This window comes from Sander lucioperca, chromosome 14 (assembly GCF_008315115.2).
Source record: "Sander lucioperca isolate FBNREF2018 chromosome 14, SLUC_FBN_1.2, whole genome shotgun sequence".
In the NCBI taxonomy this organism is placed as follows: domain Eukaryota; kingdom Metazoa; phylum Chordata; class Actinopteri; order Perciformes; family Percidae; genus Sander; species Sander lucioperca.
Window position 1 is genome coordinate 7,240,126 of NC_050186.1, and position 121,797 is coordinate 7,361,922.

The window sequence follows — 121,797 nt, forward strand, 5'->3', positions numbered from 1 at the left end:
TCTTTATTCACTGCTGCTATACTTATTATTCACACTCTACTTATTTATACTGTATTTCTGTTGACACTGCACTACAATAGAATTTATTCAATCCATTTGAAACAGTCTTTTTAACCTAATCTCACTTGACTTCTACTTAACGTTTTTATTAGTTCTTACTGTAGCTATGTTACCTGGTGCAAGCAAAACAATCTAGAGCTCAATGCTCTAAAGACAGTGGAGATGGTTGTGGACTTCAGGAAGAATTCAGCCCCACCCTCTGGAGTCACCCTCTGTGGCTCCACAATTGACACTGTGGAGTCTTTCCGCTTCCTGGGAACTACCATCTCCCAAGATCTGAAATAGGAGCTGAATATCAGCTCCCTCGTCAAGAAAGCACAACAGAGGATGTACTTCCTGCGGCAGCTGAAGAAATTCAACCTGCCAAAGACAATGATGGTGCACTTCTACACAGCCATCATTGAGTCCATCCTCACATCCTCCATCACCATCTGGTACGCTGCTGCCACTGCCAAGGACAAGGGCAGGCTGCAGCGTGTCATTCGGTCTGCAGAGAAGGTGATTGGCTGCAATCTGCCGCCGCTCCAGGACCTATACGCCACCAGGACTTTGAAGCGTGCTGCAAAGATTGTGGCCGATCCCTCCCACCCCGGACACAAACTCTTTGAGCCACTCCCCTCTGGCAGGAGGCTGAGGTCCATCAGGACCAAAACCTCACGTCACATGAACAGTTTTTTCCCCTCCGCCACTAGCCTTATTAACAAGGCCTGGAAACCACCCTGACTCTCCACCCCTGGCTCTGATGCCACTGTTCTCTCTCTGCTGTAATGCTCTTTTAATTTTATTTCTATCTTTATTTTGAATGTAATACATACTGTGTACATATACTTACAATACCTATACTTATATTGCTTAATATTCCATTTAGAGAATGTGTGACGTGCACCAACAACACCAAAACCAATTCCTTGTATGTGTTAAAAAAACGTACTTGGCAATAAAACCCTTTCTGATTCTGATTACTTTATACACTATTGACTCGCTCTTTTGTTACTTTAATTTTACCCTGAATTTGACCGTGAGCAACTGCAACTAAATAATTTCCCAGAGGGGATCAATAAAATATTCTGATTCTGACTGGTTTTTATTGTTTTTAAATCATGCAAATTTCTTCATACATTTAATTTCTGCTTGTGTAATCAAATTACCAATGTGCATCTGGAAATATACTAAGCCACAGGGTTCAGTCTGAGAACATGGTTTTACAACATAAGCATAATAAGAAAAATACAATTACACAGTGGCATACTTAACTAAAGACGTACATTTGACACAACCCCATTCCCATTAGCTCAGAAAAACACATGCTTTATTCTGTATTTCATGAGTTGTCATTACTAGGACACTAATCCTCCTGTCAGATGTTTATGTGTATGAGCACATTTTATTCATTCTGATTTGGAAATAATTGATAACACACACTTCCTCTGTTATATGACACCATAATATGCTGACCCAACACATATTCACTGGCAACAGACACTGTCTGTAATGCAAAGATCACTGATGACACTGATCATGTCTTTAACAGTTATTCTGCTAGTAATATGCTTCATTTTGGCAAAATCAATACTCAACCTTAGTCAACTTTCTGAGTTTGGAATAAATCTGTAATTGTGAGTTTAAAGTTGGTCCTTGGCCCTAAAAAGCTTTGACAGTCTCACAGCTGCTCTCAGCCTATAGTTATCAGCCTCTACTAATTGAGGTATGCTGAAAGATAATAATAATATGTTCAGCTATGTTGTTTGTACAAAAGCTATAAAACACTGTAAATTATATTAACATTCTTTGTTACAGCATTGTTTCATTCATTTTAGGTCACAGCTATCCCTTGTCTAAATGAATTTACCACCAAAACAGCCAAACCTGATTACAATGATTCAATTTGTGGAGACAAAGTGGAGCAAAGATGTCTCACATGGTATTATTATATTATATATCCTCTCCTCTCCTCTCCTCTCCTCTCCTCTCCTCTCCTCTCCTCTCCTCTCCTTTACATTACAGCACACTTCTTGCTTTACATTCAGTAAGTTTAAGTTTTAAACCACACCTTTTTCGAAACACTACATACATCTACATTTGGCACAATCTTCTTAAATAAAATCTCTTGTGTTCACATGCAACACAAATGCTACATTTAAATTTCCTCCTATCCACTCTGTCTCCTTGCATGTGCATACATGTTGCACAGTTGTTCAATTACCAATCAGGGCTATAGCAATGAAAGGACCACAGGTGAGCTTGTCTGTCTTGGCCAACAGGAGAGTTAATAATCACCCGTTTCGAACGTTATCATAGGAGTGTGATTACAGTAAGAGGAGGAATAGGAGGAGGAGGAAGAGCAGGATGAGCCATAATCTCTGATGAGAGTCGGGTCACTTTGGTCTGACAATGAGGGAGCTGGGCAGAGAGAACAACCCAACCTGAGCAGCTTCACAGTGACGTTTATGACGAATATACCTTTTCTGGCAGCTATAGAAGATGTGCAGGTAAAGCTGCAGAAGCCCCAAACGCCCCCCGCTGCTTGACCAGGGAGAACGTGCTGTGGCCAGACCCAAACAGAGAACAGGAAGCAGTCTGCTTTTAGTTTTACTCTATGTAGAACACTTTACACATCCAACTTTGTGTTCGTTGGGTTGTAGGCCTATACAGTATTTTGGGGGGGAAATAAAAACACATTTTCATTTATATTACATACAGAATATGTGTGTTTTTTATTTAAGTAAAAGCAGACCCCAGTATTAAGGGTAACACGGAACATGCAAAAGATCTCCTGATGTGTTTTTCATTCATTTGACATTGAGCACATTGGTGTTCATCTGGTTCTTAGAAAGGTCTTTTCACATGGGTGTGTAATTCGAACAGAAAATACCATGTTGAGATACCATTGTTTTATAGGCAGAGTTTTGCCTCTGTGCAGAGAATTTGAGGTGTGCTTTCAGAAAACGTTTGAGCAAACAATTGAGAAAAGCTTAAATGCAATTTAAAGCATTTAACAGTATTGTACTGGTAACAGCTGTCTCTGAACTGTTTACGTTAGGTTAGGTTACATGGAATGCTGTATGACCATGTGTGCACTGCAGTTTCTCAGACATATGTTAGAGTGTGCTCTGTTAGAGGTGATCATATGGGGCTTAGCCTCAGGCACAGGTGTGGGAAACCAAACTCAGTTTGGCCCTAAAAGGCCTTCTTGGTGACAATACACTACTACAAGGAAAGTGTTGATCCATCTGTCAGTAAAAACACCATGTTATTAACGGTTAGTCCCCACAGCCAGGAAGCTTCCAGACACACAGCACGTTGGTGCAGTTTCGCCCCCCACCTCTCCGTCTCTTCCCTCCACAGGAGCAGAACGTCACGCCTACTGTTTGGGAAATGTGATGTCTTCTCGCGACATTTCCGTCCGCCTGAAAAAAAGAGACGCGATCGATGACATCTCGCGAGCCCACCCTTCAGTGATGCCGACTGCAGTGTGTGTATAATAGCAGCGAGGGCAGCAGCGGGAGTCTAGGAGAAGGTGCAGCAAGGTCGACAACAGCATCCTGCTCGGAACGACACAAAGACCGGAGGTGGACGGGATTTAGTCCAGTGGTCGAGAGAGTGAAAGTTACCGGGGGTATTTTGGATTTACTGCCGCGAAAGAAGAAGAAGGAGAGTGGCCGAAAGTTTCCAGACTGTAGCCTCATGTTCCGAGACAGCTAACGAGCTATCCTCCCGTACCAACGTTAACGTTATCGCTCTCCGCTCGTCTCGGAGCTGCAGGCAGATCAGCGTGTTCTCCCTGAAATTAGGAAGGCAGTTGTCCGTTTGTTACGGGGCGGCTCCCGGGCTTCCACACTTCCTCCAGTTAGTTTGTGGGCCATAACGTGGTTCTTACCCACACTGTTTTCACGTACATTTGTTTTTTTGTGTGTGCCATGTCAGCGACTTCCTCCACAACGTCTGCTCCGACAGAGAATGCCGCTCCGGAAAATGATTTTCTAGCTGCGGATGCTGGGCTGAGGCCGCCCGGTCCGACGCCCAGCCAGAGCCGATTCCAGGTGGACCTTGTGGCTGAGGCAGCGGGCGCCAATGAAGATAAGTCTCCTAGCTCTGACGCCTCCACCACTGTCCCATCCAGCGATAAGGTCGCTCCTCTAGAGGCTCTGAGTGCTGATCCAGGTGTCGGCGGAGAGGAAGCCAAAGGCCGGTTTCGGGTGGTGAATTTCGCGGATCCGAGCGCAGCGGTGAGCGCGGCCTCTCCAGAGGCGCCGCCGGCTGAGAGCCTGCAGAACGGGGACACGGTGATGAGCGAGACCAGCTTGCATTCGTCCACAGGGGGCCAGCATCACTATCACTATGACACCCACACCAACACCTATTACCTGAGGACTTTTGGCCACAACACTATCGATGCCGTGCCCAACATAGATTTTTATCGGCAGACATCAGCGCCGCTGGGGGAGAAACTGATCAGACCCACCCTGTCAGAGCTGCACGACGAGTTGGACAAGGTAAGCCCCCACACATGGTTGTGAGACAGGCATGACGCCGCGGTGGCTTTACCGCTCATAGTCAATGTCTTTATAGCGGTTAATAAGTCTTGGTAATAACAATTATTACACGGCGCCATGACTTCAAATGACGGTCAAATCAAGTGCTCACATTCTCAGTTCATCTTCAAATACCTACTACAGGGGTGTGTGTGTGTGTGTGTGTGTGTGTGTGTGTGTGTGTGTGTGTGTGTGTGTGTGTGTGTGTGTGTCTGTGTGTGTCTGTGTGTGTCTGTGTGTGTGTGTGTGTGTTTATGCACTTGTGCAGACAGAAACATCATGTGCGTTTCCCTCTAGGTCAGAGAGTCACAGCCAGCCTGCACGCTGCTCTGTTGTCCAGACAGAAGCTATGGCTCAGAGTCGGAGGTTATCAAAATGACTGGCCCTGTCCCTTGGTTACATGTGCACAGCTGATGCTTTTATGCCGCGCTGTCATTGTGTTTACGTTATGAACAATACACGTATTAAAGGTCCACAGCAGTTTGAGCTGGTTGTAATTGGTCAGGTGATTCTCTTGTGAAAGGCACACTCTGACCGAAAGCCAGGTTTTATTCTGTAGTGTTTAGTGACATCTCCATATAACTAACTGCGTTAGTGAGGTCCAGCTCCGATAGACCTGGCTCACGGTTAATCTCTAAGGTGTTGGATGGGTTGAGGTCAGGGCTCTGTGCAGGCCAGACCATTACTTTATGGAGCTGGTTTTGTCTTCTCCAGGTTGTGGCCACAAAGTTTGAACAACGGTGTTGTCTAAAATACCATAGTGTATGCTGGAGAATTGGGTTTTCAGTAGTGGAACCATATGGGGGCCTATGCCACAACAGCCCAGACCAGAATTATAGTATATGCTATATATAGCATAAGTGGCTTCTTATGACTCTTCTTCCACCTCAAGGGCCTCAAATGAACAACTACCAGAGTTTTTCTTTAGTGGAGGTTAGGGGTCTTCACACAAGAAATTCATATTTAAAAAAAAAAAAATGCAATTTTAACATTTATTTTGGACCATTATTAGGGCTGGGTGATATGGAGAAAATCAAATATGATATTTTTGAGCAAATACCTCCATATCGATACCGCAACGATATTGTAGTGTTGACTATTGGTGCTTTAACAAAATACTTACATAATGAGATTTTTGATAAATAATCATCAGTTATGTGGATATAACGAGTAAGTGGGTAAAGAAAAATAATAGAACAGTTACAACAGTCTGGTAAGTTCAGAAAATGACATCACTTTACTGGAATGCAGCCTTTAAAACCAGGAAAAGACACCACTTAGGCCATATTACGATATCACGATATCCAAAATCTAAGACAATATCTTGTCTCATATCACAATATCGATATAATATCGATATATTGCCCAGCTCTAACCATTATTACCATATGTGTCTAAAAAAAGTTGGGAAAGCTAGAGCAGATAATAAATAAAAAATAAAAAACACAGAAAAAGTTTTAAGGCAAAACTTTTTGAAGAAGTCCACTGGGGACCAAGTACAGTCATTAGATCTGAGAAAAGTTATTAAGTTAGCTTTGATGCTCACATTGATTTTACATTCAGGCTTAAGTGGTGCCAAAACAGCTTGGGTGCTGCACCTAAGCCCTGTACTTGTACTTGAACATTTTTAAAGTTGGTCAACATTTCAAAATATCTCTAAACATCTGTCAGGTGGTTCAGTGACTTTAACTCAGTTTGGCATTGATGCGTTTCCATCATGTCCTATTAGCAAGTGATTATAAAGAGTAATTTCACCTGGAGTGTGTTTATCTGACCCCAAGTCGCTTGCAGTCGTCAAGGTTACATTTTGATAAAGTTCACAGTGGCTGTTGGCAGCAGCAGCCAGGCTAATATATCACAACCCTGATGAATTTACACTGGTTACTAACTCTGGAAGAGAGAGCTCTGCACTGTAAACATCTAGGCTATGAATAGAAGACATTCATGAAATGCAGTCTGTCCGCTCAGCTCTGGGGCCCCAAGTGTCTTTTCTGAATAAGAAAAACAGTTGTTTGATGCAGTTCAAGCCGATTGTTATCATAGTTGATAACAAAGCTGATTCAGAGGGGCATTGTAGATGTAGCTGCTTGACTGTGTGTAGTACTTAAGTCTGATCTTTGTTTCAGAAGTTTTAAGAGAGCCCGGCTGATGTTTTGGAGTTTGAGGCGGATACTGATTTAAAGGCGTGCAGCGGATCACGAAACTCAAGGTTCATATCAGATCACGGTTTTGAGTCACTGATCGGATACATTTTCAGATCAGCACATAAAAGTTGGGGAAATATTTTTTTTTCTAAATGCTTTCCATTTATGACTTAAATAACTGTGATAGAACCCAGCACGTTCAACCCCGGGGAGCGCAGTATGCTTTCCCGAAGGAAAAAAAAGGACTTTCACCCCGGTAACGCGTGTTACTCAGGATTGTTGTAATCCAAACCACCATCTTTTTCTAAACTTAACTAGTCGTTTTGGTGCCTAAACGTAGCTCTCATTGCCGGATAACATTCACTTTTTGTCACCTAAACTTAACCACCATGTCCGCTGAAATGACCGGCGGCTCACGGTGCTCTGTACCCGGCTCAAAGCCCCCTATTCTCGGGTAACTCAACTACCAACTGCCGCTGATACGACGGAGCTCTCTAGCCGGTGTCACTGCTTTTCGAGTTCTTCCTCTCCTCCAGTACCCATGCCCATGACCGTCTCTCAACTGCTTTTAACATGCCCCGTTCACGTGAACAGAAAATTGCGTTGCCTGTGTCTTTTTACGGCAAGCCTCCATACTTTAAGTAACAGCGACAGTAAACATTTATTTCACAATAATATCATGGTTAAACTTTGCAATTAATCCCCGGTTCACATGCATTCCGAATCATGAGTGTTGATCCATACGGACCACGGATCAACTATGGTCTGTTACACCACTACTGATTTATATTTATTTTCTTTTAACAAATGAACATCCGTTAAGAAAGCCTTAAATTTGGTTATTAAAGAGTGTAATCAAGCTATGTACTGAGCAGGACATTTGACATTGTAGAATATGTAGCCTAGATACACAGTTTCTAAATGACCTTAATCACATTTTTGACATTTGTTGTTACCTATCAGCTGTATGACATATCAGTATCGTGTATATCAGGGGTTCTCAAGCTTATTACTCTGTGGATTATTATCTGGATGAATGGATTAGTTGTTTGGTCTCTAAAATGTCAGAAAATGGTGAAAAATGTTCCCCAAAGCCCAAGATGATGTCCTCAAATGTCTTGCATGTTGTGTGTAGGACTGGGTAATTCAACGTCAGTACATTTTTGCGGAAGTATCCTAACACTGAGTATTAAAAAAGTAGGCTACTGAAAGCTGGTATAGAATGTCTGGTCAGACTCATAATCTTGTTTACTTTACCTGATTTTCTATCAAAACGTTGCCAATTTTACACTGGATTTTATTTAGTTGAGTTCTTGTACAGCAGCTTGTGTTTAGACACTTAACAATTTAGAGTTTTGCCTTGTTTTGTTCAATGGAAAAAAATGTTTTGTGGATAAATGTTTTTAGTTCTGAAAGTGCGGTGTTTTGGTACAGGAGGCCAGGTATCATATAACCATATTCAACTTTCAACTGTCCCCAGAGGGCACTTGGTTTACAGCAAGGCAAACCATACATGAAAAGACATATACATACAGTACAGACGGAGATGGGGGAGCTGTCCTGAATACCAGTGGGCTAAAGGCCAACAGTAGTCACTAGTGACCAACTTTCACATTGTCTAGTGTACAAAGCATTGCAACAATGCAGTGAAGACTGTCTCTGTGCAACTTCTGAAACTGTTGCATGTTCATCTGTCATGTTTATACCCTGCTAGAGTTTAGGTGCAGAATGACACCCTATATTGCAAAAGTTGTGTGCTGGTGTTGAGTAAGCACCTTTCATGTGCAGAATAAAGTCAAATGTAATCTCTAATCTAACAGTGAGGATGAAGGAAACAGGAAGCAGGGTTCTGCTCATTCAGTTTGCTCAGCTCTGGGGCTCGTAAATGCAAAAAGTCAGAGCAAACACAGCTGGTTGACGGGTCAGTCAACAGTCAGTCAGGATCAAAAACTGACACCCAAACCGGGTCTTTTCCCTTTTTTATAGGACCCGGCCCAACTGAACCTGACTCCAGACTGCAAACGTGTCACGGCAGGATCCACTGTAATGCTGTGACACATGTAAGACCCAAACCTAACTTTATTTTGAAAAAGCCCGGTAAAACTAAATCATCATTGAATCAAAATCAAATGTTCCTCTTATCTGTGAAATAAGCATGTGACCCGTTTCAACTCCAAGAATTGGATTCAATAAGAACCGGAATCTGACTCAGAATTGTTAAAATCAAAACGATGCCCAACCCTACTCCTGTACTTGCAACACATGACACATGGATGCAGGTGACTGGCAGAGAGAGAAAGGCATGAAATGTCCGTTTGGGATCTTGGGTCGAGTCAAGGGTTTCTAGTTTGGCAGCATGAGTTGAGTTTAGTTAAGTAGAGTTCAGTTGGGTCTTGAAGACGCGGGTAGGGGCTGGGGTCTGAATAACAAGACGTTGTCCTGTCCTCAACGTGAGCAGGATGCTTTTGTCCCCGATCACTGCCTCCGGTCAGTTATAGTAAATGAAAAATGGTGAAAAGCAATCTCCCTTCCTTGCTCCTTAATCTCTGTTCCCATATCTAGCCGCTGAGTAGTAAGTGATGAAAAGCTGGTCTCGTATTGTCTCAAGGTTGGGAAAGAGCGCTCCTGTTGTGTTCCCTGGTCAGAATATATTGGCTCTTCATGGCAAGTATGTGGTACAGTGTCAGGAGTCGAGCCTGTTTCATCACCACTGAATTACTGCTGCTGGCAGATCTGCACCATCAACTGATAGCCAGCGCGATTTAATTAGCAGCTGTGGTCGGCTCACATTCATAGAGGCAGCACTGTTTGGCTCCGTAGCTTTGGCGTCTGAAATGTGGGGCGTTTGTACTGGTCTGAAGGTCATGGTGACCGTGGTGTTTCCTCTCCAACATTGGAGTCTGTACGCCCAGATCGAAATGTGGAATGGAAATTCCACTGTATCAATTGACTGTTAGCCATGGGCTTTTTCACAGCAATCAATGAGTCATTCAGTGTCCCGTCAGGGGCGTTAAGAGACTGAGTGCCGCTGCTGTTCCCTGATGGCCGCTGAACACTTAGCTTCTTCATTTAACCTGATAGGGCCAGACATGGTGGGGATGGCGAGCCCCTGAGTAGAAGATTGGGTGTGTTTGATGGGATGGAACAGGCAGGAATGTCTGAGGATACATTTACATTTCTACGTTTTGGTTTGAAAAGGAATATCTTCTGCTACGTTTCCCCCTCTCATTCCCCCCTGCTCTGACGTGTCCCCTCTCATTCCCCCTGCTCTGGTGTTTCCCCCTCTCATTCCCCCTGCTCTGGCGTGTCCCCTCTCATTCCCCCTGCTCTGGTGTTTCCCCCTCTCATTCCCCCTGCTCTGGGGTTCCCCCTCTCAGTCCCCCTGCTCTGGCGTTGCATCCTCTCATTCCCCCTGCTCTGGCGTTTCCCCCTCTCATTCCCCCTGCTCTGGGGTTCCCCCTCTCAGTCCCCCTGCTCTGGCGTTGCATCCTCTCATTCCCCCTGCTCTGGCGTTTCCCCCTCTCATTCCCCCTGCTCTGGCGTTTCCCCCTCATCAGTCATATTTGTTCTACTTGGTGAGTCCTCACAGCGCAGCTGTTGGATTCTGACGCACGCTCTCTCCACTGATCAAGGGCAAGATGGATGATGGAAGATCATGCATCAACTACCATGTGGAGATGGGGAGGCATTCCTCAAACTTTTCACAGTTACATCATGTAACTTGATGCACACATTTGTACATTAGCAGTAATGTAGCACAATATGGATGTGAAAGCAGTTATAATTAGCCTGTGTGATTTGGTTAAAATCAACAACTAATCGTGATAATTAATCGTGATCTCAATATTGATCAAAATAATCGTGATTATCATTTTGGCTATAATTGTGCAGCCCTAGTGTAGGTCTATATTGACGAGTCAGAAGGGAACCGGTGACAGGGTAGATTTATTCAGGCTGGAGCGGCCAAGCATAAAGGCCTTGCTTAAATATTGATTCCCGCTCAGTGTTGCTCCAGTGTAGCAGCTCCACTGTGTCTAAAAAGCCAAAGCTAAGCTAATTTAGGTGACGTTTAGATTAGTACTAAGTAAACTTCCACTCAGCCGTAACAATAAAAACAGAATCTAAAATACCAGAGGCCTCACCATACGATATCATCACGATACTTATGTCACGATACGATGTTATTGCGATTTTAAACATGCAATATTCTGTGATATATTGCAATTTATCACCTTTTTTTTCCAACTTCAAATGTTTCCAAATTACAAATGATGTGCCCAAAAGGGAACTTTGTCAACATGTGTTTTATCTAAAAAGATCCATTTCTCTGTTTGGTCATCTCACTTCAGTTGTATTGCTGCAAAATGGGATTGTCAAGCAGACAAACTGACCAACACATATAATAATAGATCCATACTTTGGCGTCTGTGTATCGATACAGTATTGCCATGGAAAATATCACGATACTATGCTGTATGGATTTCCCCCCCACCTCTAGTGCTCAGCCAGTTGGAGCTGCACACATGCTGCTGTGTGATGCAGTGCAGAAAACAGCCCACTCACAATCTAAATGAGCCATTTAGCTTAACTGATGTTGGATTAAACACAACGTGGTGTGTTGTACCTGCAGGTATACAGGAGTAGCGTGCTAAGGTCAGTGTTTTACCCACTGACTGAAAAAACAGTGCATGTAGCAGCAGTGACGTCACCCGTTGGTTTGTGGAACGGCCGCTTTGAAGCCTTGAGTTTGACAGTTGTTTTTTTTTTAAGATTTTTTTTTTGGCATTTTTATTATGATAGGACCGCTTAGACATGAAAGGGGAGAGAGAGGGAGAATGACATGCAGCAAAGGGCCGCAGGTTGGAGTCGACCCTGCGGCTGCTGCGTCGAGGACTAAGTCTCTGTATATGGGCGTGCGCTCTACCAGGTGAGCTACCCAGGCGCCTTAATCTGATATTATAGACGCACCTCCACTTTTTAACTGTTAACTGGATGTAGTCCTGAAAAGTTAATCGTATCAGAATCCGATTTATTGGCCAATTATACTTGCATACACAAGGAATTTGACTTTGGTAGGTGTTATTGAGCATGACTTGCATTAGAGTTTTCACTCTGCGTTAGTTGTATAAAATATAATACATACAAGGCCTTGGAGTATTTAGTTGTAGTTCTCCGAAGCTTACTGCTGAACAACATGTCCTACCTTGTGAAATTATGATGTAAAAAGGAAACAAGGAAAATGAGCCAAACAAGGTGCCAGCTGCTCTGCTCTGAGTACAAACAGTGAGCTACAGCTGTTGGCTTTGCTGCTCTTTACGGGAGATGTTGGGAACTTGCACAATGGAGCCGCTGTTTAAGCGTCGCAGGTTTTTTTTTTTTTTTTTTTTTTTGAGCAAATCTCTCCCTCACCCTGTTTGGATCCTGCACCCCCTTCTCTTTGTTTGCTGCACAGATTGTACACAGAGACAGGAAGCAAAGGACGCCCTGGGCTTCTGCTGTGGCCTTTGACAAGAGAGGGTTTCCTTTTGTCTCAGCATCAGCCATGGCTGATGGCCTTACAGCTGTTGTAACACACACACACACACACACACACACACACACACACACACATAGGCTTGTAAACATCTGTGTGGGTGAGAGTGTGTGCCGAGGACCTGGCTTCCTTCTTATCCCTAGATCCAAGTGCGTCACATGGAGCCTAAAGTCAGAAATAGCACAGCCCCTCGAGACCATTTGTACCAGAACAGCAATTAAAGTGGGAGTTTCTTTTTTCCCCCCTAACCTTCCAATAAGGTGAAGTGTAGGCACAGTCCCACAGATTGAGTGTAGAGCGAGCAGACCCAGGAATGATCCTTTGTGTTTACCTAACGCTCCCAGAGTCTTATATATGGTTACAACTGAGTTCTCTATCTATAGAGTTTGGAGATAGTTATTGAGCCTGAGCTCAAACTATGCAGTGTTTTCCCTGGCGGGGGGGGGGGGGGGGGTTAGGCATCCTTCCTCAAGAAAATGTTAAGTTTTTAAATAAAAAAAAAAAAATGCAATTTCCCCATACATTTTGTGTCACTTTGTGGATTTTTGCATCTCTTTGTAGTCGGGTTGTCTCTCTTTGTGGTAGTAGTGCATCTCTTTTTCACATAATTTTGGACTGTTATTATCACCATATCTGTGACTATAACGTTGGAAAAGCTTGAGCACATAATAAATGAATATCACTCGAAAAGCTTGAAGACTAAACTTGCTAACAAAGTCCACTGGGGACAAACTGCAATCATTAGATCTGAGAAAAGTCATTTAGTCATGTTCATTCGGCTTAGGTGCTGTACCCAAGCCTTACAGTGGCAAGGAAAACCCTGTAACTTGATGGGGTTAGGAGCCTTGCTCAAGGGCACTGTAGCTCAGAATGGCCAGATAACAAATGCTGCTGCTTCGGCGGCACCTGACAACCCTCTGTGATGAAAGAGGCTTAGCTGACTTGTAGAATGCAGCTTTTTTGTGTCATGCTGAGAAATACTGTGAACATATTTGTGTTGGCCTGAATGTCAGTGAACATGTCACCCACTGTGTGGGCCAACCGTCAGTCAGCTTTAAATGTTTATTAGCCATGTCCTCTTTTAGAAATCTCTCAAACTGTGAGGGCACATTGAAATCAGTGATACACACACACACACACACACACACACACACACACACACACACACACACACAGACACTAGAGCTGGTAATACTCCTCTATAATAATAATACCATTTGAATTTCATTCGTTATTTTTAATATTCAACTGTCTGGGTTTTCCCTACCAAGACACAGATATGGTGATAATAATGCTCCAAAATGATGTGCAATTGCATTTTGTTTATTTTATTTAGGAATGACCTCTAAACTCCCCGCCAAATTCATGCACCTAAGTCTTCCACAAAACTATGGAAAACACTGAATTATATTGAAATATTTAATGCTCACAATTAGCCTATTATTAATGTTTCCTTCACTACTCACTACACTTTCAATGGCACTCTAAGCATGTGATTGCCGTTCCAACAGTCCAAACATACAAACGCAAAAACAAAGATACAGCAGTCCAAACACACAACCATATCAAATAACCACATAATCCATTTTATTTCTATGCACACAACATTCCCTCCTGGGCTCTCTGACCTTCATATTCCCATTTCCTGTTTCCTGCAGCGCTCAGCACCGCACGACAGATCGACTGGCCGCTCAGCGCACTGCTAAGCTCAGCACTTCACAAAGCACATGCACTATTTCCACTTGGGGCTCAGTCACAGTATGAGGGATGAATGTTGACATCACTGTCTCACATGATACCACCCCTGTAGAGTGGCATAACAAACTGGCTGTGGCTGCTATGAATGGGCAGGACTGTGATACTGGAGGAAAAACAAAGACATGCATACAAAAAACCTGTCAAAGCCAATGGGATTGACTGCGGTCCGAACAACTTTCTGGAACAAACGGTGAACTTTGGACATTAAAGTGTGTGTTAGAAGTTGAGTTTCCTGACCAATAGATTAGAGCTGGGGGTAAACGATTATTTATTAAACGATTAATCGGGCGATTATTTTATCGATTAGTCGACTAATCGAACGACTAATTGGACGATTAATATAACGATTATTTTTCTGTTGCTCGATTAATAAAAACCATAATGTATCTCAAATAAATACCAAAAAATTCTTAATATATTTTATTAAACAATTTTGCACAGCAAAAAATCTTCTGCTTTACACAAAATAAAATAATTATTTTACTGTTATACAAAATGAAAGGCCAGCCTGTTTACTCTTTTACAGTACCAACATAACTCTCTTGTTCAAAAAAATCAAGTTGTAGTGCAAAAAAGAAAAACACTGTGCAGTGCACAGTACAGACATTCCTTGGATTGTTTAACACAACATAACAGTCCCAACATAAAACCTGATGCATAATCAAACTCACTCTCTTAACTGCTATTCTGTAGGTTTACATGCTAATGCAGCTGTGCACTTTGGTGGTGCTAGGCTAACCAACGCATCTTAGCTCTCTGTGCAGTTTGTTCGTGCTAGGTTAGTAGCTAACGTTCACTAACGTTCAGATAGCTGTGTTCTGCAGCTGTAAGCTAGCTACCATTCAAGCCAACATTAGATGATAACTAACGTTAGCTAAACACAGCTGCCTAGGCGCCAGTAGCTAGCTAACGTTAACGTTAGCTACTAACCTAGCACGAACAAACTGCACGGAGAGCTAAGATAGTTAGCTAGCACCACCTAAGTGCGCAGGCTACACAACACACTACACAAACATGAAATTAATTTAGCTAACGTTAGTACTTGGGACTATATTTTAAGTATTCCCATACCCTCGATGATTAAGGGCGAGCTGTTTTTTTAGGACTTCTTCTTTTCATGGGGCTTTTTGCAGGGCTTTGTTGGGAATTCTGTGAGGAAGTTGCTGTTTCCTGCAATGTTTTGGTCTCCCACATGTGTGTGTGGCCAAAGCCCGTCTACGGAAAGCCGTTCCACTCCCTATTAAGCCCCATTGTACCTACTTTGGTTGCAGTTCCACCAGAGTTCCACTGGGGGTGATCACGGTCCAGTGCAAAATGAATGGGAGTCTATGGAGCTAGACGGCTAAATTTGTCTCTTTCGCCTGATTGTTGTTGAGAAATCTCAGATTTGATTGTAGTTTTTGCAAGTTCAACATGGATTATAGGTCGAAAGTTGAATGAACGAGTACTTATGCCCTTTCGATTTGTTACAGGTTGAGTCGTTGTTGCCCATAACACGCTAGCATTCTGCTAATGAATGCTGATTGGTCAGTGAAGGACTGATTACGATCGGAGATCCCGCTTGACAGCATCCGAAGCAGAACCAGAATGTCAGAGTGAATATTTCGGCGTGGTCTTTAAAACATTAGCAAACCTCTTTCTAGCCTGTGTATTGACAGGGAGAGCCTAACCTGTCAGCTGTGTTGTATTAACAGGGAGAGTCTAACCTGTCAGCTGTGTTGTATTGACAGGGAGAGTCTAACCTGTCAGCTGTGTTGTCGATGCCTCGAGAGAAAAAAGGAAGCGACTCAGAGCTTGCCGTAAAGCAGAATCTCTGGCCGTATATGTGTATGACGTCATTGACATTTTAAAAGGCTTTTTAGAACAAAAAAGCCACTTTAAAAAAATCTAACACCCAGCAGTGTGTATTTTCTTAGCCTCCCCTTTCAAATGCAACATTCAAATTACTAGACAAAAAACTATATCCTGAGAAAAGTGGATTTTGAGGGGTATAGCTCCATAGAGTCCCATTCATTCTACACTGGCCTGTGAGCGCCCCCTATATGGAACTCTGGTGGAACTGCAACCAGTTCAGACGCCGGAAGTAACGAGAGAGTGGAACTTCTTCTCTTATTAGAAATTCTTTGGTGTGGCGAAGCGTCGACGCAAAAATACGACGTCGACGTAATTTTGACGTCGATGCGTCGACGTCATCGACGCGTCGCTGCAGGCCTACAATAGATGTGTATATGTACAGTATTAATCAAGCAGTCATGCTGGAAGTGGCAGAAGCCTCACTTCACTTATTCTTTGATCACAAAGTTTCTGATTTCAATCCAAATCTTTTTCCACTTTTAAACTGTATTTGATTAAGGCAAAGTATCCTGCTTGCATTTAGACAACACTTGGTTTATTTTCTTCAGTGGATTCCTTTAATTTAAGTTAGCCTGCCCTCAACAGGAAATGAGTGCTGCCTCATGCTGGCCTCATTCACCTGCTAACAGAGGGTCTTAATGAGTCCCCTTGAACAGAGGACACCTGGACAATATGAGCTTTTGTCTGTATACATCCCATAACTTTCCTGTCCGCAGAGCGGCCATGTGCATGATGTTAGAAGGAACAAGTCAAAGATGTTTGGAGGTCAGTTTGATGAAACAGCGGTCACCTCTCCCTCTGCTTATTGAAGCCAGGAAGGAAGCTTAAGTCAGCTTCCTGTGAGTGCGTCTTTAGCATCATGGAAAATTGGCAGACATCCTTTTATTTATACATGTTTACAGGCTGCCACATGTGTGCTTGTGTGTACGCATGCGAGCCGCATGGCAGGATGTGCCCACGATCCGCTCAATTTCCATTCAATTACAAAATGAAGTCCTTCTTGGTGGCCCACTTCTATAAACTTCTGCAAAGCACATGTGATGGAAAGTCAGAAGTGAATAACATTAGGATTGGGCATCGCAAACCGGTTCCAACTTGGAATCGTTTAAAAAATTTTGTTTTTGAATCTGCTCATCGATTCCAAATTTAAGTGTTGGTTTCCGTAGCGACCACTGTTCTTCCAGGTGCTTGTTGTGTTGCAGCCGTGGAGCTCAGTAAGCAGAACTCTAAAGTCTGGCTGAAAAAGCCCGGTAAAACTGTTAATCACCATTAAATCTAAATGACCTATTCCTCTTATCTGTGAAATAAGCATGTGACCCGTTCCAACTCCAGCCCTCAAAGAACCAGAATCAAAAGGAAGAATCGGAATCAGAAATGTTAAAATCTAAATGATGCCCAACCCTAAATAACATATTGATTTACTCATAAGTTTATGAACCCATGCTAAAGTTGACTAAAAAGAGGAATAAAAAAAATCATCTTTTGGAAATTGATCTTAATGCCTTAATTAAAAAATGAGGATAAATCCAAACTTTAAGGACACCAGTTTTCTTTGTGCATGAATAATGTATCGTAAATAAATAAATAAATAAATGATTTTATGGAAAGTACCCCATGCCAATCTCTAGGTATGGTGAAGGGCATGTGATGATGTGGGGCTATTTTAATTCCAAAGGCCAAGGGAACTTTATCATTTTGGCGGCCCTCCTGCAGTAACTTTGAGGATCTAGGGGTGGCGGATCCCCTGTTGAGCACATGCTCTATTCCCCCCCCAAACTAAAAGTGCCTCTCCATCCGAGTCCATTCACAGGTGCCGTCACCTGGCTGAGCCACAAAGCTGCTCAGTGTTTGCAGGCACCTCACTCCTCACCTCTTTCACACTCCTGCCAGAGTCGGAGAGTAATTCGACACAATTCCAAAACAGAAAACTTTGCGGCGTCAGACCAGGCCGTTTCTGTTCCATCAACACGCCTCAGTGGGCAGCAGGGAATCCAACTCTGGGAGAGTTTCAGTGCAGTAAAAGAATAATGAACTGAGTGGTGGGAGGTTTTCCCCAAACAATGGGGAGATGTGTAAGACAGAGGACATCTGATCGCTCCTCTTGGCCCCGGACGGAGTCACGCAGGGAGGCCATGAAACGGGGATCTGAGACTCCATCAGCCTGGCTCCAAAGATGCTTACCCCTGCCATGTTATCTAATGCAGGGACCACCTGAGTTGCGTATTAAACTGGGCCTACAATAATGTGTAGGGCGGTCTAAAGCCTTTTTACATACCTTTTTTATGGTGCATGCAATACTAAGCTATTAAAATAATAATTAATGACATCCATATATTTATGCATACTGTTTTAATGTTGAGCATACAAGCTTAACTGTATCTGATAAGCCTGTCATAAATGTATACATTTAAAAACATCACAAATAGGCTGATTTATCTTTGCTAATAATATGTTGGACTCATGTTTATGTATATTTTCAGACATATTACGTTATGGAAAAAAGAATAAACAATATCTTGGGGGGGCTCCCTGCAGTAACTCTGAGGACCCCAGGCCCCTAAAGGTCCCGGACCCCCTGTTGAAGATCTCTGATGTAATGCTTATATCTTAATAAAGCTCAACAAAAACTTAAACAATTACTTAAATTGTTGACTTATTTTTAAGACTTGATATTGAAGAGGTCAGTCTTGCAGCCTGTTCCTATTTTTAAGTGCTCTTTCCATTTCCGTGTCATCAGAAACCTTGGGAATTGAAATGACCAATTAATTATCATCATAATGTACGACCATTTACAGTCTGATCTGATGTCAGTGATGGAGCTGCAAAGATGAATGGATCACTGGATTAGTTGTCAACTATTAAATTAATCGCCAACTATTTTGGTAATTATTTGGTTTGTCATATTTTATAACTAAACTTAAAACATGTGATTTGCTGCCTTTTTTTTCTTGTTAAATGTGAATATGTTGTAGTTTCTTCTTTCCTCTGGGACAGGAAACTGAAGATCTTTGAGTTGTGGACTAAACAAGACATTTGAGGACGTCATCTTGGACTTGGGGAAACTCTGATCCACATTTTTCACCATTTTCTGACATTTTAGAGACCAAACAAATAATCCATTCATCCAGAAAATAATCCACACCTTAAAGGACTATGACAATAGATGTTGGTTGCAGCCCTAGTCAGCGAGTCTCCCAACTCCCTCAGCTGAGTTACCTTCAGCATGGGGCTTTGAATTCAGTGCTCAGTCTTACACAAGCCAACATAATCCTGGGCCTGTACTGCTGTCTGACTTTTTTGTGTTGTGGTTCAGAGGGAAACTATTAGTTCCAGGCTTGCTGACACAACAGAAGCTTATTTGTTTTTTGATTAGGTGTGTTGTCAGTCCTGATCATTTATAAATAATAATTTGTATGTAGCCATGCTCTGTCCTTCCTGGCTATCTTGTTGTCACGTCACACATTTGTAGAAGGTCTTGAAAAGTTTTTTTTAAAAACCTCGCTTGACTTTGAGACGGTCTTTGTCCAAGGTTAAAGTTTGATAAATCTAAGTGCATCGTGTTTTTTTTTTTTTTGTAGTGCTGCCGTGCGAGTCATGCTACAGTTTGCACTGCCGTGCTAAGCTCTCGATGCTTTGTCGTCGTCGTGCAAAGCCAGCCTTTGTGTTGCTTCAGCCATGTAGATAATGTTCACTAACTCGTCCTGTGTCCGTGCTGTGCATTCAGCAGTGAGCCCCCTCAGCCACACCAGATACACTTATTGAGTGTAAGTCTGAATGTCTGCTTGGTACCTGTGAGCGGGCCACACTGTGGAAGACTTTAGGACTGACTTCAACCTGTTCCTAATATATGGCCTCAACAACGAACTGTCCTAACACACAGTATCCTCCTTCTCCTTTAGCTTTCACTGACGTTACTGAAAGGGTTTGAGTCTTCCACAGTGGTTCTGTGGCTCCCACCTGCTTCCTAAGAAGATGGTGTTTTCTATAATGTTCTGTAGTGATTTAATCCATTTAGTGTGGAGCCGCTGTGGCAGGAAGATTTGAACAGCCTCTCTTTAAAGGACATTATACTCTTCTACTGTTCTACCAGAACATGTTTACATGCTTTAATGTTAAAAAACAACTTTTTATTCTTCTCATACTGCCCATGGCTGCTGCTCTTGTGTTCCCCCTCTGTCTGACACGCTCTGTTGGAGTTCCTGTCTCTTTAATAAGCCCAGTCTGCTCAGATTGGTCAGTGTTTCCCGATCTCCGTAGTCTCCACGTCTGAGCCTCTGTACAGTCCGGAGACTGATTGTAACAGAGCATATAGCCAGACTTTCTACTGTGCCCAAGATTACAGCTTTCCCTGGCGTTCACATGTAGTTAGCAGTGGATTGTAATGGAATATAGCAGCACTTTTCTACCCTCAGAAACTACAGATCAAAGCTTGTGAACCAAATATTGTACGACCAGGCATGTTCCAGCAGGAATATGATCCAAAGCATGTAGCTAGCAGCAGTGTATGCAATGTAAACGCTGCAGTAGTGCCTGCCTGGAGCAGACCGGGCCGAGAGTACAAACAACTGTTATCTCCATTAACACAATGCTCTAGATCCAATGCAGACTTCTTCCAACGTCAGGACTTCAGGACTTTTTCCATCTCAAATCTAGATAGATAGATAGATAGATAGATAGATAGATAGATAGATATTTTTATATTTATTTTCCTAATGTGAAATCCATTGTTAACCTAGCGAGACTGGTCACTGAGAATTTGGTGCTAAAAAGTAAAAAAAAAAAAAAAGGTGATTTATTTCCATATCAGTTGTTTTGTCAAAGCCAGGGAGCCACTGGAGAAGGGCTAAAGAGCCACATGGGCTCCGGAGCCACAGGTTGCTGACCCCTGTACTAGAGGATTCTGTCTGGAATGCTTCAGCATTGATTAGTTAAACTCCTTAAATGTAAATCAGAGGGTTCTGTGAGCACAGTTTTCTCAGTTAAATAATGGTGGATACCTAAGCCTGAAGCGTAGATGTCTGTTTAATTACAAACTCTCAAATAGTTCTTTGTGCCATTCGAAAACGGCTGCAGATGCCACTATGTAGACCAAACTGTACAGGGCTTATCATCAGTGGATTGCAAAAACAAAGACACAGCAGAGAAACCTCAGTTTGTGATTTGATACCGCTGGCTGCAGTTGGTGTCCTAACTCTTCTAAGAAGAAACCCTGCGATGACAGCTTTTATCTTTGCAGCGTTCCATGGTCGTTCTGTTGCAAATGAACCCAAGGAACACAGTTTGTCAAAACTCTTTGTTTTTGACAGATTTGTGGACCGTCTACTGAACATGCACATGATGTGGAGAAGCCGTTGTTTTTCACATTCCTGAGCTTTAACTTCATTAGTGTCACAAAGATAAATGAGTCAAAGCAAACGGGCCCCATACATGTGTTAATGCATTCTTTCAATCATCAGTAGAAGACAACCAGATCGTCTACCAGAACAGTACTCACAGTACTGTTGGTCTCCATCAGAGATGACATGAAGAAACAGGCTGACAGTGTCCCTGGTGCCACACAAGCACAGCTGACCTTTAGTTTTTAGCGTTGCATAATGACATCAGCAGCCTGACCTGAAGAATGTGTCCCTTTGCCCAGCTGTTTCAATCATTTGTGCCAGAAGCAGATTTAAAGGGGCTGTAATCACCATTTAGAACATTAAAATAGCAGCACACAAATATCTGCTGTGTGAAGATAAAGTGGAGTGATGAATAGAGCTGCAACAATTCCAAATGTTGCTGTACGATTCATTGTCTCAGAAATAATTGCGATTAACTATTTGTCTCCTTCTGTTAAATTTAAAAATCTTTATTTATGCATTGCTTTTTTTAAACAATCCCAGGATACATCTTTTAGTTCTATATCACTGTCATGTGACCCAGATAATATAATAAAACAAACACACAGCCTATGAAGTAAACCACGCCTCTTTATTATCATAAAACTTTTTTTTTTTAACTGTACACCCCCCCCCCACCCTTGTCATTTTTGTTTCTATGAACATGTATAGGCTCAGGTGCCAAAAACTAACAATTGAAATAGTAATTAAAATATATAGCCCAACCAATTATCACTTATATAATTATAATTTGTCATATCTAAACAAAATCAACAATTACAGTCATACACCTTAAGACCATGTTAGCAATTCATTGCTGTTAAACAAAAACCGTGATTATTATTTCATAATTGTTACAGGCCTAGTGATGAATGGAGTCCCACTGTCTGTTGTCTCTGTAGTCGCCTCTCCGTCAGCTCCGCAAAATGTATGCTGAATTGTCTATTTTACAAATATTAGTTTGATATGGTTGATGTTGGACGGTGATGGCATCTGACTGAGTTCCTCATCAGGATCAGGAAATCAACTCGCCAGTCTCCTGCCAACCCTTGCCAACCTCCTGCCGACTCTGCTAGCAGCTGGCTCACGTTTTCAAATGTAAACGCAGAGGGAAAGGTGAGAGGATGAGCTCAAGCTAGCCAGACCGCTCTTGCGTTTCAAATCAAACCACAGCCGTTTCATTTCATTATATCAGCCATGTGAACCTGAGCTGGTTATGATTTAGGGCTCAGTGTGGAAACTCACAGTCAAGTACCAAAAGCTGGCATCCAAAGTTTTATTTCATGTAGTGTTTGTACAGCTGGTACTCACTCACTCGCACCATTCAGTTTGCCTAATAATAAAGTGATTTATTAGCTGGGTGTTATCCTAAAATCATTGGGAGATCGGGCAGGTTAGTTAAAGAGTAACACTCGGCATGTATGAACTTAACATGGACGTTCATTTAGCACCAACCTTCAGAGCGCCACAGTTTCCACATATTGTGCACAGACAGAATTCGGTTAGTGCTCAAATGATTGAGACGTGTGTAGACCTAATTAAACTAGCACGTAAAATAAGTCCAAAGTGATGTCTACTGTAATTCGTAAGTTGTGCACCTTCTCTCTGTAACAGCTGGAGCCCATTAACAGAGACTCTGCGTTATTACCCAGAACGGGGTGATTTCATGACTTCACTTTGCTCTTCAGTCTTTGGACTTGTGCAGGGTTTCTAACCAAGAACAATGGGTTGAACAGCAAATACTTGAAGTTAAAAGACTGTGTCTGATGTAGAGTCAGAGCACACTGTCTGTGTCATGTTGGCTGTTGACACTGGCTGTTCTTTTTACATTTCCTTGTGTAGCTATCCTTTGGACTGATCCCAACAGTGCTCCTGCCAAGGATTGTATTTTTACCCCTATTGATGTCTGTGTTTCATACCTGACATTTAGTATGAATCTCTTGTGTTATGAGTGTACTTTAGGGCTGGCCGATAGTGTACATCCTCCTTTAGTCTTACTGTCTATATTAGTCACCATCCCAGGAGGGTTATATGATGACTAATGCGGTACCACTGTAAGATATACCCTCTCCCCTCACAACACACACATGAATGCACTCAATTATTACATCAGATGCCCACGTTTCCTTCATTTCCAAGTTTATAACCTGGAAATACTTCTGAAGACCAAACCCTTAACAAATATGATATCTGCTTCAATATCCGTTGCCAGGGGAACATCTGTTTTCAGTTTGCATGCTTTTGTACTTCTTCAGAGTGGAGCTGTGCTCTGCAGCAGCATGGCCTCATCAAAGTGGTAATATAACGTTTCAGTGTTGTGGTAGTCTCTCCACAGCTTTGTGTCAGTGCTGGACTATGGTCTGGCTGCAGCTGACAGTCTGGGATAGGGCAAAAATCGTTCTGGATGCTTGTATTTCTTTGAAACAATCACAAACGTCTTGGGCAGCGCTAAGCTCTGGATGCAGCAACGGTGCCCAATAAATGGCAGAGATAGCAGAAGTGGAGGAGAATGCTTGACGTCAGGCTTTATACCTGCACACAGTACAGCAGTTACCAGCCTTCTGTTTTGGGAACTCTGCCCTGACCAGGAAGAGAAGGTTGGCAGCACACATTGCATAGTTTAGCTTCAAGTCTGTTGCTAATAGGGGTGCAACGGATCACAAAACTCACGGTATGGATCGGATCACTGTTTTGAGTCACTGATCAGATCAATTTTCGAAAAAACATAAAACCCAGCGAGTAGCGGAGTTCTCTTTCCTGGGGGAAAACAAAGGACTTTCACCCAGTAAACGCGTGTTACTCAGGAGTGTTCCAAAACACCATCTTTTTTTAAACTAGTTGTTTTGGTGCCTAAACCTAACTGTCGTTGCCGCATAATGCTCACTTTTTGTTGCCTAGACCGCAATCTCGGCCAAAACGGCCGTTAGCTCGCGGTGCTCTGTACCCGGCTCAAAGCCCCCAATTCTCGGGTAACTCAACTACCAACTGCTGCTGATACGATTGAGCTCTGTAGCTGACGTCACAGCTTTTCGAGTTCTTCCTCTCCAGTAGCCATGGTCATCTATCAACTGCTTTTAACATGCCCCCTTCACATGAACAGAAAATTGCGTTGCCTGTCACTTTTACCCATGCAGCTATATGAGGACATCATGGCTTTTTAATTGTGGACAAAATAATTGCTATATCTTTGTTTGATTTTATTAGTTAGAATGGTCGCTCCGTAAAGTTATAGAATACAGAATACCCGCACATGGTGCTTTGGCTGTTAAAAAAGATTGAAAATGAAAAGTAGGAAGGAACCATTTGGAGCTGAAGCTGCCTGTTGGAGCTGCCGTGTCAGATCGCAGCAGTGTTGCTGAGTCATTGAGGGCACCCAGGCAGAGTGCTCCTGTCGACAGATGGCCCAGGTGAAGTGATGCTCCTCCCTCCCTCCCACCTCTCGGCTCTGTATTCCCAGAGGCCCGCCACTCTCAGGTCATTTATAACACCATCCATACGCTGATGGTAACAGAGCCTCTGTGCTGAGATCCTCCCATTTGTTTCATGTTTCCTCTCACAATGGGCAATTCATGTGCTGTACACAGGAAGGCTAAACATGTAACCGCAGATACCTCACACAATTACACTCAGAGTTTGAGCTGCTTCCGTCTGGCATTGATTTACAGTCCCAAAGGTCATTTATTCCCTCTGCCATACAGGGATTGGGCAAAGAATGAAGTCCTGCATCAGGGAAAGCCTGTTATGTTATAAGATGTGCTCTTTTATTCTTTATAAGCGTATTTGCTGCCGCCTTTCCATTTGCATACTTTTTAATGGTGTTGTATGCGTGTATGGAACTTTGAAGTACTTTGGAGATCCAAAGACATACTTCTACTGAGGTGGACAATCACGTCATTCAAATCAAATGAATATTTTACCATCGATCTCTTGGGATGCACCCATGTTAGGTGCAGTAAATTCATAAGTGAACGGTCATTGAGGTGGGGTTAATATGGTAAATATAGTGTAATTTTCAATTTTCCATGTAATTTCAGCAGCATTAATTCAATCAGTCCAACAAGAGTCAAGTCCTACGAGTTTTCCTTGTGAACATATTGTTAATAGGGTTTCCTTCATTAATTACAGCAGTCAGTTGCACTTTTCTGCTTTTTGTTCCCTAATAAGATAATGTAAATAAATCTCGACACACACTCGCACCTCAAAGCCTAACTGGAAAAGGAGAAAATAAACGCTTTTAACGTGAAAAATCGGTGCAAGAACAGCTAACTTTCATAGTCAGTAGAAATTATAAAAAAATCTAGAATCTATATCATTAAATGTGCTCATAAAAACAGGAAGAATTAAGAATAGTTTTTCTCTAGACACTATTTAAAGCCGTCATTTTTAATATATGCATTTATTTCCCTAATACTGAATAATTTTCCTGTCAGAGGAAAATGCACACACACTAATCTGATATGACTCACTGTTACATCAGTTAATGTCAGTAGACTCAAACAAAGGCTTGTTGTTCAGTATCCTCATAATGTGCATCAATAAAACACTAGTGTCCTCATCAGTGGACATGGACCCTGAGGACATGCACACATCACCGCTGATCAATGGACATGGTTCGCACAGCAGGCCAGGACTACAGCAGCACACGGCCTTTCTACTGCTGGAATTGTGCCTTTTTTACAGGATCCATAAAGCCAAGGTCATCCATATCCAAAGACAACTGTCTCAATAGGGGCTTTCCGACCGGAGGGATTTTTGCAGTTCTTAGAACTAAACGTTCCTAGACAGAAAAAAATTGGGGATTTTTAAGTTCCTCTGGCCTCAGTAGGGTACTTTTTTAGCTCCTACTTCAGAGCAGGGTCTTTTCCCTTTTCTCTTTTCCTAGGTGTACTTGATTGGTCGAACTTATAAGTCACGCCCACTGCCAACTCGGAAACGTGCAAACAGAGCAACAACCAACAGCGGGACATTTTTAACAATTTTCACCATCTTATTCATCATTAAATTCACTTCTGACAACGTTTTAGGCGAGAAATGAACTGTTTAGATTTCGAATATAGGCAGTCTTGCTTAGATCTTTTTTTTTTTTTTGGAGTTGAGAAGCTCCATGAAGTGAGGCGACAGCCAGCAGGCGCCTGCCCCGGCCTCTAGCTCGTCGCTCAGCTCAGACACCTCGCTGTAAGCTGGAGGTCTCTCAGACCGCTCTCGTAAATAAGAGGCTTTTATTTCGCCGTTGGCGTTTCGTTTGTTTAAATATCACAACACATGTCCATCATAAGATTAACGGGAACCTGTGGTTAACTGTCTTTATGGAGTTAAACTCCACAAGCGTGTCCTGCGGCTCGCCGGCCGTCGCACGCACGCACGCACGCACGCACGCACGCACACACACACGTCCACAGCGCAGCAGGCAGCGGCGGGGTCTGTAAAGCCCCGTCTGTGTTGAGCAAAACATTACGTGAATTACTACAAGAATGGACGGAGTGTGGAACTCGGAAAAGTGGACTGATGCGGAGGTGCAGGCACTGCTGGCCATGTACGGCCTCCTCCATGCTGCTGCGTTGTTGTTGTATGTGGCGCTAAGGTCTAGTGATGATGCTATAAAGACCGTTGCCGTGCTTGCGTCACTCCCTTACCCCTCCTACCAGTCCCTATGGCCACTTGGCCAGTGGGAATGCAAACAGAAAAAAAGATTTTGGGGGAAGAGTAGTTCTTAGAACTGTTTAGAAGTGTACTTTTCCTCTAAAAAGTACAAGTACTATCCGGTCGGAAAGCACCTAATATGTAAACAGACAAACGGGAATGTAAATTGTAGTCCATAATGTCCAGAGAATATCTAGATCAAAAGCAAGTCGAACTAGAAGCCTTTTGTGACACTAGAGGCCCAAGAATGGTGATATCCCTGCTGCCACTATCGACAGAGACTGACAGTTTTCCCTCGTTTTGTGGAAGACTTAGGTGCCCGTATTTGGCCAGGGGTTTAGGCGTCCTTCCTCAAGAAAATGTTAAAACCAAAACCGATATTTCCCCATAGATTTTGTGTCTCTTTGTGGGATTTTGTGTTTGTTTTTTTACGTCCCTTTTCCACATAATTTTGGACCATTACTAATTCCATATCTGTGTCTAAAACATTGGAAAAGCTAGAGCAGATGATAAATATATAACCCTCAAAAAGCTTAAAGACAGAACTTGCTAAAGCAGTCCAACTACAATCATTAGATTTGAGAAAAGTCTTTCAGTTGCATTCTTTCGGGCTTAGGTGATTGAATGCAGTTAGTTTACAAGGAAACTCCATTAGCATTAGGTGTTCATTGTCCCTGAGGGTGAACCAATGGGCTTTCCTTAAAACCAGCCTAAAACCCAACGTACACGTAGTATATTTCACATAGTCATAGTCATGCCTTGACATTTGCTTAACGCAATCATGGTCCTGGAAAAGAAATGAGATTAAACATTGGTATTTTTCTAAGCAGCAAGCCACTAAGGACATGAGAAGGATGGTTATGGCTGACTTTTGTTCAACTGTTGTTGAAGTAAAGAACAATCTTCCTGGCTGGTGGGGGGAGGAAATGCTGTGAAAAGCTTCACAATAAGTGGTGAGGGTTGGTTTGCAGAGTTCTTGAGATCCTTAACAAGTGCTATAAATGCACAAAGGACAGTATGCTGTATACCCAAAGAGTCCTGGCAGGGAGGCCACCAACGTCACAGCATTGTCTGTGCATGGGAGGGGGGGGCTTCCTGTCTTTAACTGCTGTAGTAACAGCCATGTGTGTCTGTCTGTTTTAAAGAGCCAGTGTTGTCAAGAGAGTTGAGATCTGTCACATTTACATTACATGATGATTGTGCAGTCATATTGTGGTGTTAACCAAAAGTAAAAGTATCACATTGAAATACAGTCGGTCAGTTATTCTCTCAGATTTGAACCATTAAAATATTCAAGTGTGTGGCATTAATTTCATAGTTTCCCCTCAGCATGTACAGTGAACCAGCCTGATCTGACTTGCAGTCAGAATGAATAATTAGTGGGAATGCTGTTCAACAGCATTCCCACTATTGTTGTTCCTGTCGGCCATTTTGTTTATTATTAGTGGGAATGCTGTTCAACAGCATTCCAACTATTGTTGTTCCTGTCGGCCATTTTGTTTATTATTTTTCTTTTTATTCCCTCTTCCGTACGTATTTTGGCTCTCTGTAACTTCTGCATACGTTCAGCTATTAAAACCATTCAACTTCAGTGTTGAAAAAAAAATGTTCAGCTCTTTCAGCTAATGATGGGACTTCAACTTTTTTCTACTATTTATACTTTTTAAAATTTTAAGCTTTTTGTGACTTTTTTTTAACATTGAAGTCAATGAGAGCATGCTTCAAATCCTTCAAATCTTCTTCCGCTCCCAACGTTTTCAGCTCCTTCATACTTTCACCTACAGACGCCAGACAAACTTTATAATGTTCACAAAATATTCAGTTATCCGGCTCTATCTTTTCAGTGTGATATCTTTTACAGTTTTTGTGAAAAAGCTGTTTAAGTTTAGTGATCATTTCAGGATTTTTCTGCGTTTCTAGTGAGTGTGTGTTGCGTCTCCTAGAGTGGATGATGTCATCGCCAGAGCACAGAACGTAAAAAAAAATATCTTTGTCCCCTCTCTATAAATTGCTCTCACGCCCACAATATCTACTTGTCATACACAATTTATACATCAAAACATAGGTATTTTTGTCTAGTTTCAGCCAATGTGCTCAGTTCTGCGATATGACTTATACTTTTGGCTCGATGAGCTTCCAAATGACAAGAGTTCCACATCTCACTCCATTCACGGCCTCCACATTTCCCAGCGAAACACAGAGCGAACCACTTTTTTAAATCGCTGATATGCCCACATTTTTAAGTTTATCAACATAAATTTTACATGAATACGTTCACAAAGGTCTTGTGGTGGTCACGATTACATCATTTCACCGATAGCCCTTATCATTTTAGCAGTCTGAGGCTTTATTTGAGAGCTTGCTCTGTGTCTTTGAATAGCTCCAGTGGGGCACAGCTGACAGTTTCAGCAGGTGACACGGTTGTTAACCTGATTAAAGATCAAAGAGATCTCATCACAGACTTCAAAGGGTGTTTTCACTGGTCATACGTTACCATGACAACCCTTTCACAGACAGTTGAATTGAATACTACAGGCAGTAATATGAACATTAGTCTACAGCTTTAGTGTTCCACTTCTGTCTGACTGTCTCTGTCTCTCTTTGTCTGTCTCTGTCTCTCTCTGTCTGTCTCTCTGCCTGTCTATGTCTCTCTGTCTGTCTCTGTCTCTCTCTGCCTGTCTCTGTCTGTCTCTGTCTCTCTGTCTGTCTCTGTCTCTCTCTGTCTGTCTCTGTCTGTCTCTGTCTCTCTCTCTCTGTCTGTCTCTGTCTCTCTCTGTCACCCTCTGTCTGTCTCTGTCTCTCTCTCTCTCTCTCTCTCTCTGTCTTTCTCTGTCTCTCTCTGTCTGTGTCTGTCTCTGTCTCTGTTTCTCCCTGCCTCTGTCTTTCTGTTTCTGTTTCTCTCTGTCTCTCTGTCTGTCTTTCTGTCTGTTTCTCCCTGTCTCTGTCTCTCTCTGTCTGTCCATGTCTCTCTGTTTGTTTCTCTCTGTCTCGGTCTGTCTGTCTCTGTCTGTTTCCGTTTCTTGTTTTTATTCCCTCTTCCGTACGTTTTTTGGCTCTCTGTAACTTCTGCATATGTTGAGCTATTAAAACCATTCAACTTTTAAAATGTTCAGCTCTTTCAGCTAATGATGGGACTTCTTCAACTTTTTTCTACTATTTATACTTTTTTAAATATTAAGAATTTTTCAGGTAATTCATTTCAACTTTCATCTTTGACAGTATTACAGTTCATCCTCCAGCTTTTCTAACAATGTATTTTAGCTCTTCACTTATTTAGGTAATGCAGTTTAGCTTCCAACTCTAACAATTTTCCTGATATTTCAGCAGTGTAGTGCATTTGAGCTTTAAGATTTTTCATACAATTTGTTTCATATTTCTGCATTTGTGAGTCATTATCAGTTAGAAAATATACTCAGACCTCACAATGTTCTACATCTTTTGTCATTCAACTTTTAAAGCCAACAGTTCAGTTTAGCATAAGCGTTGAACTTTTTAATGAAATCCATACTTATTAAAACGATTTCCACTTTTTCAAAAAAATCTTTCTCTGAATAGCTGCAGCGTGCCGCAGGTGACATATGTCACTGTATGACAATGGCAGCAGGTGTGGTGATTAGCTTTATTAGAGCTGAAGGAACACTTTCCACAACCAGGTAGTGATGGCTCAGTGGATGTGACATGTGACTTTGGTGTGGGAGAACCAGGTCTGAATCTCACTGTAAAGCATTAACCAACGTGTTCTTGAGCAAGATACTTAAGCCATAGTTGTTTCAGATGTGTTTTACCTCTGACATATAGCAACTGGAAGTCGCTCTGGATAAAAGTGTCAGCTAAGTGACATGTAATGTAATGTTGTGATAATCTTTATACACTTTTCCCCAGACATTATTCTGTTCTTTATTCATTTTTTTTTAAATTTTATTACCTCTTCCGTACGTTTTTTGGCTCTCTGTAACTTCTGCATACATTCAGCTATTAAAACCATTCAACGTTTAAAATGTTTAGCTCTTTCAGCTAATGATAAGACTTCTTCTACTTTTTTTCTACTATTTATACTTTTTAAAATATTAAGCTTTTAACACTTTTTTGTAACATTGAAGCATGCTTCAAATCCTTCAAATTTTCTTCCGCTCCCAAAATTTTCAGCCCCTCCATACTTTCACATACAGTTCTAAATAAACAACCTACGGTTCTCTCACACTGTCTCTCACTCATTAGCATTAGCAGGTGTGGTGATTGATGAATTCAAAGACAGGCTTTATAAGTGCCAAAGGAACATCAGTTTTCTATACAGGTGGTAGTGTAGTGGAGATGGCCATTACCTTTGGTGTGGGTGATCCTGCTTCAAATCCCACTGTGATACATCAGTCAATGTGTTGCTGATCAAGATGTCATTTCACTTTTTCAATTATTCTCACTACTTCAACTTATTCTTACAGATTTAAGCTATTCAACCAGTTTAGCTTTAGCAATTCAGCTATTCATGCTTTATTTTGGCTCTCTCTTTTTCCTCTCTTTCTCTCCTCTCTTCTCTCCTTCTCTCTGTCCTCTCTTTCCTTTTGTTCAGTCCCATTCTTTTCACCTAATATATTTCACATCTCATATCAGCTAGATTGATGCTTTTTCGTTCTATGCAGTGTCTGATAATACAAAGTATTTCTTCTTTCAGCCGTTTTAGGTAATTCATTTCAACTTTCATCTTTGACAGTATTACAGTTCAGCTTCAAGCTTTTCTAACAATGTATTTTAGCTCTTCACTTAGGTAATGCACTTTAGCTTCCAACTCTTAACAATTTTCCTGATTTTTTTTTTTTTTTTTTTAGCAGTGTATGCATTTGAGCTTTAAGATTTTTCGTACTATTTGTTTCATATTTCTGCATTTGTGAGTGATTATCAGTTAGAAAATATACTCAGACCTCACAATGTTCTACGTCTTTGGTCATTATTCAACTTTTGAAGCCAACAGTTCAGTTTAGCATAAGCTTTTAACTTTTTAATGAAATTCATATGTATTACAACGATTTCCACTTTTTCAACTATTCTCACTACTTCAACTTCTTCTTACTGATTTAAGCTATTCAACCAGTTTAGCTTTAGCAATTCAGCTATTCAGCATTCCCACGCATTTTCCGCAGGAAATGCATTTTCTAGTTAGAGGTTTAATGTTTCTATAATGTACAGTTTATTTCTAATGCATTTTTGACTTCTACTTGATTTTGAAAAGGACTGGTCTGTTAAGGAGATACTAAGGCTGAAAGAGACTTATGTTTTGGGGCGTGTTTGTTTGATTGACCTTTTGTCTCAGCCAATCATACTCCACCCTGGGGCTTCCCTGTCCCAGCACAGCTCCAGTCAGAACCCCCCCCCTCCCCGACCAAAGTTGACTGTTCTAGCTCTAAGTTTACCAGGGCTGGGATCATATGCTTTAGTCCCGATTCAGTTATTTCCCGATACATGGGTGCTGATTGGATTTGTATTGGGATTTTCATTTATTACGATTCTAGAAGTATTGGGATTTTCTTTTCCTTCTTTAACAAAAACAAAAGTTGAATAAAACACTTCTAGAGACAATATATCATGAGACATTTCTACTGACATCATATGTCAGTCAGCTTTCGCTCTGTTTCGCTGGAAACCGATATGATGTAGTCGCTGCGACGGTACCGTAGAAACAGAAATTATTTAGGTCAATCATTGGTAAAAAATAATAATGATTCTAGGGAACAGAATCGATTTTGATCACGTCATCAAATGATCACGATACATACAGGTTTGGATTGTTTTCCCACCGCTAAAGGTTACCATGAGTAGTTGCATTAAAATCCAGGTTTTAAAATGTCTGTTCAGCGAGCTATTGATGACATCACCAATGTTTCTCCACATATAAACCTGATTGTATTTCCTTTGCTTTCTAGGAGCCATTTGAGGATGGCTTCGCCAACGGGGACGAGCTGACCCCGGCCGAGGAGGCTGCTGCTAAAGAAGCAGCCGAGTCCAAAGGAGTGGTCAAGTTTGGCTGGATCAAAGGGGTGCTGGTGAGTCCCTTCCAAACCCTGCTTTCCTTTCTCCTCATTTAGTCTTCTCTTCTTGTTACCTTTTTGTTTTTCATCAGATTTCTTATTCTTCAACTGACCCAAGAACTGTCAGGATCACATGGAAATCAAATTGTTGCGTTTCTGTAAATGATAGTGTGGTTAGATCTACTCTATCTGTAAAGTGTCCTGAGATAACTATAACAAAGGTAAAGTCAGGGAATATGATAGACTTTAGACTTTATTGTCCCCAAGGAGAAATTCTTTGTCACAAACTGTATGTTGTGGACACAGCACGCTTACAGAGAAACCAAAAGTACAAACATAAGAGAATGACATGCAGGGGAATAATACAGACAAGTAACGCAGACAGAGTGGCAGTGATTTATAGGGTTGGGCATCGTTTTGATTTTAACAATTCTGATTCCAATATTGATTCTTCCTTTTGATTCCGGTTCTTATCGATTGCTTATTTCACAGATAAGAGGAAACATTTGATTTTGATTTAATGGTGATTAACAGTTTTACCGGGCTTTTTCAGCCAGACTTTAGAGCACTGCTTACATTGCTCCAGTGCTGCAACACAACAAGCGCCTGGAAGAACAGTGGTTGCTACGGAAACCAACACTTGCGCGTGTTAAAATTTGGAACCGATGATCAGATTCAAAACCAAATTTTGCAACGATTCCAAACAATTCCAATAAAGCAAACTATTACATTGGAATGATAATTTTTCAAATGATTCCAAGTTGGAACCGGTTCTTGGTGCCCAGTCTTAGTGGCTTATCTGGTCTCTTGTTTAGGGCTGCTATGGCTGCAGGCACCAGGCTTTTGCCAAAGCAGTTCATATTATAGCTTTGAGTAAAAACCGTATTATAATGTGAGCCAAAACTACTAATGCATATTAAAAGTGAAATATATGATACATAATGCATACAAAAACATATCCATTTTGTTTTTAGGAGAGTTGAATGAGAGTTTAGGTGAGACCGTCATTAAACATTTGATTAAGTATCAAGACTTTGTAACAGAGTCTTACTGTTAGGTTACATTTGAAAGAAACCAGAATCAGCCAGTGCCAGATAAAACTGAGTTACAAAATTATAGCACTAAAACAGCTGCTAGACTCAAACTAAATGCTCCTCTACATTTTGCAACTTGCTTACTGAGAGAGAAATAGCTTAATGTTTGTTTACTTCACCAATGGTTCCATATATGTCTCGGATCTTACTAGGGCTGTCCTCGACTAAAGAACACTCATGATTTTGTCGACTTATCGATCAGTCGATTTAATCGACAGATCTGTGCGCTTTGAGTGGTTGTTAAGTCTAGAAAAGCACAATATAAATGCAGTCCATTTACCATCTGTAAAACTGAGTTTCTCCACAAAGAATCATGGAAAAGCACCACTTTAATTACTGTGTTTACCAGAGATGTCCTCAGATGTTTCTTGGGAAATCCTTCAGCACGAAAAAGCACACAGAAATGACTAATGGACTAAAGAAATCTGAGTCGACTAAGACCATAACGACCGATTAGACTAAAAGGGGGCGGCCCTACATTTGACTGTAATTACTGTACGTCCACACCGCCGCCGACTTGATCTTCTAAAGATACAGGAAGTCATTCATTTTCAATGGAAGCTGCTTCTCTCAGCTGCAAAGAGCGTCAAATCTGTCGGCGTCACGTTTTGGGCATTTTGAGCGACCAGAGCGTCAATCAGAAAGTTGAAAGTAGGTAAACTTTATGGTAATGAGCTATGACGCGGTTCAGCGGCAACCAATCAGAATATAGACGTCCTTCACGCTGGCTGATTCCAGAGAAACATACGATGTAAACTTTGGTTCCTACCAAAATATTAGTTCAGAGAAAAAGGAGGAGAAGCTCATCATGGCCGTTGCTGGGTTCCCTATCATTTATGATATTTGCGTATAGGGACCAGTTAACGTTACCTGCCGGTCACATGGTCTCTAAACAGTCCGCTCACGGTGAAGTCCTGCACGGATCAACAGCTGGCGGCTGCTCGCTCTGCCTGCATGCTGCTGCGGTTCAGCGGCTAACGAGCGAGCTAACTGCTAACAGACACCGCTGCGACCAACAACCAATACACATTCTGTCATTATATATGTCATTTATAAAAGGTTTCTAGTGTCAGTGTATTGGCCGTGCAGTGGCTGCTTGATCTTTTTCCATGATGAACATAGAATGCTGCTACGTCAGAGCGGCCAAAGCCTCAAACAGCTTCCCCGGACTTTCTGACCAGCGTCCTTGGCCGGGCGGCCAGAGCTTCTTTACAGCTCAAGTCGGCGGCAATGTGTATGTACGGTTAGGGCCAAGACATTTGACGTATTGATCGATGGTCGTAATGTGTTGATATGTCCGAGCGGGCGGTTAAACTGAGTGAAGTGGATCACAGGTGATAAAAGCTTGCTGCTATATAATTTGAAGTGTATGTGGGAGTAGATGACACGGTGTTGAGGATTTTAGAATATGAGTGTGAATGGCTTGTGGCTCAAGTCGGGGGGTGGTGGTTTAACCACTGAGGAAGAAATGACTCGCGTCTGAGAGATGTGGTTCATGTTGCACTCTCTTTGACACGTTTCCTTCTGTTGAAGTATATTCAGAGGATGACACGTGTCTGGATATTATCACCCTGCTCCGTCCGTACTTCCTCTCTAACACAAACCTCGCACTAATCATCATGTCTCCTGGTTTCTAATGGCTTTTATCAAGTCGTTCTGAATATAATCTTCTTAACGTATGATACTTAGGTATCATACTATCAGTGAGCTCCACAGCGCACATCCAGATGGACTATTTATTGTTGCTGGTGATTTCAACCACACAAATCTCAAGAAATTTCTACCAAAGTTTCATCAGTACGTGGAATTTGCAACGAGAGGGGCTTATCGAGCCACGCCCCTCCCCCACATGGGTCACATCTCAGTTATGCTAATTCCTGCATACCAGTCTCTAGTCAAACGCACAAAACCAACCCATAAGGAGACAAAGACCTGGCCTGAGGGGGCCATGTCAGCTCTTCAGGAAAGTTTTGAAAGCACAGACTGGGATGTATTCAAGCAGGCAGCCACCTACAACACCACCATTGACTTAGATGAATACACATCAGTCTTCACTAGCTACATCAGCAAGTGCATTGACGATGTAACCACCTCTAAAGGCCTTTTTATGCTTCTGTATAGAATCGACGGCGTACCCCTGCAGACCCCTCTGCGTCTACGCCGTAGTCTGACGTGCACCTCTCGAAAAATGTAACTACGCAACATGTCGCAGCGACACACGTCACTCGGCCATGGCTTGGTAGCGTTGCATTTCCCCCGACTCATTTCCTGGTTCTCCTTCTCCATAACAACATGAAATCAAGGAGAGGGTTAACTTCTCCTGCTCCAGATTTCCCACCGTGGTCAGAAAGAACAGGGGAGACATTTTGTTTCTCTCACTAGGACTCTAGAGTCGGGACTCGCTCCGAAGCTAATCGCTGTCACTCTCTCACTTCTCCCTTGCAAAGTGCACTCATGCTCAGAAAATTCACAACCACTGCACAGACACCAAAGACACACGATGCCTGTGGCAGGGAATACAAGCGATCACCAACTACAGGCCAGCTCCACTCTCCTGTGATGGTGATAGCTCCCTCCCTGAAGCACTGAATCAGTTCCACTCAAGATTTGAAGAACAGAATGACACCGTAGAGAGGAAAGCCACCCCTCCCCACAACGACCAGGTGCTATATCTGTCCACCTCTGAAGTGAGGAAAACTCTGCTCAGAGTCAACCCGCGGAAAGCTGCTGGGCCAGACCAAATACCAGGTTGTGTGCAAACCAATTGGCTGATGTCCTGACCGATGTCTTCAACATCTCTCTGAGCTCCACTGTTGTCCCTACCTGTTTCAAGACCACCACCATCATCCCCGTACGAAAAGAATCCACAGTGACCTGTCTCAGTGACTACCGCCCAGTTGCACTTACAGCTACCATCATGAAGTGCTTCGAAAGGCTAGTCATGAGATACATCAAGTCCCAGCTACCTGTCACACTGGACCCCATGCAGTTTGCGTATCGTCCGAACCGCTCCGTGGATGATGCCATCACCACTGCCTTTCACCTGGCTCTCACACATCTGGATACTAAGGACACTTATGTCAGAATGCTGTTCATCGACTTCAGCTCACATTCAACACCATTATTCCTCAGCAGCTGGTAAAGAAACTGGATCAGCTGGGTTTGGAAGACAGTGATTAGCTTCGGAGCGAGTCCCAACTCTAGAGTCATAGTGAGAGAAACAAAGTGTCTCCTCTGTTCTTTCTGACCACGGTGGGAAATCTGGAGCAGAAGAAGTTAACCCTCTCCTTGATTTCATGTTGTTTATGGAGAAGGAGAACCAGGAGATGAGTCGGAGGAAATGCAACGCTACCAAGCCACGGCCGGGCGACGTGCGCCGCTTCGACGTGCGCCGCTTCGACGTGTAATTAAATTTTTCGGGAGGTGCACGTCAGGCTACGGCGTAGGGTCCGGCGTAGACGCAGAGGGGTCTGTGGGGGTACGCTGTCGATTTGATGCAGAAGCATAAAACGGCCTTAACCCATGACTGTGCAGCTACACACAGCTCAAACCACATCATCAAATTCGCTGATGACACAACGGTGGTGGGTTTGATAAGCAGAGACAATGAGGCCCTGTACAGAGAGGAGGTGACACAGCTCAGCAACTGGTGCGCTCACAACAACCTGTCCCTCAATGTGGACAAAACCAAAGAACTAATCATTGATTTCAGACGACCTCCAGGCAAGCACACCCAGTCCATAAATGACCTTCCAGTTGAGATTGTTCAGAGCACAAAGTTTTTGGGCGTTCACATCACAGACAGCCTCACATGGACTCAGAACACTACACACATCACAAAGAAAGCCCAGCAACACCTCTACTTTCTGCGGAAGTTGCGGAAAGCACACCTCCCCTCCCCCATCCTGACAACCTTCTACAGAGGGACCATTGAGAGTATCCTCAACAGTCCCATCACAGCGTGGTTTGGTAACTGGACTGCTGCAGAACGAAAGGCCCTGCAGCGGATTGTGAGGACGGCTGAAAAGATCACTGGGGCCTCTCTTCCCTCTCTGACATCTACAACACCCACTGTCTGCGCAAAGCCATAAGCATTGTTAAGGACACAACACACCCGTCCCATGCACTCTTCTCCTTACTGCCATCAGGTAGAAGGTACCGCAGTATAACTGCGGTACCTTCAGAATGGGGAAGAGCTTCTTCCGTCAAGCAGTCAGACTGCTGAACAACAAAACATGATGCACATTTTTCACACTGAACTGAAATGCACTCCTGCACTTTTTTTCTGCTGCTAAATTCTATATATTCTACCTCCACCTCACAATGAACCTAACTTATACATAAAATACACAGGAGGAAACACTGATAATGACATGAACACAATCCCTTTTGTGATTTAGTCAGAAATGATTTTGTTTCCATTTCTTTTTATGATTTAATTTTGATGAGTTCGGTTCGCGCAAAAACCAAAAAGAGAACTTGAAGAACAAGTTGTCATGTCAACTCGACAACATAAAAGTCCTAAGAATGAAGTGGTAATACATGAGATCAGAAGTTAAGAGAATTAAGTTTAACTTTATGTGAGAAAGTCGAATATCAATATTATGTTAATGAAAGATTATTCTCAATGTTTTTGTAGTGCAACTTTTCTCAACTTAATTCTGATTATATTGTAACTTTTTCACTTGATTCTCATGAGGTTTTTCTGAATACATTCTAACTTTATCAAAGTGGATTTTATTATTTTATTTCTTTTCAAACTACAACTTTATTCTCATGAAATAAAATCAGAATTAAGTCCCAAATGGTTATCTTCCCATCCGTGGCTTTAATGAACTGTTGATTCGGTGCACTTAGGCCGGCTTCACACTGTCTGCGCGGCGTGACATTGCACCTGTCAATACAGAACGAGATATTCTGTAGCCTATTTTATCAATGGGAAACATACATGTGTACAGACAAGGCTAACAGCAGCAGCGCAGCGTCAGACGCGTTTCTGGTGTGAAAAGAAAAATCCACGCAGCCACCGCGCAACTGACATGCAACAGAAACGCCACGCTCACGCCACGTAGCCAGTGTGAAGCCGGCCTTACTTTGCTGCAGCAAAATACAGTGCCATGCAGCCACTTGAGAAGTCCTGTAGCACGAGGAGACCGCTATTCTTGCTGTGATTTTGTCTCCCGAGTTTCCAGCTCCAGTGTTAAAGGAGTGCGAGGACATGCAGCAGCATGCAGTGCTGTAGTTTTCTGCAGCTACCTCTCCCCAGCATGAGCCACTAGGGCTGGGTATCGATACCGGTACCAATACTGTCACTTTGATACCGGTTCCTGAACGATGAACAATACCAATTTTATAAAATCCATTTTAATAAAAAGTAATGACAACATTACGGCACAAATCTTTGTATTTGTCAGCTCCTACTACATGAGCGTCTCTGTAACATTTTTCCTGCGTGTCTCTACGACGTGTAATGTTAGACGGCTAATCACGGACATTATTAGATCTTGGTAGAAGCATGCTGCATGCTGATTGGCTCACTGACACTGATGTGATTTGCTCCTTAGGTGTTGAATTTGGGTATTGAATGGCGAGATATTTTTTCGATACTCCATAATAAGGAGGCAATTTGGTCAGTGTCTAAAAAGTACTGAATTTGGTTCCCAGCCCTGTGAGCAACATGCAGGTTTCTTTTGGTTTTCATATTAAAATCTTGCTATGTGTTGCAGTGAAGCATTACAAGTTCACCCAACTATTGTTAATATCAAATAATGGTGGAAACCTTCATTAGTAAAAGCCAGCAGTTTTATAAATGGAGCATTGAAAACCACATTGTGCGGAGGAATTGACCCGTCCCTTTCTCTGTGCAGGTCCGCTGCATGTTGAACATCTGGGGTGTGATGCTCTTCATCCGCATGTCATGGATCGTGGGTCAGGCTGGAATTGGTAAGCACAGATCACCTACAGTATGAAAGCTGGGACTTTTAACACACGTGTGACCTGTTTAGAATAATATTCCATCGATTGCAGGGTTTTCCCTGCCACTGTAAGGTTTAGGTGCAGCACCTTAGCAGAATGAATGTAACTAAAAGACTTTTCTCAGATCTAGTGATTGTAGATGGACTTCTTAAGCAAGTTTTGTCTTCAAGCTTTTTGTGTGTTATTTATTATCTGTTCTAGCTTTTCCAACGCTTTAGACACAGTTATGGTAATAATAACGGTCCAAAACGATGTGGAAAAGAGACACAAAACTACCACAAAGAGACACAAACCGACTACAAAGAGACAACAAATGACCACAGAGACCCAAATCTACCCCAAAGAAAACAGAAATGACCAAAAAGAGACCCAACACGACTACAAAGAGACGCAAAATGTACAGGGAAATTAAATTTTTTTCTATAGAAAAACCTAACATTTTCTTGAGGAAGGACGCCTAAACCCCTGGCCAAATACGCGCACCTAAATCTTCCACAAACCGAGAGACAACACTGGATTGTGTATTGATTGTGAGTTTGTGTTTTGGACTTGAGAAGTTGTGTGTGTGTGTGTGTGTGTGTGTGTGTGTGTGGTTAAGGGTGTGTCAACACTGTTGCTTCAACAGAAGAAGCAGATGGTGTAAGACTTGTTGTTCCTCTTTGAAAAACTGTTGACTGCATTTGTTTTCTGCACTGCAATGCCATTCTGAGGAATGAACGGAGGAGACAACAATCTGCCATGTTTACAACCATCACTGTGAACTCCACCTCGAATCGCATGAACCACTCTGCACAAAAAGTTTCGGACTCATCATGTATCCCATGATTGACTGTTTACATCCTGTGGACATGTGCACTTGCGCACTTCCTTCAACCAGCTCCATCCACAGACCAGTTCCATCATTCCAGTTAGAATCAGTAACAGACTAAACAAACTGGTGAAGCCACTATGTAACAACAACTACTTAACTGCAAAGACAGTGAATTTAGTATCCATTCCTTGTCAGCCACAGTCTGTCACAAACAATGAGACAGCTAATAACTTTAACACACTGACATTTGCCCTACTAAACACTAGGTCCTTGGCAGGAAAATCATTTTTAATCAATGATTTTATTATTAAGCACAACCTTGATTTTATGTTTTTAACTGAAACCTGGTTGGACCATAATAACAGTGCTGCTGTTCTCATTGAGTCAGCTCCTCCTAACTTCAGCTTTATGAGTGAGAATAGAGTTAATAAGAAAGGAGGTGGAGTCGCCATTTTGTTTGATGACTCATTTCAATGTACGCAACTATCTTATGGAAATTTTGCTTCTTTTGAATATGTGGCTCTTCAGCTGAGGTCCTCCCCTCGAGCTATATTTCTTAATATCTACAGGCCACCTAAATACTGTGCAGCCTTCTTCGATGACTTTACTGAACTGCTGTCTATAACCTGTATTGATTTTGACTGTGTAATTATTGCTGGTAATTTTAACACTCATGTTGACAACCCCCAGGACAGAGGGACTTAAGAACTATGTTGTATTTTTGAGACCTATGGACTGACCCAGCATGTGACGGAGCCCACACACAATAAGGGGCACACTCTGGACTCTGTTTTACTATCTGTTTTAATGTTTTGTGTGTTGCATGTTATGTTGTGGTCTACAAAGTTTTAAGGATGTCCTGCCTCTTAGACTGTAAAACTAATTTACCTACGGGTACCAATAAAGTAACCTAACCTACCAACGGACGTTTTCAAAAATGTTTTAAGTTGTTTGGCTTCAGATCTTCTACAGATTATAAACACGTCTCTTCTCTCAGGTATCTTCCCACTGGCCCTGAAAACTGCAGTCATTAAGCCACTCTTAAAAAAGAACAATCTAGACACGTCACTAATGAGTAACTATAGGCCAATATCAAACCTTCCATTTTTAAGTAAAATCATTGAAAAAGCGTTTTTTTCAACAACTCACCCTTTTCTTGACAGTTTTGATGCCTTCCAGTCGGGTTTTCGACCACACCACAGCACTGAGACAGCTCTTGTTAAAGTATTTAATGACATCCACTCAAACACAGATAGTGGCAAAACTTCAGTCTTGGTGTTACTAGATCTTAGTGCTACATTTGACACGGTCGACCACGACATATTACTGGAACGATTGAAAAACTGGGTTGGCCTTTCTGGCTCAGTTCTAAACTGGTTTGAATCCTATCTAAAGAATAGAGACTACTTTGTGTCTATAGGCAATTATGTATCTGAGCATACAAATATGACGTGCGGAGTTCCCCAAGGCTCGGTTCTGGGACCTCTTCTGTTCAACATCTACATGCTTCCACTGGCTCAGATTATGGAAAACAACATAAGTCACCATAGTTATGCGGACAACACAACTTTATATAACTTTAACGCCAGGAGACTATAGTCCAATACAAAAACTGAGTAAGTGCATTGAACAAATTAACGACTGGATGTGCCAAAAACTGAGGTGGTTGTTTTTGGAGCAAAAGAGGAACAACTGAAAGTCAGTGCTCTGCTTCAAACGACAATGTTAAAAACAACAGACAAAGCCAGAAATCTTGGTGTAGTCATGGACCTGAATTTACGCCACAGCCACATTAAAGGAGAATTCCGGTCGATTTCAACATGTAGCTCTGTTTTGGAAATGTGGAGTGCTGTCAGTAGCAAGAAAAACTAAACCAATCGGTGCTGCCTACACTGTGTTATCCTCCTGCTAGCGTTAGCACCCAACAGGCTTAAACAGGGCAAGTTTTAAACGTGTTTTTAGCCTCTAAACATGCTCGAAATGTCATTACAAGTGCCTACCCATGTGCAGTGATTCCTTCCGAGGGAACACAGTGAATCTGACTGGAATATTGGATTGTATGAGTTCGACAATCGACTAGTGTGGACTTGACCGGAAAACAGGAAATAAACAGAGGTATGTGCAACTTTTATGCCTTTCTGTCACATCTACTGTAGACCGATTGTTTTCGTTTTTTTTGCTACTGACAGCACTCCAAATTTCCAAACAACAGAGCTACGTGTTGAAATTGGAATTCTCCTTTTTAAGACAATAACAAAATCAGCCTACAACCACTTTAAGAATATATCAAAGGTTGAAGGACTTATGTCTCAGCAGGATTTGGAAAAACTTGTCCATGCTTTTATCTTCAGTAGACTTGACTATGTAACGGTGTCTTTACAGGTCTCCCTAAAAATCAATCAGACAGCTGCAGCTGATTCAGAACGCTGCTGCTCGAGTCCTCACTAAGACCAAGAGAGTGGATCACATCACTCCAGTACTGAAGTCTCTACACTGGCTTCCTGTGCCTCAAAGAGTTGATTTCAAAATTATTCTGCTGGTTTATAAATCCGTAAATGGCTTAGGGCCAAAATACATTTCTGAACCACCCAGACCTCTCAGGTCATCTGGGACAGGTCTGCTTGTTGTCCCCAGAGTCAGAACTAAACGGGGAAGCAGCGTTCAGTTTTTGTGCTCCACATATTTGGAACAAACTACCAGAAAAGTGCAGGTCTGCCGCAACTCTCAGCTCTTTTAAATCAAGACTGAAGACATTTCTTTTTGATGTTGCCTTTCCTTAATTCTTGGGGGTGCTGGTGGTGCGTGGGATTTCCCCCTTTCTGGTCTACGTATCCCTGCACTGCTGAGTTGGGACGCCGGCTACCAGCAGCAATTGTTTAGCCGCCAACAGGTGACTGTGAGCTGGCTACAGGCACTGCCAGATGGCGGTCCTTTCAGAAAAAGTGAGCGTCACGCGGCGATGACAGTTAAGTTTAGGCACCAAAACAACTAGTTAAGTTTAGGAAAAAGATGGTGGTTTGGATTAAAACACTCCCGAGGAACGGACACGCGTTAGTGAATACATAATAAACTCTGCTCTCCGGCTTGAAAGTGCTGTGTTTCATGTTGACACCACATTGTGCTATTTCATTCTGAGATTATTTTCCGTTGGATATTGAAGTTCATAAATAAGTGTTTTGGCATGGCTCTATATCCCTGGTATTAGAAGGGGGATTTAATTCTTGCTTGTTTTGTTTTGTTGTGCATGATCAAAAACATTACAAATCACACCATGATCTTATTCATAGAGCCCTTTTCAAAACCCGGGTTACAAAGTGCTTCACACAGGGCAGCAGATTCAAACCAACAAATTATGAAATCAAATCTAAAATGGAGAAATGAACTGGACCCAAAGAGATAGACCTGGACGCATGAAACCAAAACTATCTGCATGGAAATATACCACTGGAGAGAAAAGTGAGCAACAGTTTTTTTTTGTTAATTGGGTCAATTCTCTCCTTTTGTTACTCCTGAGTGTGGTTGTCCCCGTTAACTGATGTTAGATAACCCAGGCTACAGAGAATCAAAGAGCCGTTTGATACTCAGCCAATATTTGACTTTGATGTGACTGCACATGACTGACTAATTGAAATCTCACTGAGAAGAGAAGTTCCAGGCAGCGTGGCACGCAGCCTGTATTTATTGACATTGTGGTGCTGGCTGGGTGGTCAACACTCTGTCAGTTATTTTCTCACTTTCTCCCCACTGCCCCTGACCCCCCAGCACTTTGATGTGAAATATCGGCACAAAGTGGCACATGTGGCCGACTGGAGGGCATTAGCCTGTCTCCGTGGCGCTGCTGTTGCTTTTCATAGAGTTACTGGCAGGCCTGCTAGAAATCTGTTAACTGTGTTGCACATTTTTCAGTTCAAACCGTGTTTTCTTCCGCAGCTCTCTCCTGTCTGATCGTTGCCATGGCCACCGTAGTGACGACCATCACCGGCCTCTCCACCTCTGCCATTGCCACCAACGGATTTGTGCGAGGAGGTATACATCCCTTTGTTCTGTACAATTATCACACTGCAGTGTTTGCTGTGAAGCCAGGCGGGAAATCCACCTGTGTGATTTTAAGACAGCATGAGCCGCCATCAGTCATTCATCACAGCATCCTAGTGTAGCATTATGTAGAGCTGGGCCATATGGAGAAAATCAAATATCACGATATTTCTGACCAAATACATGGATGTGGATATTGCGTCAATATTGTAGTGTTGACTATTGGTGCTTTCACAAAACATTGACACAATGAGAGTTTAGATAAATAATCATCAGTAAAGTGGATATAATGACTAAGTGGTAAAGGCAAATCACAGAACAGCTAGAACAGTCTGGTAAGTTCAAAAAATGACATCACTTTACTGTAATGTAGCCTTTAAAACCAGGAAAAGACAACACTTTTACGATATTACAATACCTAAAATTTAAGACGGTATCTAGTCGCATATATCGATGTCGTCGGTATAATATAAATATGTTGCCCAGCCCTAGCATTATGTGTGCAGCTTTAGTTGCAGCCAGATGAAAGAAGGGTTAAACCCAAATCTCTCCCGTCCTCTCAGGGAGAGCAGAAACTCAACCAGTTTCATGTTGAAGTGAACCGAAGCGACGGTAGGTCTAACTGGGTGGTCCCACGTGGATATTACACATTCCTCAGTCACTGAATCAGGCAAAATAGGCTCCTAATTAGATCAATATTTCATAGTGAAGAATAACTCTTATTGGAGTGGATATTATATTTTTGTTTTCCTTAAATTGGATCATTGGATCTGAGGCAGACAGAGATAGTTTGGACTCAGTGAGGGTGTTGATAGGTTTTCAATGACTTTGTTTACATGCACATAATATTCCACTTTTCGCCCTTAATCTGAAAAAGACAATATTCTGACTAAGCTGTTTACATGGCTAATGAAAGTGAATGGTCCACTAAAATTTCTGTTTACATGTAGCCGTGCAAAATAGGATTTTAGAAGTTCTCCAGCGGTGGAGGACTTGTTGGAGCGTGTGAACTCAGCGTCTCTCTTTCATTCCTTCAACCAGCTTCTTGAAAAGGTCTGCTCATATCCAAAAACCTGTTGATATCTGAGTCTCTGATAATGTTTAAAAGTAGCTGTGTTTCTTTTCTCTTGGGCATGCATCTCTACCACAGCCGGACTCACTTGAACTGTTGGCTGGTTGTGTTGTGTACAACAAACCATAGCAACACACAAAGCTGTAACGGGCTGTAAATGGGCCGTAAACTGTTGCAAACCGCGGTTAAAACCTGATTGATACTCAAGTATCCCAAATGTGCTGTATACATGTCCAGTGAATGCCTCTAAAACCTGAATAATAACGGCATATCATACGTGTCTTCATCGGAATGTGCTAAACCGGCCAGTATCAAATTTGGAATATTGTCATTCAGAATAATAGTGGAATATTGTTGTGCATGTAATCAGTATAGTGAGTTGGGCGGGTCCCAGTCCATCCTCCCGGAACCCGATCTAAGTCGTCCTGAAATCAATGTGGACTGTCCCAGATTTAAAGTCTACATTATCATTAGTTAAAATCTGTGAAAGTGACTTTTAACATAAACAAATGATTAGACCTAAATGATCAATCATCAACCTTTTTATTAAAAACCATCTAAAAAGATGAGATTAGAGTCTAGATGTATCAGTTGCACCGCAAACAAAAAGAATCTGTGTTAGCGGTGGAGCAGACTGACAAGCTGTGCGTTACCTGAGAAGTTGCTACATTAAAGTTCTATAAAAGCTTACCTTGGCCTGCCATTGTCTTCTGTCCAACAATAGAGGCGTGAACAAAAGCCAAGGGATAGTAGTTGGCTATTGGTATGGTGTTACAGATATAGCGCCGCCCCTGTCATGTAGTGTGAAAACCACAGCGGCTTCACTCCTGATTACAAAACAGCAAGCAGGGCTGCAACTAACCATTATTGTCATTGTCGAATAATCTGTCAATTATCGTTTCAATTAATCGGTTAGTTGTCTGGTCTATAAAATGTCAGAAAACGATAATGAGTCATTTTTTATGAAAAGAAAACAAGTCAGCTTGTTAAATGTGAATATGTTTCTTCTCTCCTCTGTGACAGTAAACTGAATATCTTTGAGTTGTGGACTAAACCAGACATTTGAGGACGTCATCTTGGGCTTTGGTCTGGACTGATCCACATTTTATACCATTTTCTGACATTTTAGAGACCAGACAATTAATCCCTTCATCCAGACAATAATCCACACATTAATCCACAATGGAAAGAATCGGTAGTTGCAGCCCTGGATTGGAAGTGTGATCCTGGGCTGCAGAGCCTGGGGTCCAGAGCAGGATGGGCTGCTCTGGACCAGGATAGCATATGATTGTGCTCGTAAAGCCTCTGACGGCCCTTTACGTCTGAGCAGGGTGTGTAAGTAGATGATTTAGGCTCTAACTGGGCCCTGAGCTCAGAGGTGGGGGGGGGCTGACAATTTGGACCATATGTTTGCTTGGCCCGGGACAGGCTGCTGATGGTTATTCCCCAGTGCAATACTCTCTGATCATCCTGCTGTATGTATGAGCAATCCAGTACACATATAGTCAATCAAAGAATCGTGAATCTATACTGTTACAAATAAAATTAGTTCCAAGTTTTCACAACAGTTAACTTTTACTAACGTCTTGTCCATTCCCTTTTATTTCCAGGTGGAGCGTATTACTTGATTTCGAGGAGTCTGGGCCCAGAGTTCGGAGGCTCCATCGGGCTGATCTTTGCTTTTGCCAATGCAGTGGCTGTAGCCATGTATGTGGTGGGCTTTGCTGAGACTGTTGTGGAACTTCTTGCTGTAAGTCTTTGTGGCTTACTATGCCTTCAGACAGTTGTTGGTGTAATAGTGCGTTCCATTTGTAAATCCTCTGAAGTCGGATTTTGTTTTAAGAACCTGAGCTTTAAGGTTGTTGCAGCAAACCGCCCTGCACATTTGCAAAAGCACTAGCTTCTGTTTTCCAGTGGAAATTGTGGAGGTGGTTGCGATATCCACTCACAGTCTAAAGCATCTTTACAGAAAATCTTACTTAAAGCAGCCATATTATGCTAATTTTCAGGTTCATAATTGTATTTTAATGTTGTACCAGAATAGGTTTACATGGTTTAATTTTCAAAAAACACCATATTTTTGTTGTACTGCAGTGCTCTCTCTCACTGCTGCAGATCCTCTTTTCAGCTGGTCTCTGTTTTAGCTACAGAGTGAGACCTCTGTTCTTCTTCTTCTTCTTCTGTACTATCTTTGATTGCACTGCACATGCCCAGTAGCTCAGATGTAGATCATGTCAGCTAGCTAGCTCCATAGACAGTAAAAGAAAGGCTGTTTCTACAACTTTGGTCAGTTACAAGGCAGGATTAGCTGGGAGACTGGACAGGACACATTCAGAAACTGTATCTCACTCTAAACAGCATGGATGGATTTTTTTCAAAGTTTATATGAGTGTGGAAGCACCAGAGACACAAAGAACACCCCAAATCCCAGAAAAAGTTTTTTTTTTCATAATATGGGCACTTTAAAGTAAGCTGAAAGGAACAGTATTTTTTCCTTATGCAGGTTTGTATTTGACATATTACTGTTTGGCTCTCAGTCGTAATGTGAATGTGAAAACAGGAATTCACCATCTTAATTGTAGTTTGATTTGCGAGCTTCCCATCAGTGTTTTGCAATATCAAATAAGTCCAGTGTCTGCACGTTGGTCATTGGCAGTTCAAGGTCCTACTGTTTAACAGCTGCATGTATTGTCTCTCAGGGTTCAGGGGTCGTAATGACGGATGAAATCAACGATATTCGCATCATCGGCACCATCACGGTCATCCTCCTGCTGGGCATCTCTGTGGCAGGAATGGAATGGGAGGCCAAGGTACGAACAGGATCCTGTCTCTGATGCAAGTCCGAGGCTTCATGATGAAAACCCCCACAGACTCAGGACACACACTGGCAACGATTCATACATTGGTTTAAGAGATCCCGTGTGACTAATGACTTTCTTCTCTGCAGGCCCAGATATTTTTGCTCGTTGTCCTTGTCACAGCCATCTTCAACTACTTCATCGGAACCTTCATTCCTGTCCAGGCCAAGGAATCTGAGGGCTTCTTTGGCTACCACGGTAGGACCCCACACACACGGATTGTTTTCAGGCAGAATCATAACCCTGAGGGCTGTTAGCATTAGCAGTTTTGGCACCGAATGCTTTGTGAGATGCCATTTTGGTGTTTATAACTCTGTTTTCCTGTCAGGTTCGATCATGTGGGAAAACATGGGTCCTGACTTCCGAGGCGAGACCTTCTTCTCCGTCTTCTCCATCTTCTTCCCTGCAGCCACTGGTATTCTGGCCGGAGCCAACATTTCAGGAGACCTTGCTGTAAGTCACCTAGAGATGGTCGGATACTATTTTTTGCTTACTGATTCTGATACCTGAACTTGCGTATTGGCTGATACCGAGTACTGATCCGATACCAGTATGTCATATATTTTATTATGTTTAACAGCTGTATACTACTGTCTCTGTATGATGATATGATGTATAACAGCTGTATACTACTATCCCTGTATGATGATATGATGTATAACAGCTGTATACTACTATCTCTGTATGATGATATGATGTCTAACAGCTGTATACTACTATCTCTGTATGGATGTGATATGATTGCTATTATTGTTGTACAGCCTGGCTCAGCTTAAACTCTGTGAAACACAAACAAACACAAACTATTAATGCCATAGAAACGTTCTTTTACTTTCCAGTTTGACAGTCAATCATAACGGAAAAAGAACATAAATAAAAATACTTTAAAGTAGATTTTCTTCGGGGCTATATATTACGTGGTGTGGAAACGGTGCATAAACTCCAGTACTTACCAATACCAGCATTTTAGGCAGGATCGGAGGCTTTTCCGATACTGGTATTGGAACATCTCTAAAGTCACCTGTAAATATGAACAAAAAGAGATGATCCGTCTAAAGGGCTTCATCCTGCTGTCATAGATTTGACTAAAGCTGTCAAACCAAGCAAACCCATCGTCTGCTTTCATCGGTTTACTCTGTTGGACAAAGTGAACCAAGTAGCAGAGATTGAGTGGATGACCTTCAGTGTGGCAGTCAGTGGATTGCTGTCATTATCTAAAACCCCTTAATTGATATGGGTTAAAAGGTTTGTGATGGTCTGTGTTGTGGTTGTTTGTTACAGGACCCACAGCTGGCCATCCCCAGAGGAACCCTGCTGGCCATATTGATCACAGGATTAGTCTACCTGGGTGTTGCTGTTTCCACAGGTGCAGTAGTACCTACTATATGGTATATTATCTGACAGTTGTTCTCCTTTTAAAGTGAATCACATCTCCTAACATGGTTTTATGTGCTAACTTGTTTCCCACCAGGCTCCTGTATTGTGAGAGACGCCAGTGGGAATGTGAATGACACTGTCAGTTCTCAGTTCATGATGAACTGCACAGAAGCTGCCTGCAAATTCGGCTATGATTTCTCGACGTGCAGGAGCCAAAAAGGCGGCTGCCCCTATGGACTCCATAATGACTTCCAGGTATGAAGCATCTCTGCCAGAAGATGAGCTCTGAAGCATGCTAGGAACATTTGGGAGACAGAGTTTAAAATAACAGTGTTGGTTGTTGTGTGCAAGAGTCAAACCGTTTGATTTGCCTTCAATCTTTCGTTCAGGTGATGAGCATGGTTTCTGGTTTTGGGCCCGTCATCACTGCTGGAATCTTCTCTGCCACTCTGTCCTCCGCGCTGGCCTCTTTAGTCAGTGCACCCAAAGTTTTTCAGGTAAGGCCCTACCTAAACTGGATCTAACCAATTACACTTACAGCAGTGAAAAATAGCCGCAAGCGGAAATTTGCGGGTTCAAACCGTTTTCCTGGCTTCTCAAAGCACTTTCACTTGTTACAGGTACCTTTCACTCACATTCATACACTTAGAGATCAGACTGCAGGGCCTGGGATCGAACCGCCAACCTTCTGATTGTTAGGCAAACGCCCTTCCGCCTGAGCTACACCAGGCTTGGGAAGCAGCCCAATCGCCAAAAGTCAAAGCTGCAAGCAGAGTTGAGCGGGTTTGTAGCTTCACAAAGCTGAGCAAAACCACTTCAGATGGTTTAATGCTCTATAGCAGGGGTGGCCAACCAGTTAGGTATAAAGAGCCACAAAAAAAAAACGCACCATAGCAAAAAGCCACACAACACATGCACGTCCACACTACAACAGCAACAGTGTCTTCCAGATCTAATGATCTAATTTTTTTTTCTCACTTAGATTGACTCAGTGGGAAACCTGACAGTCTTTGTTATCCACAGTCCTTTTCAGGTCTTGCTTGAACTCGGTTGTGGCCACTCGAAGAACTCTCTCACTCATTTGTCACTAAAGGGGCTTTCAAACAGTCGGATTCAGCAGTGAAAGGGTTAACGAGGAAGGTGATCTGTGGCCGCTGTTTTTCCTCAGGTTGCAGAATCTGTCCTCAAAACTCTGCTGCATTATTTTCCATTTTAAAATAATTGGCAAATGTATTGGCAGTATTGGCAGATGCATTCAAATGTGTTTTTTTTTTTTTTACTTTTCTGAAATACTGTATGTTTCAGAAAAGTTAAAAACAACAATCAACCAATGACACAGCCCCCAGCCACACAGTAAGAGCCTCACAGGAGCAGGCAAAGAGCCGCATACGGCTCAAGAGCCACAGGTTCGCCACCCCTGCTCTATAGAAAAGTGGTGAAACCAACCACACACACACCTGTTTCATCACTACAATAGATGCAGCAAGTCCCACGATTTCACCCCCTTTATCAGATTTTAAGGAAACTTGGTATGTACGTCCCAGTCGTGGTGTTAAATGTCTCTATCAATTTTAGACAAGATTGCTATGGCAGAGCTTGAGTTATAGGCAATTCCCTGCTAGCCCCGCCCTTTAGGAAGTTCTTTGATTGAGGGCGGCCAGGTTTTATGACGAATCTTGCTCATTTATAGTAGTACTGTGTATCTCAGTCCTGCAAGGTTTTTCACATTATGCAGATTAGCTAAATACCATCATGGTGGACGTTTATGACCCAAGAGGCTTTTTTATAGCGCACATTGAGCTGGACTGGTGTGAGGAATTTCATGTCAATTGGACTCACCGTGTGAGGGGCGTGGCCTTTAAAACGTTTGGCTTAAGCTATAGCGCCACCATCAGGCCGAATTGCATCATATTCTTTGGGGAGCATGAGCACAACAGCATCAGTTATGGTGACAATTTTCATATATCTAGCTCATTCCAACCCCCAGTAACTTCAGAAAAGGCATAATTTAGCATATAATGCTAAATAGGCCACGCCAACATGCACCAATGCAGCCGGTTCCTGAAGTAAAAATACAAGGCAATTTCTCCATTGACAATTGGAGTATAAGCCATAAAATGGTAACTGTCGATGGTAGACTTAACATGACTCACTGATTGTATATGCTCATATAGACGCCAAAAGTTCATGGGGCACCAACCTTGTTTTGAGATAAATGTCTTTTATTCGCGATATCTTGGATAAGTACTCCATTACCCACAATCCTGAACAATCCAACAATCCCACAGTGATGCCTGATGATTGGTGGAACTCATGTCATGTGACTGTTTGGTTAAACCCTAAACCCTGCGAAAGTCCGTGAGAGTCTTTGCTGCTGTACTGTGTATGCTACTGTGACGTTACTGTCTACTGTACAATCTTTAATAAAAAGAAGTTTCTGCACGGTAGACTTATCAGTGCAATCATGATCTCCTTGGCTGCCATGATGGCTTTTTTCAAGGATGAGAATAAGAGTGTCCAAAGGGGTGAAAACCACTTTAAATCGGGTCACGTTATTGACTGTAGTGTGTCCGAGGTTCAGCTTGTGGGTTTAGTAAGGGCCAGCATGAGGGACAAGACCTACAAAGTTGTGGTGAGTTTTGCAGGGACGTTGGTAACATTAGTTAACATTATCCGTTCACTTTAGCTAGGCTACTGTAGGCTTCGTACTGTATGAGTCATATCAATCATTACATGATTACTACTGAAAGAACTGCTATTAACTGTACATTCACTATATAAAAATCACTATGTTTGGAGGAAAAAGTGCGCGAGACTGTCGTTGGATTGGAAGTTGTTCAAGAGGCCCTTTCGCGGTTGTGTCTTCAACTATATTATTCAGTGGTGCGCGGTGGTTTATGGGATGAGTAGTTCTTCGCTCGGAAATGTAAATATGTACACAGTCTTGTACCTTTTTGACTTTTTTGGATTTTCTGTTCGTTTTTTCACTCGAAATGATGATTTTCCAGAAGTCAATGGGAGAAACGCATGAGAAATTTACTTCCGGAACCCAAGGTCTCTTGGAGGAGGGGCGGGACTGTTAAGGTCTGACACTTCAGATTCTGGTTACTACTCACCCCCAGACCATGTGTACCAATTTTGGTGAAATTCTGTCTGCCGGGTTTTGCGGTACAAAATTGTGGTATTTTTGGCGCCTCCTATGGGTTAAACTCATAATCCTTGGGTCAGCTTATTTCTCATGACGCACTGAAGATATGTTACACATTTTATGATGATTGGTGAAACCATTAGTTAGTTATGGCCAATTTACTGCTAAGCCCCACCCTTGGCGTAATTCTGTAATTGATAGCGGCCATGTTTTTTTCACCAATCTTGCTCATTTGGTGTTGAAAGGATCAAATGAATTTGGCTGACCTAGTTTTTTTTTAATTCTTTCCAACGTTTTTAGCACTTTTCCGATGTTTTTGTCACATTTTCCGACATTTCTGTCACTTTGTTGTTGCTTTTTCCAACAAAACAAATCACTTTTTTGACGTTTTTGACACTTCTCCCAACGTTTTTGTCACTTTTTTCCGACCTTTTGGGCGCTTTTTTCTATGATGGCTGAGCAACTTTTTGATGACTTTTTTAGGGCTTTATGTGGACCAAAACTGTGAGTGAGAAAGCTATATGAGAAATGCAATAACACAGTCAAAGATATTTGACTTTTTCGATGAAATAAAAGCATGTTAATGAACTACACGTCTGGCTCTTGATGTGATTCTCTTTTCCCAGTGTGGTCCTCAGTGAATCTGAGTTTGCTTTACATGATGCTTTCCGTTTCTACAGGCTTTATGTAAGGACAACATCTACCCCGGCCTGGACATGTTCGCCAAAGGCTACGGCAAGAACAACGAGCCCCTCCGCGGCTACATCCTGACGTTTGTGATAGCCCTGGCCTTCATCCTCATCGGTACAGCTGCACAATCTCACTATAAGGCTGTCTTTGTAAGACATCGCAATAAACAAAAGAGCAGCTTGTAGGATTTAGGGCGATCGATTTGTAGAAGTGGAATATCATTTACAATATAATATTCAACTATGTTTTCATTAGTGTATAATCACCTGAAACTAATTTGATTAAAAATGAACAGTGGTTTACTGTTTGGTGGTCCCTCCCAGAGGGTCCAGCGTTTCCACACTCAGCATTCACTTTTGACCGTTAGGAGTGCAGCATCCAGAAGCATTTTGCCATACTTGTCAATGTGAATGCTAGCCTGGTTGACACCTGACCCTTCTCAGTTGTAACTGAGAGTGGGTCTGGGGAAGGTTCATTCACAGCTCATTTCCAAAGGGGCGTCACCAACGGACGCCGCTCAAATGCCTCTGGGCGCAATTGGATAGTCCTTCAACCAATCAGACCAACAATCCGGGTGACGTAGCAGTGACAGCGGCATCAATGGGTTGCTGCGCTCCGGTGGCCACCATGTTGAATGTAAACAAAAAGCTGTTTGCTGTTGCTGCGCTATCGTCATCGTGTAAAGCCCGCCTCAACGGTTGTGATTGGTGCCTCGATTTGGAAAAACTGGAAATGGGCTTGAATGGGCTCTTGGCCAGACTGACTTGCAGAGCAAATCTCACATTTGCGGGAAGTTGGTCAGGGTTTTCCCAGGATATGTGAATGCACTTAGGCACTCAGAACAGCAAGTGTAAGTATGTGGATTGAGACACAGCATAGGAGTCATGAATATCTGAACCAAATGTTATTGATACTTTTTATGTTTGATGGTGTGATGAATGGACTGACTGACTTGCTGTACTGAGTTCTTGATGCCAGCAGGGTCAGCTGTTTTCTTCCAGAATGACTCAATTGAATCAAATTAGAAGAATTTTTCTTACACAGGGGGTCCTCATAGTGTGTGTGTGTGTGTGTGTGTGTGTGTGTGTGTGTGTGTGTGTGTGTGTGTGTGTGTGTGTGTGTGTGTGTGTGTGCAAAATGTTAAAATTTGTTTTTTTAAGTTTCTTACATTTTTAAGTTAATGTCTGAAAATATACATTAATAGCAAAGATAAATCTGCCTATTTGTGAAAAAAAGGATTTACACATTGAAGATGAGCTTACTATAGGTATGGTAGCCAAACAGTTATTCTTAAAGGTCCTGACACACCAACCTGATTATCGGCCGTCTGACAGTCTGGTGAGGTCAGTGACCCGAGTCTGTTCGGTGTGTTCCGTGCCGTCGTCAGTCGGAGGAGCTGTCGGCATCCATTTGGGCCGATTTGACTTTTTGAATCGGCCAGTGGGCAGTCAGACTCAATGACCAATCTGATTGGTGGAGTGCTAGCCCTTGACTAGCGAATCAGTGCACTTATGTTAAAACACTTACCGGAAATGGCGAGCGGGATGAGCCTGACTAACGCCTCTCAAAATCTGACGAAAATCTTTTAAACTGACCTTTGTTGATCTGAAGTGAAGACAGATTCAGCAACTGCACGGCCTATTTCTCTCTTAAAATGTTTTCAGAAACACGTTTCAGTGAACTATCTTCGCCATTATGGTTGGTGGGAGCAGCCAGACCCACGTGTTCATTTCCGGTTTTAATTTTTTGGGCGACAATACAGATTAGCGCCGCCTGCTGTTATGGAGATGTATTACGCCTCGTGCACGCGCAGAACGTATGCGCAAGTCGGCGTCTCTTCAGTGTGTTCCAAGGCACTTTTTTGACCAACTCGGGTAGACTGTCAGTCCGACGGTCGGCCGTCAGGTCGGTGTGTCTGAGCCTTTAGGATTCACTGTGCCTTCAACATGTATGTTTAACGTTAACACATGATGTATAAATGATGATGAACCATTTATTTTCATCCATTCGGCCCAGTTTACACAATTGTATACAATATATGTAGTAGGGGGTCCCTACTCAGTCTCTCTTTCAGCTAAGGGGTCCCTGGCCTAAAACAAGTTGAAGACCCCTGGCCTAGAGGACGTGAAACTTAATCTTGGTCTAATTTAACTGTTTGTTTTCTTCTTGCAGCTGAGCTGAACATAATTGCCCCCATCATCTCCAACTTTTTCTTGGCGTCCTATGCCTTGATCAATTTTTCTGTGTTCCATGCCTCCCTGGCTAACTCACCAGGTAAGACAACACAAAGGAGTCAAGTGTGCTAGACGTAGACGTTGAGGCTAAAGGGGGAACTTATCATATATGAGTGACTTATCAGCCGTGGTGATGATGTCATATGGTGTTTAATAATGATTGTGATTAGAAATGATGAGGTTTCATGTCTGACTGCTCTAAGAGCTGAGAGCTAGTGTTTTCCAGCTCAGAGACCGGTCCTGGGAACATGGTGCTGCTCGTCACTCCCAATAGTCCTGCAGTTAGCAAGCTAGTTAGCTCGACCACTAACTGGCTAATGAGTTAAACTGTTTATTCAATAGATGGCCGTCTTTCTGGCTCTTTCGTCTCACAAAGGTCGGCAATGGGAATGGGTTTGCTGTTCATCAGCGTTGCGTGTCAAAGCTAACCCTCGTGCTAAAGATTCACATGGATTCACTCAGCGGCCCACTGATTTCATTCACATTTAAAAATGGCTTTCCTTTCAAAATCCAGTGGTTTAAAATGCTGGTGTGATCGAGCCATTGCAGTTTTGGGTCCCACAAGCCAGAGAGTTATGGTAACATTTATAGTACAGATAATACTAATATATAATAGATGGCCTTTGGGTCTAACAGTTTATGGTTACAATACACACACACACACACACACACACACACACACACTTGACTCGCTTGACTTGCTTGTCATGGAACTGTACAATTTCAAACTTTAAATATTTTGAGATAAACAACTTTTTGTAATCAAAGCTCATTTTGAAAAAAAAGAACAGTTGTCAGATCCTCTGGGTTTTTACCTTGATAATACAATAAGCATCAAATACAGTAGTGTGAGGAAAAAAATATGAAAAGGTATGTCAATGAATGTTAATGAATTTTCTGTCAAGTTCTCAGGGCGGCCTGGTAGCTCAGGGTGCGCTCCATATGCTAAGGCTCAGTCCTTACCGCAGCGGCCGTGGGTTCCATTCCAACCCGCAGCCCTTTGCTGCATGTCATTCCCACTCTCTCTTCCACTTTCTGTCTACAGCTGTCCTGTCAATTAAAGGTCTAAAATGCCCAAAAAATGATCTTTAAAAAATAACTAAAAGTTAAAGTTCTTTAGTATTACCATTTAGTCCCTTCTTACTTTTAACTGTAGCTATCTAATGCAGTGTAATGTGATATTCGTGGCAAATGGTTTGAAACGTCATGCTGTAATCCACCGTTGGTCCGATATTTAAGGGTTATCACGCTGGGGTTTCCCATGTGCTCCAACGCACCCTGTCCTCCAATCACTCCATCCCTATGTTGCTGCTCTGAAATATGTTGGTACACAAGTGTGTGGGTCACTGTTACTGACACACTGCCACATCAGAGGAGTCATTAATGGAATTGGCTGGGTTATGATTTTGAGTGACAGTTGTGTTAATTTGGAACAAAAAGCCTTTTTAAAAGCTGAGTGCATCATTCCATTGCTGCTGTTGTGTAGCTTGGCCCTGCTGTTGAATGACGCATGTTTGCCAGGAGCTGTAATGCCTCTGGGACAATACAGCAGCGTCAGTCATCTCTGGCTGACAGACTGGCTCTGCACTTGACGCTCACGCACAACTACATAGGAATATCTGAATATGTCAGAAGCTTTTTAGAGGTGATGTTGTACAGCATACAAACATGCTACCCTTTATATTTGCTAGTTATTTGTTTGTAAAGGGTCAGTTCACCTGTGGTATATTAGATCACAATGGTAAATAGTCAGATACCACACACCAAAATACACAAAAGGATTCTCCGTGACCTCCAATGGTCTCTATCTACACAGATAGTTGCTTTGATCTGTCTCTGTCTCCAATCCAACGGAATTCAGTTTGCGATGCAGAATTGGAAGAAAGCCATATGAATCCTTAAACAGAAGCAGTGTTGCTACTAACTAGCTGATTGTGTCACGCCTACTGCAGTTGTCTCAGACTGATGGCACCATTAATGTAGAGCCTAATAGTTTCTGTGATAACCGAATCATGGGTGGAATCGTGGAAATTGTGAATTTATAAAAGCTATAAAACAGATTCCATAGGGCTCTACATTAAGAGATTAGAAAATATGACTGTCTACATTTCCAGCCGAGCCGCCCCACTGTAACTGTAGTTTAAAAAAACGTCTTTAAAATACATTACAAAATAATTCCCAGTGGGTCAGGCCTGGTGAGGGGCAACTTGGGATACAGGCTTGGAATACACTGTATTTAGCTGTTGTAGCTACAGGTTGTCATCGTTAATGAAACAGCCACTGGAAGCTCTTTCTGGCTTCGCAGATAACAAAAGGGAATTACAGATCTTAACTACATCTTTGAATTTTAGTTACTCATACACTTAATTACTTACAAATATCGAAAGCTAGATTCGGTAAGAGATTAAATTAAGATATGAAATTCCAGATTTAGATTAGGGTGAAATGCTTTTGAACCCTTACCTTGGTTAGAGACGTTAATTATCCAGAGGGCTGGAAACATTGTTTCTGCACAGAGATGAGATTCCGTTTCATACCACTGTAGGTATGTCACAAAACCTTTACATGCTTGTCATTTTGGGTGAACTGGCCCTTTAGATTGTAGAGAATATCTAATTGAAATGCATATACAGCAGTTGATCTTTTCTATATTGAGTTCTGTGCTTTTTCCCCCCCCCCCCACAATACCAAAGCTCTAGCAGAACTCCAGGTACAGATTCTCTATTCCTCCAAGCAGGTCATATAAGTACACAGACTTAAATGGTACATGGCTTAATTAGAGGCAAGCAGTAATACAGACATTGACTTCTGGATTTTACTGCCTCTGCAACCACAAACTATTTCTGCGCCATTAGGTGTTGTAGGCCTCTTCAGGGCTGATCTCTCCCCGAGAGAAACGGCACCATCCATGTACCCTTTATGTCCTGTGGTTTGTTTTAGACTCTGTCATTGTGTAACCACACAGTCTGACTGTCCCATCACTAAAATCCTACTAGTCTAGTGTCTGTGGTACCCAGTAAACCAATGTGGTCTCTAATAGCTGGTATAACTTCCGGTCTCCAGTCTAACAGGCTGCTAACTCCCATTCTTTAACCCAGCACATCTCCAACTTTAACTTTATCCATGCTCTTTAACAGCAACATTTAATATTTTAAGATCATAAAAATGATTGGAAATGTTTCCTTTCATGGCAGATGACCACAGTGTCTTCTGATTGTTAGTCTTTTGAATTGCAGGTCAAACTTAATTTGGTCAAGGAGTCTGACAGATCTGACCTCTACTCAACCCAAAGAATATGAAGTGCATTTCCTCCGTGTACCATCATTATTAATTTTTGGAAACATTATGAAACAGTATGTGACAGCACTCTGAGTTTGTTTGATCTTTTTTACATATCACACGCCTTCTGTTGCCATGTTGTGACTGGTTGTGGTTGGTGCTGCAGGGTGGCGACCCAGCTTCAAATACTACAACATGTGGGTTTCTCTGGCTGGAGCCGTGCTGTGCTGTGGGGTGATGTTTGTCATCAACTGGTGGGCCGCGCTCCTCACCAACGCCATTGTTCTGGGCCTTTTTATCTACGTCAGCTACAAGAAGCCAGGTGAGTTACAGAGCCTGAGTTCATCACAACATTTCTTGTTTCTAGCCACTGTTTTACAGAATCCAGCTGCAGTTCTACCTGCAAACCAACATTTATACCCTCAGAATAAAATAAAAATATGCTCCAATTACGAAAACCTGACACAATAGTGCCGGTAATATGACAATATATGATAGTTGACAAAATGATGTTATAAATTATTTTCCCACTTAAACACACGTCGTATCTGACTCTGACTGGGGTAGCAACTCAAATTTAGCCAGGGTCTGATCCCGGACCAGTCCGACTTCAGTTCTTTATTCATGTGTGCAGTCACTGTACCCAGCCATGTTTGCCAAGAGTTAGTCTATATCCACAATGTTCCATTTTGAGGACTGCTCTGGTGCCGCAGGAAATTCTGCCGAATGTCCCTCTTTTCAGCCGGCTGTACGTCTCCTTCCTCTTTCTTTGTGTTGGCGTTCTAACCTCCGGCTGATTTGTGAGGACTATGGTTAACTGCTCCTCAGATCTCTGCAGGGTAAATCCAGACAGCTAGCTAGACTATCTGTCCAATCTGAGTTTTCTGTTGCACGACTAAAACTACTTTTGAACGTACACGTTCCACCAAAACTATCCACTAGACTATTTAGCAGAGGCACCGTGGCTCCGTCCGGAGCTTAGCACCGCCCAAGACGATTGTGATTGGTTTAAAGAAATGCCAATAAACCAGAACACGTTAATCTACCATCCCAGAATGCTGTGTGGACTAGCCAGACCTTCCTTTGCAGCGGTGTGAAGGAAGTTTCTGGCTAGCCAAGAGCTAACTGTCATGCTCAATGGCCATGAAATCCAAATATGTTTTTTTTTTGTAATGTGTAAATGGACATATAAAATGGATCCATAGCTAACAGACACATCAGCTGGAGCTATCTGTTGTTCAGTTCACCAAAGTGAAACATTGTAAAAATGTGAATTAATATTTTGCACTAGTTTTCCACACACATCTGTGCACCTCTTCAAACACAAAGCTGGCCGTGCAGCTCTGAACACACACACACACACACACTCACACACTCACACACACGCACACACACACACACCTGTGTGCACACTCAGTTTGACATGCAGCTACACACACACACGAGGCCTTCTCATTGCCGGTAACGCCGCATGGGTCAGCCGGCCTTTGGCCCAGCAGGACGACCCGTAAACACACTTCTAAACTGCACTGTGTGTGTTGTGCCTGCATGCGTCCTCCCCTCCAGATGTGAACTGGGGCTCGTCGACCCAGGCTCTGACCTACCACCAGGCCCTGACCCACACTCTGCACCTCAGCGGCGTGGAGGACCACATCAAGAACTTCAGGTACCAAACATATACATGTGTATATTTTATTTTTATTTTACCAGGATTTTATGTTGATAAGGCGGCTTACCCTTACTGCACATATCATGATGACTATTATGATGTGTTGTACAACGGGCAGTGTACAATTTTGTTGGCTAGTGGCAGTCTCTGCATGCAACATGAGCATGTCCACGCAGAGTGATGCAACAGCAGTGCATTGTATGTACAGTATGTGTGTATGTATGTATGCACTATGTTGTGTTGAATTTTTTAAACAGCAGATATTAGTTGTTTGTCTAAGAAAAATTTCCTTCGGGACAATACAATCTATGTTATCTTATCTCTTATGTCAGTCTCAAAAAACAGAATTATATAGGCTTTAGCCCACGCTGATATCAGCTCTGTCAGGTATACATCTAGACAGTGGAGATGTTGACGCTCCTGTTTGTATATTACAGATAAAGGTGTATATATATATATATATATATATATATATATATATATTAAACACAGAGAAGCACCCCCACTAATCAACCTAACACGCCTGCAGTTACTGTCATTACCGTTGGACAAGGCAATGTTGAAATCACTAAGACAATATTAATAGGATATTTGAAAAACATAACATAATTTCGATTTTAAATCGAAAATTGATCAAAATGAGCATTCGATTTTGACTATCGAGTAAGGATTCTTTTTTTTCTGTCTCCACCCCAAAACAAACACAACGTAGCTTAGCGGCTGTTAGCATGCAGCTAAAGACACAGGGTGATGTTAGCTTAGCGGCTGTTAGCATGCAACTAAAGACACAGGGTAAAGTTAGCTTACTGGCTGTTACCCTGTATCTTTAGTTGCCTGCTAACATTAGCTTAGCGGCTGTTAGCATGCAGCTGAAGACACAGGGTGACGTTAGCTTAGCGGTATCCTGCAGCTGCTCTTTTCCAGACACCGTGGCCACTGCCGAAGTCTGAGATGAGCCGTCACAGCTGAAAAGAAAATGTTAAAATCAAATTGAATCATGATCTTAAAAATCGAAAGTCAAATGGAACCATGGATTTAGAGAATCGTGACACCCTTATAAGGTAATATAAAATAATATCATGAAATGTCAAATGTACACAGAATCACAATATAATCAAAGCAATCACTGTTACTGTTCCGTGGGTATTGCTTAACATGGGTGACCTTCTGTAACATATTTTGTTAGTTTTGAATCACAGCTTGCTTGGAATTATTATTTGTACGGCCGATGTGTGAAGCAATAACATCATATCATATGACAGGGCAGTAGGGCCTAAAGGTTAGAGAAGCGAGCTTGTGACTGGGAGGTTGCCGGTTCAATCCCCAGACTGACAGGATAAAAATCTGGGTGGGGAAAGTGAAAAAGAGCAGTGCTTGTCCCTCCCTCATTACCACCACTGAGGTGCCCTTGAGCAAGGCCCTTAAGCCCAACTGCTCCAGTGCTGCTCAGTGGCCAGCAGATCAGACTGTGGTAGTACTGGGCAGCTTCCAGGTATGAATGTGATCAGATCAGACTGTGGTTGTACTGGGCAGCTTCCAGGTATGAATGTGATCAGATCAGACTGTGGTAGTACTGGGCAGCTTCCAGGTATGAATGTGTAACTGTGTGAATGTGACAGGTCGTCATTGCAAATGAGAATTTGTTCTCAATCGACTTACCTGGTCCAATGGGACCCATGTACTGAACTTATTTCATACCGTCACACAGAAAATGAAGCAAATGTGGCACCATGTAGAACAATAAAGGTTTATCCTTACAAACAGTATGAATAAAACTGAAGAATCTATCATTGAATAGCATAAATTTGTCATTTCTGTTGATAATCCACGAATGTGCAAGTACACCTAAAGCTATTATTTCTACGCAGAGTGTGTTCTCTCTCTAAATGCCCGCACACACGTGGTGTTTTTTGAAGACGATTAGTACCGATGTGCCGTTGGACTGTTCCCATGGAAGCAAACCAAGCAGGGGATTAAAAGGCATCTGATGGTGTCTTCAGAATGACTCGTGTGTCCTCCTCTCCCCGCCTCTGTTAAATCCCATGGTGCTTAACATTTTTGCTTTGATGTGCGCTACTCTGCTCCTGTTCCGTCTGTCCTGTGCTGAGAAGACTACAGGCCACTGTGAAGGTCAGAGGGAAAATGGCTGCAAATTTAATGCTGTAAATGTCACGGCTACCCAGCCACTGTCTTTCACTCAGTTAGGGCATGCCCAAGGATGAGACAATCTGGGGACAAGATCTTCGAGACATTTTCATAAATGTGCAATAAGGCCATAGACCCAGAACCGCAGTCAGCAATATTTGATGTGTTTTCAAAGAGATCTGGGTCTCTCTGTCCCAGACTCGCACTCTGGCATTTTCATCATTGCTAGCGAGACGCCTCATTCTGTGTAACTGGAAGTCTCACCCCCCCCTCCCCCCAGTAGTAGGCTACTGCAAAAATGTACCGGTACCGAATTCCAGGTAGTGGTATCGGTCCAGAAGTTGACCAGGAAAACGGAGAACTCAACTTGAAAGTGTGTTGCTTAAACGTTCTAAGTAAGTTGATGACCTGTTTTTGTTATCACCAATAGTTCCAGATCCCTGACCTAAAACAACATTCAGATGTAGACCTTTGAGTGATACGTCTGACAACCCTTGCCATAAAGCATAGCAACTGTTATAACAATGTCTTTTTTTATACTACTTTTTTGTCTGTCTGTGCTCGCCAGTCTCCGGGGTGGATGTTGTGGGATGATTGTTTATGTTAAATAATTGAATAATAATAGTGAATGTCACAGCTAAAGATGACATGTGTTGTAGACCCCAGTGCTTGGTGATGACGGGTTACCCCAACTCTCGGCCAGCTCTCCTGGATCTGGTCAACAGCTTCACCAAGAACGTCGGCCTGATGATCTGTGGTCATATTCGCACGGTGAGTTGATATTAAAAAGATGTTCATACAACACGACACCCATGCTTCAGAGATCGGTAATGCTCCCAACTCAATTGTAGGGCAGGGTACCCAACTCAGTATTTTTTAGGCACCGACCAAATTGCCTCTTAAGTATTGAGTATGGAAAAATGTCTCGTCATTCAAAACCCAATTTCAATACCTAAAGAGTAAATCTCATCAGTGTCAGTGAGCCAGTCAGCACGCAGCATGCTTCTACCAAGATCTAATAATGTCTGTGATTGGCTGTCTAACGTTACACGTCGTAGAGACACACAGGAAAAACTCTACGTTACACAGAGACGGCTCACGTAGTAGGAGCTGAGAAATAAATACATAGATTTGTGCCGTAATGTGTAATACAAATATACAATTGGTATAGAAAAAAGTATTGTTCAGGAACCGGTATTGAAGTCACAGTATTGGTATCGGTACTGGTATCAAATATTTTTGAATGATAGCCAGCCCTACTCAAATATGATATTGATGAGAGAACTGAATTAAATACTGCAGATGTGTTTGCAGGGCTCCAGACTAACTTTTTGCCTTGGTCACACTGGTGCGCCTAACTTTTTTTATTTAGGTGCACCAGCACAAAATTTAGGTGCACCCAAATTTTTCCTCGCATCGCCATTAACGCCACAATTTCAAGGTCACCTTTTTATCACGCTCCATATACATTCATATATATATTATGTCAATTATTTTAAACAAGAATAAGTAGTTGGTAATGGCCCCATTTGAAAATATACAGCTGCAACACATGTAAATTATCTGAAATAAATAGCCTGGTATATATTTAAAAAAATATATCTCTGAGAAAGCTCCTTAACTTGTTTTCAACAACAATAACAGACCCTGATAGCCGTAGCTCATATAGGGAGAGAGGGGGAGTACGATGGACTGAAGCGTATGCTACTCACAGAGTACGGTCCAGCACAGGTCGAATGCGCTTTGGCGGGTCAGCGGCGTTACATACGTCTTGTGTATGAAATGTCTGTATCGTCCCTGGCTGCACGGCATTTTTATGAACTATGATAATGTGGCCGTGGGTCACATCTCTCGCCCAGGTCCAGCAGGCTCCGTCTCACACGCAATTGGCTACTCAACCAGTGAAAAGTGGAGCCCACTCATTTGCAGTATTATGAACTGGGTGTCTGAGTGACATTCCCGAACCAATCACAAGCAGCACACAGTTAGTGACTGTTCTCCATCACCCATCAGCGATTGGTCTGCCAGAGAGGGTAGGCGGAGCTAACGCACCAGACTCGCTCTTTAGCTCACTTGTGTGTGAAGCGGCGTGCTGTTTTTTTCCATTCTCTTCTGGTGTTGTGGGTAAACTAATTTGACGTTCCACCAGACAGAAAGAATTGAAGATCTTCAAGATTGTAATTTTAAGCCCGAGAATATGGGGAACTTTTGCACAATTTCAATTTAAAAAGCATTCTTTTTAATAGGGAAGTTATTTGTAGATCTTATAGCATGTTTGGGTTGATGTCTGCCCAGTTCATTGAATTGTAACCTGCATGCAGCAGCACGCTTCCATCTAATGCACACATCATTTGCCAGCATCCATTAAAATATAAAATAAGTAAAACTACAACCCTCTGCTGCCCACACTACTGCACTATCTGAGCCCCAACATGCTTATATCTAGGTTTGATTATATTTCTGGATGAATATATTGTCTGATGTTTTAGTTAACCAGCAGACAGGAGCCTAAAGCAAAGCACACATATCATAACACCTTCTGCTTGTTGTTGCTAGCCAGCTGTTACCACGTGGGATGTAGCGTGATTGATTCATATTTGATCCGAGCCATGATGATGTTGGCTGAAGAGTTCTCCGCTGAATGCAGCCAGCTCAGTGTAATTTGAGTTCACAGTGTAATGGTTGGCTCAAATATCTATTCCACCAACTCCCATCAAGTCACCCATTCATCATGTTTCCCAGCCCATTGTGTCAGTTGGCAGTCATTCAACAGTATTACACATATATAGTAACAATTGTAGCCAGAGTCATAGAGTTGTGAGTGTGATATCAATATTGAATACCAGCCAATAAAGGTTTATTGGCTGATCTGTTCATTCTTAGTGCAAACATGAACACAGAATGATTACCCAGACACAGTATGTAGTGAGCTCGACGTGTTAAGGGCTTTTCACACGGGGAGCGACACTTGGCCTGCGTAGTCGCGTGGATCTGCGGGGTCTACTACGCTCCTCATGTGAAGGACAACCCCAGGCGATCAATGTGTGGTAACCATGGAGATTCTGTGCACTACTGTATTCCTGCCGTACAACTGAATGAGATCAGCTAACTGTGGTATCATATAACTCTAATCACAGGTCCATTTATAACAAATAGTGGTAATCTTAGTCTTTCCTAACCGCGGGCTGTTATTGTTGATAGCTAAAGTTAGCTACACTAGCATAGTCATAATTACTGACGTTACCTGATAAATCCAGTCTTGTTTCGATGCTCCGCTGTCTATGTCCTGATAACTGTTCAGAAAACACTTTTATATTTTAGTGAACTCACAAACAGAAGAATCAGTCTCTTGTTCAGTGATTTGCACGCTGCGTCGCACGCGTAGGGAAAAGTTCAACACAAATCAACTCTAGGGGCGGGCGGGCGTGTGCGTGTGACGAGCATGAACGCGACGCATCGCCTGTCAAACTGCCCGCGGCCCCCCTACCTGCCCGCGCGCCTCTCATTGAAAATGAATTACGAGGCGTGATAATCGCTCCCCTGTGTGAAAAGCCCTTTACAGGTCAGTTGACAAACTGTTATGGAGACACTGTTTTGAAAGGTTCTCAAACATATCCTTGACATCTTAGTTACCCTATGTTAGCCGATATATGGACTCTGCTGTCTAGGATTAGGCCAATGCCCAATCGGTTCCAACTTGGAATTGTTAAAAAAAATTATGATTCCAATGGCATCGATTTTTTTTCTTCTATTTATTGGAATCATTTGGAAAAATTGGTTTAGAATCCGATCATCGGTTCCAAAGGCTGCTGCAACCAGCTATGGATCACTATATTCTGTTCTTGCTCGACAGAAATGCATTATTTATTCATTTTAAGGTGATTTTCCATCACCACAGAAGTGTCCCGTTTACACCGTGTAAAAAGCCTTTTACCAATCCCCTGCCAGGCGTAACTGCTTCATGATGGAAAGGCCTTTCTGATTGGGTGAATGTGGGCTGTGTGCAGTCCTGCCTGCTCCTGTTGCCCCCAAACTAAACGCTGTAAACACTCTCAGCTAATGGCAGTGGAGTTTCCTGGCTGAAGGGCAGCGCTGTGAGCTCTTTTCTTCAGGAATAAACAAAGTCCCTGATGAGCAGGTTCAGAGCAGGACTCTGGTCTACAGTTTGAATTCTCCAGTCTGTGATCTGATTACATGAAACATTGCTGGATGTCTAACCTGGGTAATGTGGGGCTGCAGAATTACTTGCAGGCCTGCTGTATTTGTTACATTGTGTGTGTGTGTGTGTGTGTGTGTGTGTGTGTGTGCAGGGCTACAGACGACCAAACTTCAAAGACCTGACCACGGACCAGGCCCGGTACCAGCGCTGGCTGCTGAAGAATGAGACCAAGGCCTTCTACACGCCGGTGTTCGCCGAGGACATGAGGCAGGGGACACAGTACCTGCTGCAGGTAGGAACACAGCACACGTTATCACTGAGTCAACGGCAAACAACGGCTCTGCAGGAAGCATTGTTCAAGCCTCCTGTAGACTCGCACAGGAAGGGCCAACAGCAGCCAGCCGTGTTGGCTCCGTGCACTCTGCTTGCTGATAAGCAGCACATGCTTCTAATGGAAACTTTTTCACAAGTGTTCTCAAGTGTTGCCAACCACAAATGTTTGTCAGGTTTTTTGTTCCTGTTTGAGGATAGTTGTATTCATTGTGTAAGAGGCTATGAACTTTATTGAATTTGGCCCCTGCTTGCCCTTAAACTGTCTCAAATGATCCCAATTAATCTCAAATCAAATTTATGTTATTTTAATAACCCAGTAAAAGAAAAGAAAAAGGAAACCGTTCAGGAAAGACATTTCCTGCTTAGTTACAAGATATTATTCTGTATTTTTCTTATGGCCTACAACTCTTGTGTGCGTGTGTGGTGTTTTGAATATGCTGTAATGAAGCTGTGATACACACAATACTTATGTTCATTATTTGTTTCATAGAATTAGTTGGGAAGTAAACTCTCAATCTTAAATATTGGGGTTTAACATCTTAAATGAAAACTAGTTTCAAAATAAATGTCCTGCTGAGAAATAAAACCAGTTTAGATCTTCTGAAGCACAGTTCTGAAAAAAAAGGTTGATTTCATTTTCTGATGTTTTACATGTTTTGGTGAATAAAAATTGGTCTTATTTTAACTTGAATGGAAACCAGAAGAAGGTGAAAGTAGCAGGCTCCTGATGATCTGAGGCATAGTGCTCCCAGAGTTGAGTCATACACAGTGCTGCCAGCGTTTCCATCTGAAGTGTTTAAACTGGCCTGAGAGGGAACTGGCACCAGTGACAGGTTTAACACTTACTCTCCTGCTCCAGAATGAAAGTGTCAATGATTCCTAGGAAGGTATCCAGCCTTTAAGAAAAGAGTTGAGCAATGAATTCATGTGATTGTGATTTCCCTTCCTCTCCCTCTCAAGGCTGCCGGCCTGGGTCGCCTCAAGCCCAACACCCTGGTGCTGGGCTTCAAGAACGACTGGAGGGACGGCGACATGATGAACGTGGAGACTTACATCAGCATGATCCAGTAAGTGGACAAGAACTAAAGCTGAGTCACGTTATCGTAATACAGAGGATGTTCTGGAAAAGTCCTCTAACATCAGTGGACATGAAAACTAACCCTATTTCTGAGAGAGAAACATTGAAGCTGCTACAGTTTGCTGCTCTGCTGCATCGCAGATTGCTAAACACACCTGACTACAGGAGACATTAGTTCAGACGTCATTATATATATAGTTGGGTCTGTTCGAGGTCGGATCACGTTCTCACCACAAACGAACCGCTCCAGAGTTGGATTGAAAGCGAACCGAGACCACCTCATCAAGCAGGTCTCGGTACGCTTGTTTGGTCGCTTTTGGTGCACCCGAGTGTGATTGCTGCATTCTCACCTGCCCAAACGAACCGCACCAGCGGGGCAAACCAACTCTAGTGAGATTCAACTGAATAAAACAAGGCAGGTGTGAAAGCGCCCTCAGACACCCATGAGTGTCCAGGGGCCCCGTGAGGGTCCGCAGCCTCAGGGCACAGACACTACAGCCCTGACCAGTACCCTGACTTTGCCCGAGTATGTGTGGTACTGCTGCACACACTCTGTGTGTACTGTGCTAACACAGGAGTGCAGTGTGGGTCCATGTGAACACTAAAGCAGTCATGTGAGACTGTGAGTGAAGGACTTAAGCTGAATGAGTTCCTGATTGTAAAGTGTGGGGATTATGGCATTAGAGCTGAAGGTCAGAGATGGTTCAGCCCCACAATATTAAAATCTTAGCTAATACGCTCAGCAATGTGCCCTTTACTTTCCATCCAGCGAGAGCGGAGGCAGAGTACACGCTGCAAGGTTCAGCCTGCACGCGTTAGGGCCTTCTCTCAGCAGCCTCTTCTGTTTGAAATAGCCACGTCTTCTTGACTCTCTGTTTAGTTGAGCATGTCCTCTGAGTTTTGTTGTTGTTGATGTGGACATTACTATAGAATTATTGAGCTCAACACAGGGTTTCCATGGAGTCTTAAAGTCTTGAAAAGTCTAAAATTTCAAAATAAAATGTTTAGGTCTTACAAAGTCTTCACTGAAGAATTGTGTTCTATGTCTTAAATCATTTTAAACGGGTCTTAATGTTCTCATTGAAATGCTTCCGCAGTGCTTTACAATGTTTTTTTTGGTATTCCGTGGTGTTGTAGTTCTTTCCTCGCTACTCCAAATATAATTAGCTGTATTAGGACTACAAATGAGACCAACATGCATCTTATATTGCAGCCGGGTGCAAGGCTGCTCGAGTCTCTTTTGGGAAGAGATTTTATTTTATTTTTTGAACGGCTCTGGTTCCAGAAGTGATTTCCTCCGTTCGATATCTCTGTTGACATTTCATTAAAGGCTGATATAACGAGTTTTAAGGCTGGAACCGAGCCAACCAGCTACGAGATGAATCGTGACCATAAAACATTTGATCCGCAAAAAAAAATGAAAAAAGCAAAGGTCCAAGACTGAGTACAGAAACTATCAGAGACTTCAATGGTAGAAGCTCACTCTAGCCGTGGGTGCGGTAAACATTTCCATGGTAACAGCGAGCTCCACCAATCAGAGACGTTGCTGTTACGGTTAGGATCGTGGGTAGTGTAGTGCTTCTCCATGACATGGTGAATAAAACATGTTTTCCTTAGAACCAGGTTGATTTCATAAGACTTGTGTCTTCTACAGGAGCAGAAACCTTCGTTACACAACCTCACAGCTCAGGGGCCGTCTTCCTGGGATGGTTTAGACTTTATGGCTGATAATTCTTTTGGAGAAAAATCAACAGGATTTTCACTTGTGGAACCACACTGTTGAGCTCTATACTCCTAACATTGGTGTATGCACCAGGACCAGATGACCTGTGTTAACAGCAGCTAGCCACTGGAGGCGTTTTATTCTCAGTCTTTAATTTCACTTGTTTTTTCTTCTCAGTGATTCCTTTGACTTCCAGTTTGGTGCTGTTATTCTGCGACTCAAAGAGGGACTGGATGTGTCTCATATCCAAGGACAAGGTGTCAAAACACACACACACACACACACACAAACACAAACACACACACACACACACACACACACACACACACGCAGAGCTCTGTTCCAGAGAAGAGTTTAGCAGTGTGGTTGAAATCAAAATGATTTTTCTAAATTGTAGCACCTGTAACACAACATGGCAAATTGCATATAAAATAGTTTAATCACTGGAGTAATTTAAAGAGTGTTTCTGTGTGAAGACTACTGAACTCTTAAGTTCTGTCTGATTTCCTTTTTTCCCTGTTTTTGTGTTTTTTTTGTCCTTGCACCATCACACTCTGTAAAAATTTTGCATTTCTAATTCCCACCATCTTCTGTTCCCTCTCCTTGCCTTGTTTTCTCTTCCTCGTCTCCATGTGTCCACTCCTCCCGTTTCCTCCCAGATGACTTGCTGTCCTCCCAGGAGAAGTCCTCGGGGATGAAAGATGTGATAGTGTCCATAGACACCAGCAAAGACTCTGACGCAGATTCCTCCAAGCTGTCGTCCAAGGCCACCAGCCTCCAGAACAGTCCGGCTGTGCACAAAGGTCAGCCCGCCTCAGTATCAATGACTTTTATCAGCCAAGCACACTTAAGGCAGAAGTAGGGAAATGGAAAAGATCATAATTTATGAAGTTAGATAAAAAACAAATTTGCATATTGTATATATATAATATATTGTAAACATTTTATTTATGCATACTGTATAGTATCCTTTTATGCATTATGTCTGTGGCTCTTCGCTCCAAGCCCATTGGTTCATACTGAAGCTCAAAAATATATAGTTTCATCAATTCAACTATAAATTGAGGAGTCTGTGCATGTGTGTGTGTGTGTGTGTGTGCGTGCGTGCGTACATGCGTGTGTGTTTATGTTGCTCAAACACTACTTTAGGTCATGACAGAGGAAGGCTTTTCATTCAGGAAATCAGTTTAACAACATTCTCAGAGATCCCTCTTAATCCATCAATGACTTCTATTATTGTGCCTCCACACACACACACACACACACACACACATACACACACACACACACACACACACACACACACACACACACACACACACACACACACAGCTCGAACAGGAAGTTGTCTCAGTGACCCATGACTCCAGTCGTCCCGCTGGGCCCGGTTTAATACTCCCCAGAGGGAGAGAGATGGAGAAGTGCCACCCACACAACTCGGAGCAAACAAACAAACCCACCAAGTGTTCCCAGCTTGTGGCAGCCGAGCACCAGCCTCATCCAGTCTGGATTCATGAAGGCTCTTGGAGTATTTGGCCCTGTCCTGCTGCATGCTTACTTTATTGTCTTATTGTAGGGTGAGCTGTGTTACATTTTTTGGGTCAAAGTTGAGGTACAATATTAAATGCCCTACAACGAGAGGTACACATGTCACTCAAATCTACTGATAAGGGATCATTTCAGGTTATTACAACTTGGGTTGTATTTTTGTATCGTAGTTACCATCATTTCTATCGCTCGGCTCACCAAAGGAACTGCTGACACTTGTTCTCCAGTTTAACTTTGCTGTTGATGTAAACTGTCTCACAAACATAACTTCCACAGCAGCACTTAATCCATACATACGACATTGCTGTGTCGTTTTAACAGAGGTACAGCTCTAATTCACTTTCTAAATTGAATGGCTTCTGTATGTTTTTGGTCATTCTTGAGTTCCTGTAAGGCTCTCCACACACATTGTGAACATGTGGGTCTGATGAAGATGAATGCCTTGATTGGGCTAATCCTCTTACTGTGAGCCTGAGCTCCTACTGTACCTGAGCCGTCATTAAGACAGAATCACCCTCCTCAGTGTGGGAGCTTTTCATTTTAATCCCAGCATAGTGTCGGTGGAGAGTTGAGTTTGGAGAGTTGCAGCTGATTTATGTGGATTTGATCCCCTCCAAATGGCCATTGGAAGCCGGTGTAAGACGTTTCCAGAAATGGGAGAGACTAAGTTGAGCCCTCTGTTAAAGCTTCAGTTATCATGAAGCTAGCTGTCTCCTCAGGACCATCTGTAAATGTCTGCTTTATTGCACTTTTAATCATTCTTAATACTGTACATGTTCTTCATGAAGCCTTGGTTGTAATTTTTTGGCACATCAAACCAACATTTCACATCAATATCTCTCCTTTTGTCTCACATTTCCCAGATGACGACGATGATGGCAAAGCTACGACTCAGCCCCTGTTGAGAAAAGGCAGGAGATCCACTTTATTGTGTTGCCTTTAAACCTTTCTCTCTCTGCTTTGTTTTCATCTGAATCGCCATCCATCTAGCTCTCTGTCGCCTCATTTTTCACAGTATATTATGAATTCCTCCTGTATTAACATCCCGTCCTGCGCCCGGCTGTCTCTGTCTTGTGTCTCTCAACGTCTAGCTTCTTGGCTTTGGGAAATAACATCCTGTCTTTTCCTCTCTTTCTCCAGCTTGTAGCTCAAGCCCAGTCTCTGATGCTGTACTGTGTGTGTGTGTGTGTGTGTGTGTGTGTGTGTGTGTGTGTGTGTGTGTGTGTACGCCTTAACTCAGTCCAAGTCTGGAGTATTTAATGTTGTGAGTGTGTGCCAACATTTCAATTTCCTCCTTTCGTCTTCAGTCTCTGTCGCCTGCTGCTTCCTCTCTCTCTGGAGGGGACACTTTGTCTGCAGCTTTCTTTTCCAGGATAAAAACTGCTCTCAAGTTTCTGATCGCTGGTGTTCCCCCGTGTTCATGAGGCCAACATGAAAGAAATCATCCATGCATCAGAAAAATAGTTACCTATATCAAAACTTCAAAGAGCAACAATGTAACTTTTAAAAGAACACGTCTTCCTCTTTCAAATGAAAAGTCCCATTAAGAAGCCATAAACAACCACTCTCTCCGTTGAATGAACTGACCCATGTTACTGTGACAGCCTTCCACCCGTGGTGGCTAATGCTGGCTAGAGATATTAGGACTGAGTCCGTTCACTGACATTATCATTCTTCATTTAATGTTGTTTTTTTGTGATTAACAATTTTCTTTTCTTTTTTTCTTTCAACAAAACATACAACCCGCAATATGAACAAATCCCCCCCCCCCCCCTTTCTGTCATGACCACCCACCCAGACAAAAATCAAGAAAAGATGACACAGTAACTACAATATTCATGACCATTCAACAAAATAATAACAAAATAGACCATAAACCAAATAAACATATGTATACATGACCATCATACACTTCTCTCCCCAGCACAAAGCTTCTTAAGAGCCCATTTTCTAGTGTAGACATCCAATCTGGCAGACCGTTTATATGGCATGTTTTCAAACGCCACCACCCTAGGATTCCTCCATCCTCTTAAAAGAATCTGGAGAGGGAGTGGCACAGGCACCAATCACAATGAGTACCTAACATTATGGAGCGGCATTTGTGGCACCGAGAAGTAATATTGAATAAAAATATAAAATATGAAAGCTGTGATCATTAATAATTAAAAACATTGTGGCATGTGGCACGTGCCAGTGGCATGTACTTCCGGTACTTCCGTATGCCAGTTGCGATTGCGTGTGAATTAACGCCGTAGCGAGTAGTATGAAACGGCGAAAAACCATTTAGGTATGTTGGTCGGGGTGGACGATGGGTAAAACACAGGGCTTTCACCCAGGAGAGCGGGGTCGAGTCCTACGTGTAACTTTGTGTCCTGCGATTGATATTTCCTTTTCACGTTTGTTGTTTTCCCAACCCTAACCCCATTATTCTTTTCCTAAACCCAACCAGTTGTTCTTTTCCTAAACCCTAACCTAACTCCATTCTTCTTTTCCTAATCCCAACCGTTTTTTTGATAAATCCAACCCAACCCCGTTCTTCTTTCCCTAATCCCAACCGTTTCTTCTTTTCATGAACACAACCCGCATGTCGCGTAGCCTCGCGATAACACGCCAGGTGGCTTTAGAAAGTGCCATGTATATTTTAACGACATCTTACGTTATGTTATATTTTAACGTTATAAGTTATATTTTACGTCTTACGGTGAAGAACTAAGTTATATTGTAACGTTATAAACATGCCACTTCCAGCTGCCACATGCCACTTAAAAATCTGTCTGGCTATCAGTAAACTGGTCTGGACCCAGCTTCCTATGTGCCTATCCATCCCTTTTAGGATTGACCCATCTCTTAGAACAAATCCTCTTGGGCTGAATGGAACCTGGGTCCCTGCAATCCAACATAGGTTATCATGTATACCGGTCCCAAATTCCTGGACCTTATCACAGGACTATAGGACATGAAGTAATTGGCCGTCCTCTGTCTTACATGTCCAACAATTTGGTGTGTCTTTCAGCCCAATTCTAAACAATCTGGAGGGAGTCCCAATAGAAGCGATGTATAATCTTGAACTATATGAGATGCACCCTCACATTGTGTGAAGTAGTTTTAATATTCCTACAGATTCTGTCCCACTCCTCATCAACTCAGATCCCTTTCCCATGTCTTCTTGAGGGCTGTCCAGGCTCCATCCCCCAGTTTCTGCATTTGCATAAAATAATACCCAGAAGCCTCATAACCTCTTCCATATTTAAGCAGCACCTTATCTAAACATGTTTTTTTGTTTTTAAACTTTAAACATTAAAAATGAAGAACTCATTGTTACTTCACATCTCGTCTTCTTCGTTTTAAGATTGATTCATAACACTAAAAATGAAAAGATTACCTCTGAGTCTGTGTCTTTCCTCTCCTTGGAGGCAATGGTTACAAATGTAACATGTTGATGATTTTTAAGTAATACTACTAACTAATAACACCAAAATCAACAATTCTGAAATCTCTAAATCTAAAATGTGCAGAGAAAACACTGGGACTGTAGCGTGGCGGTTTTCATACGCCTTTTAGTTTTATTAGAATTGTGTAACATGTTTTAAGTGCTTACCATCATACCCTTTTCAAAACCACAAAAGTCCGACTGTACATAAATGACTCATCCAAAGTACGCACGGTTTGTCCACTGGGGCTTTGGTTCCACTCTCAGGACTCCCCACAGGCTGACATATTCTAGTAATTACAGTTGTATTTTATCATCTAAATGAGCTTTTACTGTGTTGGTGTTGTGTGTGTGTGTGTGTCCTGTGGTCTACGTGTGTGTGTGTCTCTTTTTGCAGAAAAGAGAAGCCCGACTCTGCCACTGAATGGGTCAGACCAGAGGCTGCTGGAGGCCAGCCAGCAGTTCCAGAAGAAACAAGGGAAGGGCACAGTGGACGTCTGGTGGCTGTTTGATGACGGAGGTGAGTCTGGGAAAAGAAATGTCCGCTATTGGGAGATCAGTCCAATGGCGGTCTATATCGAGGGCGGTTTATATACGGGATAGTTCCGGTGCTGCCGGAGGTTCCGCCGGATGTCCTTCATTTTCTGCGGATGTCCGTCCCCTTCCTCTGTCTTTGTGTTGGCGTTCTAACCTCTGGTGGATTTGTGAGGACTATGGTTAACTGCTCCTCAGATCTCTGCAGGGTAAATCCAGACAGCTAGCTAGACTATCTGTCCAATCTGAGTTTTCTGTTGCACGACTAAAACTACTTTTGAACGTACACATGTTCCATCAAAACAAGTTCCTTCCTGAGACTATTTAGCAGAAGCACCGTGGCTCCGTCCGGAGCTCAGCACCGCCCACGATGATTGTGATTGGTTTAAAGAAATGCCAATAAACCAGAGCACGTTTTTCTCCCATCCAGGAATGCTGTGTGGACTAGCCAGACCCTCCTCCGCAGCGCTGTGGAGGAAGGTCTGGCAATGCGAGACTTGGTCCAATGGTGAACATAACCAAGTTATCCACTACACCCAGTGCATCCAGATTAAAATAATTATGTTGTTAGGTAGTTTGGTTTGCAGCCAAGAAATAAATACAAAAAATACAAAATTAAATTTGTGTTGGAAAAACTGAATATTGTCTTTAAAAATACAGTATACAACATAAATGATTTTCTTAAATGCACAGGGACATTTTGCACATAAACATGTTAAAAACTGATATGGACACAGAACAATATGAGTAACAAGTCAGGACAACACAGATGCATGAGATGGATCCCCCTAGCTGTATGATGAAATCTATTAGTGATATGTTGATCAGTACAATATGTTAATCTGACTCGCTGTCAGCCCAGCGGAGGGGAAGATGTGAACAAGGCCAGAGGCGTCGTCATCACCGTGACAGCAGAGACACTGCCACTCTGTGGTGCAGGCTCACGCCTGTCTCTGGATGAGCTGTCTTCTCTTTTTGAGGCTACATCTCCACCGCTACGTTTTGATTTAAAAAGGAATATCTTCTGCTACGTTTCCCCCTCTCATTCCGCCTGCTCTGGTGTTTCCCCCTCTCATTCCCCCTGCTCTGGCGTTTCCCCCTCTCATTCCCCCTGCTCTGGTGTTTCCCCCTCCGCACCGAGATCACTTTGGGATCAAAACTCAAACGCTTAAAAACCAAAACGTAGCGATGTAAATGTAGCCTACATGTTGACATGACATGTCTCGTGTCCAGGTCTGACCCTGCTCATCCCCTACCTGCTGACCAACAAGAAGAGGTGGAAGGACTGCAAGATCCGGGTCTTCATTGGAGGCAAGATCAACAGGATCGATCACGACCGCCGAGCGTAAGTACTGCAAGTTCTTCCCATCCACCATGTCAAATTCAAAGGTTAACACGAGTAGATAATAGGGTTTGGCATCGTTTAGATTTTAACATTTCTGATTCCAATTCTTCCTTTTGATTCCGGTTCTTTGAGGGCTGGAGTTGGAACGGGTCACATGCTCATTTCACAGATAAGAGGAATATTTGATTTTGATTCAATGGTGATTAACAGTTTTACAGTTTTTTTTTAGCCAGACTTTAGAGCGCTGCTTACTGAGCTCCATGGCTGCAACACAACAAGCGCCTGGAAGAACAGTGGTCGCTATGGAAACCAACACTTGGGCAGGTTAAATTTGGAATCGATGATCAGATTGAAATGATTCCAATTTAAAAACAAAAAGAAAAAAAAAAACATTCCATTGGAATCCTAGATAATCGTAGATAATGTAACATTTAGCAAAAGAATGACTGTTGTTCACTTTCCCCAATTATTACCCTTGGATTGTTAAAATAAATAAATAAATAAATAAAAAAATAGAAGACAGAAATACAACAACTACTACTGCTACTACTTACAATAATAATGATGATAATAGTTAAAAATAATAATGGTTGGAAAGGTTGTTCCCGGTTCCTAGTGCTCTGTTTGTAGATTTCTGGCATGACTTGGGTTGTGGCCATCTGCTCTCCTTCAGCAGCACTCTCTCTCCTCAGCTGCTGCTGACACACTGCCACTGTGTTCTGTTGATGCCGGCCACTTTGCACACAAGTGTGTGTTCACATGTTTGCCATAAGAAGCTGATTTATTGATACACAACCTGACTAAGAGGCACTCGAGATTCTAACCCTCAGTGTCTTGTGAATGGACCCATGTTTAAATGTGTACAGCTCACACAACAACATGCAGTTCATGTACATCACCAAACATGTTACTTGCCACTGACTTGTAAAGTTTTCAAATTTGTAATTAGCCATTCCAAAGTGACACTTTGGTTGATGTCCTTGGCACATACTGTTGGACACCGATTAGTCAGCACGTAACACTGCCTAACATTACAGATTCCTCTCTGTATGACAAATGGTCAAACTTTGGCTGTTGTTTGTAGTTAGGTTTTAAGTGACTATTAACCCTCCGAACCCCAAAACCCGCCGGCGGGTTAGAAAAAGCATGTTCCACTAAACCTAGAAAGAAACTGAAAAAAATGAATTGTTTGTCGGATTCTCAAAATTCCGACGGTCCCTGAATGCGCCTCGACATTATGTGAAAAAGCTCCAAAGTAGGCCAAAAAAAACCACTAAACTGGATACAAACCTCACATAGAACATGTCAGATTTAAAAAAAAATTCAAATCAACCATTTGCATGATGAAGGAGCTATAAAATGCATAAAATTCTACAGCTTCTCAGCTACGTGTAGGCAGCCATGTTTGTTTACTGCCATGCACAGCCACGTGATGAAAATTCATCCAAACTGACTGAGCCCAGCACCAAAAAACAGCTCAGCCTAGTGGTGAACAGTGGTAGAAGTATTCAGATCCTTTACTTACTAAAAGTAGTAATACTACACTGCAATAATACTCTTGTTACAGTACAAGTCATGCATTGAAAATGTTACTTCATTAAAAGTATATAAGTATCATCAGGAAATGTAGTTCTGCTTTGAAAACTGTCCTGTGGTGTGTTCAAGGATACCATGACTTCCAGGGCTTGAAAAACTTATTTCTGTGGACATGCATACAAGTTCTTAAAACTTTTTTTTTTTAAATGCACCATTTGGTGTATTTGTCCTTTTTTCTTTGCACTTTTTTTTAATGACCGTTCAAATATGAGGAAATTGTCAATGTGTAATAATGTCATTTGAGCTGACTTTCCCTTTAGTCATCTCAGACACTATACAGTTCAATAACACCAATCCCAGTCAGGGTCATTCTGAACAAGATTACATTGAACATGTCAGCTAGGAAAATATTTACTCTTTTAATTTATGAGAGTTTAAGAATGAGGACAATGTGTAACAATATCATTTGAGCTTACTTTGCCTGTACAGGAATGTACAGTGAAACTACTTCACATTTTATATGATCATAGTCAAGACTTATTTATTATATGATGTTTAATATATTCTTTCTGAAATGAGTTTTCCTTTGTCCTTTATGGCCGCTCTACGTACCAGTCAGCTGTGTGCTGCTCTGTCCTGTCTGTCTGTGCACTGTCTCTGTCCTCTTTTCATGCCAAGAAGTAATGAGTTATAAAGTAGTTCTCCACCGTGTGACCAAATGAGCGTGTGGCGTGAGTCTCACGGTTAATGCAAAAGAGTCGGCCGCCCTGCACTACCTAATCACTGTACCAAGTTACGCGCACTGATGCATGTAGAGCTGAGAATTACGCTCACAGCTTAAATTTGACGTACACTACCCATCATATGCACGTGGTATTTCAAGCCCTTACTCCACTTACACAAAAGGTAAAGGCAACCAAACGTTAACTGAATGTTTAGTCGACATCACACTGAACTTTAAATGCAATCTAAAATGTTACAAGTGATTGTGGAAATTGGTGAAATCCCAGAAACTGTAAGTGTAAAGTGTGGTCTTTTTTAAAGGCTTTTAAATACTGGAGCCAGCTGTTTGGGAACATCCTGTCTGCTTTGTGGTTGTATTCCCCCCGGATCAGGTCTTCATCAGAACCATTAGTGTGTGGCCAGCAGGGCTCATTTCCTTGTTATTGTGGGAGAGTCCCATCTCTGTTAATTATCCAAACTGAAATGAAGGCATGTAAAGTGGACAAACACTCTATTTCCGTGTCTTCGGACATTAGTTTACTGTGGTATTAAAGGAAAAGTTCAACCTTTTCAGAACTAGCTTTCTTTCATACAGCAAGGATGTCAATCTCATGTCTGTGTAGGGAGCTGAAGTCAGGATGTGGTTAGCTTAGCTTAGCATGAAGACTGAAAACAGAGGGCTCTGCCCAAATTAGAAAAAAATAAACCTACCAGCTCACTGATTATCATGCTCTATCATGTTTGTTTAATCTGTCAATGACTCAACATGTCAAAATAATAATTTGTGCTTTTAGGGGGGAGTCATCTTCTGGAACTAGTTTTTGACAAAAAAAAAAAAGTGTATCCATCCAGTGTTTCTGTGGGTTACCAGACTGGGTTGGTGAGCACCTGGGATGGAAGAAGTATTCAGATTATTGCAGTAAAAGTACCAATACCACACTGTAGAAATACTCTGTTACAGTAAAAGTCCTGCATTGAAAATGTTCCTTCAGTAAAAGTCTGTTAGTATCATCAGGAAAATGTAGTTAAAGTATTAAAACATTGTAGAAAGTGTAAAGGATCAACCAGTTGTGTGTTTAATGGTCTACACGCACACACACACACACACACACACACACACACACAGACACACAGACAGCTGTGTGTTTAATGGTCTAATCATCTCATCTGGACTTGTAGCCGTTATATTGTTGGCTAGTTTACTTTAGAATCAAACATCAGATTTTATCAACTACATGTGTTTTGTGTGCAGGAATATTAATGTGTAAAGTAACTAGTAACTAAAGCTGTAACAGATGAATGTAGTGGAGTAAAAAGTACAATATTTCTCTCTGAAATGTAGCGGAGTAGAAGTAGAAAGTGGTATGAAAAGAAAAGATTCAAGTAAAGTACAAGTACCTCAACATGTGGACTTAAGTAGAGTACTGGAGTAAATGTACTTAGTTACATTCCAACACTGGTGAGTACTGGTTTTTGGCTCTATACACGCACGGTGGTACCAAACCTGACAATCTCAGTTCACCAGGAAATAGTTCCCTCACAACCACAAACTCTGATTCCTATTTTGTGTGGACACGTAAAACAAATGAAATCCATCGTGTTAGTCAGTGAGCTTTAGAGGAGTTGGTAGATTTGGACAGCGCCAGGTGCTGGCTCAGTGTTTCCTCCAGTGTACTGCAAGCCTGGTGGCCCACCGGGCCTAAGTTACTGGGAATTATTTGTACTGTATTTTTACGTTGTTTAAACTAGTTACAGTGGGGCGGCTCGGTTGGAAACTTAGACGTAGTCATATTTTCAAATGTCCAGTCAGATTTTAGCACTGACTCAATGTACGGTCCTATGGAATCTGTCTTATAGCTTTTTATAAATTCTCTTTAGCGATTCTGTCCATGATTCTGTTATCACAGAAACTATTGGGCTCTACATTAACACTGCCATCAGTCTGGGACTCCGGGCGCTCGTTGAAGAAAAAAACACTTGCCACCGGGCTAAACAACCTTTCTGGGGGAAACCCTGTAGGCGGTTCCCCCGCTTCCAATCTCCATGCTAAGCTAGGCCAACCATGTCCAGTCTCCAGCTCTGTACTTAAAACACAACATTGATATCCATATTCTCATCCGACTCCCTGGAAGGATGCAAAGAAGCTTCCTTCACAAAATCTGGAACTGTTCTTGGATGTAATGGGATGCAATATTTCCAATATTATTTATATCTGCATAAACCTTCACGACAGAATCCTCACAAAGGCATCTGCTGCTCGTACTGCCCCCCCCACACACACACACACACACACACACACACACACCCACACACTCACACACCTCTGTGTCTCTGTCTCTCATTGTCTCCTACAGCTGCCTCCTACCTCCTTTTGTTGGCTCAAATTAGCGAGGTGCTAGCAGCCGAGCCTTTTATCTCTGTGTTCAGTACAGTACACAGCTCTATGTGCTCTTTGAAAGCCCCTTTGTGTCTGTTCACTGTACAACTACAAACTGGCCATTTCAACCCATATCTGACACTTCAATGTTTCCCTGTCCAACCTGAATGGATTCACACTCTACTATTGTTTTACCAATAGGCACGTTGATGTATTTTTTTTATTTTTTTAGCCCTCATATTTTGAGATTGTACAGGTGCACGTGTGTTTAACTTTGAACTGTTTCTTTCTGTATCTTCATTCATTCAGTTCAAAGAGTCAGTTCACCCAGATTTTCCCCCAAACAATGGTATTTACCTCTGAAGAACTCATGTTCAATAGTTTTCATTCTGATTGGCAAAAAACATCTTTTTTTGGGCTAAAATACACACATCATTTGGTGTCTTTTTATTTGTGTCATCTGCTGCAGGTTTCATAAAGCTCTTTGGGTTCGTCACTACGAGTGACATCTTTCACATTACACATTGTTAATGGAAAATATTGATTATTGGGTTTTGACATATAAAAGCAGGAGCATCCCAGTTGGATAACGCAGTGCTTTAAAGCTCCCCATATGTGACAGATGATGCGTTCAGGCACTCGGCCTCTTTGTAGTTGAAGCTAAAGGAAATGACTCCCAGTGCAGCCTGTCCCACCTGCCTCCACCCTCCCAGAAACATGTCCAAACAGAGCTATTTAAAGCTGCTTCCCTGCCTTCGGGATGACTCAGCGCTCTCATCTCTGTCCACAGCTCCTTGGATTGGAAATGTCTTGCAGTTGGATTCCCGTATTTCTCCCAAAGCTCCTTGTTTTGTGTTTTTGTGTGCAGGATGGCCACTCTGCTCAGCAAGTTCAGGATAGACTTCTCGGACATCAACGTGTTGGGAGACATCAACACCAAGCCTAAGAAGGAGCAGTAAGTACCAGCCAAGTCCCATTTCCGTTCCTCTGTTATCAGCCAATAACGGCAGGCGCTCTCTCCAACCCCTCCCCCTCCCCTCGGGGCTCCGCCCACAAACAGATGTGCATGAGCACCGCAGCATCGCTGCCGCAGTTTCACTCATCGAACTTTAGCTGAGTTTTCTCCTCCGTTCTCCAGTAAACCTGCAGTAACTCGGTACTAAAGTACTGTGTTTCACATGTGTCAGCACGCTGAATAAATGAATGGTAAATGAGTCTGTGGTCAGACTGGCCCTCTGCCCCCCCCATGTGTCTGGGTGAACACATTACATCATCAGAATCCTGAAGCTCAGGCACATTTCACTTTGCTTTGAAAATCCATGTATCTATATATGTATTTCTACATGGCTTTAGGTCATGCGGGTGCATAACAGTGTTTGTCTTTTTGCTCTAACTTAAAGGATCATTCCAGCTAATTACAATGTGGGTTTCCCTTTTGTAGATTTGTCCATCATTGAAATCGGTAATAAACCCAAACTCCTGTCACATTTACAGACTCACTTCCTGCTTTAAAGCTATAGTGCGTATTGTATATCTGCCCCATGAGGAATTCTAAGTAATGACATCAAAACTGTTGGCGCGTCAATTCAAATTCAATTTTATTTATAGTATCAAATCATAACAGGAGTTATCTCGAGACACTTTACAGATAGAGGAGGTCTAGACCACACTATAATTTACAAAGTCCACATGATACAAGCCTTCTGTGATCGCGCATGTGCAATGCATTAATTGTTCGGTCTCTAAAATGTCAGAAAATGGTGAAAAATGTGGATCAGTGTTCCCCAAAGCCCAAGATGACGTCCTCAAATGTCTTGTTTTGTCCACAACTCAAAGATCTTCAGTTTCCTGTCCCAGAGGAGAGAAGACACTACAACATATTCACATTTAACAACCTGACTTCACACAAGTTTGACTTTCTTTTCATAAAAATGGCCGATAAATAACGATTGTTGGATTATCCAAATAGTTTATGATAAATGTAATAGTTGGAATAATAATAGTAATAGTCAGAACTAATGGATGAATATTTGCAGCTCTACTACTTGACACAGCCGCGGCCGGTTGTATCCCTGTGTGCCGTCTGAGTGTTTAAGGCTTTAGCATGTGGTTGGCTGGCTGATATGGGGTTAACCACGGAGCTGCTGTTGTTGTTGTGCAGCGTGTCGGCCTTTGAGGAGATGATCGAGCCGTATCGGCTGAAGGAAGACGACATGGAGCAGGACGCGGCGGAGGCGCTGAAGGACAACGAGCCCTGGAGGATCACCGACAACGAGCTGGAGCTGTACCGCGCCAAGGTCAGTAACTCACCGTGTTCTCTACCGCTTCACCAGTTTCAAAACTCAATGTCATTCCACCTCACACAAGAAAAGCTGAGAGGAGTGGATGGCTCTCTGTGAACACAGTGCTGGCTTGGCACAGGGCAGCAGCAGCGTGTGATGTTATCTGGTAGGCTGATACCTGAATGTTTGAACCTGTTTGTGTCTGTTTGGCTCCTCAGACTAATCGTCAGATCAGACTCAACGAGCTTCTGAAGGAGCACTCAAGCACAGCCAACCTCATCGTCATGTAAGCTGCCGCTCCCTGTGTGTGTCTGTGTGTGTGTGTATGTCTGTGTGTGTCCAGACAACATTCCGGCTAATCTCTACAGAATAATCAGATATCTGCATATAAATGCAGATACATTTACAACAAGCTAACAAAAAAGCTAAATCGCCAATGGGTTCAAAGATTGCGTTTCATGCAATGTGTTCCACCTCTATTGCTCTCCACACAGACGGTTTACCTGCATGCAACCAAAGCCCACTCAAACGTGTCAATACTGCAAGTGGTCAATACCACTACTACTACGCCAACTACAAAAAAAATGTTAAGCCAAGGGCCCCTTTTCTAAGAGAGACAGAGCAGGCACCCCCTACTACATATTTTATAAAACTAAGTTGCATCTTAAACTGGGCCTACTATAAAAGCCTAAAGCTTTTATACATACCTTTGTCTAGTACCCAAACTTTTCACCTACTAATCCCCCTCCGATACACGTGTCACATTATAGATGTGTGAAGAATTTTTCTCTACTGAAAAATCTTTTAAAAAATGAACCATAATTTAGTGGCCCCCCTGCAGTATCTTTGAAGACCCCCTATGGGCCCCCAGACCCCCTGTTGAAGATCTCTGTCTAGAGCTCAGAGAGAGTTGGATCTGTAGCTGTATCAACATCCCCACTTCTAGACCAGCAAAGACTGTATCTGGAGATTTGTCGGGTCATTTGAAAAGACAGAAACAGAAATGGGGACAAACAACATTTGGGGCTGTATGAGACAACTTCTTTCTAAATTGTTGTTTTTTTTCTTCACAAAACTACTGCTGTTAATCGCTGTGTGAACATGGATGTCCAGCAGGACAGACTGTCTGATGTCCGTCCGTCCGTTTCCCCCCCCCCCCCCCATGAAGGCGGGGCTTCCACCGTGACTGCTCAGACAACTTTGTGACCTTTATGGACGACACGTCATACAAACTTTAAGGCAGTGTTCAACCACTACTAGCTCTGCGTTAAAGTGCCCTCGTTCATTTCAATGAGACCACAGCATTGGCACAAAGAGCTTCTACAAAAAACCTGCAGGCCCGTCTGAACCTGGTTCAGCTATTGGCCGAAACTCACATTCGGGTTGGGCTTCTGTGGGACAGCGGTGCTCATACGGAGCTCATAGTGCTGATCAGCGGATCACAGAGGGAGGAAGAGGGTGGAGGAAACTGGGATCTCTAACAGCACTAACGGCTACCGTGCAAACCGAGCATTAGTTAGCGCCATGGTTAGCTCAGTCACCGGGGCGACCTGGCTTGCACCGGAGAGCTAAGTTAACCGTGCGGTGTAATCAGCAGGTAACATCTGTATGAGCACCAATCTCTCGCAGAAGGCTGGCAGCGTGCAGCACAGCGCAGAGTGTGGCCAACTCTCCGTTCTCGTTTCCACTGACGCCAATAAAATCTTTTTTTAAATCAATATTTTTTGTCAAATTACAGTGCTCAGCATAAGTGAATACACCCATGCTAAAGTTGACTAAAAAGTGAATAAATAATGTATCGTAAATAAATAAATGTTCTTCCTTAAAATACAGGGGGCATAAGTCAGTACACCCCTATGTTAAATTCCCATAGAGGCAGGCAGACTTTTATATTTAAGGGCCAGTTATTTCATGGATCCAGGATACTATGCATCCTGATAAAGTTCCCTTGGCCCCCACATCATCACATACCCTTCACCATACCCCCACATCATCACATACCCTTCACCATACCCCACATCATCACATACCCTTCACCATACCCCACATCATCACATACCCTTCACCATACCCCACATCATCACATACCCTTCACCATACCCCACATCATCACATACCCTTCACCATACCCCCACATCATCACATACCCTTCACCATACCCCCACATCATCACATACCCTTCACCATACCCCCACATCATCACATACCCTTCACCATACCCCCACATCATCACATACCCTTCACCATACCCCCACATCATCACATACCCTTCACCATACCCCACATCATCACATACCCTTCACCATACCCCCACATCATCACATACCCTTCACCATACCCCACATCATCACATACCCTTCACCATACCCCCACATCATCACATACCCTTCACCATACCCCACATCATCACATACCCTTCACCATACCCCCACATCATCACATACCCTTCACCATACCCCCACATCATCACATACCCTTCACCATACCCCACATCATCACATACCCTTCACCATACCCCACATCATCACATACCCTTCACCATACCTAGAGATTGGCATGGGGTTCTTTCCATAAAATCATCTCTCAATGCAAATCAAACCAGCTATTAGGCTAACTGAAATCAGACCTGGAATACATTATTCATTCACAAAGACACAAAAATTGGTGTCCTTAAAGATTGGATTTTTCCTCATTTTTTTAATTAAGGCATTAAGATCAATATCCTAAAGATGATTTTAGTCAACTTTAGCATGGGTGTATTCACTTATGCTGAGCACTGTATTCATTTCTTTAGTAAGTAGCCGTGTACTAGGCGAGATAATGTAGAGCGAGTCGGTCATTATTGTGAAATGACATGCTCTACATTATCGCTAACGTAGTCCATATCCACAACGATTAATTTACGGGATTGCTCCGGTGCCGCCAGAAATTCTGCCAGATGTCCCTCATTTTCAGCCGGATGTCCGTCCCCTTCCTCTGTCTCTGTGTTGGCGTTCTAACCTCTGGTGGATTTGTGAGGACTATGGTTAACTGCTCCTCAGATCTCTGCAGGGTAAATCCAGACAGCTAGCTAGACTATCTGTCCAATCTGAGTTTTCTGTTGCACGACTAAAACTACTTTTGAACGTACACATGTTCCACCAAAACAAGTTCCTTCCTGAGACTATGGAGCTTTTTCACAACAGACATGTTGACTTGTCATAGTAGGAAAAGCCCAGCTGAGATTGATAACCTTAAAGATGGCTCAATTCCATCAAGTGTCCCAGTAAGCTAGTTCAGTGAGTCAGCATGAACAATACCAGGACCTCTCCTAAGTGGAATGTAGCCATCATTAATGGTTTTGAACCCACCTGTGCTTTTCCTACTATGACATGTCAACATGTCTCCCGTGAAAAAGGTCTATTCAGCAGAGGCATCGTCAATAAATGCCAATAAACCAGAGCACGTTTTCTCCCATCCCAGAATGCTGTGTGGACTAGCCAGACCCTCCTCTGCAGCGCTGTGGAGGAAGGTCTGGCTATGCGAGACTATTGCTAACATATCAATTTAAAAGAAAGGTATCAAAAGCAGTATTAGTTTCTGTGTACTAAAGCTGTGCTCTGTATCAGTGAAGTCAAAGAGAAGCAGCCTGCTGATGCTGTCCCTGTGTTCCTGTGTGCAGGAGTCTGCCGCTGGCCAGGAAGGGCGCCGTGTCCAGCGCTCTGTACATGGCCTGGCTGGAGGCCTTGTCCCGGGACCTGCCTCCCATCCTCCTGGTGCGCGGAAACCACCAGAGTGTCCTCACCTTCTACTCTTAAACACACACGGAGAACAAAAAAATCCACCTTTTTAAAGTCTCACATCCACTTCTGCCTGTGGAGCAGAGCCACATCCACATCCCAGTTCCAGTCTGAAGCTACCGGTGCACCACACACACTCCAGAGACACTGATGGAAACAATGCCGCTAATATGAATAAAGATGAAGGAAGTGAGAATGGTCAAGATGTGTAGAAGCCCTAAAGGTGATGGAGGAATGTCAGGGTTGCCCACTCTGCTCATTTCTCTCTATTTATTCCAAGATGTCTGGGCTTTGCTCTTGTAGCTCTAGTTTCTTCTAATTTCCTCATGAAACTTTCATTTTTGTCCAAGTTGATTTCTCTCAGGCTCCAAAGCAGGCGTGCACCATGTTCACGTTGTTCTCATGATATGGAATATCCTGATGTCATACTTCTTAAGTTAATTGGACCAGTTGTTTTGTTCGTGATGCAGCAATAATCACCCTGTTATTCCTAAATGTTGGGAGAGAACCATGCAGAATGCTTTGCAACACCTTCTAAAGCCTTATGGATGTGCCTTCCAGTTGAATCAGATAAAATAATTATAATCTCTATCCAGATTGACAATATTACCTATTATATTAGTGGATAATAGTTAGCTTTATTGAGTTTTAAATGTAATTCCTTCTTAGATGGAGCATTGTATTTATTCGAGTGGATTGCTTGTATTTAATTAAGGGTGTCCACTTGATTGCATGAACTTTCTTCATCAGTCATTTCTTTCTCTTTTACCCTAATCGATATGTTTATTTTGGACCATTGCCGTTTTTATTTTTTATTCACTTTTGAGTCTTCCTTTTTTAAGCTGTTGAATATTTACGATAGCCTCAGCTACGCGACACAAGACGCATTTTGTTTTTAGGCCCAGTGCCTAAAAGTGTTTTTATGGTTCTTGTTTTGTTAGAAAAGATGTGAAGCTAGTTTTCCATTAGCCTTGTCCCATGTAGCTGCTGATGACTAAATGAAGTTTATCCTTTCAACAACGTTTGTGTTTCTGTCTCCACATGTCCCGTTCTTCCCCTGAAGAGAAACTGCTCCACCCAACAAGCTAGCTGAAACCTTGCCTTAATGCTAGAACTAACGATTGTCAAGAGTTCCTTCTCTCTTATAAGCCATACTGGCTGGATGGTTTCTGGGTAAATACAGATAGCAATCCATTGGTTCCATGTTCTGTTTCAGCACAATTTACTGTATATGCATCTTCATTTTTCTTCCCATAGTACACCTGCATCAGTCTGTTCTGTTGCTTTCTGTAGGCCTGCATGTTGCTGGGGATGTAGAGTTAGTGGCCCAGTAGACTGGCTGCTTGTTAGACCACTGGTCTCCATTCCTACGCAGCCTAGATGGACAGAGAGAGTGAAGGACACAAGCTTCATGCTGAAAGACTTGCTGGCAGGAAGAATGTGACATTAGTGTTGAGGCAAGAAATACCTCTATGCATATGAGCTTGTGTTGCGTAAGTACGTGTAATAAAAGTCCACGTGAAAGGAACTCCTCACCTCCGTTCATATAAGGGGCACGTTAGGCTCTGGCTTAAGGGTACCAAAAAAAACCATGTACAGCATGAACCATTTCACCATTTTATATACTGATGTTCTAAATGGGTCCAATGTAGTCCCTGTTGGACCGCGGTCGTAGGGAATATTGACTTGGCCGGAGGGTGTGGGTCATTTTCACACATCTCAGATGTAGTTGAACCAAATTAAAACTCTTCTGCTGTTACTAAACAACTGCTGGTTAAGTTTTATTCTAAAGGTGCGTTCGGACTGAATGCAGAGTGAATTTTAAAAGCTCCACCATTTCTTATAAAAATCAGTGCAAAGATGCAAATGGATGCAAATTCACCCCGGGGCCGCCCAAACTGAGGCATCAACACATCGAAGTGAGTTAAAATGTTTCAACATGAGGCCAGAAATCATGCTTATCCCTAAAGAGTCCCAATTCACGAAAATATGGAGACATGAAAAACGCCAGATGAGTCTTTAGAAAGATAAAGGAACAGTAAATGAAATCTGAGTTGCTATCTCACATTGGATGGCTGAACACAGTTAATCTTAAATTCTTCAAATGGTGAAATTAGCATAGATAAGTCGAAGGAATCGGAACACACCTGAAGGATGACTTAAGCGGTGCCCACATAAATGTTCTATTTTAGTGCACTGCCCTGAAAATTGTAATTTGAATGTTCAAAGAGTCCGTGGTATAAGCAGCATCATGCTAACTGCAGTTTATTAAACAATAACTGCACAGGACAAAGTGGAGTAGCCATGCTTTCACTGTCTGCTGAAGCAGTTAACTGCCACCAAACTAACGGAATAAAACAGGGTTCTCTTTATTCGTAATATACTTTGAAACGTTGCTTTCATGTGCTCTGTCCTCTGTACTGTATGCAATGTCAAAGAGGATTGTCACACGATGCTTAGCTTAGTTGAATGTACTGTATAATAATGAACACTACCCCTAGAAGTTAGCATACATAGTGTCCTTTTGTTTTGCATCATGTATATGAACTGTCTCCTGCAGCGATTGCAGTTGGCGTGGTGCAGTATACTGTGTGTCCGCGTCATTGTGCTGTTAGCATTCATACAGCTGCATCCCATCCTCCATCACCTGCACAATGTGTAGGCCAGGACTTTGATTTACATACTGTACAAACGTATGTGTGTGTGTGTGTGAGGAGAGGTTGTAATGAATGTGAATATATGCATTCAGTACATACAAACCGACTGTATACACACTGATGCATGTGTAAATTAAATATACCCTAAGTACTTTCCAAGTGTGTAAACAGCGTGTACTGGCCTAGGAACTGTAAACCCTTTGATTGAAGGCACAGTCAAAGACGATCCCTGCTTCAGTTATAGCATGCAACAGCGTCCCCCAAATATCTTTCAGCTCACGTCAGACCGTGAAAAACCTTCCTGAACACGTCATTATGTTTAACTTTTCAAAAGAAGAGACCCAGTCCAAAATGCGGTCGACCCAACCAGACCCAGAGCTGATAGAGTCCCCTCAGACCATTTTGGCAGTAGGCGATTTGGTTGGGGGCAGACCGGTTCGTTTTGTTCCCATGACCGCCAAACCCCCCGTTAACGAGTCTTTTGGTTCCGTATTTTTCACAGCTATACAGTTTTGATAACATTATAGATTGAAAGGAAGCTGACAGCAGGGGGGGAACTCATAGCAAAAGTCACAATTACAAATCTGTCTGCTACTTCTGCACCACGGATTTATTAACACGCAGTTAGCTGCTGATGTTTCAGAGCCCTGGTCAGGGCTGTAGACTCTGACTGTCACAAACCTCAGCCAGACTAACATGTTAACTCTCTCTGCTACGGGGGGGGGGGGGGGGGGGGAGGGGGAGACATTTTTCTAACAAGGGGGATGCCCCCCCCCTTTCTCATATCCCCTTCTCTATTCAGTTATTAGACAATTTGACCAACAGATTGAGAGCCTGTCTGATCCAATTAGACTAAATTCAATTTTGACCTTGGTTTGGAGGAGCCATATGGACCCGTACATGTATGTACTGTTGCTTGTTTAAACTATAAAAATGTATACTTGACCCAAACTAGGTACTAAAAGTCAGATCTCTCTACCTCTGCTGCTTTGATTTTGTCCATTTTTAAAATCCGTTTCTTGCTAGTGGCCCGACTTTATGAACGCGCAACACTAAAACGCTGCAGTTTCACCTTAACTGGCAGTGGCGTTCCAAAGTCACAGTTTGATTGAGGTCTGTCAATATTGCATCACTTCCTCTTAGCACAAAATGATAATCGACCTCTTGTGTAGTTAACTGCCATAACAATGTATCGGTATTTTGTCGTCTTATGAAAGACACTGTACTTTTTGTCAACTTTGTTCGTAGTATGCATTTGGGACAGCAAAGATTTCAAAATGTTGTGAGCTGGAAGGAGATTGTGACATTTGGGGGTGCTATTGTGCACTATAACAAAGTGTGTCTTTAATTCATTTTAATTGTGCTGTGAAGCATTCACTCTCCGTTACTGTTACATAGCAACAATATTCCAAACAAGAACACGGGTTACTTTATATTTGTATATTAAAGACTATATCTATGCCTATACATATACACACACACACATATATATAGATATATATATATAAATGTATTGGTGTGAGCTGAAGGGGATCTTTGTCTTTGATATGTTACATTAAATGAAACAAAGACCTCCTGTCAACATTTTACTACCAAATACTGGTGTTTGTGTGTCTTCATTTATCTCCTGATATATATTCTAAAAGCTGTGTGATGACACTGTTCCACTGAACTGTACCCCCCCACCCCCCACCCTTCCTCTGCAGTCCCAATCTGTCATGTGTCGCCATGTTCACACTGCAACATAAACCAACCTGTAAATAAACTTTCTAGTCTAATTGCATACATTAAGGGAGAGGAATAATTATGTTGAGCTTTAATATGGAGAAAGATATTTATTTTAGTTCAGGATTTTCTCCACAATTTCTTTGATTTTGCTATATTTAGGTTGTCTGCGATTTGCATGTTTGTTTTGTTTTTCCAGGTTATTTTAAAGCTTTATTAGAGCAGCTGTAGAGTGACAGGAAATGGGGGGGGGGGGGGGGGGGGGGGGAGGAGATGACATGCAGCGATGGCCCTGGGCCATCCCGCATGAGCTAGACGTCGCCCCATCTTTCATTGTTTTGTTACATTTTTGATTTTAGCATTGTGTATTTTTTCCGTTTTTGAGTCGGTGTATTTCTAGCTTTTTAATGCCTTTTTGAAGAAAAGACATCACGTCAAAAGCAGATCAACCTGCTTTCACACACACGTGGATGGAATCGACCCGCCGGTTGAAGCAGTGCTGTTTTGATACGCTGTACTGTTCACAGTCACTGATATGCTTTTTCTAACATTCTAACATTTATGATTACCAATACTTTGTACATCTTTATTGCAATAAATAAATCAAATGAAATCAGTTACATTTGAAGTCTCTTTGTGTGCTCTGCATTGTTCTGACAGTTACTGAATAGGAAAGGTGGTTACAATATGTTTAAAGCTAGGTTAGTTTTGCCTCCTAAAACAATGACTTTACAATATGCACAACAAACTACAATAATTTATTAAAAATTAAAAATAAACTCCATCTGCTAAAGCTTAACATCTGTTCACTGTGTTGTTATGGGAAGTGCAAACATTTAAAGCAATTTAAAAAGGTAAGATAATTGAACTAATAATGAAAAATAAACCAGAGATTTACATATTTATTGAGCTTGTTTAGTGGTTGTGGTTTGACCCTGTTCTCTTTAAAGGTCCCATGACATGAAAATTTCACTTTATGAGGTTTTTTAACATTAATATGTGTTCCCCCAGCCTGCCTATGGTCCCCCAGTGGCTAGAAATGGTGTTAGGTGTAAACCGAGCCCTGGGTATCCTGCTCTGCCTTTGAGAAAATGAAAGCTCAGATGGGCCGATCTGGAATCTTCCCTTTATGATGTCATAAGGGGAAAGGTTACCTCCCCTTTCTCTGCTTTGCCCGCCCAGAGAATTTGGCCCCCCCCATGAGAAAGAGAGAGACATCATGGCTTTCAAACGAGCAAAGTGGCAGTTGGTCAAGGCCACACCCCCACCGTCCACATTGCCCCCCCCCCCCCTCTCCTCCTCAATAGCATTTAAAGCTACAGACACAGAAATGGTACATCCTAAGGAAAGCTCATTGTGGGACTGGCTCTAGTGGCTGTAATTCTGCACCAAGACTGAATTTAGGGAAAGAGACTTCAGATACAGTATTAGGGGACCACTAAGGTTTATATAAAAGAGACTTCAGATACAGTATTAGGGGACCACTAAGGTCTATATAAAAGAGACTTCAGATACAGTATTAGGGGACCACTAAGGTCTATATAAAAGAGACTTCAGATACAGTATTAGGGGACCACTAAGGCCTATATAAAAGAGACTTCAGATACAGTATTAGGGGACCACTAAGGCCTATATAAAAGAGACTTCAGATACAGTATTAGGGGACCACTAAGGTCTATATAAAAGAGACTTCAGATACAGTATTAGGGGACCACTAAGGTCTATATAAAAGAGACTTCAGATACAGTATTAGGGGACCACTAAGGTCTATATAAAAGAGACTTCAGATACAGTATTAGGGGACCACTAAGGCCTATATAAAAGCATCCAAAGAGCACCATGTCATGGGACCTTTAAGATCACAGGTCAAATATCTCCTCTCGGGAGAACAAAGTAGTTTTCTTTGATTTCCAGGCGAGACCATCAACTTGTGATCTTAAGATAACGGAATAGAAATACATACTGCAACCTCGACTGCTCTTGTCTGCTGTGAATGTGGTTGCATGTGGTCAGATGTGAGCACCCAGCAGTGATGTCACGGTGTACTGACACACTCTGCACTACACCTGCACATCACTGCACAACGTTGTCAGCTAAACCACTGGAGGGCTGCAAAAAAAGATTTCCAGTTGGTTTTAAGTTGCTGTGTACGGAGGAGGATTAGGGCCACATGTGAACATTTTATTTGAGTTCTGAGTTTAAACACAGAATTCTGACTTTAAAATCAGAACTCAAATAAAATCTTCACATGTGGCCCTAATCTACCTCCGTAGACTGTGAAGCCACTGGAACTTTTTTTGTGTGGCTACTTTGAGATGATTTCAGCCGTGTGTTTGCTGGTTTCTGCCTGTTGATCCTCCTAGCAGGCTCCAGCTCTGTGTTCACACGTCCATCTTCAGAGGATGGGTTTCACATTCATTCATTTCATTTAATGACTTTTCTTTTCTTTTTTATAAAAGGCTTCATAGTTTAACAAATAATATTGTAATTTTAAAATCTATAATAGCTAATGGATTAATTATCTAACAACTCTTAGAATCTGCAAATATGTCTAATACATGTCTAATATCTTTCTAATTCTCTAGTGATGTTTTTTCACACAACTCAAATACGGTGGCCCTGAAGGACAAAACACACCAACAGCTCACAAAACACAAAATGTGAAATGTCGTATTTTGTGAAATGTTGTTGTGTTTTGTCCTTCAGTGCCACCGTATTCAGACTATAGAAGTGTGAAAAAATGGGCTACATGAAATGATTCTGAGGGACAGAGAGTCAGGGCCCCCCGGTTTATTCTCTGTCGTGTCCTGCTCTGCGGCATCTCTTTACAAATGACATTATGGATGCCATATCCATGTTTTATACTGCCTCTGGATCAGTTTCCCCTCACGTGGAAGTCAGTATAACGAGTAAAGCTTTCCGGTGTGGGCATTGCCTGAATTGGACCACAAAAGGTGCCAGTACCCTAATTCAGCATTTGCATGACATAATCATTCCACGTGTTTTGGATATATCTATATTCATACTTCTATCTTTTAGAGGCGACCATGTAAAGTCGACTATTCGATGATTCCTTCTAAAGAGTCTGATTGGACTGCCAATCTCACAGCAGTCTCGCCGCAGTGTCTGAAAATGTGCTTATGAAACAAAGGATCATTCCCTCTGGCCTATGGTGCTGAATGTCTGATTATACATACAATACAATTGCTTGAGCAGGGAGCCCCTACTCCATATATTGTATACAATGAATTTGCTTAATAAACTGGGCCTACAATAATGTGTAGAGCGGTCTAAAGCCTTTACATACCTTTTAAATGCATAGAATACTAAGCTATTACAATAAATGTTGGTATGATTTTATAAATCATGTTATAATGTTAAACATACATGTGTCACAGTGAATCCTTAGGATGAACTGGATCTGTGGATCTTAGTGACTACCTTACCTATAGGCCAGTCAGCCTATCATTATTGTGTTTTTTCACAAATAGGCTGATTTATGTTTGCTAATAATATGTTGGATTCATGTTAAGATATTTTAATTTTTGGAGAAAAAAACCCTGTTGAAGATTTGTGGTCTAAACCACTCCCCATAGCAACCTTTGTCTACACTGCTCATTTGTCTGTACTCCCATCATGTTGGTGCAGAGCAACATACAGTATTACAGCGTACTGCTGCAGGTGAGTGGCCAAACGTCCTGACTACAGCCAGATCTCTACTTCTCTGTCAACATAACATGAGAACAGAACAATAAACGGCCATGTCCCCATCAATCAGTTGTTCTTGTGTAGAACCACAACTGGCACTATGATAACGATAAGTACTGCGCTAACAGACACAATGATCGCAAAAAGAATTTTACAAAGTCTTTTTCTTTTGTGTTCCGCTTCTTTCTTCTTCAGCAAAGAGTCAAATCCTGGTGTGTAGAGATCCTCGAGCCAGAAGTCCAGATCTCTAGGACTCTTCTCTTCCTCCTGCAAAGGAAAAGGAAAACCGGCTGAACTCTGAGACATCAGCAGGTACAAATATAATATATATAACACATAATATTAATAATAAGCCATGCAGGGATTCACACAGCCTGCCGCTTCCCTTCACGCTCGCCATCTTGTAGACAAAAAAGAAGTTTGGGAAAGACATTAGTCAAATGAATTGTGTTCAATTGTAATCTAGATATCATATCACCTTGGTCATCATTTCCATTTGGTTTGTAATGTCATAAAAAAACGTCCTATTTTTCCCTTGTTGATATAGGTTATGATAATGACAAGGGTGGATCAGGTTAAAAGTACTGATGAGTGGATGGAGTTGCAGATTTTAAGTCCTCATTTGTTCGGGGGTCCGATGCAGAAGTTGGTTGTTGGACCACACATGACCACTCTGCTCCACTGGACTTGTGCCTGGCCAGGGTGTCAGGTAGTTTGTGGCAATTTAATTAAACACTTTGTAAAGGAATATGTACTGTGTAGCCCTTTCTTTTACAGTTTCATATGTATTCCTTTAATGATGGCTGCAGGCACAAAAACTTTGTATTTGTGTCTGTAGACTCCTAAATTCACCAAAAGTTAGCATTAGATAATGCCTCATTTGCATATTTAAACATGACATTTCAGAAGACTTTTAATACAGTCAGTAATCATCTGGGGAGGTTTCATGCTGATATTTGACCCCATTCACCTGTAGTGTCTTCAAAATGTCTGAATATTACAATCCATATGTTAAATACTACAAGTACAAGTACCACAAGTACAAGTACTGTGGTAACCAGTGGTGTAGTCTAGTTTTTTGTAGTGAGTATATAGGATTTTTCCCTCCCAGCCTCATACCTGCCCGTCCCAGAGCGACACCCCATACGTTTTTTGTAACGTTACCATGTACATTATAGCATCAGCCTCATCTGGCTCATTTCCTGTAGTTTCTGTAACGTGCTGCAGTCCCTCCAGTAGCTTCAGGGCAGGCTCACCAAAACACTGAAATAGTGTAGTTTAAATTTGCTTTTCGGTCTCCTTTAGTCATTCACATTAGTTCATTTTATATTTGCGCGTCGAATGAACGCCAAGCAACTGTGTAGTTCTTCCTATGTGATTTGTAAGGCAGACGGGGGGGAATTTACGAACGAAAGTGTGAATGTTCTGTCACAAAGCAATCATCGTTACGTAACGTTATCCTCACGCTTTTGTTAGTGGGTTGATCTTTCCTAGCGGGTATATGGCTTGTACCTGCGTATCACGTAGACTACACCACTGGTGGCAACGTAACTTTAACTAGTGACATGCAGAGAACCTGGGGCTTTTGGTGGTTTGGCCAGTTGGTTATTCAGCCTTTAAGAGTGACTCTGCAGTCACTAACTCTGTCACAATAGTAAATGGTTTGCAGAGTAGCACCAACAAATGCTCTGACAGTCTACACAGTGTATCCCTTTATCTGTCCGCTGTCCACCTGTCTGTCTTCTTGTTTTGCAGCCATTCATCCTGTCAATCAACCACAGCTCTCCTCCCCACACTTTACCTTTAGATAACCTGCCAGGTTTCCGTGGACTGTTTGTGTGTCGTACTCCTTGACAGTCCAGGAAGGCTTGGACTTCTTGTTGTCTGCTGCTTCCATGGATCTCATGTCCATGTACAGAGGGTTCCTTTTGATGTTGGACTTGAGAGTGAGCGGTGTGATGTGCTTCTCCAGGTATCTGTCCTCAAACTCCACACGAGTGCCCTCTGGGGACGGAGGAGACCAGCTCTCAGTCTTCACCCTTTGCTCCCTCTGCGGAGACAACGAGGCAGCGATTTGAATTCTCACCACATCTACCTTCAACTCTTTCCCCAGACAAAGAGGAGACACTGGAGACACTGGAGACACAGGTACAATGTAGCCTCAACAATAACTCTTCTGCATCAAATACATGATGAGGATTATTTCTGCTTTTTATTTGTGCTTTCCTTATTGTCTGCGTTTCCTTCAATCGCTCAATCAATTCATTATTTGTCACCAGAAATCAAATAAAACTATACAAGAAAGTTAAATGTAATTCTGTCAGTTCCTGAGCCTCTAACCCTAACCCTAACCCCCCTAACCCTAACCCTAAGGATTGCTGTGGACGAGTACACACGGAGATACACTGGTAAGAGCTAGTGAGGTTTACCCATGTATCCAGCTTTACTTTTGCGGGGTGCAAATGTTCCACCTAAACAAGTTCCTTTCTGAGACTATTTAGCAGAGCCACTGTCGCTGCGTCCGGAGCTTAGCACTGCCCAAGACCATTGTGATTGGTTTAAAGAAATGCAAACAACCCAGAGCGTTTTTTTCTCCTATCCCAGAATGCATCTGTGGTGTAGCCAGGCCTATCGCTACAGTGCTGTGGAGATAGAGCTGGCAATGAGAGACTAGAAGTCAGTAATAACAGCTTCATCAGTGGTTATGTTAGGCTCAGTGGAGCCACGTAACTCAAAGGGAGCAACACTCAGTGGAACTTGCTTTGTGATATAGGCCCCTGGTGTGAAAGTGATCTTAGTTAATATTGTTAATGCAAAGCCACCTACACATTTGCAATAGCTCAAAAGAACAGGGTCTAAGGATAGATGCTGTGGTATGTTGTACAGATTGTAAAGCTATATACACTTAGCGTTTTACAAAGAGTCTGAATCAAATATTAGACAGGATACTCCTGTCCCTGGATATGAAGACTAATAAATACTGAATGCAGCACTGTCCTGTTCTCCTGTTTCTCTACACAGCTCCAGATTACCATGATGATCTCTGATAGAAGATCATTCCTGCATACTTGGCTTGTAATGTGGAATCATTTCTAAGGAACCAAGTACAGCTGTCCATGTCAAAGGGGAGAAACAAGACAATCATACAGAGAAGATGAGCGTACAGTAAGAGAGCTCCATACCTGCGAGTAGACTCTGTTCTGCCAGTGTCTCTGACTGGACACGAGTGCCCCGACCTGGAACATGCCGTGTGTGGCCGGCAGCATCCCCACGTCCAGCTGGAGGAACTTCTCTGGGTGATTGTTGTTGGGCAGGACAGAGATGTCCATGGCGGCTGTGCTGCTCCGTCCACACTGATGGCTTGACCTGCCGGCAGTAACTCACACGCTCACTACAACTTGCACGCTCGCTAATAATTCATGGAGAGCAAGGTATTCATGAGCCTGTATCACTAACAGGTGTGTGTAACCCAACCTGATCATTAAGAGCCTGACACGCTGACAAGCACCAGTGTCAGAGAAGAGAGAGAGAGAGAGAGAGAGAGAGAGAGAGAGAGAGAGTGCCAAGACCGCCAGCAGGATGATTGGGGTTGACTAGGTGTCTGCAGCTCAGCTTCTTCTAAAAAAGACAGATCAGATCGATGATCCTGCTCATCCTCCCCATCAGAAATTCAGAAGCAGCAGCCGGTCAAACGGTAGATTTCTGCAGCGAATCATTTGTGCCTACAGCAATTAGACTGCACAATTGGTGTTTAAGCTGCATCATTGCACAGTTATGACACTCTCTGTCACTTTAATTTATTTTTTCATTGCTGCAAATATTGCACTTTTGATACTACTTTTATTGTCGGTTTCTTCAGGTAAGGAATTGCTTGCTGCTTGTCAGACCTTCTTGTTGTCTTCTGCATGTGTTCTTGTCTGTACTGACCATATTTTAAGGAGACGTTGAAGACCACATGCATTTCCCTTTGCCAGATAATAAAGTTTACTTTGAAGTACTGTACTTTACTTGTACTTTACTTGAGTATTTTATTTTCATGCTACTTTATACTTTTACTCCACTACAAGACAGAGGGAAATGTACGTTTTACTGCACTACATTTGTCTGGCAGCTTTAGGTATTAGTGAAAAGTTTTTTATATTTGCTTTACAGAAATCAATTATTTGTATAATTTTTGACAAAACAAACAAATCGTGAAGGTGGGTGATTGTGATGGCATTTATCACTGATTTTCAGTGTTCACAAACCGAATGAATGGAGAATATAATCATATCAGCAGATGAATCCATGAAGAAAATAACCACACCAAACAACTCCAATTAAATTCTGCTTACACATTAATGCATGATAAATGATTATCTAATGATAGAATATAGAATAACACTGGCCATTTCTCTGCATTGACTATATTGACTTTTAATATTGAAGTTAATTTTTTTATGATTAAACTAGTGGAGTGTTTTCACAGTCTGGTATTAGCACATTTTCAGTGGCGTGAGGTACTTACTGTATGAGGGGGCCCCAGTGCACACTGTGATGAGGGGCCTTTTTATGTTTGAAAGGCAGCACGGCTCACTCGGCCTGAAGATGTGTCCAGTCAGTCTTGACAGATTTTGCACCTACACTAGGTGCCCTATGTTGTATCATCTCGTCACATGATCAAATATGATCTTAAGCCCTTGTGAATCTGCCATGTAGTAGTAAACATTCCACCACAAATTACTGACCATATGTAGCCAAACACAGAGGTTGTGTGATAATATTGGTACCATGTGAATCAACACTAAGGGGGTAAACGCTCCAGGGTTTGATTCAACCAATCAGGCTGAAGAGACGGACTGATCTCTGCTGCCATCTGGTGTTAGAGCAGCAGGTGACACCTTAGATCAGGAGCTTGAATGTGTGATTCTATCAATTACTAAGTGTGGATTATTTTACCACAATCAATTATTTTATTTTGTTTATTGAAATCATCACACACTATTGTGTAAGCTATGACTTTGTGTCATTTGTAGTTTTATTTGGCAACTTGGCATGTGACATTTTGAGAGTTAAAAGACAAATATATTCGACTGTATAACGTATTCTGTCCTCTGCCTTGTACCATGTGCAATCATGCCACCTATTGGACTTTTCTATGCAGGGGTGTTGCACACTGAAACAGGAAAGTTTTTTTTAGGGATTTGGATTTCATCAGTGGTTCAACATGATCTTGTTCACATCCCCTCGGGGGAATACCCGCCGTTTGTCTGAAAAACTGAAAGGAACTTAGTGAGATCGACCCTCGGAGGGCTCAGGGAGCCAGTCATAGGAGCCAGTGAGGTCCCATCAGAGATGGATATCACCCACAATGCATTGCAGTTATGCATTTGGTTATAGGGCTACATGATTTGAGGAAAATATCTAACTGCGATTATTATGACTGATATTGCAATTGCGATATGATTTACGATTTTGGAGGGAATGATAATTTGTATCATTATTAAAATAAAAAAATATTGAATGATTATAGTGTGATTTATGCGAGGATCTGTACCAAACAAAGATGTTTCCTTTAGTCTGTAGGATAGGATTTGTAGGCCGGGACGTCTCTGCAGCTCCACAGTACTTCATTCAGAATGGTTTGACACATATTTTGCCATTAACAAATATTGCGCTCCCCTGCGATTTGGATATTGCACTAGTCCATATTGCGATTTCCATAAAATTGCAACTAGTTGTGCAGCCCTAATTTGGTGCATAAAAATCCATCCACGGTTAGGTGGCAGTGATGTACAACCAATACAACTTCTGTTGCTGACCACCGAAGAAGGAGAAGATGAATCCATTGACTAAGTCTATTGTCTGATCCACACAGCAGAAGGTGGCGGTAATGCACCAATAAGGTGGATGCCAACCGCTGAAAAACTAAAAGAAGAAAGTTTTTACTCGTCTGTCACCCTCATGCTTCTCTGTTTGCCAGCCATCCACCAGCGCCAGAAGAGATCCCTTTCCATCGTGATTTGTGATGCTTGGTGATGTTTGGCATTACTGTTTGTGATGTTTAGTTGTGCACATGTAAATGTGTTGCTGCATAGATAACATGTATGATGTGAAGTAGCACTAACTAAGCTTAAGCATGTTGTTTGTATATTATGCCATTTATGTTTTAATGTACCAGATTATTGGTTTATTGCTCTGCATGTATTTGTTCATAGCATCTATTGTAAGGCTAGCAGGTTAGCTCTGTAGATACAAGTCATATTTTCCAACCTTTTCCTGATGCACACATATTTTTATTCATAGACAATCGTTTCCTAACCTTAACTGTTAAAAAAACAAACATACATACAACCTGCTTTGTTATTAAAAGTATGTGGACACTTTTGATGTTTTGCAGACCCAACTGAAAGTGAAGAAAATGACAGCAGGATGTTTTCATACATTTACATTTTTTATTATTATTGTGCCATTATGTTACATTATGCAACAAGTAGATCCGACCAGGCGATCTAATTGGTCAACTAGAAATTTAGAACATGCTCAAATAAGCATGACAGCACACCCAGAGCCATTTGAATACACCTGACCCGTCACTAAAAATATCACTCTGCCATGTCCATGTCAACATTACAGAGTTGAATCAAAATGTTTTTTGAAACATTATATTCATGAAAATAAATCAGGAAACACAGTGGGACACACAGAAACTCTCCAACATATTTATATAAAATGATTCATCGGATTAAACAACTTATTTGTTATACCACTCTGGAGTTAACTGGAAATGTTTCCTTTTGACTTTCAGCATGAATGAAGGATTTGGCTGTAAAGTAGCCGCGCTCCCGTCTTCTCTAATAGAAAAGCAGGACGGTGAGATGGACAGTGCGCATAAGTCACTCACTCTCCTAGCTGACGTCAAGGCTATGAGGAGCGCTGTTGACAGGAACAACATTCTGAGAGAGATTTGTGCCAGAGGCTCTAAAGGGGAACCCCCGAGCCCGGAGCACTTAAATTAAATCCCCAAAAAATGCTAAAGAACGCACAACAGGTTTCTGTCATCTGATCCCCTTCAACAAACGCTTCACTAAGCATGGGCGTAAATCTGATCTAACAGTAGGGGGGGACAATAAACATAAAATTTCTGAAGAGCAATTTTTGAAGGGGACACAAATAATACAGCCACAATTATACTGGTAGATGACATGTGTTCACAGAGGAAAACCTTAATACCATCATTAGTGTAGCATGGAGACTGTACCATTATCCTTCTTTTCAGTGGTTCTCTTGATTCAATGAAAAAGCTGACTAAATTGACCAAAATATTCTTCTTTAAAACCATGTATTTATTTTTAAGTTGTTTACAATCAAGCCCTGACTTGACCTGACTGTCCCTGGTCTCCCTGAGACTCTACACCTGACTGTCCCTGGTCTCCCTGAGACTCTCCACCTGACTGTCCCTGGTCTCCCTGAGACTCTCCACCTGACTGTCCCTGGTCTCCCTGAGACTCTCCACCTGTCTGTCCCTGGTCTCCCTGAGACTCTCCACCTGACTGTCCCTGGTCTCCCTGAGACTCTCCACCTGTCTGTCCCTGGTCTCCCTGAGACTCTCCACCTGACTGTCCCTGGTCTCCCTGAGACTCTCCACCTGACTGTCCCTGGTCTACCTGAGACTCTACACCTGACTGTCCCTGGTCTACCTGAGACTCTACACCTGACTGTCCCTGGTCTACCTGAGACTCTCCACCTGACTGTCCCTGGTCTACCTGAGACTCTCCACCTGACTGTCCCTGGTCTACCTGAGACTCTACACCTGACTGTCCCTGGTCTCCCTGTTCCTCAGTTCTTTCTGTCTCCTTTGCCAGTGACATAGTGACGTTAGTAGTTCCATAAGCACCCATTCTTATAAAGAGGTTACCAAATTGCCTTGATATGAGGACTTATTGTACTTACTTGGCGTTTTGGTTTAGGCCTACTGAAAAAATATCTTATGTCTGTTTTTCTTTTCTCTATCATTTTTAACAACAACACAAATCTTTAACGGCAGATGTCTAAATATGAGTTAGTTTCATAGGTTCACCACGTGGTCATATTATAATTCTAAAATGATCTTGCGTCCTCCACATAAATATTAGGTTTCTTCTGGGACAGAGGATATATTTGACTGATCAGCCACTTAACTTCATACTGAGCAAAACACAACTGTAGATCTTCAATATTAACCCTAATATCAGTTCACACACATAACGTTAGGCTATCGCCATGGTAACGTTAGTTGTAGTGGTAGCATTTCTATCCAACAAGCTATTAAACAAGCTAGGTAACGTTACATTATATTACTAACATAGCGAACTTTTTTGTCATGACTAATTCATTACTCAGCATCATTTCTATTTGAGAAAAGAACAACTTCATCCGATGTTTAATGTGAATAAAATAGCCTTGAACCGCCTTACTACATTCCTGTCACTACCGATGTGACTGACGCCGCCTTCACACTGGCAGTTGAAATCAGCTCCATAATACGCAATACGTTTACATAGCAGTGAGGATCGTGCCCTCCCACCCGCTGTGTGAAGCAATTTATTCGTTTCTCACAAGCTGTAGTAGGCGAGTTGAAAGTGCGGTTGCTGCCCGATATATGCTGGGGATGCATGGCGGAGTCAGCGACCGAAATGTGTATTCGGATCAGATTACCGAAAAGGCCCGCTAAATGGGGGACTCAGGACTCTCACCAATCCATGTAATCAGCTGGGAGGTGGAGAATAACTGAGTAGGCTATCAACACGCACTTTGAATGGGTGTTTGCTCCTGTTAATTCTGACACAGTGTGGTTGGGCTTCGCCTGTGTTACTGCGTGTGAGCGTGGCGGCGAGCCTGTCTGTGTGTGTGAGGGGAACGTGTGTCTCAGTGGCCGCCCATGCGTTCCCAGTGCCCCATCACTGCCACTGACGCCGCTGTTTGCGAGTCGGCTCAGGGGTCTCTCTCTCTCTCTCCCTCCCCTCTGTCTCTCTCTCTGTCTCTCTCTCTCTCTCTCTCTCTCTCTCTCTCTCTCTCTCTCTCTCTCTCTCTCTCTCTCTCTCTCTCTTTGTCTCTCTGTCTCTCTCTCTCTCTCTCTCTCTCTCTCTGTCTCTCTGTCTCTCTCTCTCTCTCTCTCTCTCCCTCCCCTCTGTCTCTCTCTCTCCCTCTCTCTCTCTGTCTCTCTCTCTCCCTTCCCTCTGTCTAGTAAAAATATTAACGATATTCATCATTAAGTATGAAGTATGAAGTCTCCATTAATGGGAACCAAATAAGATTTCATCTGGCATCAGTGTATTACTGTGTAAGTACTGCAATGGGAATATCATTTATAATCATTGGAAAGCCTGGTAACCAGTTTCATAAAAAACAATTTATTTTGTAGATTGATATAAATATAAATGCAGGAAATATTCAGATATTACATATTAACTGAATCTGTGTTTTTTTACTGATTTATCTTTGACAAAGGGACAGAAAACATTTCAGCGTTAATAAAGAGATCTGAAGAGTGTTGTGTCATCAGAGGAAGTTTATCTTCAGACTCGTCCAGTTCTTTTGTTTTCAGAGTCAACCAGCATGGCTTGTCTGTCTCACAGCTGTTCACATCTACAGTGTTGTAGTGAAGACAAGTGAGCCCAGTCATCACCAAGACCAGAGTGTATCGAGACCAAGACAAGACCAAGACCAGACCAGTGAGAGTCCCACACTGCACGACATGATAAAATGTGCAAAATACTAACCATAGGCACTCCTCAAATTGATCTGAAAGGTCCACATCTTTTATTGCCATAAATGAATCATGAGAATGCCTTGATAAAATAATCAAAAGGGATTGCAGTGGTGAATTTTATGTGTAGGAATTTCCCTTTGTTTTTGTGATTGATAACGTTAGCTTCGCTAGCGTCACTAACACTTAAAATACCTTTCTGAATGCTTCCTAAGTGCTGATAAAGAGTTGAGGGAGTTCCCAGCTGTGTCAGTCAGCGTTACATGCAGAATTTACACACTGCTGTGGTTTTCTTTTAGATGTTTTGGAAATAAACTCCTTATGGATTAGGTAGCAACATTTTATTACAAAGTCATAGTATAGTATGTGGAAATAATAATAATAGAAAGTCATAGTAGTATGTCGTAATAATCATTAAAAAGTCATAGTATAGTATGTTGACATAATAATGTGAGACAACACAAGGAGTCAAAGCAACGAAACCATTCATTTATTTGAAACACACAACGAAAAATGTCAAAAGATTGTGATTTGCAGCAGTCAGTTCATCAGTAGTGACAGGAACAGACTGCAACGGACAGTCAGGACTGCAGAGGAAAACCTTGGTGCCAACCTGCCCTCCACCCAGGACGTGTACTCCTCCGATCGGGAAACAGGCCGTGCACTACTGTATTACTGTTTACAATCCTGTGTATGAACTTTCTATGTAAGACCAACAATAAACCTGGAGTCAAATGTCCTGTATTTATTCACACTTTAAAAGGTCATAGTATATTATGTTGAAAAAAGTGATAAAAAAGTGATAGTATAATATGTCGAAAAAAGTGATAAAAAGTCATAGTATAGTATGTCGAAAAAAGTGATAAAAAGTCATAGTATAGTATGTCGAAAAAAGTGATAAAAAGTCATAATATAGTATGTCGAAAAAAATACAAAAGTCATAGTATAGTATGTTGAAAAAAGTAATATAAAAGACATATATTAAAAAAAAGTCTTAGTATAGTTTGTCGAAAAAAGTCATACTATAGTATGTCGAAACAATTGATAAAAAAGTCATAGTATAGTATGTCGAAAAAAGTGATAAAAAGTCATAGTATAGTATGTCGAAAAAAGTGATAAAAAGTCATAGTATAGTATATTGAAAAAAGTGATGAAGAAGTCATAGTATAGTATGTCAAAAAAGTGATAAAAAAGTCATAGTATAGTATATTGAAAAAAGTGAAACAAGTCATAGTATTGTATGTTGAAAAAGTAATATGAAAGTCATAGTATAGAATGTCGAAATAAATTATTAAAAAGTCATAGTATAGTATGTCAAAAAAAGTGTGAAAAAAGTCATAGTATAGTATGTTGAAAAAAGTGATAAAAAAGTCATAGTATAGTATGTCGAAACAATTGATAAAAAAGTCATAGTATAGTATGTCGAAAAAAGTGATAAAAAGTCATGGTATAGTATGTTGAAAAAAGTCATAGTACCGTATGTCGAAAACAAATGATAAAAAGTCACAGTATATTATGTCGAGAAATGTCATAGTATATAGTATGTCAAATTTTCTTTTTTAAAAAGTCATATCATAGTATGTCGAAAAAAGGTATAGTATAGTATGTCAAAAAGGTGATAAAAAAGTCATAGTACAGTATGTCGAAAAAAATTATAAAAAAGTCGTAGTATAGCACGTCAAAAAAAGTGATAAAAAACTCATAGTATAGTATGTCGAAAAAAGTGTGAAAAAAGTCATAGTATAGTATGTTGAAAAAAGTGATAAAAAAGTCATAGAAGAGTATGTCGAAAAAAGTGATAAAAAAGTCATAGTATAGTATGTTGAAAAAAGTAATATAAAAGTCATAGTATAGTATGTCGAAAAAAGTGATAAAAAAGTCATAGTATAGTATGTCGAAAAAATATATAAAAAAGTCATAGTATAGTATGTCGAAAAAAGTGATAAAAAAGTCATAGTATAGTATGTCGAAAAAAGTCATAGTATAGTATGTCGAAAAAAGTGATAAAAAAGTCATAGTATAGTATGTCGAAAAAAATAATAAAAAAGTCATAGTATAGTATGTCGAAAAAAGTGATAAAAAAGTCATAGTATTGTATGTTGAAAAAGTAATATAAAAGTCATAGTATAGTATGTTGAAAAAAGTCTGAAAAAAGTCATAGTATAGTATGTTGAAAAAAGTGATAAAAAAGTCATAGTATAGTATGTCGAAAAAAGTGATAAAAAAGTCATAGTATAGTATGTCGAAAAAAGTCATAGTATAGGATGTCAAAAAAGTGATAAAAAAGTCATAGTATAGTATGTCGAAAAAAGTGTGAAAAAAGTCATAGTATAGTATGTCGAAACAATTGATAAAAAAGTCATAGTATAGTATGTCGAAAAAAATAATAAAAAAGTCATAGTATAGTATGTCGAGAAATGTCATAGTATATAGTATGTCAAATTTTCTTTTTTAAAAAGTCATATCATAGTATGTCGAAAAAAGGTATAGTATAGTATGTCAAAAAGGTGATAAAAAAGTCATAGTACAGTATGTCGAAAAAAATTATAAAAAAGTCGTAGTATAGCACGTCAAAAAAAGTGATAAAAAACTCATAGTATAGTATGTCGAAAAAAGTGTGAAAAAAGTCATAGTATAGTATGTTGAAAAAGAAATATAAAAGTCATAGTATAGGATGTCAAAAAAATGATAAAAAAGTCATAGTAATGTATGTCGAAAAAAGTGTGAAAAAAGTCATAGTATAGTATGTTAAAAAAAGTGTGAAAAAAGTCATAGTATAGTATGTCGAAAAAAGTGATAAAAATGTCATAGTATAGTATGTCGAAAAAATATATAAAAAAATCATAGTATAGTATGTCGAAAAAAGTGATAAAAAAGTCATAGTATTGTATGTTGAAAAAGTAATATAAAAGTCATAGTATAGTATGTTGAAAAAAGTCTGAAAAAAGTCATAGTATAGTATGTTGAAAAAAGTGATAAAAAAGTCATAGTATAGTATGTCGAAAAAATATATAAAAAAGTCATAGTATAGTATGTCGAAAAAAGTCATAGTATAGGATGTCAAAAAAGTGATAAAAAACTCATAGTATAGTATGTCGAAAAAAGTGTGAAAAAAGTCATAGTATAGTATGTTGAAAAAGAAATATAAAAGTCATAGTATAGGATGTCAAAAAAATGATAAAAAAGTCATAGTAATGTATGTCGAAAAAAGTGTGAAAAAAGTCATAGTATAGTATGTTGAAAAAAGTGTGAAAAAGTCATAGTATTGTATGTCGAAAAAAGTGATAAAAATGTCATAGTATAGTATGTCGAAAAAATATATAAAAAAATCATAGTATAGTATGTCGAAAAAAGTGATAAAAAAGTCATAGTGTTGTATGTTGAAAAAGTAATATAAAAGTCATAGTATAGTATGTCGAAAAAAGTGATAAAAATGTCATAGTATAGTATGTCGAAAAAATATATAAAAAAATCATAGTATAGTATGTCGAAAAAAGTGATAAAAAAGTCATAGTATTGTATGTTGAAAAAGTAATATAAAAGTCATAGTATAGTATGTCGAAAAAAGTGATAAAAATGTCATAGTATAGTATGTCGAAAAAATATATAAAAAAGTCATAGTATAGTATGTCGAAAAAAGTGATAAAAAAAGTCATAGTATTGTATGTTGAAAAAGTAATATAAAAGTCATAGTATAGTATGTTGAAAAAAGTCTGAAAAAAGTCATAGTATAGTATGTTGAAAAAAGTGATAAAAAAGTCATAGTATAGTATGTCGAAAAAATATATAAAAAAGTCATAGTATAGTATGTCGAAAAAAGTCATAGTATAGGATGTCAAAAAAGTGATAAAAAACTCATAGTATAGTATGTCGAAAAAAGTGTGAAAAAAGTCATAGTATAGTATGTTGAAAAAGTAATATAAAAGTCATAGTATAGGATGTCAAAAAAATGATAAAAAAGTCATAGTATAGTATGTCGAAAAAAGTGTGAAAAAAGTCATAGTATAGTATGTTGAAAAAAGTGTGAAAAAGTCATAGTATAGTATGTCGAAAAAAGTGATAAAAATGTCATAGTATAGTATGTCGAAAAAATATATAAAAAAATCATAGTATAGTATGTCGAAAAAAGTGATAAAAAAGTCATAGTGTTGTATGTTGAAAAAGTAATATAAAAGTCATAGTATAGTATGTCGAAAAAAGTGATAAAAATGTCATAGTATAGTATGTCGAAAAAATATATAAAAAAATCATAGTATAGTATGTCGAAAAAAGTGATAAAAAAGTCATAGTATTGTATGTTGAAAAAGTAATATAAAAGTCATAGTATAGTATGTCGAAAAAAGTGATAAAAATGTCATAGTATTGTATGTTGAAAAAGTAATATAAAAGTCATAGTATAGTATGTTGAAAAAAGTCTGAAAAAAGTCATAGTATAGTATGTTGAAAAAAGTGATAAAAAAGTCATAGTATAGTATGTCGAAAAAATATATAAAAAAGTCATAGTATAGTATGTCGAAAAAAGTCATAGTATAGGATGTCAAAAAAGTGATAAAGAAGTCATAGTACAGTGTGTCGAAAAAAGTGATAAAAAAGTCATAGTATAGGATGTCGAAAAAAGTGATAAAAAAGTCATAGTATTGTATGTTGAAAAAGTAATATAAAAGTCATAGTATAGGATGTCAAAAAAGTGATAAAAAAGTCATAGTATAGTATGTCGAAAAAAGTGATAAAAAAGTCATAGTTTAGTATGTCGAAAAAAGTAATTTAAAAGACATAGTATGTTAAAAAAAGTCTTAGTATAGTTTGTCGAAAAAAGTCCTACTATAGTATGTCGAAACAATTGATAAAAAAAGTCATAGTACAGTATGTCGAAAAAAATAATAAAAAAGTCATAGTATAGTATGTCGAAAAAAGAGATGAAAAAAGTCATAGTATTGTATGTCAAAAAAAGTGTTTAAAATTTCATAGTATAGTATGTCGAAAAAAGTGATAATAAAGTCACAGTATAGCATGTCTAAAAAAGTCATAGCATAGTATGTCAAAAAAAGTGATAAAAAAAATCATAGTATAGTTTGTCGAAAAAAGTAATAAAAAGTCATAGTATATTTTGTCAAAAAAAGTAATAAAAAGTCATAGTATAGTACGTTGAATAAAGGGATTAAAAAGTCATAGTGATTGTAGTGGGGAAGCCTTCCCTTAGTGTAGTGGACCTGAATGCAGCCTTGGCCTGACTCCTCCCATGGCCAACCCCCTAATTAAGACTAGGCTACATAATAATACCTGTGCTCCCCATAGACAGTGAAAGAAATGGACAAAGCGACGCCATAGACTTCGACGGAGACCAGTGAAGTCACTTTCCCCGTGATGGCTGAGCGTTACTGCGCAGCCTCCAACTGAGCTTGAAAACGTAGATGTGATGTGAGCAACCTGTCTGAAAGTTGGAAGTCTTCTGGTAGCTGTGCCAAGAGAAATCTCAATCATTCCCAATCTAGCAGAGACGGAGAGTGTGAGTAGGAGCTGTCCATGAGCGTAGGAGCAGGAGCAAAACGTTGCTGAAATATTTTGCTCCGATGCTTTCATGGACTCTCCACGGGTTTCTTCCTTGACTGTATGCCTCCACGTCCTCCTGATTGCCTGCGAGCTTCTCCTGTACTATACGGTAATTCCTCAACTGTGCGACAGTGATGGCTTGTTAGCACCAGAGTCTACCCATAGGAGGTACGCTTTCCGGATGCTCGCTTACCCCCTTGGTGCTCCTTTGTCCTGTCTCTGCTCCCTGATCTGTCCCTGTTGTGGTTGTAGGCTAGTGTTTGTTGCCCTCAGCGCCACAGGAGATTCCTGTTGTCCCTCCTGCCCTGGGAGATGATTTTGTTCCTTTTAATGTCCCATCTCAGTGGTGGTTCCTCTTGGCCTTAAAGTACTGCTGTTTTGCCCTAATTGCCCTAGTTCTAGTTTTGCCCTAATTGTCCTTTTGGTCTAGTTTAGCCGTTTCATAGTTTCGTTGTTTGGTTTAGTTGTGTTCTGCCCTGTGGTTATCTTATTTTCTTTGTCTTTAGCTTGTGTTCATTTAGTTTGTTTGGCATTGTCCTGTCCCTTTTATTGGCTTTTTGTGAATCTTCTTTGTTTGTTTAACTAACTGGGTTATCGTATATTTGTTTAATGATTTTTGTTTAGTTTATTTCTTTTAGAGCAGGTTGCCATCTTGTTTGGAGGCTAGGCACCCGTGATGAGGTTCCTTCACTGTTTTTGCATGTGAGTAATTGCACAGAACGAAAAAACGAGGTAGAGATGATGTGACCCTGCCCGGAGGAAGCCCGGGGCCCCCGTCTGGAGCCAGGCCCAGATGGAGGGCCCGTCAGCGAGTGCCTGGTGGCCGGGCTTGCCACGGAGCCCGGCCGGGCACAGCCCGAAAAAGCTACGTGGCACCTCTCTCTCCAACCCATGGGCCCACCACCTATGGGAGGAACCGCTGGGGTCGGATGCGCTGCCACATGGGTGGCAGTGAAGGTCAGGGGCCTCGACGGACCAGACCCGGGCAGCAGACGCTGGCTCTGGGGACGTGGAACGTCACCTCTCTGTGGGGGAAGGAGCCGGAACTTGTGCGGGAGGTGGAGCGCTACCAGTTGGATCTGGTGGGGCTTACCTCTACGCACAGTCTCGGTTCTGGAACCATACTCCTGGATAGGGTTGGACTCTTTTCTTCTCCGGAGTTGCCCAGGGTGTGAGGCGCCGGGCGGGTGTGGGGATACTCACAAGCCCCTGGCTGAGCGCCGCTACGTTGGAGTTTACCCCGGTGGACGAGAGGGTCGCCTCCCTACGCCTGCGGGTTGTGGGGGGGAAAACTCTGACTGTTGTTTGTGCGTATGCACCAAACAAGAGCTCGGAGTATTCGGCCTTCTTGGAGACCTTGAATGGAGTCCTGTATGGGGCTCCAGTAGGGGACTCCATAGTTCTGCTGGGGGACTTCAACGCGCACGTGGGCAATGATGGAGACACATGGAGAGGCGTGATTGAGAGGAACGGCCTCCCTGATCTAAACCAGAGTGGTTGTTTGTTGTTGGACTTCTGTGCTAGTCATGGATTGTCTATAACGAACACCATGTTCGAACATAGGGATGCTCATAAGTGTACTTGGTACCAGAGCACCCTAGGCCAAAGGTCAATGATCGATTTTATAATCGTTTCATCTGATCTGAGGCTGTATGTTTTGGACACTCGGGTGAAGAGAGGGGCAGAGCTGTCAACTGATCACCATCTGGTGGTGAGTTGGGTCAGAGGGTGGGGGAAGACTCTGGACAGACCTGGTAAACCCAAACGGGTAGTGCGGGTGAACTGGGAACGTCTGGAGGAGGCCCCTGTCCGACAGACTTTCAACTCACACCTCCGGCGGAGCTTTTCGTGCATCCCTGTGGAGGCTGGGGGCATTGAACCCGAGTGGACAATGTTCAAAGTTTCCATTGCTGAAGCTGCGGCGGGGAGCTGTGGTCTTAGGGTCTTAGGTGCCTCAAGGGGCGGCAACCCACGAACACCGTGGTGGACACCGGTGGTCAGGGAAGCCGTCCGACTGAAGAAGGAGTCTTTCTGGGATATGTTATCCCAGGGGACTCCGGAGGCAGTTGCAAGGTACCGAAGGACCCGAAGGGCTGCAGCCTCTGCCGTGAAAGAGGCAAAGCAGCGGGTGTGGGAGAAGTTCGGAGAAGACATGGAGAAGGACTTTCGGTCGGCACCAAGGTGCTTCTGGAAAACCGTTCGCCACCTCAGGAGGGGGAAGCGGGGAACCATCCAAGCTGTGTACAGTACGGATGGGACGCTGCTGACCTCAACTGAGGAGGTAATAGGGCGGTGGAAGGAGCACTTTGAGGAACTCCTAAATCCGACTAATACGCCCTCTATGGTAGAGGCAGAGCTGGAGGATGATGGGGGATTGTCGTCAATTTCCCTGGTGGAAGTTGCTGAGGTAGTTAAACAACTCCACAGTGGCAAAGCCCCAGGGATTGATGAGATCCGTCCAGAAATGCTTAAAGCTCTGGGTGTGGAGGGGTTGTCTTGGTTGACACGCCTCTTCAACATTGCGTGGAAGTCGGGGACGGTGCCTAAGGAGTGGCAGACTGGGGTGGTGGTTCCCCTTTTCAAAAAGGGGGACCAGAGGGTGTGTGCCAATTACAGGGGTATCACACTTCTCAGCCTCCCCGGTAAAGTCTACTCCAAGGTGCTGGAAAGGAGGGTTCGGTCGATAGTCGAACCTCAGGTTGAAGAGGAACAATGCGGATTCCGTCCTGGTCGTGGAACAACGGACCAGATCTTTACTCTCGCAAGGATCCTGGAGGGAGCCTGGGAGTATGCCCAACCGGTCTACATGTGCTTTGTGGATCTGGAGAAGGCGTATGACCGGGTCCCCCGGGAGACATTGTGGGAGGTGCTGCGGGAGTATGGGGTGAGGGGGTCCCTTCTCAGGGCCATCCAATCTCTGTACGACCAAAGCGAGAGCTGTGTCCGGGTTCTCGGCAGTAAGTCGGACTCGTTTCAGGTGAGAGTTGGCCTCCGCCAGGGCTGCGCTTTGTCACCAATCCTGTTTGTAGTATTTATGGACAGGATATCGAGGCGTAGTCGGGGTGGAGAGGGGTTGCAGTTTGGTGAGCTGGGGATCTCATCGCTGCTTTTTGCAGATGATGTGGTCCTGATGGCATCGTCGGCCTGTGACCTTCAGCACTCACTGGATCGGTTCGCAGCCGAGTGTGAAGCGGCTGGGATGAGGATCAGCACCTCTAAATCTGAGGCCATGGTTCTCAGCAGGAAACCGATGGAGTGCCTTCTCCAGGTAGGGAATGAGTCTTTACCCCAAGTGAAGGAGTTCAAGTACCTTGGAGTCTTGTTCGCGAGTGAGGGAACAATGGAGCGGGAGATTGGTCGGAGAATCGGCGCAGCGGGTGCGGTATTACACTCAATTTATCGCACCGTTGTGACGAAAAGAGAGCTGAGCCAGAAGGCAAAGCTCTCAATCTACCGGTCAGTTTTCGTTCCTACCCTCACCTATGGTCATGAAGGCTGGGTCATGACCGAAAGAACAAGATCCAGGGTACAAGCGGCCGAAATGGGTTTCCTCAGGAGGGTGGCTGGCGTCTCCCTTAGAGATAGGGTGAGAAGCTCAGTCATCCGTGAGGAGCTCGGAGTAGAGCCGCTGCTCCTTCGCGTCGAAAGGAGCCAGTTGAGGTGGTTCGGGCATCTGGTAAGGATGCCCCCTGGGCGCCTCCCTAGGGAGGTTTTCCAGGCACGTCCAGCTGGGAGGAGGCCTCGGGGAAGACCCAGGACTAGGTGGAGGGATTATATCTCCAACCTGGCCTGGGAACGCCTCGGGATCCCCCAGTCGGAGCTGGTTAATGTGGCTCGGGAAAGGGAAGTTTGGGGTCCCCTGCTGGAGCTGCTACCCCCGCGACCCGTTACCGGATAAGCGGAAGAAGATGGATGGATGGATGGTAATTGCACAGGGACATGATGATTTGCTGTGTTGCACTTGAGGTGAGTAGCGGTGGCACACCTGAACACTTGTTTATAGGTTATTTTGGGCTTAGTTTTTATATTAAGATTTTTTTAAATTTTATTTATTTAACCTTTATTTAACCAGGTAGGCCATTGAGAACAGGTTCTCATTTGCAACGGCGACCTGGCCAAGAAAAGCGTAGGCGTGCAAGACAACAAATAGTTTCACATTCAATACAGTACAAGAATACAGAATACAAAATGCTTCATAAAGTGCAGAATAAGTGGGCATTACAAATGCCGGCACGTAGTGAGGTGTAGGTAAGTCGATGGATATGCAATATACATGAACAGAGTCTATATGACTGCTGAGATGGTGTAAAGAGTCAATAAACAGTTAGTCTAGTGGTCTAGTTAGTGAGGTAGATCATTTATAACACATTGTATATGAGATAAATGCTGAGGTGTAGTGAAGAGTCAATCTTGTGAAGAGGGTGGTGATGGCGCAGTGGATATGACGCATGCCTTTGGTGTGGGAGATTCCCATACACCTGGGTTCGATTGGAGCAAGGCACTTAACCCGGCGTGTGACCTCTGATATATATAGCAATTGTAAGTCGCTTTGGATAAAAGCGTCAGCTAAATGACATGTAATGTCATCTACAGTTAGTGCAAGTTGCGGTCTATTAAGTGATGTAGATCAGTAATAACACAGTAAGCAATAATCAGTCTATAAATGCTGAATGTAGAGAAGAGACAATATTATATTATAATAATAAAATAAAAACATTTGATATACTTTGATACAAGCCTCATCAGTAACAGACCTGTGTGCCTTTCTCTCCAGTTTCTTCAATTAATCAGAATCAGAAAGGGTTTTATTGCCAAGTACGTTTTTTACACATACAAGGAATTTGTCACGGTGTTGTTGGTGCACGTCACACATTCTCTAAATATAAGAAGGATAAACAGAATATAAACAATATAAGTATAAACATATACACACAGTATGTATTAATAAAGATAAAAATAGAATGTAAAATAAAATAATAAAATAAGTTAAACAGTAGTAAACTGGAATGGTACAGTGGCATGTTGAGCCAGGGGTGGAGAGTCAGGGTGGTTTCCAGGCCATGTTGATAAGGCTAGTGGCGGAGGGGAAAAAACTGATCATGTGACGTGAGGTTTTGGTCCTGATGGACCTCAGCCTCCTGCCAGAGGGGAGTGGCTCAAAGAGTTTGTGCCCGGGGTGGGAGGGATCGGCCACAATCTTTGCAGCACGCTTCAGAGTCCTGGTGGCGTATAGGTCCTGGAGCGACGGCAGATTGCAGCCAATCACCTTCTCAGCTGACCGAATGACACGCTGCAGCCTGCCCTTGTCCTTGGCAGTGGCAGCAGCGTACCAGATGGTGATGGAGGATGTGAGGATGGACTCAATGATGGCTGTGTAGAAGTGCACCATCATTGTCTTTGGCAGGTTGAATTTCTTCAGCTGCCGCAGGAAGTACATCCTCTGTTGTGCTTTCTTGACGAGGGAGCTGATGTTCAGCTCCCACTTGAGGTCCTGGGAGATGGTAGTTCCCAGGAAGCAGAAAGACTCCACAGTGTTAATTATGGAGCCACAGAGTGTGACTCCAGAGGATGGGGCTGAATTCTTCCTGAAGTCCACAACCATCTCCACTGTCTTTAGAGCATTGAGCTCTAGATTGTTTTGCTTGCACCAGGTCACCAGGTGGTCAGCCTCCCACCTGTAGGCGGACTCGTCTCCATCAGAGATGAGTCCGATGAGGGAGGTGTCGTCCGCAAACTTCAGAAGCTTGACAGACTGGTGACTGGAGGTGCAGCTGTTGGTGTACAGGTTCACATAGTATTTCCTAGGGTGCAATTCCCTAGGTGGTGTTGTTGGTTCTTCATTCAAATTCCCCCCCTTATTGGTGACCCTTGCCACATATAGTATGTCAAATTCTTTTATAAAAAGTCAGTGTAGAATGTTGGGAGGGATAAAAAAGTCATAGTATAGTATGTTGAAAAAGTCATAAAAAGCACATACTATAGTATTTCGAAAAAAGTTATAAAAAGTCACAGTATAGTATGATGGAATTTTTTCATAAAAAGTCATAGTATTGACCTTATTCTTTGCCTAAACTAGGGCACTTTCGCATTCTGATATTTTGTAATCTTACTTCCGTTTTAGAGCGGAAGTGCTATTACTTTGCTTCGCATAGCCAGCTAATATCGCCATTGTCTTTGTAACAACAATAATAATAATTATAATAACATTGGGAGGAAGGCTTGAAGGATGAAGGGATGACAGAAGTGGTGGTCAAATAAAATGGCTGAATCACAGTAACAGAATTCATGTTTTCCTCCCAGTCACTAATGGAGTGTTTCCCATACATTGATTTTTTCGTGGTGGCCCGCCAGAATATCAACATTAACCGCCACAAATTGAATTTCTATTATTTCTGCTATTTGAAATGGGAAAAGTCTTAAAGAGCCCCCATTATACTCCTTTTCAGCGTCATATTTGTACTCTTGGGGTCTACTGCAATAGGTTTACATGCTTTAATGTTCAAAATGAATACTATGTTTCTCATACTGTCCATTGCTGCTGCTCCTCTGTCTGAAACACTCTGTCTAAGCTCTTGGCCCGCCTTCCTGAAAAGCCCAGTCTGCTCTGATTGGTCAGCTGGCACACTCTGTTGTGATTAGTCAACCACATTCAAACAAGCTGCTGGGCAGGCTGTATTCAATTACGCAGCAGTAACAACTAATATTCGGCAAACATAAACCCCAGCACCGGGGGTCACAGCGGGCTGGTTGCCAGTGGCAGCGCGTACGGCATTAACAGAAAGTTTGCTGATCCGACAGATAGTCTAGTCTAGAGTAGTCTGGGATCAGACGCCATGCTGGAGCTGGGTTAGGAGCTGGATGAAGTGGAGTTGCTACAGGCGATAACTGAAGGTTCCCCCTACTGGTCAGCTACAACCACAAATATAATTTAATTCTGTGGGAGAGACAGTGTGCATTGTAAAACCAATTTGATCACCCACAGTGTTGCTGCTAAATATTCCCATTGTTTACAGCCAACTGGTGCTAGTACTATGCTAACCGGGATAACGAATACAATTGCATTCAAACCAGAAAAGCAAAAGTCGGGGCAGCATAAGGTGGATAGTATGTCATAAAAGTGATTAAAAAAAGGCATACAGTGAGGAAAATAAGTATTTGAACACCCTGCTATTTTGCAAGTTCTCCCACTTAGAAATCATGGAGGGGTCTGAAATTGTCATCGTAGGTGCATGTCCACTGTGAGAGACATAATCTAAAAAAAAAAATCCAGAAATCACAATATATGATTTTTTAACTATTTATTTGTATGATACAGCTGCAAATAAGTATTTGAACACCTGTCTATCAGCTAGAATTCTGACCCTCAAAGACCTGTTAGTCTGCCTTTAAAATGTCCACCTCCACTCCATTTATTATCCTAAATTAGATGCACCTTTTTCAGGTGTCTTTAGCTGCATAAAGACACCTGTCCACCCCATACAATCAGTAAGAATCCAACTACTAACATGGCCAAGACCAAAGAGCTGTCCAAAGACACTAGAGACTAAATTGTACACCTCCACAAGGCTGGAAAGGGCTACAGGGAAATTGCCAAGCAGCTTGGTGAAAAAAGGTCCACTGTTGGAGCAATCATTAGAAAATGGAAGAAGCTAAACATGACTGTCAATCTCCCTCGGACTGGGGCTCCATGCAAGATCTCACCTCGTGGGGTCTCAGTGATCCTAAGAAAGGTGAGAAATCAGCCCAGAACTACACGGGAGGAGCTGGTCAATGACCTGAAAAGAGCTGGGACCACCGTTTCCAAGGTTACTGTTGGTAATACACTAAGACGTCATGGTTTGAAATCATGCATGGCACGGAAGGTTCCCCTGCTTAAACCAGCACATGTCAAGGCCCGTCTTAAGTTTGCCAATGACCATTTGGATGATCCAGAGGAGTCATGGGAGAAAGTCATGTGGTCAGATGAGACCAAAATAGAACTTTTTGGTCATAAATCCACTAACCGTGTTTGGAGGAAGAAGAATGATGAGGACCATCCCAAGAACACCATCCCTACTGTGAAGCATGGGGGTGGTAGCATCATGCTTTGGGGGTGTTTTTCTGCACATGGGACAGGGCGACTGCACTGTATTAAGGAGAGGATGACCGGGGCCAGGTATTGCGAGATTTTGGGGAACAACCTCCTTCCCTCAGTTAGAGCATTGAAGATGGGTCGAGGCTGGGTCTTCCAACATGACAATGACCCGAAGCACACAGCCAGGATAACCAAGGAGTGGCTCTGTAAGAAGCATATCAAGGTTCTGGCGTGGCCTAGCCAGTCTCCAGACCTGAACCCAATAGAGAATCTTTGGAGGGAGCTCAAACTCCGTGTTTCTCAGCGACAGCCCAGAAACCTGACTGATCTAGAGAAGATCTGTGTGGAGGAGTGGGCCAAAATCCCTCCTGCAGTGTGTGCAAACCTGGTGAAAACTACAGGAAACGTTTGACCTCTGTAATTGCGAACAAAGGCTACTGTACCAAATATTAACATTGATTTTCTCAGGTGTTCAAATACTTATTTGCAGCTGTATCATACAAATAAATAGTTAAAAAATCATATATTGTGATTTCTGGATTTATTTTTTTAGATTATGTCTCTCACAGTGGACATGCACCTACGATGACAATTTCAGACCCCTCCATGATTTCTAAGTGGGAGAACTTGCAAAATAGCAGGGTGTTCAAATACTTATTTTCCTCACTGTAGTACAGTATGTTGTCAGTGCATCATGGGCACACACAGTAGAGGTATTTGGACCCACATTGCCATCCCTAAAGCATTCTTTAGGAACATGATGCTGGTATACGTTTTATAAATGGTGGCATGACCAAATACACAGACACATCTAGGTGCATTTGCTACTTTTATTCATTTGAAGGACTGCAATATTGAAGCTGATTGTACGTTAATGCAGGTGACCTAAGAGCTCTGACAGTGCAATAGCAGATTTGGTGAAATAATGACAGTGTGGTACTTGAATGCAACAGCAATTAACTCTGAATAGATACATCAACAAAACCTTTTACGTCCCACTGAAAATTCTTCCTGGCCCATTTCAATTTATCACTTTATGTACAAATCATATTACTGTATTTTCAGTTTTAACTGAGTGCTGCTGGGAGGATAAAATGTGGTAAGAGATGATTTTTTTCTTAGATTTAAAAAAACCTAACCCAACAGTCTGTACATCTGCTGTGTACAACGACCCATGTGAGAAACAGGTTACAGACTGCATACAAGAAAAACTAATCTGTCATAAATGGGGTTTGGTGTAATCTGTGGTGATCTGTGGTCTGCCTAATGCAAAGGAAGACATCAATGCAAATTCAGGGCAAAGCACTAACTAATGGTAAAAGTTCAGCTTTTATAAAAGCAGAAAACCAAATTGAGACATGATGTTGAAACTGATGCACAGAACGAGGCATGGTTTCACAGTATCTCTCAGGAAAATCACCCTTTCAAATCTTTTAAGTCTAAAATTGTCATTTTGCACAAAACCAACTGCTTGCCAAGTCCCCTCCTCAGCTGTGCAATGCAAAAATAAACCTGATGTTTTACACAGTCACTTATTCATAAAAGCAATTCACTGAGCAAGTCATGTCAGGTAGATAACTATAAAATTACAGACATCTCAGACTGTTGGAGCACAGTAAATATGAAAAACTCAACATAAAAGAAAGATTTACAATGCAGTCATCACCTTACTGCCATGTGCCAGAGTTATCGAGGATTTCTAGTTTGTTACATTAAATGAACTGAAAAGGCACATCACATTTCTGAAGCTGACACTTAAACCAGACATCTCAGTGAATTACATGAAACCTCACATTGTTTTACATGGTACACAACAATGTACCAAACCACTTCTCCTACACCATTCAGTTTCCAGCTTCCTTAAGGATGATTTGTTACGTTCCATCTACCCTGGTGTCAAAGGAAATCTTCTCCATTATTTACAGTAACTGTGTTTAAGGCGACCCTGCGTTTCTTCAAGGAAACCAATGTTTCGGCAAATCGGCCCAGTGACCAGCGTGGCATTGGCCTGTAACTACTGTTTCTTTCAACCTGGACCCTATTTTTCCTATGTTTTAGTGTCTAAGTAACTGATGGAACAACAGTCTTTGACATTGGTCCAGTATTAAGAGAGATCTCTGCAGTCGGCAGCAGAGAAACAAGCTACAATGTAAGTTAATAGGACAATTGTGCAGCTTGGATGTACATTCACAACAGTGCTCG

General features: G+C 42.0%; 2 protein-coding genes and 2 long non-coding RNA genes across 5 annotated transcripts; 1 reads left to right on the forward strand and 3 right to left on the reverse strand.

Annotated features, from left to right (window-relative positions):
• The first annotated feature begins 3,527 nt into the window (after positions 1-3,527).
• Positions 3,528-89,921, forward strand: slc12a2 (solute carrier family 12 member 2). 2 transcript variants are annotated; one of them, XM_031282363.2, is made up of 27 exons: positions 3,528-4,553; positions 32,815-32,934; positions 39,881-39,956; positions 44,731-44,826; positions 47,518-47,657; positions 48,607-48,717; positions 48,855-48,963; positions 49,094-49,218; positions 50,047-50,131; positions 50,237-50,397; positions 50,532-50,639; positions 53,971-54,094; positions 56,153-56,254; positions 59,660-59,815; positions 61,060-61,159; positions 63,967-64,078; positions 67,618-67,758; positions 68,760-68,866; positions 70,778-70,857; positions 71,260-71,403; positions 73,012-73,059; positions 75,976-76,098; positions 77,346-77,457; positions 82,962-83,048; positions 84,255-84,390; positions 84,594-84,661; positions 88,037-89,921. In XM_031282363.2, the coding sequence occupies exons 1-27, from the start codon at positions 3,978-3,980 to the stop codon at positions 88,170-88,172; spliced, it is 3,483 nt and encodes a 1,160-aa protein (XP_031138223.2). In that variant the 5' UTR covers positions 3,528-3,977; the 3' UTR covers positions 88,173-89,921. The 2 variants fall into 2 exon arrangements, with proteins under 2 accessions (XP_031138223.2, XP_035847307.1); XM_035991414.1 differs by lacking the exon at positions 73,012-73,059.
• Positions 23,095-38,345, reverse strand: LOC118493060. Its single transcript, XR_004895005.1, has 4 exons — positions 38,244-38,345; positions 28,018-28,029; positions 25,704-25,706; positions 23,095-23,106 (listed from the first exon to the last, which is right to left on the reverse strand). It is a non-coding gene; the product is annotated as an uncharacterized LOC118493060 (long non-coding RNA).
• LOC118493059 lies at positions 77,541-90,679 on the reverse strand. The gene is made up of 3 exons (XR_004895004.1): positions 90,547-90,679; positions 82,882-82,886; positions 77,541-77,551 (listed from the first exon to the last, which is right to left on the reverse strand). It is a non-coding gene; the product is annotated as an uncharacterized LOC118493059 (long non-coding RNA).
• Positions 90,680-96,128: 5,449 nt separating this feature from the next.
• LOC116038343 (major intrinsically disordered NOTCH2-binding receptor 1-like) lies at positions 96,129-99,573 on the reverse strand. The gene is made up of 3 exons (XM_035991616.1): positions 99,427-99,573; positions 98,046-98,345; positions 96,129-96,511 (listed from the first exon to the last, which is right to left on the reverse strand). The coding sequence occupies exons 1-3, from the start codon at positions 99,571-99,573 to the stop codon at positions 96,311-96,313; spliced, it is 648 nt and encodes a 215-aa protein (XP_035847509.1). The 3' UTR covers positions 96,129-96,310.
• Positions 99,574-121,797: the final 22,224 nt, after the last annotated feature.

Excerpts from the sequence above, each read along its gene's own strand:
- LOC116038343 (XM_035991616.1), bottom strand. The coding sequence starts at position 99,573 with ATGGACATCTCTGTCCTGCCCAACAACAATCACCCAGAGAAGTTCCTC. Across the intron at positions 98,346-99,426 it reads AGAACAGAGTCTACTCGCAG|TTGAAGGTAGATGTGGTGAG; the intron begins GTATGGAGCTCT and ends CTGGGGAAAGAG. Across the intron at positions 96,512-98,045 it reads ACCTGGCAGGTTATCTAAAG|GAGGAAGAGAAGAGTCCTAG; the intron begins GTAAAGTGTGGG and ends TTTCCTTTGCAG.
- slc12a2 (XM_031282363.2), top strand. The coding sequence starts at position 3,978 with ATGTCAGCGACTTCCTCCACAACGTCTGCTCCGACAGAGAATGCCGCT. Across the intron at positions 54,095-56,152 it reads CCTGGCCTTCATCCTCATCG|CTGAGCTGAACATAATTGCC; the intron begins GTACAGCTGCAC and ends TTCTTCTTGCAG. Across the intron at positions 67,759-68,759 it reads GGACACAGTACCTGCTGCAG|GCTGCCGGCCTGGGTCGCCT; the intron begins GTAGGAACACAG and ends CTCCCTCTCAAG.